The sequence below is a fragment of the Phodopus roborovskii genome, unplaced genomic scaffold (assembly GCF_943737965.1).
Source record: "Phodopus roborovskii unplaced genomic scaffold, PHOROB, whole genome shotgun sequence".
NCBI classification, from domain to species: domain Eukaryota; kingdom Metazoa; phylum Chordata; class Mammalia; order Rodentia; family Cricetidae; genus Phodopus; species Phodopus roborovskii.
This window is the reverse complement of record NW_026126571.1, coordinates 25,805,064-25,926,033: the sequence shown is the minus strand read 5'-3', so window position 1 is coordinate 25,926,033 and position 120,970 is coordinate 25,805,064. Positions and strand designations below refer to the sequence as shown.

Here is a 120,970-nt window from a genome sequence, read left to right as displayed (position 1 = left end):
TGTGGAACCCTGTGCAAGAATGAAGGAGAGTGGCCCCCGGCTAAGAAAGGCATGCACTAACAGGAAGAAAGAAAGCTTGGAAAGAGATGAGCATGAAGTCAGCCAGTTTCCCGTAAAGCCAGCTTTGCACCTAAAGATCCTTTTCTCCTTGGGCAGTCTGAGCCACGGCCAGCCCTAATAAAGCCAATCATTTGGCTTCCTTAAGCACCCACTCAAATTGCCATGCAGCACTCCCGGGAGCACTTGGCTGGATCAGGTAGATAGCTCGTGGTGAGCCAGTTCTTCAGATCCCCGCAGGCGGGACCAAAGAGTAACCTCTAGGCTCCTGTTGGTCAGATTTGTAGTACCAGGTTGAATACCTGACACAGGCTACTTGAAAAGTTAGGGTTCATCTGCTCACAGATGTCGAAGTCTGAGGAGCCAATAGCATTGTGAGAGCTGACCCCTGGCTGCCCTGCCTCAAGGCACAGAGAGCAATGGCAAGGATAGGCGGGAGGAAGCACTTAGATCAGACCCGGGACAAAGGCGATGGGAAGGCGATGGGAAGGCGGGAGCAGCTGTGCTCCTTTTTAAAGTGCCTGGTGGCAACTGCAGAAGTACCTACCTCACAGCCCGGTGACCTCAGCCCCCTTTACTAAGCCCCACACCAATGGTCCCAGTCCCTCTTACTAGGACCGCCTGGAAACCAGGACACCAGCACATAAGCATTCAGATGAGCACAACTAGATTATACCCAAATGAAAGCAGGTATGTTGAGATTTCTGTGGAATTCGTGCCCTGTCCTATTTGCAGGAACCAAGGAAGCTGCCCTGACTCACATGGACCATCCAGTGATGGTGGCATATGTCTGCTTGGAGAGAAAATCTTTATTTCTTTTTTTCCTTCCATAGGAAAAAGGGATCTGGGAGACTGGACTTTGAGGACAAATAAAGGCATGAGGAGGCCCAGAAGGACTGAAGGCAAAGTCAGGAAATAGAATAAACTAAGGTCAAGACTTCACACTTCTATAGTAGCATGTGAGACCTCGAAACGCGTGACTCATGCTGTGCACATCTCAACCTTCTCATTTATACAAAGACTCTAATCTGAAAGGGAAATAGTTCCTCAACTGACATATAGGAGTTTTGCTCAGAATTTCCCCAAGAGGTTATAAGTGTGGCAAAGAGGAGACACAGTGAAGCTCGCTGGCCTGTCAGAGATGCTCTCTCTGCCCCTGCAAGGCTCTTGAGTTCCTTGTTCTCTCTTCCATCTGGCTTTGGCCAATGGTAGACCCTTGCAGGAAGACTGAAGCCGGCAGAAGAAGAAGTAAGAAGAGGTACTTTGATGTGAATGTTTGTGTCCTCTCTAAAAGTTATTTGTTCAAATCTAATTTGTAATAAGGTAGGACCGGGGCAGGTAGGCCTTGGGAGGTAATTAAGTCATGAGACCCTCTCGGCCTTGTCCTCTCTGTCCTTCTGCCTCCTGCTGTGTGAAAACACGTCATTCAAGGCATTACCTTGGGACCTAAATCACCAATCTGTCTGACCTTGACACTGAACTTCCCAGCCTCCACCAATACAGGACAATAAATTTCTGTTCATTATAAATTACACACTGTGTGATGTTTTATTATAGGAGAACACTGAATCATGGTATTCGTCTTCTGCACTGGTGTCCTACATCTCTAAGGCCAGCTTCCATGCAGCTGCCTCCTCTATTGTAAGATCTTTCCTCCCCTTGATACAAGCCTCCTAGCTTGTCCTTGGGTATCTTAGCATCATAGCTTTCTTCTCGAACTATGCCATAACCTCTACAAGTAGTCAAGTAGTGGAATCTACTTAAATGCCTGTCCAGTAACGAATGGGTTAAAACTGTGACCAAGAAAAAATAGAGTTCAGCCTTCATGGAGGACAAAATCCTGTCATTTACAACAATACAAATAAACTTGGACAATAGTGCAGGACATAAACACAACACAGGAAGACAAATACTATGTGCTTTCACTTGTATGTATAATCAAAAGAATTAATTTCACAGACCTTGAGAGTAGTTGAGTTGGTCACCAGTCAGTGATAAGGGAACACTGGTTGGGGTTGGGGGTGAGCGGGTGGGAGGGTGGGGGATGGGGGTGGGGTTGGGAGGGTGGGGGTGGAAGAGTAGGGGGTGGGGGATGGGGGTGGGGTTGGGAGGGTGGGGGTGGAAGGGTAGGGGGTGGGGGTGGGGGATGGGGGTGGGGGTAGGAGTTGGAGGGGTGCAATGTTACAGTCAAGTGGGATAAGTTCTGATGTTCTGTGACACAACAGTGTGACTATAGTATAATGTCTGTTTATTTCAAAATAATTAGATTTTGAGTGTTCAAGTAATGATAAATGTTTAATGATAGATAGCTTGATTTAGTTATTACACATTTGTATATGTGTACCATATTATCACCCTGAGCCTACAATTAATTCAATCAAGTGGGAGACTTTGTTTCCTACTAGGACTCTGACACAAAAAGTCCTTCTTCAAAAAGAAAACTGTGTGTGTGTGTGTGTGTGTGTGTGTGTGCGTGCATTCTCAGACACCACACACACACACACACACATACACACACACACACACACACACACACACATCCTGGTGTTTCTTATTGCTAGAGAGTGAGGAGATAGGGAGAACTGAAATTACTTCGAAGAGACAAAAGCACACAGAATTAAAATTTCCTCTCTATCACCTACACTACTGTCTCTCACCTTAGACACTCAGGGCAGCGACTTCACCCTTACACAAAAGAAAACCAGACAAGAAAATAGCCGAGTTATTTGACTGACAGGAATGGCCAAACAACGACAGGGTGCAGCTTCCAAAGGCCATTTTCACACCTCCTCTAAGCAGAACTATTGGATGTGATTACAAAGTGAAACCAGACTAAGCCAGCAGTTTCCAAGTTCTCCCTCCCCTTTACATCCCAAGATAGACGTGATCCATTACTTTAATCTAAGTACATTTGGGGTTCAGGCAGGAGCTGGCAGTTCTTCAGAGGAGCTGTGCCAAGTTTTCAGTTCTCTCCTGAAATTTACATTTTCCATTTCTGGTGCTAGCCTTCCTTGTTATCCCCTCTTCCTCTCCCACCCCCTCCCAGCCAGGCACTGCAGATGGAGGGCTCTTAATCATCTGGGAACCTAGGGATTTGAGAAGCTAAGTGTCAATCACATGCATCCCAGATCTGACCAGCAACTCCTGTGATATTTGAAACTAGAACTGCTGAAGTTGCAGGAGGCTGGGGAGAGTTTGCAGCTGAGAGACTAAAACTGGGAGCTTTCCGAGCGTTCAAGAGCTTAAAAGGGAAAGGGGAAACAACCAGAGAGAAACCATCAGAGCCAGACGCTGTGGTTCATGCCTGTAATCTCATGACTTCAGAGGCTGAGGCAAGAAGAGGATCACAAGTCTGAGGTCAGTTTGGGCTACCTAGAGAGTTACAGGTTGTCTCGGGCTACAGACCAAAACTTTGCCTCTCCCCCACCTCATATACCCCCAAAATTTTTAAAAAGACTTCACTAATGTTTGTGCCTTGGTACCCCAATAGCCTAGAGTCCCCCATGAGGGCACTGGTGAGGAGAGAAGCTATAGTCAGATTTAGGAAATAGTATAAAATGTGACTCTTGAATAGTCCCAAAATGTGTGAAAGGCACTGAGAATCCCGTAGGAGAGAATGTTCCGGAAACTGGTGTGATGGCACACACATGTAATGCCAGCACTGGAGAGGTGGAGGCAAAAAGGATCAAAGCTTCAAGGCCAGTGTCTCATACATAGGGAGCTCAATGCCAGTCTGAGCAACAAGGGGCCTTGTTTTAAAACAAACCAATATGCCCCTTCCCCCCTCCCCCTTTACCTGCTTGTCTGTGAGATGGGAGTTTGTACCACAGTACTCATGTGGAAGTCAGAGAGCATCATGAGGGAATGGGCTCTCTCACTCCACCATGTTAGTCCTGGGATCTAAACTCATGTCATCAGGCCCGCCAGTGGGCTGAAAATGGAGTAAGATATCAATGAATGTTATTATCCCTACTACTTATTGGGGCTATGGTTTAGAAGAAATAGAAAACCTTAAAACTTGCAAATGACTTAAAGGCTTACTAACCTAGAGTTTCCAGAGAATATGCAAATGCTTACAGCTCAACAAAGTGACCTTTCACACAGAGAAACCGAATCTGACGATGTACCAGAATCACAGGAAAGAAATGTTTGCTCACAAGCCATAAACAATGAATGGCAGGTTTCTACAAGAAAGAAGTGAATATATCTTGATTAGTCTGGTGTTGGTTCCTGGGCTAGGAGGCAGAACGAACATGGTATGTGAGTCTGCCCTTGTTCTTCTTACCCTTGCCATAGACGCAGGTAATTACAGCTAACAGTATAGAAACACGAAAAGTTTCTTTCTTTCTTTCACTTCTGATCTTACTAGGACTTATAAAACAGAAGAGTCATGCTAATAAACTGGCAATAGCACAGAATCGACTTCCTTGGAAGGGATGGATTTTGTCTGAGAATTTCAAGTGTTTCCTAATTTAGTAATGTACTGGGCTAAGTTTCTCACTGACATCTAACTAATCACACTGAATCTTTTGAAAGAGAATTGTTTTTCCTGCCCACAGCATATCAAGGAAGCATTAAGAATAGGTCATGCCTTTATTGAGCACTTTTTGTAATTTACAGCACAGAAATAGATGTGGGCTCTTATATTCATTAGCTCATTAGTGAAAGATGAAATTGCCAGTTATTCCAAGAGAAAGGCTGTATTATATTCAAGTAATACTTTGAATATATGTACCTTCCTTCAGTTGAGTCTTAGGATTCTATCTGACTTTAAGTAGTGACTTTTGGCCAAGCCTACAGAAATTCTCATTTGGCCCAGTCAGACAGCAAGGATCCTTGCAAATGGGGAGCTGTGCAAGATAGTCAAGCCTTCCTCAGGGGCTACTGCTGTTATGAAATGTGTGGGCTCCACCCATTTCTCTGCTCTGTCATCAATAGTGGCAGTCTCTCAAGGTAGCTGACGCTTTCCTCACATCATAAGATGGCCACCAGAAAACTCTAGAACAACGGTTCTCAACACCTTTCCAGTGCTGTGCCCCTTTAATACAGTTCCTTATATTGTGGTGACCTCCCCAACCACAAAATTGTTTCATTGCTACTTCATAACTGCAATTTTGCTGCTGTTATGAATAATAATGTAGATATCTGATATGCAGGTTATCTGATATATGACCCCAAGGGGGCTGTGATCCACCAGTTGAAAACCGCTACTCTAGAACAATATTGTACAAAATTCAACCACAGCAAGACAGAGCAGATCCTCCTGTCAAGAAATAGGTATCTTGATGGTACATTCCTAGCCATCCCTGGACTCCGTATATGCAGAGTGAGACCTTTTTTTTTTTTTTTTCTTTTTTTTTTTTTTTTATGTAAGTATATGCAGTGCTAGGAATCAAAGCCAGGATTTGTGCATGCTGAGCAGGCAGTCTACCAACTAAGTTATGTTCCTAGCCTGCATGATGTTTTATTTGGAGCAATGGAGAGCAGCTACTGAATTATGATCTGTCCTGTAGATGGTAATGTGCCCTTCTCAGGAAACTTAGTAGGCATTGGTCATAGAGAAGAAAATCTTTAAGTGAAAAAATACCAATGATCAAACCCAGGTCTTAGACCATTCCTGACAAGCACTCTACCAACCCAGCCACATCCCCAGCCATTGGAACTTATTTTTAAAATTAGAAATTGACTTTCAAGACACTCAAAAGTGGTGAAATTCACTGAACATTTTTCCCTAACAAAAGAAAACACCAGAGAGACTTAGTTAGAGCCTGCTAGAGCAGGAAAGACCTGAGGAACTGTACTTTCTAACACAGCACAGTTAAGGCAGCAACTTCAAAATTATTTATTCTGGTTTTTGACTCTCAGAGTTTACACCTAAACAGAACTTGTTCCTAAATTCTAAAAACAAACATAGACAGCATTTATCATGCACTTATTGTACACATGAGTCAGCAAGATGTTCCTTATCACAATACCATTTGCTACTCAGATTAGCCCCTAGGAAGTATGTAACGGCCAAACTCAGTGAAGGATCTGGAATTCAGGGCCACAGACCCTTCACTCAGACACTGCTTTGTGCCCCACTTTCCCTTAGCCCTATTAAACTCGCTCTTCACAATTCCACAGTGCATTTAGTTATAGCTTACTATGCTTTTTGGCATGAGGCAGTATGTTATAATTAAAAGAATGTAGACTTTGAATTTAAGTTATAATTTGAATCTTGAATTAATCACTGGTGCATGATTTTGGACGTTAACTAGTTCCTCTACAAATTTAATTTTTGTTTGTTTTGTTTTTTGAGAGAGAGTTTCTCTGTGTAACAGCCCTAGTTGTCCTGGAACTAGCTCTGTAGACCAGGTTGGCCTTGAACTTACAGATATCCACCTGTCTCTGCCTTCCAAATGCTGGGATTAATGGCAAGTGCCACTACCACCCAGCTAGCAAATTTAATTCTTAACCTGTGAAATAACATCTTGCATGGTATTTATGAGTTAAAATATGTAAAAGATTAAAGGAAATGATACACACAAAAATGTTTCTCACAATGCCCTGACTATGACAGATATTCAGTTACTATTTGTTTCCTCCCTGTCTGTTTCCCTGTGGAAAATATTATCAGCTGAATGAAGGGGAAATATTTTGGAGCATTTATTTATTTCCCCAAATAAGTATTTCCATTCATAAGTGACCTTGTAAAGCACTATTAGGAATGGAAAGGAGAAAAAAAAAATGTTGCTGTCACCTGTAGGCTGGACATTTTCCACACCTAAAAACCCAGACAGAAGACCTTATCCAGACGAAGACAAAACTGGAAACTTCCATCCTTCTCCCTCTGTCTAACCCTCTCAAGTGTTTCATTCCAAGTCTTCATATGGGAGCTTAAAGGTCCACATTTAAATCTAGACTGCCATTTACAAACTTCTAAAGTGTCTCTTTGGTGCTGATCAGAACACACACACACACACACATACACACACACACACACACACACACACACACACACACACACCATGCAATGCACAGGTTCAGGAAAAGTATTTGCTCTTGATGACAAAGGCAGTGATTTCCAGATGCTCCCTCTGAGCCGCTATGACAAGGCTTCTATCCTCTGAGCTCAGGAGGGTGTGAACTGTACCATCGTGATTCACTTCCAGGCTCTTGAAAGACTGTTTAGAACATTTTTTTTTCTAACCCCATCACCATCTCTCCTTTAATGGTGAGAAATAATAGGATTAGGAAGCATCCACTTCAAACTCTTGGAAAGGAAGATGTGCCTTGGTTTGCTTTGAGTTTTAATATTACAGTTGGTGGCAGGTTGTTTAATTTCGTCATCTTGAAGAATAACAGACAGCTTCGGAAAATTTATAGCAAATGGCTTCTGAAGTTACTTAATGCTTTCACTTTTTAAACTTTATAGCACAATAGATATTTATGGCTTTATGTTTTACAAGGCCATAATCAATGTAGCCCTTTTAGTCAGTTTTTGAAGCAAATATTTGACATCCATCTAGAGAACAACTCTATAAAATGTTCTGTATTGTAACTGAGATGCTATACCAATTATGACACTGACTGTATGTCATCATATCTCTGATTCATAGAGAAAACACAAAATCTCTAACACAATGTCAGGAACCCCCGTGGCGATTTATATCATTCTTCACAAGCAAAGGAAATTATAAATTTAAGAAAAACATCCCAAAATGTCATTATTTGTGGTCATTCTTAATCATTCAAGTTTGTAATTGAGCTGTTATACAAGATTATAATATGCAAGTATTCTAATACTATTGCATGAATATGTTTTTGATTACTGGAACCAAAGATGGTTTAATATCCAGGACCTTGAAACTCCGTGGGCTGAAGACCAAGGACACCAGTTTTGTTTTGTTTTTTCAAGATTCCCCAGGTGACTACAGTGCACTGATATTACCAATCACAAGTGAGTACTGTATTTTTAACCTCACTGGGAAGTCTTGAATATTTCTAGTAACGGAGTGTCAAATTACAGACAAGCTCAGGGGTCTTGCTGGCTGTCCCAGGATCCTTCCTTAGCTTTCTCTTGAGCAAATGTGCAAATGTTTGCTCTGTGTGTGTGTGTGTGTGTGTGTGTAGCAACACTCTTTGTTCTTTTTCTACATAAAATTATTTCATAAACAAAGGATATGGAGAAAGAAGAGACATCAGGGCTGAGTTGGTGAGGAAGGGCTCAAGCCTGGCTGGCCATCATCATCAGAACCCAGAGCTTCCCAAAGCACTTTTAAAAATCTGATGCTCAGACACTAAAGAGCTTCATTCCATCCCCTGCTGCTAAGAGAAGGCTCCTTCTCAAACACCACAAGAAAACCCAGAGCTGTCTGCTGAAGTCATCTAAAAATTAGCCCCACCCAGGAAGCCCTCATCCACCCATGACTGGAAATCCAGAAAAATGTCTCCAGCTTCTGTGCTGACAGGGCTTTCTGTCCTTCTTTGGTTAGGATCTGGTTTGTTTTGTTTATTGTTCTGTTTTCTTAGGAATTGAACCAGGGTCTCTGTCACTTAATGCTCTTTCACTAAGAAACGTTCACAGTCCTGGACAATTCTTTTGTTTCCTTTGAAACAGGGTCTTGCTGTGAATCCTAAGCTGACATTGAACATGAGATCTACCTACTTCAGCCTCCCAAGTGTTGTGGTTACAGGTGTGTGCCAACACATTTGGCCTTACTGGCAAGCACAGTCTTTTCTAATGGGTCAAGGAATGAAGCAAGCTACTCCATTTCCTCTCATGTGTTGTCCCTGCTGTCTACAAATCAGGTCTCCAAGTGCTTCCTAAAGGACCTGGAAAAGGAAGGCCACTCACTATAGCTTGTCATATAAAATGGAGGCTGGAAGAAGGGACTAGCTGAAAGTGTAGAGTGCAGAAATGCACTCATGACTTAGAGCAGCTCAATACTTAATATTTTGTAATTCAGTATGCTAATGCTCAGAGAGGTTAAGCAACTTGAACAGGGTCACTCAGTGTAGGCTTGACACTTGACCCATAATTCTCCATAACGATTTCTGATTCCAGAGTCATCAGTTTCTACTACATTAGCTTGACTTATAGGAGATTTTTGTTCAGAGAATAGAACAAAACATGAACACTTTTAGACAGGTAAAATGGGAATCTGTGCCTAAATAAATACTAAGGTACTCTAGAAAGAAAATAAAGAGCCAGGCAGGTTGTGGTAGTGGTGTATGCCTTTAATCCCAACATTTGGGAAGCAGTGGTAGGCAGATCTCTGTTAGTTCGAGACTAGCCTGGTCTATAGAGTTCCAGGACAGGTCCCAAAGCTAAACAGAAAACCCTGTCTCAAAAAACATAACAAGCAAAACAAAACAAAACAAAACAAAAATGAAAACAAAACAGAAAAACCAAGGGCACCATCTACCAATGAGCTAAGAGGAAGGAAAAGGAAGGGCCCGAGATAACAGCATCTCCAACTTCAAAACTTTGAACACCATCACGTAAGAGTCTGATATTCAAACATGTGCCTGGTGTTACAGGAAAATTAAATATGTACAACACTTAAAATTCTTATTCTGTAGTATTTTAATGATACAGATCTATATTCAAATTCTGTATTCATTTGATTCTTCAGCTTGTTTTTTAAACAGTCAGCAAAGGAAACTGAGCAAATCCAATTTGCCATGGGTGTGCTGTGACCTTTGCTATTGTTTAGTGCTATGCCATTGAGATTGACTCTTGCCATGGTGCCCTGGTTTGTCTCAGACACAGAGACACAAAGTCACACACTGATTTGTTAGTTTGTTTTCAATTTGTCACAAAAGTGCCCTAGGTCCTGTGGATGTGAGTGTTATTAAAGATGTTACCAGTGAAACTTTCTCCTTGTTCTTGTCTTCTCAAAGGAGAGAACTCAACTAAGACACACAGACAGTTCCAGTGGAGTTCTACTTAGCAATGCAAAGAACAGGACACTCTGGAGAGAGAAACTGGAGCAGGTAGACCCAAAGGGGGCAGTCAGTAGCCCACTGAGATCTGTGCGATGGATTTAAGATGTGAATATTCATGAGATGTACAAAATATTTATGAGGTAAGGGGGTCCTTTTCCTTCTCCACATTATGATAGACCAGATCTCTGATTAGAGTATTTCTTCCCAGGATTTTTTTTTAGAAAGCCCCCAACCAGGAGGTCAAAACCTCAGTGTACATATGTAAATTATATTATAATTAAGCCTGGATCTTTTGCTAGTGCATCTGTGTGCCAATTTCCAAGTTTCTAATACAATGGAAAGAATGTGCCAGGCAGAGTGGTGCACACCTTTAATACCAGCACTCTGGAGGCAGAAGCAGGAGGATCTCTAAGTTCTAAATTTGTGGCCAGCCTGGTCTACAGAGTGAGTTCCAGGATGGCCAGGATTACATACACAGTGAAACCCTTCTCCAGGAGGGGTGGTGTGTGTGTGTGTGTGTGTGTGTGTGTGTGTGTGTGTGTGTGTGTTTGTATGTTGTGTGTGTAACCATTTAACTGCCAAAGGGCATTGAGAGGATACGAAGACACAGTTACCAACATACACCTGCAGTTTTCTTAGTTCCTTCAAGTTTAATTCCTTGATTATCTAGTCCAAGATAAACCAAAATGAAGTGAGATTTTTAAAATTAATTTAAACAACAAAAGTAAAACAGCAAGAAAATCTGTTCCAAACATCCTTATTCAAATACATAACTGAAGAAAATAATGTATACGACAAGGTTCTCAGGAGATAGCTTCATCCATACAGTGTCTGTCCTACGAGCACAAGGACCTCAGTTAAACCCCAGAGCCCACACTACAAAACAAAGCCAGGTAGGGTGAATGTGCTTGTATTCCTAGAGCTGGGGAGGGAGAGACAGGTGGTCCCTGGGGCTTGCTGTTCAGTCAGCCTGGCCTTCTTGGAGAGTTCCAAACCAATGAGAGAACCTCTCTGGAAAACAAGGTGGATGGCACCTAAGGAATGATACCTAAGGTTGTCATCTTCCAGTCTTCATGCACACACATTGGCATACCCATGAATACATGCTCATATGCATGTAAATATACATAACACTGCAACACACAGAAAAAACTAAAATATGAATACTGATGGAATATTCAATGTTAGGGTATGTATTACCTACTTCTTTTATTGTGATAATATTATTATAGTTAGTGTGTTAGAATTTTAAAATGCTATGACAAGATAATCTGATAACCTAAGGAAGAAAAGATTTATTTTAGTACGAGTTTAAGAGGTTTCAGACTGTGATCACATGGCATCATTGTTTCTAGATCTGAGGTGAGCATGAACTTGACAGGATGGACTGAAAGCATATAAGACACAGACCCAAAGGGACCAGGGAAAATATACATTTCAAAGACATACCATTAAGTGACCTGCTTCCTCCAACCAGGTTATACCTAACTTCCATTACTTCCCATCAAATTATGACTCTGCCAATAATGAATCCACTGGTGAAGTCAGACCCTTGATGAGCCAATGATTTCCCAAAGTCCACTTTCTGAACACTCCTTCATGGGAACCAAGGTCTCAACAGAGAAACACTTTCATACCCAGCTGTGATGGCTAGCTTTAGTTTTCAATATGACATTACCTAGAAATCACCCAGAAAGAGAGTCAGTGGAGGGATTGTCTACATTGGGTTGGCCAGTGGGCATGTCTGTGGGGGCACTGTCTTAACTAAGTTAACTGATATGGAAAAATTCAGCCTCGACAAGGGATCCTAAGCCGTGTATAAGACTGAAGAAACTGAGCTGAGCATAACAAGTGAGCATCACACACTCTTGACTAACTGCCTCAGATTCCTCTTGCCTTGACTTCCCTATAATGAGAGTCTATAACCTGGAATTGTGAGCTAAAAACTTTTCTCCCCTAATTTTTTTAATTCTCCTTTTAGATTTACCTATTTTATTTTATATTGAGTGTTTAGCCCATGTGTGTGTATGTGCACCTTGTTCATGCCTAGCACCCTAGGAGGTCAGAAGAGGGTGTTAGGACCTCTGGAATGGAAGTTATGGATGGATGTGAGCCTCTATATGGGTGATGGGAATAGAACCCAAGTCCTTTAGAAGAAAAAGTGCTCTAAACTGAAAATCAACTCATCTTTAGATCAGGGTGTTTTATAACAAGAGAAATGAAACTAGGATGCCAACCATGGCAAATGCTTTTTGTTTCTCTAGAATAGTTATCCTTTGAAACTACGTTTTGTTTTTTTTTTTTTTTTTTTTTTTTTTTTTTTTTTTTTTTTGCTTTTTTTGAGACAGGGTCTCTCTGTGTAGCCATGGCTACCCTGGAACTCAGAGATCCACCTGCCTCCCAAGTCCTGGAATAAAAGGCATGTGACTGGCTTAAAATTTTTTCAGATAAAATGACATCATTTCTATGATCTACTACAAAATAAATGAATAGAATGTGGAAAGATTATAGAAATGGTAAGCCAGAAAAAAATGGAATAAATTGAATAAATTGGTAATAGAAGATAAGTTAGGGATATAAACAGTAATGTTCCTTCCCCTCTTGTTTATGTTTAAAATTTCAATTTTTTTATTTTTCTATGTATATCTTTAATTAGTGTAGTGAATGGAAATTTAAAAGGGTTTGGAGTCAGATAAAATAACTACAAAAACTTGTTCTATTCACCAATTAGTTTATAAAAGTCTCACCTAGGGAAAGATTTGAAAGTTTACAGAGTTTCTGCTTTATTGTTTAAGTGATGATACCGGGGGGCTGGAGAGGTGGCTCAGAGGTTAAGAGTACAGACTCCTCTTCCAGAGAACCTGGGTTCAATTCCCAGCACCCAAATGACAGTTCACAACTGTGTAATCCAGTTCCAGGGCACATGACACCCTCACACAGACATACATGCAGGCAAAATACTAATGCACATAAAAAATGAATTATTTAAAATGATGATATTGATTTACGCTTATAGGTATCATGGAAATTGGAAGAAACTGCATGTCTCCAGTTTTGGCACACCGCCTCCTGCAGAGAAGATGAAGAACCAGCCTGCCTCCATCTTAGGCTAAAAAGACATCTCATAGTGAAGACAAACCAGGTATATTCCTGTGTTTATGATTAAAGTGGTGACATATTATTTATGATTTAATAAATCTTGCCTGAGGGTTCAGAAAGCAAAGCCAGCCACAAGTCTTAGAGCCAGGCAATAGAGATACCACCTTCAATCCCAGGACTCGAGATGAGCAGATGGATCTCTGTTGGTTCAAGGCTACACGAAATTGATCCAGTCCTAAAGAGAAACAGCTCACAAAAAAAGTGATTTCAGCACTTGCAATCACATGCCTGTAACATGAAAAATAAAATACCCAGAGACTGATATTGGGGTTCCAACTTCAAGTTGAATATCAGAAAAGCAAAGCAGCTGGTCACTAGCTAATCTTGCCTCTACCTCAGGCTGAATTGGCTGGTCCTATCTCCAGGAGCTCTCACCAAGCCTCAGACTGTAACCTCAGTGTGGCTGGTGAATGAATGCCTCCTGCCGAATCCTTGCTCTTGTCTTGTATACCCCTCTAGTGCTGGGATTAAAGGTGTGAGCTATAATTCTCTTTTAGACTGATTCAGTCTTGTGTAGATCTAGGTGGCCTTGGACTCACAGAGATCTGTCTACCTCTTAATCCTGAGTCCTAGGATTGAAGGTGTGCACCATAACCTCCTAGCTTTGGTCTTCTGATATTAAAGGTGTGCCTGGCTTCTTTGGCTTGTGACTGACTTTGCTTTCTGAATCTTCAGGCAAGCTGTAATAAATCATAACTAATATATCACTACACACACCTTTAATCCCAGAATTTGAGAGGTAGAAAAGAAAGAGGAAGCTGTCTGGGCCTGTAGCCTGAGGGCTGAGGACAGGGTCAGCCCTTCAGCCTGAGGTGGAGGTGAGAGCTAGTGGCCAGCTGCTTTGCTTCTTTGATCTCCATCTTGAAGCTTGAACCCCAGTATTAATCTCCGAATATTTTATTATCGGTGTTACACCTCTGCTTCTCAGGGACTGGGCGATGCACCTCTGCTTCTCAAGGACTGGGCGATGCCCACTTGTGACCTTAACTACAATTGGTTCTGTACTGCCTGTTCCAGGAATCGAGTCTTTGTTTCAGGAGGTCATTGTGACTAACTTGTTATGCTTATGTTTCTGCTCCTGAAACCCTGCCTATCTTGTCTGCCAAATCCCCCACTTGGAAACCCCCTACCCCTGAGCCATTTGTAAACCTTGTCACATCTGGGCTGCTCTCTAAAATCCAGACAAGCTGAGGCAGGCAGTTGGCCAGGCCTCTAAAATAAAGCTGCTTTAATTATACAAGTGTGCATTTGGTCTTTCCCCTCTAAATTCTCAGGTTAGCAGACACTAAGTAACCGCTGTCACACTTGTGGAAGTTATTGAAGATGTGGACTTTTTTTTGATTATTTATTTTATTTTATGTGTATGGGTCTTTTGCCTGCGGGTATGTGAGTGGCCACCATGTGCATACACTACCCAAGGAGGCCAGAAGAGGGCGTGAGATCCCCTGGAACTGGAGGTAGAGACTGTTATAATCCACCATGTGGGTGCTGGTGCTCCAGAGTAACAGTGAGTGCTCCCAACATGTGCGCCATCTCTCCAGACCCAGATGTGGGCCTTTGAAATAAACTTAGGACACCTTGGTTTAAGATTGCAGTGAAAATCTCAGAGCAGAGAAAAATAAACTTAGAAAAAGAAGGGGTGGTAGCATTACCCTGAGAGGCTGAGGTTAGAATTTTCTGCCTAGGGCAAGACAATTACACAAAAGGAAAGGGCTCTGTTTATCTCACTGGGAAAGAAACCACTGTAGCACTAGGGAGACATTCCAAGCGAGAATTGGTCATGGTCTGCAGTGTTTACAATCACATCTTGTTTCAGTATTTGAACAAAAAGTAGCAAAGAAGCATGCCATTGGCAGCAAAGGACAATAGGGTGCAGAGATCTGGAGATTTTGTTGACATGTTTCTCTAGTTTTCCTTTGTCCCGTTTTTTATTGTCTTCTGTGAAAAGTGAATTCTTACTGGAGAGCTGTGTTTGAACCTTTTCTTTCTCCATAACTGAACAGGTCAAAGACATCACCACCTAACCATCCAAACCAGAACTCCCTGTGCAGTTCTGCCCATACATTTTCAGCTGATTACCACCTAGCAGTTTCACATCTCAGGTATCTCTTAAAAGTGGCTTTTAATCTAAATCCTCAAGGAATAGCCTTAAGTCGGGCCCTGGATGCACCACATGGCAATTTCCATAGCAAGAATCAGACTGTTTTCTTTTATATTATCTCTTCCTTTAACTGACAGTCTAGAAATGCAGGCAAATTGGCCATTTCAACATGCAAGTCTAATCAATCTTCTCTCTAAATAAAATACCAGCAGCGGATCCCTCTTGTCTACAGAAAAGACTCCAAGGCAGGCATGCAAAGGCTTTGTGGTTTTCCCTTTTCTAGCCATGTCTCCTTGTCCTCTGCTCCCAGCCATACTAAAGAGCTGGTTTTCTCCCATGACTCCTTATATTCACAAGCTATACACCAAGACCTCACAGATTTGAGGTTTTAGGCATAAAAAAAAAAAAATGTTTATATAGGCCTCTGGATTTCTTCTGAATTAGATTTCTGGTCAGGTGTGGTGGCACACACCTTTAATCCCAGCACTAGGGAGACAGAGGCAAGCTGAGCTCTGTGAGTTCAAGGTTAGCCTGATTTACATAGTGAGTTCTAAGCCAGCTAAAGCTACACATTGGGATCCTTCATCAAAACAAAACCAACTGATGTGTTAGGTAGCTCCCCAAAATATCTCCCTCTGCACAGCAAGCACAAAGCAAAACAAAACCTGGCACCATGAGTTTCTCACGTCAACCTTCCCAGTATCAACCACACCTTTCCAATTCCACCCAGTTACCTGATGAACATTTACAAACCAGCACCTCTCCAGAATGGCTGAATGAAGAGGGCTCTGTGGTGGTAAAGAGTACTAGGCGGACTGTGGATGCCAAGCAGTGAGCTAGGCATCCCAGAGCTAGGTCCAGAGCTGTGACAGCAGCTCCTTAGGACAAGGGAAAACCTCAGCCACGCAGTGGTGTAGCTGAGGATAGTTCACTTGCTGTCTTGGGAATAGAAAAGCAAAAAACAAACAAACAAAAACATTAAATCCAAGTGAGTCTGGTCCTGTCTGTGGAATCATTGCTCAGAATTTTGTTCCAGAAAATTGGCCTTCACTGAAATGTGCTCTCATTGTGAGAGGGTATTAGCGCAATCTTGGAAATTTTGGAACATTAGCCATTTTTACTTAGTGAATCCACAGGCCCTTTAAAATTAAGACAAAGCTCTGCATTTTAGGTTAATTTTTTCCCCTGCACCCAATTCTTCTTGTGACAGAATAAAATGTTCTCTAAAATACTCCATGGGTTACAAAGGTTAACATTTAAATCTTCTGCTGTTAGTAAAAGTTTTTGACTTATTGTTAGTTCTTAAAACGGGAGGGGGTAAGCACTTATCAAACATAAGTGATGGTTGGTTTAGAAATTTCAACAATCCTCAACATCCACAAAGCTATGAAGTCTCTAGTTGCCAGCTAGACCATACGTTAGATTAAAATACTGGGAGATATTCCTATTCCTTTTGTAGACATATTTTAATTAGTCTTCAAAAAGCTCCTTAAACTTTTCAAATAAGCATAATTTTATGCCCATGGCAGGTCTGCATCTGTCAGTGGGGAAAATCCCTATGAACCCATTTTGACATGAATTCCATGCAATGCAGGGGGAGGGCAGAGGGAGAACTCTGCACTCCATCAAGCAGCTGATATGAGCAGGTGAGCTGGCTTGCACCAAGATGGCATCTCCTGGCATAACCAGCACTGCGCATGCACAGGGAACCTGGCAATTGACGGAGCAGCCTTGGAGTCTGCCCCTTTGCCTGCAAACTGACTACAGGAAGCAGAAGGGGCCAAACGTCTTGAGGACAGAGACTGTGTTGTATCTCCAAGTCCTCACATTTTGCTTGTCCCATATAGATGCTTCAAAACCTTGTTGGATGGTTATAAATGGAATTACCTTTCATTTAATTTCTTTAGGAACATGGACTCTGGTCAGAAGAGTTTGGTTCATAATTACTGAAATTAAAAAATACATATATTATTAAAACCTAGATGCTTTGTCTTCGTAGATCACAAACACCTTTTAAATTCCAATAACAAGCTGGATTCAGTGGTGTGAGCTTGGGAGGCTGAAGCAGGAAGATCACAAGTTCAAAGCTAGCTTCAGCTATATAGCAAGTTTGAAACAAGCCTGGGTGTACTAGTTATCTTTGACTGTCAACATGACACATCCTAGGGTCCCCTGAGAAGGAAATCCTTGATTCAGTGGTTTTTCTAGAACAGATTGGCGTGTGGAAGGTCATCTTGATTGTTAATTGATATGAGAGCCCAGCCCACAGTGGGCACCATCCCTAGGCAGGTTAGCAGTATAAGAAAACTAACGAATCATGAGCAAGCCAGAGAGCATGCTAAAACAGCAAATCTCCATGGCTCCTGTCTCCAAGTTCTGAGTTCCTGCCCTGAATTCCTCAGTGATGGATTGTGAAATAGAAGTGTAAGCCTTTCCTTCCCCCATGTTGCTTTGGTCAGACTATTTTAATCACAGCAACAGAAAGCAAATTAAAACACTGGCTATATGAATCTCTGTCTCAAAAAAAAAAATCAAAACAATAAAGTAATTCCCACCAGGCAGTGGTGGGGCATGCCTTTAATCCCAGCACTCGGGAGGCAGAGGCAGGCAAGTCTCTGAGTTCAAGTCCAGCCTTGTCTACAAGAGCTAGTTCTAGGACAGACTCCAAAGCAATACAGAAAAACCCTGTCATGAAACACCAAATAATAATAATAATGATAATTCCCATCTCCCAGAAAATATCATGCAATCTTACAATTTTATGAAAGTTTTAAATCTCATCTCTCAAGTAGAAAGTTAGAAACTGCAGAGCCAGTAGAAGGACACGTATTTTTAAGATACTCTGAAATGCATCTGAGCAGGCATACAGCTAAGAAACCAGTGAAGGCTTTTCAGGATGTTAAAGTCCAGAACACCAGCAAGTACCAAATGCTGGAGCAGCAGCTGAGCAGCCAGAATGTTCACACAGAGCTCGTGGGAAGGAAGATGGTATGGGTACTTGGGAAGACGGTCTGCTAGCTACTCATAGAATCAAACACATCTCACTAAATGATCAAACCATCATGCTCATGGTGCTACCCTCATGCATTTAAAACATTTGTCCATACAGAAATATTGATATCTGCTTTATTCATGATCACCAATATCTAAAACAATCAATATGCCTTTAAATGAGTAAATGAAAACAAAAGCTGTGGGATAGCATCTCTAAGATGTTGCTAAACAATGAAAAGAAACAAGTGTTGGATGAACCTTAAATGCATGTTTCTCAGTGAAAGTGCTGGTCTGGAAAGGTACACACTGTATAATCTGGGCATTGCACACTCTGGAAAAGGAAACACTACGGAGACAAAAGAAAGTCAGGAGTTGGAGGAGAGGGGGATGATTAGCTGAGCACATACAAGGCAGCAAAGGTGAAATGTGATACCCTAATGTGGGTGCATGTCCTCACACATTTCCCCAAACCCAGAATATCTGCAACACAGTCTGAACCCTAGAACGGTGCCATTAATGACAACACTGAAATATCCACATCAGTTCATCAGCTGTAATAGATGCACTGCATTAGCTCACAATGTTAATGGTGGGGAAAACCGAGGGGTGGGAGAAATGAGGATTTATACGACTCTTCTGTATCTAAACCTGCTCTAAATTAGTCTATGAAGTTAAAAATAAAAGAAATCAACTCTTTTGTATTGGGTATATTTTAGGGTCTATTTGTTACCTTTCTTTAAAAGCTCCTGTCAGCCCATGCATAATGAATTCAACAGGTTTATAGTCAAATGTTTTCCCTTGTAACAATTTAAATGGCACATCAGCTATCACAGGAATTACTCTGGAGTGCTTGCAACCAAGCCTCTAACAGAAGGCTCTTTTGCCTGAAGGAGCCTCAAGGAGGAAAAACTTTGTACTTAATTCTCGAGTTGATAAAATTAAAACTTCATTTGGTTAGCTTTTTATTGTGGTGTCCCTGAGGACTAGGACCTGCCGTTACCAGAAAGTGCTATAAATCAACTGTGAATTGCTAGAGTGATAGAGGAAGAGCTGTCAGGAGCAGCCAGCAAGCCACTGCCAAGAAATGCTTAATGGCTTGGTGGGGAGTTCTACTCCCCAGACACTGGTGAAAACCAACAATTGCTTCAGCTGTAAAAAAGTCAGGCTTTGAAATTGATAGCTATTTCATTCTGTAGAACCGAGTGGCAGCTTCCCAAGCCATGGTCTCTGAAGTCTTCATGGGAACCCAGGTGCCTACCATCTCAGCCATAGCTCTGTCTGTGAAGAGACACCATTATCATGGTGATTCTTATGCAAAAAAAGCATTTAATTGGGGGCTTGTCCACAGTTTCAGAGTTTTAGTCCATTATCAGGCTGGGAGCACGGGAGCACTCATGGTGCTGAGGCTACATCCTGATCTGGGCCTGGCATGTGCCTTTGAAACCTCAAAGTCCATCTCCAGTGACATTATTTCCTCCAACAAGGACACACCTACTGCAACAAAACCATACCTCCTAATCCTTCTAATCCTTTCAAACAGTTCCTCTCTCTGGTGACTAAGCATTCAAATACATGAGCCTATGGGGCCATTCTTATTCATAACTACCAATGCTGAAATGTAGTTAGGCCAGCTTATTGAGTTCAAAGGGAAGTAGACATTTGGGTGATGGCTTATGCCATCTCAGGGTAGCATTTCATCTTTCTGCCTAAGCTATTGTCATAATAAAAAATTCACAAAATAGCAACCTTGTGCCTTCACTCCTTAGCACTCCAGAGAAAGTCAAACCTTAGCTATCAGGGGAAAAATCATTGTAAGATAAGATTATAATACAATTTTTTACATCATGTAGGTAAAACACGGGGATGTTTGGAGCTGTAAAATGTTTGTTTTGGTCTGATGCAATTAGAATGCTTGGAGTGTGGCTAAGGAAAAGACTGCTCTGGATGCAGACCTAAAGACAAAGGAGGTGAATCTTGCTATCTCACCACAGTCCTGCACTTTGCTTGCTCAGCCCCTCCCACCAGACTGTCTGATAACTCTCTACTCACAGGGCAAAAAGTGCAAGCTGTGAAAGGCCTTAGAAGACTCTCCCAACCTAAAATCTCCATCAGCCTAAACTCTTATAATAAACCCATTTCTTCATCTTATTTTGAATGTTTCAAATATTTTTAGATATTTGCTGTAAGTAGCAATTACAAAGGTGAGTAATAATTTGAAGCAAATCCACTGTGAGAGTTTTCTTTTCTGTGACCCTAGGGAACCCGGTAACATATGTTCATATTCCCAGCAACATGCAAGTCTGAGATGTGAGGACCATTTCAGCCCAGAAGTAGGTTAGCTGGGCAACATAGAGATCCCATCTCAAAAACAAACACCCAGGAGGCTTACAAGATAGCTTAGCCCATAAAAGAGCCTGCCACCAGGAGCCATGCGGGAGAAGACTGACCCCACAATTTGGTTCCTGACTTTCACATAGGCATATGTAGATAAAAGCCCAGTGGTCAGTGTGTAATCTCTACCCATGAGTTGTTGGTCAAGGTGTTCCAGAGAACATTTTGGTCACAGTACATGGAAAACTCAAGTTGCTACTGACTGGGAAGCTGCCTCTACCTGGCTGGTTCTCACAGTGGCAGAAGGTGCTATGCAAGCGGATGAAGGAGAATGTCATCAGCAGTCTTTCTGTGAACCCTGTGACTTACAATGATGACTTCTGTGGTAAGATATGCTTGTGGATGCCATAGTGGCACAGATGTTACAGGGATAACCAACTACTTAACTTAAGCATTTAAGGCCCAATCCACAAGAGGAAAAACGTGCCTGGTACTATAAATATGGCCAAGAATCAGTGGCTGGAGAGGTCAAAGGCCCTAGGGGAAAACCTACTTCTATTTTCTAAATGGACATAATACCAAACTGTCCTCTAACTTCATACCTTTACATATATAGATTAGTATATTTCTCAAACCTCTTTGGAGAGGTTTCTCTGTGCAGTGGATAGCAGCTAATTCAGAAACTCACAACTGATCAAATATCAGAGAATGATTATCTGTAAATACTTATCCACAAGTGGAACATCTATCACACTCCCTATTCTGAAGGCTTAGGGACCACCATACAAAAGGGGGCAGAAAGATTACAAAAGATACAGGTTGGGAAGAGCTAGACACAAACAGGACATGATAGGATCTCGGAATTCATGAACTCACACTAGGTGTGATTGCCTGCACAAGATGAAGATAGTCAACATTCCGGCATGCAGGGAGTTCACAACACTTCACACCTTGCTGAGGAGCTAATGACAGCTTACAGCTTCTGTGGGAAGGAGAATCAGTTTTATTTGAAGGTGTGACCCTGTAATAGGTTGACCATGTTCCATCGGAAAGCCTCATGTCTTAGTTAGGGTTTCTGATGTGTGAAGAGACCATGAGCATGGAAATCCTTATAAAGCAAATATTTAACTATTGCTCACAGTTTCAGAGGTTCAGTCCGTTGTCATCATGGTGGGAAGAGTGGCACACAGGCAGACATGGTGCTGGAAGTGCTATAAATAGATCATCAGACAGCAGGAAGAGACGCCACACTGGGTGTGGCTCAAGCATCTGAAACCCAAACAAAGCCTAGTGACACACTTCCTCCAATAAGACCACATCCACTCTAACAGGGCCACACCTATTAATAGTGCCACACCCTATGGGCCTGCGCAGGCCATTTTCAATCAGACCACCACACCCCACATCCATTAGTATGACTGGGTAGGTCATCTTTTCAAAAGGTCATGAAGCTGAAATTGGAAGGACGTAGGATATGGAGGGTGGACCTGGGAATATTGGGAGAAGTCATGGGGGAAAATATATGGTACGTATTATGAAATTATCAAAGAATTAATAAAAATGTGACACTTCTAAAAAAGAAAGGGAAGTCATATGTGTACCTGCAGGGTGAGTTTACTTGGTGCCATTTAGAATTGTTTGAACTAAATAATTCACCCACATAACAGCATCTTAAGTCTATTAAGAAGTGTGGGGGGGTGTGGAGAATTAAGAGAGGCTAGAATACATGTTGTCTTACATGTCTATTGCTGTGAAGAGATACCATGACCAGGGCATCTATAAGAGAAGGATTTACCTGGGCACTTGCTTACAGCATCAGTGGATTGTCTGTGCCTATTTTGGAGGAAAACATAGTGGCAGGCAGGCAGATACAGTGCTGGAGCAGTAGATGAGAGTTCACACGCTAGGAGGCAGAAAGACAGAGAGGCTGGGCCTGGCCTTGGCTTTTGAAACCTCAAAGGCCACCCCCAGTGACACACTTCCTCTAACATGACCACACCTCCTAATCCTTCCTAAACAGCCTACCAATTGGAAACCCGACATTTAAGCTCATCAGAACATGGGGGCTATTCTCACTCAAACCACCACACATGTCCTAACCACAACTCAGAAAACAAAAGAACCCTAATTGCTCTTATACCATAAAGAAGAGCCTTTGGGGAGACATGAGAACATAGGAAAACTACAGGTATGAAATGACAGATTTCACTTTAGTTTATTAAAAAGAAAGCTTGGCAAAAAAACAGAACAAAACAAACAAAAAGCAACCAAACATTTAAAACTATAACTCAAGGAGCAGTTAAGAACATTAGCTATTATTCCAGAGGACCAAAGTTCAATTCCCAGTACTCACATAGAGGCTTGCAACCATCTGTATATCCCTTGCTCTCTTCTGGCCTCCCCTGGAACCAGACACTCATGTGGGGTACAGATATACATGCAGGCAAAAACCATACACATAACATCATAAAACATTGTTAAATTCTTAAATATAAATCAAAATTATCTTCTGAGAATTTGGAATTATTCTCCCATAGAAATCAGGTTTAGCCATTAGAAAATTGGTCCATTCCTGTTCCCTGTCTCCCCCTAGTTCAGAATCTGAAGCAAGTGAGATCATGGGTCTTGTAAGTACAGCACCAGTCAGGTCTTGACGAATTAGGAAGTCCAACACCCACTTGGGTAGAATCTGGCCAGGTCTATGTTATCACTAACTTGCAGCTCCCCCTCTGTGAAATGGGAATATTGTAAGATTTAAAGACATAAGTGTTTGTAAATAGTAAATGTTCTTAGCCCAGTAGCTGGAAGCATTTACTAAATTAGCCACTATTGTTACCTATTGCGGTAAATAAGGATCAGGATAAACAAATAGGCCGAATAGATGTTTATTCAGGGAGAAATAACTTACAACCTAGACAGATGAACACCAGGAAATTCAACCCGATCCTCTCTTGTCCGAGTCACGCCAGAAAAGAGAGCGCCTTCCTGGCCCCCTCCGACCTCCTTCCACAGGTCACTTCCGCCCATGGCTCCACCCCCCAATGGGCGTGGTCAGTGCCACAGAAGGACTATCTCACTACAGTTACCCTCATTGCTGTTACTATATTACTGTGACTCACCAGCAACATTAGGGAATGAAAATCAGAGTGCTTGCTATTTGGGGCTGTATTTTGTGGTGGTTTGAATAAAAATGGCCCCCATAGGCCCATAGAGGATTGGGAGGTGTGGCCTTGGAGTAGGCGTGGCCTTACTGGAGGAAGTGTGTCACTGGGGTGGGCTCTGAGGTCTCAATGCTGCCTGCAATCTAGATGTAGAATTCTCAGTACCCTCTCCAGCACCACGCATGCCTGCATGCCACCATGTTTCCCTCAGTGACAATAATGAACTAAATCTCTGAATTGTAAGCCAGCTCCAACTAAATGTTTTCCTTTACAGAAGTTGCCATGCTTGCTGGGGGGGTGGCGGCACCCCTTTAATCCCAGCACTTGGGAGGCAGAAGCAAGCGGTTCCCTGTGAGTTCAAGGCCAACCTGGTCTACGGCGTAAGTTTCAGGGCAGCCAACCTTTTGCACAGAGAAATCCTGTCTCAAAAAACAAAAACAAACAAAATAAACAATAAACAAAAAAAGGGTTGTGGTGGTCATAGTGTCTCTTCTCAGCAATAAAACCTTAACAAAGACATATGTGTATGCTTTTTACAAGAGAGATACAAAATTCCAGTCCCTTGAAAGAAGACTTCTATTATTTTGCCCTCAAAAAATTTGAAACTGAATAGTAAGAATTTGGAACAATAACACGTTTTGTGCTAAAGCGCCATGAATCAAAGAATGACAGATTATTTCCCACAAGGGAAATGACAAAAATCTTTTGAACCTAACCCTTTTGCACGAAGCCTTGGGGCAGGATGACAGGAACATTGGTTACTAAGGCGATGTCTCTTCAAGCATGGTGACTCAGCAACATGACTGGCCCACACAGGTCCACAGCGGGCCTGCTTAGGCTCGGGCTCCTGCTGTAGACACTGTGGTTACAGTTTCACCACCTTTCCCAGTACCATTACAATGCCAAATGTGTTCAGTGAGCAGGCAGCAATGTGCACAGGGAAGGAAGAGTCTGCCTCTAGGAATGCATCATAGTTGGCTGTACTTACGTGGTGTAATCACACAGCCAAAGCTTTACTTATGCACCAGGGAGAAAAGAGAGGGGACAGGAATGCAGCTCTGTGGTAGAGCATGTACCCAGCCTGTGTGAGGCCCTGGACTCAATCCCAGCATCGTTAAATAAGAAGAAAATGAGCTGGAAGCTGAGACGAATTTGAACTTGGGGATCTGCTGCTTGACCAGCAATGTGACCTTATGCAAATGATTTGATCTCTGAGCCTTAATTTTCTATTTCTCAAACGAGATAAGCAAAATTACTTAACATTTGTGGCAAGGATCAAGTGTGCACATAAAATACATCCTCTTTCCTGATTTCCCTTAAGCTATGCAGGCCCAGGGCACATAGGAAAGGTTAGTTCAGGGACTATATTACTTATATTACATAACTGAGATTGACCTGGGTAACAAGGGTTACCTTGGGCTTGATAAATGAAGCCCCTCCCTATTGCCTTTCCCTCCTCTTCTCTCTCCTCCCCCTCTTGCCCCTCCTCCCCTCCCCAGTTTAGAATTGTTCAGATCTCCTACTTTACATGCACCCTGGCCCACCTGGAGGGACGCAAACCTCTGGCTACCGCTGTGGGAAAGAGAAAGTCAAGAGCCTAAGACCTTGGTGAAGTGTGGCCACCAGGTCCCCTCAGCTCTTGTGTCCTCAGAAGTTAGTTCTGCCCCACACCTCATCTTTCATGTCAATCTTAGGACCTTCAAGTGAGTTTCCACAGTATTAAAGCAAGATCCTGCACAGTCACTATTCCTGACTGTGGTAGATGCTACTTCAGAACTCAGGTAGACAGTACGGCTCATGCTCAGCAGACACACATTGTTATTCCCAAAAGACCCACTGACTGAACCATGGGTTTTCCCTGGCTTTGCTTAATTGCTGTCTTGTTTTACTTCCATCTATTTGGCTTTGCATTTTATTTTAAATTTTAGTGTGTGTGTGTGTGTGTGTGTGTGTGTGTGTGTGTGTGTGTGCCTGCATGCACACAAGCACGTTGAGGTCATATGACAACTTTTAGGAGCCTGTTTTCTTCTGCCATGTGGGTCCTGCAGATTGTCATGTTTGGTAAGGGTCTTCACCCACTAAGCTATCTCAATGGCTCCAGCTATGTTTTAGTTTCTTTGCCCCTTTCTCCTGTCACTACCTCCCTTTTCTCCCTCCCTCATTTCTTTGGCTTTTCCAAGCGTGTTGCACTATCCCTACTCCAGCCCCACACCTTGATCTCACCCAGTACTGAAGCTCTCAGCAGAGCTCTTATTCCTCTCCTATGTATGACAATCTGTAAGATGACTCTTACCAGCTACGTCACACTATGTGTGCCTTTGCTCAATGCATGTGAACAAAATCTAAGGCTTGCTTCTAATGAACACAATATTGTAAAGGTAATGAAATGCCTTCTGTGGTTATATTGGGTTATTCATGACTCTGTCTTGCTAGCAGACTCACTCAAGAGACTCTCCTTTCTGGTCTGATGAAGTCATCAGCCACATTGGGAGTCCTACACACCAAGAAACTGGCCAAGTCTGCTGGGAACTGGTTAGACACCAGGAACTGAGGGTAGCAGTTGTTTACATGCAGCAGGAAGCCTGGGCCCTCTGTCATATCACAGCAAGGAAATGCGACCTGCCAACAATCTTCATGAGTTTGGAAATGTCTTCCCCAGTCAAACTTTCAGATGAAATCATCCCCATTCATCTGCAGTTGAGGGAGACACTGAGGAAATAACCCTGACTCATGACCCACAGGAAGTGTGAGATAACGGATGTGTGTTACTTGCAGCTGCTAAGTTTGTGGTGATTTTTTTTTAAATGTAATAATAGCTACCTAATATACTTTCTGTTTATTTAGTAAGTTTTTTTGCCAAGTAATGATATTTTTCTCCATAAGAAAAACAAGCAACAATAATATGCCTAAAATGTGTTGTGATAGTGCAATAATAATTATAACTTATCTATCATGTAATATGCAAATTTAGTGACCATATTAACTCAGGTGATAATGTTTAGGAAAAACAACAGATTAGGAGTAGTGGGGAAGGCTCATCGTTCTAGAGCCCACGGGGAGAGAAAACAAGCAGTCATGGAAACCTCAGGAGTATGTGTGAAGGGACTCCTGACACATGGACCCAAACAGCATGAGGCCACCTGGGAAGGAACAACATGGAGGGATAATCACGCCACCACCATCTCCTCCCAGTGTCCTGCTTTTACTAAATTTCTCTGGGGCCCCTGATGTAGGTCACCCAGAGGCCTTCCTGGGCACAGACAGAGCAAGGTGGAAACGGACAAAATAGTTTTGCAGGGCCCTTCAAAGAAATTTAGCCTGTGTTTACCCAAAGTCTCACAGAGAGTTGGGAACTAAAACGGGACTAGAATGGATGTCTAGTTGAAGCTAATTGGCCTTAGTTTCATGTCATGTGGCCAAGGGTGGGTTAGGGAAGATAGGGTTGCTAGAGTTGCTTGAAGAAGCTTCTCCTTATAAGTAGTTCCAAGTATGTATTACTTGTATGTATAATCTTACCAAATGAAGAAAATGAGTAAGAGAGGAGTCTCATTGATTCACTATCCACAATGATTCAGCCATGCAGGCTCACATGCCCATTGCCCTTGCAGTGTCCAGAGACATTAAAGGCTGTAGACTCTGCTTCTAGACACCAATGATTAGGAAGACCATGAGACTAAAAGCAAGCTGATCTGGCTCCCAGCACCCTTCCTGTCCTATTTTCTACATCTTCAAAATTCATTAAACAAACATCTATTGAGGACCTCCCCTATAGCCAGCAGAGTGCCATGGATGCTATTGCAGCACTAAGAGCCTGTATCTACCCTCAAGGGCATTATACTGACCTCACTGATGGACTCCAGGATTCACTCACTGTAGCTTCCTTATAAAGATATGGAAAATGCTTACTGCATTTCCCTTTTAAAATTTATTTTTTATTTTATGTGTTTTTCCTACATGTGTGTCTGTGCACCACACGTGTGTCTGGTGCCCATAGAAGCCAGAAGAGTTATCAGAGCCCCGAGAACTGGGGTACAGATTACTGTGGTTACTAAGTGTGAGCCCTGGGAATGGTACTCAAGCCCTCTGGAAGAGCAGGTAGCACTCGGAACCACTGGGGTGTCTCTTCAGCCTCTGCCCCCTTTATTTTTAATAGCGTTAATTTATAAGTAGATTACACATGGTTGTTATGAAGCAAGTAAAATGAGCTATAGGAAAGTGTTCTGAAAAGAAGATGCAATTCCACACAAAGTCACCTTAAGACACATGTAAGTAAAGTACAATAGCAATAAGGAAGCATCAAATATTGTAGCCAGAATAGCTACAATCCCGAACAGCAGATACTAGCTAAGACATGCAGGAAAGGGCTGTTTATGCATTGTTGGTGGAATTACAAAATTTGTATAGCACTTCAAAAGGAAGCTGGGATTTCTTACAAAATTGAATGTGTCTACCATATGATTTTTACCAGGCAAAGAGAGCTAACAAACTTTTCCTTCCCCTGACCACCTGTCTGTGAGCAAAACAGCCTTGATGTGGTGTCTTACGTTTCCTTGGGAAGAAAGGGTTTATTTCATCTTACACTTCCAGAATGTAAGTAAGAGCCCTTCACTGAAGGAAGTCAGGGCAGGAATTCAAGCAGGGCAGGAGCTGGAGGCAGGACCTAATGAAGAGACCATGGAGGAGTGCTGCTTACTGACTTGCTCAGTCTACTCTCCTACGGAACCTTGGAACCTGCCCAGGGGTGGCGGCACCCACAGTGAGCTAGGCCTATCCACATCAATCACTAGTTAAGAAAATGCCTCACAGGCTTGCCTACAGGCCACTCTAGCAAAGCATTTTCCCAACTGAGGGCCCCTCCTCCCAAATGACTCTAGCTTATGCCAAGTTGACATAAAACCAAGCAGCACAAGTAGGAAATGACACAGCAAAGACGTTGTAGCTGGGTGCCATTAGAATCAGCCTTTTGGGGGGAAGGTCTTGTTGTTGTTGTTTTAAGACAGGGTTTCTCTGTGTGGCTTTGGAGCCTGGCTTAGAACTTTCTCTATAGACCAGGCTGGCCTCAAACTCAGAGATCCACCTGCCTCTGCCTCCTGAGTGCTGGGATTAAACGCATGTGCCGTTACCATCCGGCTGGGATAACTTTTGAATAATGTTAGAATTAATTAGAATTTAGAGACTCTTGGGGCTGGAGAGATGACTCAGTGGTTAAGAGCACTTAGTACTCTTGCAGAGGACCCAGGTCCAGTTCCTAGTAATAGGGTTTTTTTTGTTCTTGGATAATAGGTTTCTCCACTGACGCAGCCAGATCACTCCGAATTGAAAAAGTGTAACAACAGGTTTATTTGAGTAAGGCATCTCCCAGACAGCTTCTCCAGTCCCAGAGATCAAGGCTCATGGCAGACGAGCTCGTCTGCCATGAGGTGATAAGAGCGTGAAAAAGATGTCCTCACGCCCTTGCCCTGCCACCTGAGGCGGGTAAGGGAGCTGCCCCTCCCCTTACCCGCTGCAGCACTTGGCAAAGTAGACCTGCACCTCACCTGGGCAGCACAGTAGAGCTGACCCTCCTGACTGGTGAACCACCCCAAGAACGTGAGCATGGGAGATCTGTCATATGGTGGGGGTGGAGAGCTGCCCTCACCCCGTCCCTCGCTGCCTGGGGGGGGGAGAGCTGGCCCTGCCCCTCACCAGCTATGGCACTCGGGTCCCTATGCCTCTCCTGGCGAGGACTGGCCCTGAAGGTGTAAGTATGAGAGAACCAACCCTGCAGGCCTGAAAGCAGGAAAGCTTGCCCCACCCTCGCTCACAGGTAGAAGGGATGAACTAGACAGGGCAATGCTGGAGAGCTCACCCTGCTGGTGAAGATGGGGGAGACCTGGAAGGCTGACCAACCCTATGCGTACTCAGGCTAGAACCGGGGTTATGAGTTGGCCCATCTCAACGTCTACCCCATCTGTGATCTGCTGGAGCACTTGGAGGGACCAGCCAGTCCTGCAGACCCAAAGTTACAGGATCTTCACATCATAGGGCAAAACCAGGATATCTAACAGGAGACCCGGTGAGGGCCCAGCATTGATGGTGTAGCAGAAACCAGAGGCCTCAAACCAGACCAATGACCCCTTGCAATGAACACTTGCAAGTAAAGATGGATGGATAAAAAGGGTTACTTCGTGACTCACTATGCCACACTAGTTTCCATGATGAGATTTTTCCTTTCTTTCTTTTTTTTTTTTTTTTTTCCTTTTTTCCCTCAATTTTATCTTATCTTATTTTGTGGGGAGGTTGCAAGGACAGAGGGCAGATACAGGACAGGAGATGAGTAGAATCCAAATGCATGATGTGAAAGACACAAAGAGTAAATAAAAAGAAAGTTTAACTTCAAAAAGTAACTAATAGACTGGTACTCTTTAACTACTTAAAAAACATCACAACTTTAATATATCCCATCCTGGTAAATATTCTAGATAATTTATAATAGAGATAAAGCATACACCAATACACTATTGATTATTAGCTCTACAAGATTATGTTGTTAAAGGATTGAATCTCAATTGAATTTTAAATCTGATCACACTGCCCAAAGTTACTTAAATTCAAACCTCTAGTTATTAAATTGAAATTCTATTATAATTAAAACTCCCTTTTGCTTTAATGAAACGCTCTTCAAATAGACTTGATCTTTAAAATGTATGTACTTTTTAATTTTATGGATGTTTGCAAGCACATACATAGATGTCAGGACAGCTTTCAGAGACTGCTTTCCTCCTCTTACAGTGTGGGTCTCACTATTACTGACTTCTTGGACTGTGCCATCTCATTGGCTCCTGATTTTTCTGAACAAAAAGAATCATACTTTCACCCTTCCCATGTCTGGCAGGACCAAACATCTTTGACAGACTATTCTAGGCTGAGGCTCTGATGGGAGACTTCCAGTTCCTAAGGAATCTCCCTACAGTGAATAGAGCATCTAGATTAAGAATTTGCAGAAATTTAAGGTACATTCAAATGACCTTCGAATCTTAGCAAGATCTAGATTCTGGTTTACCTGAGCGGGAACAGGGCCTAAGAGTCTGTATGTCCTAACAAGCAAATGCGGTCGACCATTTTTACCGTTGCACTGCAAACTGCATGGCAAAGTTGAAAGGGTGCTTTCTCCATGTGGCCAGTTCTTTTCTTTCCTTCATAGCTTCTGTGTGACAATCCAGTTCTCACTTTCTTGAAACAATAGCTACTTCTGATGTGTTTTTCCCCCTTGTGTGTTTTTTTCTTGTAGACAAAGAAATAAAGCTATTTCTGCATTTTATAATTAAAGTGTCAGGGGAAAATGTGAAATATGTAGAAAAAAATATTGGAACCCTTATTCACTGCTAGTGGGAGTGCTAACTAGTAAAGCCATTATGGTAATCAATGTGGAGATATATAAGAAAGTTCAGAATAACTACCATATGATCCAGCTACAGCACGCCTCAACATGTAACAAAGGCTTCCATAGTCTACTGTAGAGATGCTTGCTTGCTCGTGCTCACTGCTGCTCTGTTTACAATAGGGAGGAGATGGAACCAGCCCAGAGTCTATCAACAGAGGAATGGACAATGAAAACGGGATTCATTAACAAAATGAAAATTTTATTCAACTACACAGAAAAAATGAAATGTTCTGGATCTGGAGGTATTAAGCAATATAACCCAAATTTAGAATGACAAAATCGCCATGCTCTTGTCACAAATGTGGATCCTAGACTGTAAAACACAGACACACACATATACAAATGGCTATAAATGTGGAAGAGACTGAGAAATGGTAAAAATAGGAGCTGCGGGAGAACTGGAGTACACAAAGGGACATGTGAGTCGTGAAGGAGGAAACGAGATTGGGGGAGCAGGGGGCAGGGGGCAGGGAGTCACTAAAGCACTTTGTTCTGCAATACCATGACATGTCCAATACTTAGTATGCTAACAAGAGACGAGGGGGAGGGGAAGGGGAGGAGGGGGAGAAGGAGGAGAGAGGAGGGGAAGGGGGAGGGAGGAAGAGGGAGGTGGAGAGAGAGAGAGAGAAAGAGAGAGAGAGAGAGAGCTGGAGCTATAAGCCCTGGAGTCTGGGATCCCAGTCTACAAGTCTTTGCCACTCCAAAACCCTGCACTGAAGAACTACCCTGCACACAGTAGAGCAAAGAACCCACAGCCAGCATCGGTAACACAGCCAGGAACTGGAACCAATTTAACCCAAGGGACTGAGATTCAGATCTAAGAGGTATCTGGGTTTCCCTCATTAGCAGCCAGCTCTAGTTGCTCAGTTGAACACTGACCAGCCTCCAGTATTCTAATACAATATACCCAGAATAGCTAGGTAACTTTAGAGACAGGAAGTGAATAACTAACCTATTATCAGATTCAAACAGATTCTAGCCAAAGAGAGAATATGAACTTTAAGAAACGCTTGGGCCAGTAAGATGGCTCAGCAGATACGGGCACCTGCCACCAAGCCTGGCAACCTGATTTTGATCCCCAGAATCCACATAGTAGAAGAAGAGAATTTACTCCTGAAAGCTGCCCTCTGACCTCATATGTGAGCCAAGCCATCACAGAGGGGTGGGGGTGGGGGAAACAAAGAAAGGAAGGAAGGAAGGAAGAAAGAGAGAAAGGTTATTTTAAAAAAACTAAAATTCTTAGGATTATTAGCAATCTTGTCTGGCATACCTTTCCAAGTTTTATGTGAAATATTTTACAACTTGGTTAAATTGTAATGATAATATTACAAATGATTTGATTCATCTGTGTAGAAATACAAATTAACAATGGAATGCAAATGTCTTTTGGACAGATATATTTTACACCTCTTTGTAAATTCATTTCAGCATTTCTTACTTTGTGTCTCTTTCCATCTTTCCCTCTCTCTGTGGTTCTGTGATAAAATTCTAACAAGTCACTATTAACACTATCTTTAGTTAGTTAAATAGTACTTTTCACATTGATTTTATACCTACATAAGAAAGTCATATGGTTATATTTTTGAAATTTTTGGTTCTTTTTCAAAACAAGATTTCTCTGTGTAGCTCTGGTTGTTCTGGAACTTGCTTTGTAGATCAAACTGGCCTTGAACTCATGGAAATCTGCCTCTGCCTCCTAAGTGCTGGGATTCTAGGCATGCACTACTTGACCCAGCTTAGATTTATTCTTTAGCCAAACATAATCAATTTCATAAGTTATAAAAAATCAACATATCTATTGCTCATCAAGAGACAAGAGCAGTCTCCTGTCTCACATTTCTATGCTTGTCTTTTCTCTTCGGTAACCTTATGAACTGAAATAAATCATGCAATCACTTCACTCTTAGCTTCCATCACTTTGCCAAGGGGAACTCCTTTAATTTGGTCCAACTGTCCTTTCAGTACTCACCCTAAAGCACATTTAAAGACTCTTCATTTTCTGGGGTCGGGTAATAGTTCAATGGGTAAGGAGTTAACCTCACACAGCATGAGGTTTGATTCCTAGGACCTACTGAAAGTAGTGTGAATCCACAATCCAAGGGCTTCTGCTGTAAGATGGGAGGTGGAAAAGGAGAATTCCCAGAAACCCACTGGCCGGCGGCGAGGTTGCAGCACCAAACAAGAGCTTCTCAAACGAGGTGGGAGGTGAGGCGGCTGCCCTCTGACCTCCGGCTGCCCTCTGACCTCCACCTACATGTTGTGAGGGGGTGGGGCATGCATAACTTTTTGTTATTAAGGTATGAGGCCTCATTTTATTTAACTAATAGTAGTAGAAGGCAAATGCTATTTCTTAAACCATTAAAAACAACGCCCCCCCCCGTCTCGTCTTGAGAACTGCTGTTATCTAAGGCATAAGGCTCCCTCTAGTGGAGAAAAGTTTCACTGCACTGGACTTGGGTGTGAGCACCAGAAGCAGGCGGTTTTTGCTGCAAGGCCACTTGAGAAATCACAGAGCTGGAAAATATCTCTTGAAAGGCTTGACTTCATGCTGATTTTCCCAAGCATATTAAATTGCTACGCCCTACATTGCATGTAATCTGGGGTTTCACTCACCTCTAAGACTTTTTGTTTATTATTTAGACAAAAGCTGGTACACCTAATTAACAGAGAAGGAGAGATCCAGATTCAAAGGGAAGATTTTCTGGGGAGTACTATAAACACATTTGTGTTTGAACTGTCATTTGTTTCCTTGTTCCAAGCGTGTGGGTGTGTGTGTGTGTGTGTGTGTGTGTGTGTGTGTGTGAACAGAAAGGGGGAAAGTTCAGAAAACAGATGGGTTCAGGAAATCACTTCAGAGACAGCACAGGAACAAGATAAGGACCACAAGCAAGCAAAACCAAGTTCTATCTCAAATAATCTTCAGTCTTCTGGGTTCAGACTAGATTTTCGATTTGATGTAAGATGTAAACTATTAATTTTAACTTCCCATTTGGCAGTGATAGAGATTTCTGTGGTCTCAAAGGACATTGGGCTTTTTCTAAAGCAAGAAACATAGTTCCGTCCCCCCCCCAAAGTGGGCTTTCCTGCTGATGGAAATTGGACATTTAAAGTTCTCTTTTTCCTCTCCTTAGCTGAAGTTTTTGTAGTCAGAAAATTACATCCTGCCCTACCCAGGAAACTAAAACAATGACTAATGCCAGGTCTTTGGATCTGCATGTTCTGGTTAGCATTAACAGAGGGACATCTGAGTTAGAGGGCTCAGACGTTCTCCCTGTCCCCAATGTAAGATGGCCAGAGGGCACAGAAGAGGGGTGGACAGTCACTGGCCTGAACACAGAACTCACATGATCTCCAAAATATCTAGACTGCTTCTCAAACACAAATCCTCAAGATATCAACACACACACAAACCCTCATACACACATGCACACACATGCACACGGGGGGGGGGGGTTATGTTATAATCATTATGTTATAATCAGACAATGTCATAGATTATCAATAAAAGATTACTTAATACCCTATGTAGTTCATGAAAATGAGACAGGTACACCACACACACACACACACACACACACACACACACACACACCTACCTCTCAACAAAGCACTTAGCAACCTGGGAGCTGCACTTACTTAGAGCCACACGCACATCCCTCTCCAAACAAAGCAATCTGGTCATTCCAATCTACAGCTCCCTAGCAACACCTTAGTAACCTTCATTTGTAGCCAAATGCATCCTGGAACTAGAGGCAGCGTGCTAATCTTTCTCAGTGCAAACACAGTAAGGCAAACTGTGTGTCTCAGAGGCATCATGACAAACAAGATGCACAGTGAACAAAGGATTATACACGCAAGCCATCAGTGAAAACAGAGAACTACCCACACTTCATTCCCCACTCCTCAGGGATTCACACATGGAAACCCCTAGCAACAAGCAGGTACTCTTGAGCACTCTAGCCTGGGGAGCTGAAGGCTTTACAGCCCGTGTGGTCTGAACTTCTGCTTTGTCTTGAATAAAATCCCTTACTGTGCTGTTAATGTGTGCTTCTTCTATTCTTTGAGCAGGACTCAAAGCACCTGGAAACACCCAGTCCAAAGGGACGCCACTGGCCACAGGAACACTCGGTGCCCATAACTGAGGACTTCCCATTTGAGCCTTGAGAATGACTTTCTCTGCACCTGCCTAAAGGGAGCAGTCAGTGTCACAGGAGTACAAAGCATTGACTGTGCCCTGACCAGTTAATACTATCTCTGAAGAGAGAGAAACTGTTCTTTCAAAAAACACAAGCGGGATAGCTTTAGGAATACAGTTAAATCTCCATCTCTTTTAAGGCACCTTACAGGACAAAATTTAGAGAGAGAATTTGTCCCTTCAAAACACTGAGTGGACTGTTAAGAGTGAGGGTGTTGACAGTACAGAGCCAAATTACCTTAGAATATTTTTAGCTTTCTTGATGGCCATTCATTGCCTAGTCCAGTGTCTGACCTGATGTCCTATTGACTCCCGCATAACATCTTAGAAATATATTCTTTGCAAACCAAAGCCATAGCTCCCATGAACCCAAAAGTTTAAAATATCATCTAACAGCATCTAAAACCTAGAGTTGAATTTTTCTACACTTTGCTTTAACTTGCTAGCCCTCCCCTACAATACATTAAGGAAATGCCTTGAGTTATGACTTATTTTGTTCTGTGACCATTTCTGTGGTGGACTATGTTATGTAGAGTGGCCTAAATTTATTTTCTTGGGTCATGATCAGCTATGTTTGGCTCAGAATAAACTATCTTGAATTCTTTTTAAAGTGAGAACTGTATTTTCCACCAACAGTCACATTCCAGTGCTAGAAAAACTCTGGCAGCAAGAAAATTGTATAATCTATTGAAGCTCACACACTTATTTCATTTACTGAATTACTATGTACCAGGTCCTGAAGTAGAACCACATACCCACAGTACCCTTGACCCTGCCACCGGGATTGCTGTTTATCCAGTTCTGATTTCCACTGGTTGCAAAGACGTCTAAAGAAATGGTTATTCTGCCTCAACAAAACATAGTGCAGGGTTAGCTGGCATGCCAAATGTGGCACTCGGCATTCAAAGCAGATTTCACATATTCCAGGTCCTAAAAGTCATAGGTAGAATCCCCCCACCAGACTCTGGGAGCCCACCTGTTCCAACTTTATGTACAGTTTTAGCGGTTGTGTTATGTGAGACAAGAGCTTCTTTTCAAAGAGAAATTTGGAGAAATTAGTCCTGGAAAGACAGTTGGGCAGGGGCATGGTGAAACCTGGAAGTTATGATTTACCCAACTAGGTTTCCAAAGTAGATTTGACTACCAATCCACAACTGATAAAAGTCTAAATGGTGCTGTGCTGTAAAGTTAGAGGTCGCCCTCAAGCACTTGATAAGGAAATGCTAAACAATGTTGGAGAAATTCGCCCCAAGGATGCTAGTTTTGTTGCCATGTAGAGCATTTGCTAGAAGCTGAGAACAACTCATAGTTTACAAGACCTGCTGGTAATGGTTTAGTTGTCTGGAATGTGGAGGGCAAGAGCCAGAGACCAGGACGTTGATTAATGAAATGGCAGAAAAGGTAGTTTCTTCATTTACTACTTCCAGTTAACTGGCTGGCAAAATGACAGATGTTGGGTTGACTGCTGGCTGGATTTATAGCTTCCCCCAGCCATGGCTTGAGAAGCAAACTAAGAAGTTTAGTCTTGTTCTCTTAGAATGTGGGGGAAAGAGCTGGTACGGTGACTCTTTGCCAGTCGCAAAAGATGCCAGGGCATGGGGTGGCAGAAGCCGTCTTGGAGAGGGTTGATTCTCGGCCCTTTCAAGTCAGCACTTCCTCAAGGCAGAGATGCGGGGGTGGAAATGAGGTGGGCTGATGAGGAGAATGAAGCTTGTGTGCTTATTAATCTTAGCTGTCAATTTGACTGGATCTAAAATCACCATGGAAACATGCTGCTAGGTGTGATTTTAGAAAGGTTTCGAAGAGGGAAGATCCTCCCTAAATATGGGTGACATTATCCCATTGGTTTGGGTCACAGACTGAATACAAAAAAGAAATCTAACTGAGCACCAGTATTCACTTCCCTCTGCTTCTTAACAGCTGCAGAGCTCACACTAGCTAGGGTGCATTTCTGCCACCACGCCTTCTGCTCCATGATCAACTGTAGTCTCAAATATAACCTTCTTTAGGTTGCTTTGGTCAAGTATTTTGCAATAGCGATGAGAAAATAACTCAGCCTGTTAGAGGAGTGCTCTGGGAACCAACAGTCCCTTGGGCTGGTGATTAGCACTCTGACTGACATCTAAGGACAGAAGCTGTAAGTGCTGGAGGTTTGCTGAGCCCCTCAATGGGCATGGGCCAGAGCTCAGCCACAGCAGAGTGATGAGAACTGCCTGCACATTCTTCCCTGCCTTGTTGGCCAAGAAAATGGAAACACTGGCCTGGAGATGCGGCTAACAACACGTGCTGTTACGGCTTTTCATTTGAGCAGGGCTACTGGCATGAGTCACAGAACTTTAGTGGAGGTATTACTACAGTTTATAGGAAAGGTAAGAGTGGCTCTGCATCTGTGTAGTGCATTCAATGTCCAGAGCAGCAGCAACACTTGGGGTTTCATTCTTGAGAAGCAGCCAAAGGCGCTGGCTCTGATCTGCCCTGCTCAGGTTCACACCATAGACGGCACTTGATACTACTAGGGAAAACGTATTTCTGCATCCAGGATCGGTCGGTATAATAGGGTAGGGATGTGGGTTTCTGGGCTCATTTGCCTGCACTGCCCACTCCCCCACCCGACCCCCACACTGAAACATTGTATGTTATAGAAGAATTCTTCTTTGGGTTGCCAGCTCACTAAAAATGACATGGAGACCTATTAATTATAAAAGCTTGGCCTTAGCTTAGGCTTGTTTCTAACTAGCTCTTTAACTTAAATTAACCCATATTCTTATCATCTACTTTCCCTCACAAGCTCTTAACCTTATCTCCATTATGCCCATCCTGATTACTCCGAGTCTGGCTGGCTACTCTGCCTTTCTTCGCAGAGCTCTCTGCCTAGCTGTTGGCTGTTTAGCTTTTGATTAAGCCAGTCACAGTGATACATCTTACACAGTGTAAAGAAACATTCCACAACAGCATGTTGTATATTTCCCCCCTGTGACTGTATAAACAACTTTTTTTCCCTTTTTTCCGATAGGATCTCATTATGTACCTAGCCAGACTTGAATTCACACTCCTGTCTCAGCTTCCTGAGTACTGAGATTAGAGGCACACTCACTCGGGCCTAGCTTCCACTCCAAGTTCTTTTGGAAAAAGTAAATATTTCTAATATTCCTGTATACAATGTATTTTGACCATCTTTGCCCCTTTACCCTCCCCCACTCTCTCTTCCAACATTCCCTTCTTCCAACATTCCCCCTGCTTTCACTGTAGTTTGCTCTTCTCATGTAATGTTAATTAGGGTTTCTGGCATGAGCAGGGTATGCAGTTATATGCTGAAGCATGAACCATTTACTACTGTCTACACCATTGAAGAAAAACACTTTCCCTCCTCCCAGCAGCCACTAACTTCCAATAGCTTCTCAATGAGGGGTGGGGCTTCATTCTTCCTCTCTGATCCATGCTAGGATGTTGACAGACTCAGTCCTGTGCAGATGACTGTAGCTGCTGTGAGTTCAAGTGCAACCATCTTGGCACGTTCAGAAGGCAGGGTTTCACAGCGCTCCTCCACATCCTCTGTTCCTACCTCTTCTGTGATGGTCCTTGAGTCGTCGGGGGGGGGGGGCGGGGGGAGGGATTAATAGAAATGTCTCCTTTCGTACTAAGTACTCGACAGTCTTGGCACTTTGACAAATTGGGAACCATTCCACTGAGTGGCACTAATCTATAGGTATAAACACAAATATATAGATGGCATTTTGACAGCATGTCCATTTAGCAGAGCCACAGTAGTAGTAGTAGTAGTAGGACCTATGGCCTGACCTCTCCAGACACAGGCTTACAACCATGCTTACAGTACCAGGCAAACTCCCTCCTTTATAGCAGACTTCAAATCCAATCAGAAAGCGGTTATTTACCGTCACTGCCCCTGTCACAGTCATGTTTCTATTGCACCAATGGGCAGATCTTGCCTAGCAGGTGCATGTTGTACATGCACGATTTCCTGCTGAATAAGAACATTGAACCTTACTCCCCAGGTGGCCTAAATAACATCTTCCAGAACCATGAAAGCTAGTCAACAGAAGGGACATTTCCAGGTCAGTGCATGCTTGATCTCTCTATGTCTTACAATCAAACGTGTGAGGTCCAGCAATAGGGCATCTAGTTTTGGGCAGCTAAGAGCAATGCCATTAACCTGTATTGTTTGGGTGTCTCGTAGGGAAGCATCCTATGACCTGAACTGGTATTTTAATTTAATAATTTATAGCTTTTGGGAACAGTACTGTCTACCCATGCAGGATACCTCCATTCAAACTCCTCTTTTTATTTGTAATTTTTAATTAGCTTACAAGTAGTTTGTTTCAATAAAGCTGTAACACGAGTTCTAATAGGTCTTAACAATAAAAGTCCATAATCAGACATAGGGGAGAATGCTGAAAGACCAAAGAAAGGAAGGAGCAAGCCAAAGAAAGGAAGGAGCAAGCCAAAGGCACCCTTACCTGACTGGCTTCCCAGCGGGAGAGAGACCGAGTTCCTGTCTCCTCCCGCTTATATCCCTCTCTCCACCCAGCCATCTCACTTCCTGTCTGTCTGTACAAACCTCCAGACCTCTATGGTTGGCTAGTGGCTAGTTCCACCCTCTGATCTTCAGACATGCTTTATTTGGACAAACAAAAGATATCAGCACATACGGCTTTCTCATACATCCTTAATTTTGATTTACCCTCCCTCTCCCCCCATCACCATTTGAATCTTCCCATTCCCAATATCCTCCTTCTCCTTCTACCTTCATGTTACCTGAGTTCTACTGTCCCTTCTCCCCGCTTAAGGCCTCCGCTCCATTCTCATGGGTCCCTTCTAGTTTGCTGATCTCCACAGACACTCCAAATTAAACAAACAAATCTGAAGCTGAGAAAGAATGTGTGCTGTTTGTATTTGGGTGCCTAGTTATATCATTCATAATTTTCCCCTATAAACTGAATAAAATCCCATTGTGCATACGCCACACATTTTCACTGTCCACCTAGGCTGAATCCATGTTACCAGCTATTGTGATTAGAGCAGTGATGAATGTGAATGTGTGTCTCCCCAACTCGCTCTGAGACTGTTTCTGACCCAGGATGACCTCCCAAGTGTTGGAATTACAGGTATGCACCACTACACCCCATCTAGGCTGTACTGGGATCCAAGCCAGAGCTTTGTTCATGATAGGTAAACAATCTATCTATAAAGATATAACCCCAGCCTTGCCTGCCACTTTCTGTGTCCCAAGGCAAAGTGCTTAATCTCTCAAAGCCTGTTTCTTTACCTGCAAAATGAAGCTAGTAATATTCCCTATGCCAAGTATTGTTGTCCTCATTAAATGAGACAATGAATATGGATGTTATGTACAGTGGCTAACACATAATGAGTATTCAGTTACCGGGATATCTTGTTACCCTGGTCACAAGTGTCAGTCTCCCTCAAGAAGTAATCTATGCCCTTCAGTCGAATCTAGGAGCCCTTTCCCTGCTGGGCCTCTGGCATATCCAGTAGATCTCGTACACTCAGAGTTCTCCCTGGTACTGAGCTATTCTGTGTAATCCACTTCCAAGGGGCCCCTTTGATAGGCAGACTGAGTAATAGACCCTCAATCTTCTCTTTAAGTTGCTAATAAATGATGAAAGAAGCAAAATAATCAGAAGTGTTTGATAATTTATATAATGAGTAGAGGTTATATTTGCAAATCTCTCATACTGCTCTACCTAGGTTTTGCATAAATATTTATATGCTTGAATCAAGGTGGCTTGAAACACTCCATCTATTTTTAAGTATGCAGGAGAAGCGAGTCAACATTTACTTTCATTTAGCAAAGGTGAAGCAGAACTAAATGCCTTGGACTGAAATCCATTTGTAGCATGATTCATTGTCATGCTGTCCTTTTAAACTAAAATAGCATTTCAATTTCATAAGTTAAGCCAATTATGCAATTATAAGAAATGTATCGACTTTATTGGACTTCAGTTTCTTAAGGATATTTGAGATACTGCTTTTCATTCCTGACCCTTTTTTCATTATAATTTATGTGTTCTCTCTCCCTCCCCCTCACCCCCCCGAAACACACACACCACTCATACTTTTAAGGTGAGGATGAATTTGTAATTAAATTACACTGCTTTTATTTTTTTCAGTTTAAGAATCAGATGAAGGTAGAAGAGGGGGGGAAAGAACTACATTCCAGAATGTGACCATGTAAACTAATGTATCTGAACAGTCTAAACACTGCTGCTTTGACTTTTGGGTTTTGTTTTTGAGACAGCCTCGACTGACCTCAAACTCACAATGGAGCCAAGGATGACCTTGAACTCCTAATCCTTCTGTCTCTGCCTTCCACAAGCTGGAATTATAGGAACGTGCCCATACAATGGCTTACTATCTTGTTTGAAAGAATGTTCACCCCTTACCATACGCTTTCAATGTCATGGGGGAATGTACGGCTATGAAAGTTTGTGTTCTACCTTTTTTGCCTGCACTGAAGCCTTAGAAATAGGAAAAGCAAAACAATCTTCTCCCTGAGAAAACTTTAAATTTGAGATATGCAAGACAAAAACAGTACTTCGTTGCGGAATGAATCAATTAAACCCATAGCCAAAACCATATCTGTCTTCCTCTTCTTTCAAGTTCAAGGCTCTGTTTGCTTTGGCCTAGTTTAGACGTGAGAGCCAATTGGTATGTAGGAAACATGGGAAATAAAGGAACGCCTCTAAGGTACATATCTTCACAATCAACAAGCTAGCAAGACCCATAAAACACAGCATTTTGATCATCCACATTAATCACTAATTAAGAAAATACATTACAGACTTGCCCACAGGCCAATCTTATGGATGCATTTTCTTAGTTGAGAGTCCTTTCCGAATGACTCTAGCCAGCACACAAGCTGACATTGCACAGACACTAAGAAGTGGAAGGAGGTATGACATCAGACCAGTTTGCTTCTGTTATGCCACCCTGCCACTTAACAAGTAAAATAACAATGAAAAACATGAGAGCACCCACACAACACTTCTCCTGAAATTTTGCCTGGAATCAGGGATGTTTCAGGTTCTGCAGAGCCTAAGTACAACTGGGGGAAGGACAACAAACGTGTGGACCACATAAAAAATATGAGAATGTGGACACAGCATGAGGACAATGACAGTAACTAGAGCCTGGCTTAGCATCCTTAAATATCTATGGTAGCAATAAATAGGGCAGGCGTCCTCCCCACTTAAGCCACAGCTATTTGTCTTGCTCTATTTGACAGCCACCCTGAGGCTCAGCTACAGCAGTAGTGGCAACTGCGTGGATAGTCATTAAACGAGACTGATGACGGCAGTCTTCAGCCAGCTTGGGTTTCAGAAGGCAGTGTACTAGGAATCTTGGTCAACGGCATCGGCAGCACATTCCAGATTTCCAGTGTGGAGGCAGCTCTGTGGAATCCTGTAGCCTTAAGAGGACACACTGAGTTAGAGTTTGCCAAGAGCAAAAAAATTTACCAGAATAGGACAGACACTTGGACAAGCATCAGTAACCTGGGGAATTCTTGTGTTTACTGGAGGCAGAAAACTCTGGAAAAGCCCTGACTTCCTGCAGGCATGCCCAACACACTAAATTGGATAGTAAAAGGAAGTATCTGGATAGGGTCACTCAAGGACAGCTTTCTCAGGTCCCTCAGTCCACCTTTGCCTCCACCGTACCCTTTTCATATTTTTTTTTTAATCTTGGATTCACTAATTTGATTTTGTTCATCTGTTTTATTGTCCTTGGAGACTCGATCCTGCATTTTTGATGATTTTCTGAACATTTTACATACATATGACTTCACACTCAAATTTGGCTAAAAACTACCTCAACAAAGAATATGTACAGAAAGAAAAGGCTCCAAAAGAGAATAAACAAAGACTAGCAGGCACCACTCAAAGGAAAACCACAAGTACCCATAAATGTAAGGAAAGATGTTCACCTTCATTAAGGATTTTAAAGTAATACTTTAAAAAACACTTTTCTGTTTATTCATATTGATAGTTTCCCTGTGTCCACTGTTCCAATGGTGATACAGATTTTAAAAACAACAAAACCATTAAAAAAAAAAAATTAACCGTGGGCTGGAGAGATGGTGGTTAAGAACACTGGCTTCTTTTCTAGAGGACCAGAGTTTGATTCCCAGAATTCACATGCATCTCACAAACCTGTGTAATTCTATCTCCAGGATATACAGCACCCTCCCCTGGCCTTTGTAGGCACTGGGCACACAAAGGAGCAAACAGACACACATGCAGGCAAAACACACACACACATGAAGTAAAACTAAAGTTAAAACTTGTATTTAAAAGTTAATTGCATCACATATGATCCCAGCAATTAAGAAGTTAAGCAGGAGAATGTCAAGTTTGAGGGGATCCTGGGCCACATAATAAAACCCAGTTGTAAAACAAATAAATACATAAATAAAACAAGCAAAAAAAGAAAAAAAGAGAAAAGAAAAAAGAAAGAAAGAAAAAAGAAAAAGAAAAGAAACAAATTTAATGTTAACTACATTGTTTCTAAGCTTGTTACCAGCTTAACTGTGTTAGTTAAATCTTCAGATGTTTTTGAAACAAGTACAAGTTGGTCAAATAATGAAGTGTTTTGTCTCATATATGCAAAAGCCACCACAGCCTCCTTTTTTAACAACTTAGTTGGAATATAATGGGCATACAACAAACTACATATACGGGAAATGTATGATTTGATTATTTTTGCCATGAACTGGCAAAACTATCATTATGTATAGTCAAGATAGTGAATATTCTTCACTCAAAATTTTCTTGTGCTTCTATTTTAATCCTTCCTGCCTGTCAGTCATTGTCTATAACCTATGTCCCAATATTCTACTCATTTGTTTTCTGTCAAATGTTAAAGATGAGTTTGCATGGTCTAGAACCTTATTTAAATAGAATGATGCAATGGTTGCTATTTTTGTCTGTTTTCCTATCATGATTTTCATCTTCATCCATTTGCCATGTGTCAGTAGTTACTTCTTTTCTACTGCTTCATGGTACAAGTGTCCCTTGTCTGAAACACTTGGGACTTGAAGTATTTCAGATTCTGAATCTGTGTGTATATTCATGTGTGTGGGGGGGTGTATTTTGTGTTTTAAAACACAAAATAAATTTACATTTTGTATACTTTGTACACATAGCTTGAAGGCAATTTTGTAACATCTTTTAAATACTTAAGTATTTTAAAACTTCACACACACACACACACACACAGGTTTCTTTTTCTTTCTTTCTTTCTTTAAATGTATTGGGTTTTTGAGACGGGGTTTCTCTGTGTAGCTTTGGAGCCTGTCCTGGAACTCACTTTGTAGACCAAGTGGGTCTCCAACTCACAGAGATCCACCTGTATCTGCCTCCCAATTGTTAGGTTTAAAGGTGTAAACCACCACCACCTGGCAGTTTCAAGGTATTTTATGAGTAGCTCAAGACAATTCTTTTTCATCCAAAGTGGTTCAGAGAAGCCAAAAAGTCAGACATTCCTAATGTAAACCTTATGGTGTCGTGTTAGTTCTCAAAGAGTTTTGGGTATTATAGAAGCTTGTGTTTCAGATTTCCAAATTAAGATATGCTCAACTTGCATTTCCACTGTATGGATGTATCATTTTTATTAAGCCTTCACCTGGTGGACCCTGAATTGCTTTTAATTTTAGGCTCTTTTCATTTCATGTGTATTAATGTTTAGCCATGAGGAGTTTTGGGTTCCCTGAAACTGGAGTTACAGTTGTGAGCTGCCAGTGAGCTGAGAGTTGAACCTGGATCCTCTGGAAGAGCAGTCAATGCTCTTAACCACTTCTCTCTGCCCCTTCAGGCTATTTTAAATAAAAGTTGATGATCTTCACACAAGTCTTCGTTAGGACATAGATCTCCATTTCCTTAGGATAATCATCTAGAAGTAGAATGGCCAGTTCATTTAGCAAGTCGACAGGCAGCTTTAAGCAAGGGCCAAACTGTTTTCCAAGTTAGGCCTTTGTTTCACATTCCCATTGCAGTATTCAAGTTGAGCTCTTGCACAACTTCACCAACACCTGATGTGGTCAGTCTTTCAAAGATAGGAGTATTTGAGGGTGACATCTTACTGTACTGTGTGGCTTTGTGCATCCACTCGACACAAGCTATAGAGTCATGAGAGGAAGGAGCCTCAGCTGAGGAGGTGCCTCCCTGAGATCTAGATGTAAGGTGTGTTCACATTTAGGACCAATGTGGGAGAGCCCAGCCCATGGTTGGGGGTATCATCCCTGGGCTGGTGTTCTGGGTTCTGTAAGAAAGCAGGCTGAGCAAACCATGGGAAGCAAACCAGTAAGCAGCTCTTCTTTGCGATCTCTGCCATCAGCTCCTGCCTCCAGGATCCTGCCCTGTTTGAATTCCTGTCCTTACTTCCTTCAGTGAGATGAACAGCAATGCTGATGTGTAAGCCAAATAAACCCTTTCCTCCCCAACTTGCCTTTTGGTCATAGTGTTTCATCACAGCAATAGAAACCCTAACTGAGACACTTACTATGGCTTTATTTTTTTCTTTTTTCTGATGGCACACAAATATGTATTTGTATGTACATATTTATTCCTATGTATAACCTGTTGAGTCCATATAATGTTACTTGTATATATGTTTTCAGGGCTGACTATTTGACAATGGGCAAAGCAATTGGTGTGCTCTTCCACACCACCTTTCCTGCTCCCAGCTTTCTGGGTTGCCTGTAGTTCTTTGTGTAGGGGTGAGGCCCACTTTGTCATGGTCATTGGTGTCATCCTTGTTTAGCTCACATTTGGGCAGTTGTGTTTTTGAGACTTTATGGGTAAAGCTTCTAATGCTATTAGGAGACACAATCTCACAGAAAAGTCCCTGATTCTCTAGCTCTTATATTTTTTTCAATCCCCTCTTCCACAATGTTCTATGAACCTTAGGCACATGAGTGTTTTGTAGATGTAACCATTGGGACCGGTATCCACACCCCTGCATATGGAATGGTTGTGATTTTCTGTAGTGGTTTCCATTTGTTGCAAAGAGAATTGTATTGATGAGGGTTAAGACTATGCATATTTTTGGATAAATACAGATGTGTTATAGATTACTAGGGATTATGCTGGTTTAGTAAAGTAGTAGTTATAGACTCTCCTCCAATAACCATGGGTTCACTAGCACTGAGTAGTGGTTAGCCAGGTTTCCATTACCAGACATGGAATTCCTCTTGTGGGGCAGGTCCCAAGTTCAATTAGAAAGCAATTGGTTACTACCAAGATGTGTGTGCCATCACTGCACTCGTGGGACTGTTGTGCCATGCTGGTCATTGATGTGCTTCAGAGACATCATAGCTGGGTAGGACTGTTGTTTTTCTCTCTCTTTTGGAAGTTTGCATCGCGCCCTCTGGTTCAATGAATGCTAGTCCTTAGGGATGGGGCATTAAGATCAGTCTCAGCTCAAGGGCCTCTGGGCCCTGTTTCAGGAACTGGCTTTAGTGGGGCTTGGGAGCAGGGCTCTTAACTTGCTCTGGCTTCTCAGATGGTGATGGCATTGGTAGCCATATTTGTTGGGGACAGGAAAAGTTTAAATATCACATTTCATTGTTCTTACAGAGATTAAACCATTTTTCTTGAATAATTCTTCCTGGTGGATATAAGCCTTTAGTTGATTTCTAGCACCCTAAAAAGTTAATTTTGACAATTTTCCATCATTCTTATTATCACAGAGGGAGGATTTTGCAGAGGCCCTGTTCTGCCATTCTGGAAGTTCAGGTGGTCCTTATTATTCATGTGCTGTGTATATTTTAAAATATAAGTGTGACAACTTTATTTCCTCCACTCTTGACCAGAGTGCCAAATCTCTACCTTATAGTTTCTACATATTTATGATTTGAGGAATTTGCCACACAACAGCCAACCAAACTTGTTTCAAGCTTCCTCCAGTGAGTACTACAAGACACTGTGGCAAGGTTAAACATGGATTTTCTGTTCCACCTGGTCCCACAGTCATTTAGTTCCAAGTAAACACACAGAGGCTTATATTAATTATAAACTGCTGTTTGACCAATGATTCAGGCTTCTTATTGTCTAGCTCTCTCTTAATTATTAACCCATTTCTATGAAACTATGTATTGCCATAAGGCTGTGGCTTACCCATAATGCTCCAGCATGATATTCCTTCAGCAGCTACATGGCGTCTCTCTGAAGACTTTCTGAGTTCCTCTTCCAGCCTTCTAGTCTGGTAGCCCCACCTATCTTCCTGCCTGGCTACTTGCCAGTCAGCATTTATTCATCAACCAATAAAAGAAACATATATTCACAGCATACAAAGGGACATCTCCCACATCTTTGGATTACATAACAAGGTTGGCAGTTGGCATAAGGATAATCCCAATGAGATTCCTACATTAGGGGCTGAAAAGAGCTTATTATGTCTATCTCAGTGTAAATAGTCCACTAGGCACCAATAAAATGTATTCTCTACTTTATTGGCCCTTAGTTTCCCAAAATACCCATGGCCACTTCAACACACCCTGAAAATAAGAAGTGTGTGAGAGAGGAAATCAGTGGAATGAGACAATGTTCAAACTATCATAATTAAAATATTTTAATAATTTTATAAAACCAAATGATCATGTGAACACCTTGAAAGCAGATCTTTTCAAGTTAGAGACAATGAATTTTAAGCTTAGTTAACCTCACAGCAAACCCTGCCCACTGCCTAATGTCTCCACTGACTTCCAGGGTTTCAGTTGTGCTTTGTTCTATCTGTAGTCTCTACAGATTGCCCTTCTGTGCTTATCTATATACATGGTCTAGACAAGTGTGGCTGAGCCCCTCATTCCCCTCCTAGGCAAATTGCAAAATAGCAAATTACCAAGATCCTCTTTCCAACTCCACTGAAAACTTGATGCCACATCCCCAAGTTTGCCAGCTGGCTTTATTTGGCATTCAACCTTGATCCAATAGCAGAGGCTGGTAGAAGTCAAGCCCCACAGATCAAATACAGCTTTATCAATCCACACCACAAGTGGATACAGAGGTGGATAATTCATGGAAAAATGGAGACCAGCTGAGCTGGCTTTTCAAAAGTCACTAGACTACAACAAAGTTTCAAGCAATAGGTACCACCAACCTCCAAACGTGAAATATAAATATATGCAGGATTTTCCCCAACAAAGTTACATTTGGATACCACCCAAAGTTGTTACAAAGGCTACTGTTTACATAAATCCAGTGAGACCGAATATTCATGCAAGAGGTCAGACAAAGCAGACTTACTACTTCCTAGGCCACACATACTCCAACAAGGCACACCTCCCTGTCAAACAGCGCATTCCCTGACAACTATGAACCCATGGGGGGGGATTCCTATTCAAACCACTATAGATAGATGATAGATAGATAGATAGATAGATAGATAGATAGATAGATAGCAAGCATTTAGTGTGTACATGCCTGTGTGTGTTTCTTCCCACAAAGTATGTTTCAGGGATCAAACTCAGATCATCAGTCTTGGTGGTAAGCATCTCTAACCACTGACACATCTTGCTGTCCCCAAGAAGTAGATTTTATAGAACAGACAGAAGAGCAATTTCTGAAAATCAGATCTTGATGGGAGGAGGAACTCATGTGTGCTTTATTTCTCGTTTCTTGCTGCCTTGTTAGAAACAGCACCCTATCTTAGCAGGGCTGTAAGCTACCACCTTACAGTGACTGCGGTGACTTCCAGGATACCTTTCCTTCTGAGCTGCAATGCTTACATCTACTCTGTTATACATCTAGGTAGAAAACGGAGAGGCTATGTAGAAAGTTTTTATTATTAAACATAGTGATTTCAGATAGTCCTGTATATTCCTAAACAGCAAAATAAAAAACTGTACTTATGAAACATGTTTCTATGAGTTCTAGGATTAAACTGTGTTCCAGTGGAACTGCCAGGAAGCCTAATTGAAGCCTTCTGGAAGTGACGTTTGATCTCTGGTTTATTTGTTTTGTTTTTCGAGACAGGGTTTCTCACAAGAGATCCACTTGCCTAGGCCTCCCATGTAAACAGCCTATTAAACAGGAAGGCATGTTATGTTAAGGAGTCATCTATAGGATTATGTTCTTGCTTTCTGAACCCTAACAAGTAAGTCGGGGTAAATAGGCTTTTGCCTTGCAGTATGCATTTTTCTTTAATCATTTAATAGTTACTGAGTGCCTCCAATATGCCACACTGGATTTGCAGTAATTCTGTTCTCAAGGAGCTTAGACACATTGGCAGTATGTGTGACACAGTCTTAGTATGTCCTATCATCTACAATCATCCAAAATAGATCATTACGACATCTAAACCTGGGGACTCTGCCTTTGGCAGGAGAAAGGCACGTGTGACCTTGGTTAAGGCCGATGCAACAAGCACTCAGTGGTCCAAGAAAAAAATGTGGCGGCACCCACCGATCTGCACGACACAGCCGGTTGCTGGGAGCGTCGCGCGGCTGTGACGCACATGCCCCGCCCCCTGCTTCTTAGCGTCCCGCCCCCCCCCATCCCAGGCCCAGTGCGCATGCTTGCGACCCGCTTTGCTTGCAACCGTGGCTGAGTTGTCTTCACCTGGTCTGCGATTATCCGAGGAGCCGCATCCTCCCTCGGCGGTCCCGCAGCGGCCCGTGCTCTGCAGCCGACGCCGTGCTCCCGACCGCCGCGTGTGGCGGGCAGACCCTCGCCGCAAAGCCGCGGAGGGCAAGAAGAGGATGGCCACCTCCGGCGTGGAGAAGAGTAGCAAGAAGAAGACCGAGAAGAAACTTGCTGCTCGGGAAGAAGCCAAGCTGCTCGCGGGTTTCATGGGCGTCATGAACAACATGAGAAAGCAGGTGCGGGCTGTGCGGGCCCCGGGGCGGGGCGGGGCGGCCGGGCCTGTCGCCTTGGCCGCGGGCCTGCGCTGCCACGGGGCTTCCGAGGCCCACTGAGCGGGCACTCGGGAGGCGGGCGGTGGGCCTCTGGGGCCGTTGTGTAACCGGTCTACTCCAGTTCTCGGCGAAGCCCGGAGCCTTCGGTTCGCGGGCAGTAACGGTGCCGTGAGACCCCTCAGAGGGCTTCCCGTGTCACCCAGGAGGCACCACTACTCGACGCATCCTCACATACCTGCTCATTTAGGGCAAAACAAGATGCCGGTAAATAACCGTTTTCTAAGGGCTCTGGGCGCCGCTGTTGCCAAGAATATGTATCTCTTTGTTCTGTCTTTGAGACGTGGTGTATTCGTGAAACTGCAGCACGTCATCGAAAGGTGGCTTATGAAAAGCGAGTTTTAACGGCGGAGACGGTAGACAGATTTTTATTTATTCACTAGATTATAACCTCTAATAGACCCGGTAAGCATGGGAACGCTCCTTGGTTGCTTTTTGATTCCGTGAGCCTTACTTGGTAGAGAACATACATGGAAGGAGGTTCTAGGCATGTTTCAGTTGGTTGACTCTGATTCTGTTTTTTTCAAGAGGACAAAGCACAACGTAAGCTCGAGTGGTTGAAAAACCTAATTCGCCTTTCTGGCGCCTTTGCTGTGGGTATGGGCAACAGAAGAACGTAAGATCTATTTAAATAGGAAGATACCAACTCCTGATTTCCTTAAGCGAATGCTGGCCGCGGCAAGCTTGTCTTTGTTCACCAACTGGCACAGTATGGTGCAGTAGATACTGTGTTCTTGAATGCGTAGATCTTTCCTGGCCTTGATGCTGAAATAACTGAATGGCTGGATTAATTATTTAATATGTATCTCTTTTCATAATTCTTCTTGTAACCTTTTTGTGGTTTACAATATTGATGATTTGAGACAGCAGATGTCTTTGATGTATGCCTGTAATGGTAATTAAATCGAGCTCACTGGTGCTTAAACTTGTTGTTTAAACTCATTCTTGTATACTCTTCTCCGCCAAACCTTGTCATCCGTGGACTGCAGCGTTGTAAAGCATTACCTCATTCCTTAAATAGATAGGCTGCAACATCAGATGTTAAACTTGAGAAGATTATCCGAGCCTGGATGTTTAGGTCCTTGATTTTAAAATTGATTCTTTTTTTTAAGACTTGGCTTTAGATTACTGTGACATCTGTTTGTTTTATTGCTAAAATAGAAATACAGGTACTAAATTAGAATTACTGGAAAATCAAGGTTATGCTACTGAGTAAGAGGAATATGGATACTTGGTGAGCACCTAGAGATCTGACCCTTCTACTGTGGCTTATTTAATCTGCCTGATTTTTCTTTATAAGACTTGGGTGAATTTCTGACTTCTCTAGCAACTTGATGGATTCCTGCATTTTAAAAAGATACATGGTATCATTGTGCATTGATTTGTGTTGTTAGTTTTGTTGGGCTATTACAGACCCCTCCTGTAGCATTTAATCACCATAATTGATTCCTGTGTCTTTGTCTTAGTTAGGGTTTTATGCCATGTTCTGGTAATTGTTGGGGCTGAAACATGACCCCTTGTTCCAGATTTCTGTTTTCTATGGTTTCCTTCACTGCCTAAGCCTGGCCGCATTGGGATTTGCTCTGTAGGCCAAGCTGGCCTTGAACTCAGAGATCTGCCTGCATTTGCCTCCTGAGTGTTGGGTTAAAGATATATACCACCAAGCCTGTTTCTAAACTTTAATTCCTTTTCACTTTAGGTTGGAAGCTTAGTTGGGTGAAGTTTTGCCTTGAGATCATTACCATCTTTATTCCATTTAGGACCAGGCTTTTAACTTTTATCTTCTTGAGTACAAGGACCATTATGATGCCTGGCATCTGTTTTCTCCTCAGACTCTACATTTTGTAGTTTAACTTGCTCAGCTTCCTGCTTTTCATTATAGATCTGCATAAAACTGGCCACTAATAACCACACGACACAGTCAATACTAGGCTATTTTTGAAATCTCTGCCAAAGCTGTTAATAGCTTTTCAATTAAGACTCAGGCAGGCTTTTTGGACAGAGGCAGAAAGCAGCCATATTCCTCACAAGAGTGGTCTCTAAGCCACATACGAACATTCTCCTCTGAAACCTCTTGAGTCAGGTCCTTTCATTTTCAGTCCCCCTCAGCACCACTGTCTTCTTTCTATCCTTCTACTGGTGTGACTCTTTAAATCCCACTTAAAGCATTCAGCTGCTTTCCTAATCCAAAATCCCCAAGTCCACATTCCTCCAAACAAAAGCACAGTGAGCCCTATCACAGCAATACCCTACTCCCTGGTTTAACTTCTGTCTTAGGGATTTATTGCTGTGACGAGACACCACGTCCACGGCAACTCGTATAAAGAAAAACATTTAATTGGGGCTGACTAAAGTTTCAATGGGCTTAGACCATTACTGTCCTTCGGGAAGCATGGCAGCACACAGGTAGACATTATGCTGGAGAAAGAGCCACAGGAAGAGAGAAGGTCACTGGGCTTGGTTTGAGCATTTGAAACCTGAAAACCCACCCCCAGTGACACACTTACATTTTTATTTTCTCCACCATGTTTTTTTAAAGATGCATTGTTTCGCTTTGTAGTTGATTATATAGTGCTGCACTTTAACACAATAAAGATTTAACTAAGAATGACTGACAAGGACAGTTGATGGGGATAGGTGAAGCAGAAGCCAGAAAAGGAACATTTGCTTGAAAACAAGTTTTATAAGTGTTCCTGTGTTTTGGTAAATATGTTAAATTTCAAATTTGTGTTCTATTTTGTTTCCTCTTAAACCTCATTTCATTGCAGATGAAGATAATGAGTGCTTGAGTGGCAAGGACCCTCTGCATACACTCAGAAACATTCTTTCAAGGATTTCAGAGAGAGTAATATACTTCAATTCCAGCCCTACTCTACTGCTCATTTATTCTATGGATTTAGGTAGCACAATTTAGGTAATTTCTTTTATGTACTGCTATATGAGTCCATTTTGTTGTTATAACAAAATACCCAAAGAGTAGTAATTTATGAAGAAGACGGGATTATTTAGTTTCCAATTCTGGAGGTCCAAGACATTACCAATATCTGTTCAGTTTCTGATGGGGCCCATACACTGCACCTTGAAAATCAGAAGTGAATCAGCTTTGTGCAGAAACAAACACGCTATGCCGGGAAGTGACAGGCAATCTTCATAACAATGCACTCATATCACTAAGTTACTCTTGTTAAAGATTTATTTTTAGAATGTTGTGTACATGTACATAGTGCACATGAGTGCTAAGAACCAAACTCAGGTCCCCTGCAAGAACAAGATGTGCTCTTAACTACTGAGCCATCTCTCTAGCTCCTAAGTCACTCTCATAAGAACCACATTGCTTTCATGAGGATGGAGCCCTTATTACTTAGTTACCTCTGACAGATGCCAACTTTGTCCCATTTTTAATTACCAGGGTATAAGTTTCAACATAGTTTTACTACAGACAAACCATAGCAGTAGCATTTGGCAGAGCCAACAGTCTTAGCTTTTTGTGCCTTTCCTCCATCTTCTGGTTCTTTCCTTCCTCTGTTTTTAAAGTAGACTTTCTGATAAAGTGTAAGATTCAGAAATCTGAAACTTAGTAGTTATAAAGTGAATACATTGCTAACAATAGAACTAAAATGTGACAGGGTGGGGGGGATGTGGGGGCGGGAATGTTCTTTGTGCTTTCTCAAACATTTCCCCTATGATAACTACCATTTTCTACCAGTTTATTTTTATAAATAAACACTACAAGGTGTATACTTGGGTTTATTTTGTCCCCTCCCCTTTTTTTCTTGCATTGCCAGAGGTTAAACTCAGCCTTGTACATGCTGAGCAAGCATTATACCTTAGTGAGCTGTGCCTCAGCATTGTATCTCAGGTTCCTAAAACCAACATTAGTGGGTTTATCTGTGTTTCAGTATGTAGTACTAGCTCATTCGTTATGGAATGTGGTATTTCTTCGTTATAAAATATATCATGATCTATCTGATGTGGTTTTATGCACATTTGAGTTATTTCTACTTTTGTGTTTTTAAGAATAATGCTACTAGTGGAACATGGCAGCCTACATCTTTAATCCTAGCACTCAGGAGGCAGAGACGGAGGCAAGTAGATCTATATGAATTTTGGGCCATCTGGTCTACATAGTGAACCTGCAAATAAGAAAGAAAAGTAAAATTTGTTTTCTGGGACTTTTAGGGAAAGGACATAAAGTTAGAGGGGTAGGAAGGGTCTGGGAGGAGTTAGGGGGATGAATAACATCAAAAACACATTGCATAAAATTCTCAAGAATAAGTAAAAACGTTATTTTAAAAAGAAATTCAGCTTTGAACATTTTTATAAGTCTTATGAGATATACACATATACATACATACATACAAACATACATACATACATATGTGTGTGTATTTGTATTAAGAAATGCCAAGGAGGGAAGTTACTGAGTTATAGAGAGTTTTACATAATCAATTTTAACTCATGGCTCTCAAGTTTTTCAATATAATTATACCAGATTTATACTTCTGGCAGCTTGGTATTGTTGGTGTTTGTATTTTAGCTCTTTTAATAAGTGGATAGTGGCATCTTATTTAATTAGATTGCTACTTGATTTATTTCTCAACCTTTTGTTTGGATTAATTTTATTAACTGATACAATGAGACACTAGACACTCTACAAGTCTGGATCACAATCACTGTTATTTATATGTAGTTGCTGTACCTTTCTATGTTAATAACATCCATGTGTTTAATATTTTGAGGGATGTGTCTTCTTGATAATATCACTGTGGTTTTCATTTTTTTTTCCCTATGAAATGAATTCAAGTATAATTACCATTTAAAACCTTTGTTAAACCTCCTACTGAGTTCTGTGAGAGAAACACAAAGCCTGTGTGAGAATTAGATAGGCTTGCTGGCCAAAAATGACTGATTTCTCAGTATATGTTGTTTGAGTATAGATTACTGTGTTGTGTTTTTTAAAGACTTTTTACGAGAGCACGTTTTATTTTTGACCAAATCCACTCTTCACTCTACCCCTCCAACTCCTCCTGATTCTGTCATGTCACACTCCCCACATCACCTTCCCATCTTCATAGAACCTGCATCGTCCAATCAGTGTTGGTATGAATGTTGCTGTAGCATGGAAACTCAAGGTTAACTTAACAGGGTCCCTACCTTTGAAGACTAACTGTCTCTCTGTATCCATCAACTCCCTGAAGCTTCTCAACTAGCAGTGTAGCTTTGTGAGCCTTCCCAACTGTGCTGGAATATTGACTAGATTGATCTTGTCAAGGTCTTGTGTGTATCCACAGTTGCTGAGAATTCATGAGTGTGACTGCCTGTCATGTTGAGAAGACTCTGTGTGTGGAGGGGGGCGGGTCATTTGGGGATGAGTACTACACAGTGATTTAATCTCTGCACTTTGATCATTTTTGTTCCTTTCTGTTAACCTTGCATACACTGCTAAAAGAAGCTTCTCTGAGAAGGGGTAAGCTCTGGACTAGTCTTTGGGTATAGGGATAGATGGCCAAGTACACTCTATGGGTCATGAGTTCCCTCTTGTTGAAGTAGGCCCTAAATCTGACATACCCTGACTAAAAGCAACTTAAATCCTATGTTTACTTAATCCTATATTTCCAGAGGAATAGAAGTCCATGGTAGAAAAGGCATGGCAACATGGCAGCAGTCAGGGAAAGAAAGCATGTGGCAGGAGTGGGAAGCTGGCCAGTTATATTTTCAGCTACACACAGGAAGGGAAGAGAGGTAAGGAGAACAGGAAGTGAGACTAGATTGTACCTCAAGCCCACATTAGTGACATACTTCCTCTAGTAACCTCTCCTAACTGGGGACCAGGTGTTCAAATACATGAGCCTGGGAGGGCATTTCTTATTCAGACCACCATATACCCCAAGACATTGGTGCTGCTGTTATACCAATGGGCATATCTTGCTGGGAAGACTCTTGGTGCCTTTTCTCTCCCAGGAGCCTGCGTGTGGCACTGTGAAAGCTAACCATAAGAGAGGAGGGCCAGTTAGGAGCCAGCTTGCTTTCTCCAAATCCCGTGACTAAAGTATGTGGTGTCTTCAGCATTAGTATTTTATCCCCAAGTTCTGATGGGCAGCCAAGCGCAGTGGAAATAGCCTTATTGTTTTGACAATCTCTTATACTGCCTTGACCAATAACTCTAGGGGAGGTATCCCATACCTGAGACTGGGCTTTTTATGTAATAGTCATGTTTCTGGGAGAAGCATTATCTGTAGGGTAATGCTAACTAAACTTTTTTGGTATATTTTCTTAAATCCTTTCACTATTGAAATCCTTTCATCCTTGAAAGTGAGGTATGTTTGTTGTAAACAAGAAGGTGGACCTATTTCTTAATCCATTCAGATAGTTTGTCTTTTGGTTGGTGAACTGGCACCATTAATATTTAAGAAATGTGTTTTGCTTGGTATAAAGTCCTTTGTAGCTTCTTAATAGCTCTAACTTTGAAGAAACTATGCCTTCTTGGCCTCAATTTTATATAGACTTTTCTGACCAAATTGCAAGACTTTCTGCTTCATTTTTACTGTGACTGTGGTTAAAGTAGCCTGCCTTGCTGTCCCACATTCTGAATGCTGGGCTTGAAACTTCCTCTGCTAGATTAAATTCAGGTTTCTAGAAGGATTCAAGGCATGGACAAAATATAGTCAACAACTTTGCCATGTGTTAACACAGAATCCTTGTTCCCATCCTTAGCCTCTGAATTTCTATTGGCATTCTGCCCTTTGAGCTTCTATGAGAATTAAGCATTATAACATTCTAGAGCTTCTCTAGCCCATATCCCCAATCTCTTCCAGATTTTCCATATGCTAGTTCCAAAGGTTTCTAGACTGTATGGTCAGATTAGCTATAGCAATTATCCCACTTCCTGTATTAGTTTTCTGTGTTGCTGGTTTTGCTGTTTTCATAGCTGTGATAAAATACATAAAGCATCTTAATGAAGGAAAGATTTACTTGGGATCTGGACTAAAGGGTTCAGCCCATGATTGGTTGGTCCCACATGTAACACAGGTGGCATTTTGCCTTATTATAGGCAGGACACAGACATGAAGGGATCAAGGACAAGATTATTCCTGCCTCTCCCCCAGAAAGAGGACCTGCCTTCCCTACCTACCTCTACCTTGGCCTTATTTCTAAAATTTCCAGCTAATCTCCTAAAATAGTGGTGCCATGTACAACCAGGCCTTCCATACATGGACCTTTTGGAGGTAAACTTCTTGTCTGAGCCATAATGCTAAGGTCAGTATTCTTTTGAGGCATCAGTTCAGAGCTACACAGATAAATGTAAAATTTGCAATAGTGTTGGGTGTTATTAAGGAGAAGAATATCATATATTGACCATCAGGAAAGTTTCTCTAAGAAGTGGTAATGGAGAACTAACATAAGAGTATTTCCCAGGCAGAGGAGAGAGCCTCTCATGTACCAGAAACAACGTGCTTATGCTAGAGACCTACTTTACTTTAGAATGACAAGTGCAAGGCATTGGTTAAAGTCCAGTTTGACTAGAACACACAACATGAGGAGTGAACATGGTACAGGCTGAAACTGATGAAGAAAAACAGGGGTTTGCTTGTGTACTGCTTCATAAATTAGAATTTTCCCTTATTTAAAACCTGTGTTTCTTTTGAAAAAAAAAATTTATTAGTCAGTTGGTTTGTTCATTATGGTTTTTTGAGATTGGGTTTCTCTGTGTAACAGCCTTGTCCTAGAAGGCTGGCTGGCCTGGAACTCACAGAGATCTACCTGCCTCTGTCTCTAGGGTGCTAGAATTAAGAGGCATGTGCCACTATGCCCAGCCTACAATCTTTTTCTTTATATGAATGAAATTAAAAGATGTGAATTAAAAGAAATCTCAGAGTGGTTGCTGTCAGACTGAATAGGAAGTTGTGTCCAGTGAGACCTGATGATTCTTTGGACTGAGTGAGATGCTAGCCGCAGCAGTCGTAGTATCAATGAAGGTGGTAATATTTCTCTCAGATCAGATGAGCTACACTTCACAGTTCCCTGACATTGTCAGCAGATTAGGTAAGTTTATTGGGAATTCTTAAAGGAAGGGATTAGTTAAAAAAAAAAAGTTTCCCCACACTAAAAAAATTGAAAACACTATTAAAATGGAGAAAATTAGGTCTGCATATGATTACATAATGGATGCTTTAAAAATTGGATCATGAAGGAATAATCAACTGTAGTTGATACACAGTCATTTTGATAATCTTTGTTTTGATAATTCTTGGTTTATCTCTTAAAAAGTTGGTTGATATGAGTGCTAAGATGCAGGCCTTAGAAAAACTCATTAAGGCAGATTATAGAGATAGTCAAACTCAGACTGGAGAATTACATGGAAAAACAAATTCAGCATTGCATTTTAAGGTTAAAAATGAACACTTTAAGGTCTTAAGAGAACCACCTTTAATATATCCAGTAACCTTACTGAAGGAGATTCTATAAGAGCTACTTGGAAGCCTGTGACAATGTTAGATTTAGGGAAATTCAAGGAAGCTGTAGTCTCATATGGCATCCATTCACCATTTGTAAACATGATAAACATGTGGTCTGTTTATAATAGGATTGTCCCCACAGATTGGATAGATTTGATAAAAGCTGTCCTAGAGCCTGGACCACAATTACAATGGACTTCCTGGTTTAGAGAAGAGGCTGTGAATATTGAACAAAAGGCTAAAACTAGAGGTATAGATATCTCCCAAGATCAGATTCTTGGAGAAGGAGATTATGCTACTTTAGAAAGGCAATGTCGTCAATATGATGATCATCTCTTGGGCTTATGCCATGTAGCAGCTTTGAGTGCTTGGGACAGACTTGGAGAAACAGGAAAGAAAATTGAATCATTTGCAAAAGTCATGCAGGGCCCAAAGGAAGCATTCATGGACTTCTTACAAAGACTGTCATTAGAAGTCAATAAAATGATATCAGACTCAGATGCTCAAATGTATAGGGCCAGAAGGACAGAGAGGAATATTAAAGCCAAATGTTGCTAATATTGCAATGAATTTGTGGGTTGTGGGACATGATTTATTATAGCAATGGAATACTCAGATAAACATTTCTTCCAGATTAGAAACAAAACATGTATTAACATATGGCTATGGAAGATTTATAAAGAACAATCACCAATTATTCAGGTAGTACAAGAACAGAATACAACAGCTGCTAATCTTCCAAAGACAACAACACCCTTACCTTTACAATGGCTGACAGACGAACTTGTATGGGTTTCACAATGTCCTTTAACAACAAAGAAACTGAAGGCTTTAGAAAAGCTGATACAGGAGCAACTAAATGCTCAGCATATGGAGGAACCAGTGAGCTCTTGGAATACTCCTGTATTTGTTAAAAAGAAATCATAAACATGAGAATTAGGACAGATTTAAGAGCTTTTAATAAGATGATACAGCCAGTGGACTCTGTACAGTCTGGAATTGCTTTGCCTTCTGTATTGCCTAAAGGATGGCCTCTCATAGTAAGTGATTTAAAAGATTGTTTCGTTAGTGTACCATTACAAGAAAAAGAAATTTTTGTCTTCACAATGCCTACTTATAATTCTCAGCCCACTAAAAGATATCAGTGGAAGGTTCTCCCACAGGGAATGTTGGATAGCCCCACCCTGTGCCAGTATTTTATAAGGCAGCCAACCTAAGCCCCATTTCTCTGTCTGCCTGCCTGCCTATGGATAAGGATGTAAGTTCTCAACCCCATGCCCATCTGCTGTCATGTTAATAAAGAACTAAAAGACTAACCCTCTGAAACTGAAAGCAAGCTCGCAGTAAATGCTTTGGTCATAGTATAGATTAATAACTAAGAACAGTAATAGAACAGTAACTAAGGCAACAGTTTATTTTGACAAGCATAACCATATCATAGCTGAAGATAGCTCAGATGAAACATTAGAATATAGTTTCACAGTCAAGTTTTTATTATTGCTGATGTCATTAGATATGAAGCACCACTCAGTATCAGTTTCATTTCAGAAAACAAGGTTTGCATTTGGTGGGATTTTGGCACCCGGCTACCCTTGCTTTCTCCTCCCGATTCCACCCTGTTTTAGTCTCCAGTGGGGCTTCTTCTCCTCCCATAGCCAGAAGTGCTTCATACCATCTTGGAAACTTACAGGCTGGCTATTTTTCTTCGAACTTGTGTGAATATTAATATCAGACCCAGCCTCATCCTGTTCTGTTGCCTGTAAACTAGCAGTGAGTAGCACCACTGTTTTTGGGAAAGTGGGTTTTATCTCCATTTTATAGCAGGTATTGTATGTATTGGTAGATCCCTATCCAGAGTCTCTTCAGACTTAATCTCTTTGAGTTTGTCTTCATCTGGCTCCACATCTTTCATTTGCACAGCACTTTGCTTGTATTTCAGTGCCTTGACATGTTTGCTTTAAAAGAATGGCTTTAAACTGTACCCAAGTGGTCCTCTTAGCCATCTTAGGGACCTTTCCAGGGTTTCCTGATAGTCTGAATTGTGATCCTGCAGGTAATATTCTTCTTGGGCAGTTCACTGCACAACAGCCCCACAGTCCATTTTCCCTATTGTCAAAGGTACCTTCTCAATACTACCAATCAGAATAGCAATTAAAGTCACTGTGAGCTTTAAGGGGAGGACTCAAACTGTAGCGGCCACACAAGACTAGAAGATCCCAAAGATGAGAGCTGAGAATAAATGCAGAAGTAGAACTAACATGGGAGGTAGTGAACAGAAGAAATTACAAGGTAGGTTTTTTTCTTTAATCTAACCAGTCAGTATGTATTATCAAATGTTAGTGGCTTTTGCTGTTGCTTTGTTGAGTTTTGGTTTGTTTTTGTTTTACATTTTTCTCTCTTGAGCTCACTTGGGGCTGTCATATTCTCCAGACTTGAGTCTCTGTCTTTGTCTGCGTATATACTTCTTCATTAATTGATAGTATCAGACATGAACTCACATTACTCATCCCCTTTTCAAACTTCAGTTCATTGTGGTACAATTAATAGATGTGCCACTGGAAAACAAATGACTTCTCCCATGTTACCCCTACATGTCTAACAGTATGTCCAGCTGCACATTCAGAAACCATAAGCAGACAAAGTTCATTGTACTTAAAATTCCTTTTTCATGGAAATGTTTTTTTCTGTATTTTGGTTTTTTTTTTTTTTTTTTAAATCCCATCAGCTGACAGAGGTCCATCCTTTGTGAGAGGGAGCTCTGTTATCTGATGCATGAATTTACTTCATATTCTGTTTTCCTCTTTGCTTCCTGCCCTTCCTGTCCCCTCATTGCTTCTAGTCATTTAACTAGCTCATTTTGGTGATGTAACTAAATGTGACTCACTGGTTTGATTTGCTATTTTGTGTGTTTTGGTATGGTATATGGCAAATCACCTGAGGACTATGCCACATATGGTCAGATATGAACCATCAATAGCTTTAGGGGCTATCAATCTGCATGTGATTCTAAGCACTGGTCCTCAAAATGTATTAACAAATCTTAAAATAATTTTTAATAAAATTGATATTTTTTATCTTTTAGTCTACTTTTGGGGGGTCATTTCTTTTTTCCTAAGCAATTAGCATCTTACTTGGATTTTTATTCACAAAATAAAGTAGTATTGGGGGAATGACTTAATGGGTAAAAGCATTTTCTGAGAAAGCAAGAGGACCTGATTTCAAATTTCTAGCACCCACAGAAAAGCCAGGTGTCTGTAACCCCAGCAGAGGGTAGAGAGTCAGGTCCTGAAAGCTCACTGTTCAGCCAGCCTCATGAAAACAGCAAGCTTTAGGTCATTGAGAAACTGTCTCAGAAAAATTAAGTGGAAAGTGAAGGAGGAAGACAACTGTTATCCTTCTCTGGCCTCTGTGTGCACAGACATTGATTCGCACACAAAGTAGCTAACTAAATACATAGTAAGAAATGTCAAGTTCTCAAAAACTACATTTGTAAAATATTGTCAGTAAAATTTAAATTTTGCAAAAACTGTATCTGCTAAGCTTCTAAACTATTAAAGATCATTAGCAAGATTTATAAACCACTCAATAGTGGACTGGAAAGATGGCTCACATCTCTAAACCATCCCAATCCTAGGGAATTGACATCCTCATTGGAACCCCTCAGGTGTCATGTGATACTTAAAATTTAAAACTTAAAAAGAAACAACAGAATGCATTGCTTGCCTTATACTCCCCAGTGGTTAGGTTGAAATGGTAGGCACCAAATTTTCTGTGAGCTCTGTATATGATATCTTTAGCTTGATTGTGAATATATTATTTGATCCCCCCTGAGGGGTACTTTTCTTTAAGAGTCATCTATAAGATGACAACCCTTGACATTTTTTCATTATGCCTTTCTTTTTCTTTCCATCAATTTAAGTTATTGTCAGCCTACCTTCTTTTTAGCAGCCCAAAGCTTAGAAACGGCTGCCTCCAGCTCTCTGTGGGCAGGGCACTTGTGAGAAGAGCTGTTCAAGGGAAGGTGACCGTCTGCAGGGCAGTCAGGTATCCTTCTGAGTTCCAAATCCTGTTTCCCATCAGAACTGTGACAGCTGCCTTATTGGTCATGTGCTATGTACTCTGGATTTTATATCACCGATGATTTAGGAAAATCAAATATAGACTACAGTGTTTAAAATTATGATTTACATATGCCATCATACCATTTACTCCCCCTTCCCTGCAGGAAGCTCACAATAAAAGCCTTAGAATTCATGCTAGGCAAATAAAGTTTTGGCTTCCCTGAAAGATTAGTAGACTGTTTTCTTTTGAGGGTGAAAGTTAGATAGCATCTCCCTACGCTGCCCAGACTGGCTTCAGAGTTGTTAGCGTCAGCCTCTCAACTGCTGTGGGCCATCACTCAGGCTCAGGAGACTTGTTTTTAATGTTTGATAGGCTAATTTACTTCCCTCTTGACTACTGGGAGTATGGCACCAAATTTTGATGTCATCTGACAGCAACTTTGTCATTGCTAAATATGTTCTAAAAGTATGTAGAAAGAGGATTTTAAGTAGAAAATAGAGGCATTACATATTTGGTCAGTTCCTGCTTTGTGATAGTTAATATAGCTGAACCAATGAGCTCTTTTTGATATGTTTTTCTTCTTTTTACTAGAGAACATTATGTGACGTGATCCTCATGGTCCAGGAAAGAAAGATACCTGCTCACCGTGTTGTCCTTGCTGCAGCCAGTCACTTTTTTAACTTAATGTTCACAAGTGAGTATTTTCAGGTAAAACCTGTTACTGGAGGTTTTGTTTTGTTTTGTTTTCCCCTATGAGAATTAGATAGAGTCTTGTAACGTCTACATAAAAATGATTTTTCTAGTTTTTAAGGCTCTGTAGAACTTAAGGCTATAGAGCAATAAGAAAATGGAAGTGGTCAGATGTGATGACCAAAGGTAAGAGCTCTTTCATTAGCCCTAAGGGCCCAGCGTCTTTGATGGTAAAATTTCTTTCTGGCGGAATATCCAGGCTTCGATTTCTTCCCCTGAGGTAGAAAGACAGGGTAACAGATGTATCTCTTGGCATTATATCTAGCAAGTTTATGCCCCAAAAGGACTGGAGGGGGAAGAGGAAGAAGGGGAGAAAATGTGTCACACTGTAGTGGAAAGAACCCTTTAATTTTAGCTGAGACCTGGAACCAATTCCTCATTATACTACTTAGTATTATTTTATGAGGCTTGTTTCTACTGATTTTGAGACGGGACCTTGCCATGTAGCCAGGGCAGGCCTGGAAGTTCCAGTGATCCTCTGACCTCTGCCTCCCGAGTGCTGAGATTACAGGCATACACCATGGCATATGTCTCTTGTTCTGTGGTCTTAGTAAAGTTAAATAACATATCTTCCTCCGTTTTCTCTTTGGTGTTCTACCTACCTCTGAGGATTTGGAGGGAAATAAGAGAAGAGTGACTCTGAATTATTTTAGGACTTGAGAGAAAAAAATCCAATTTTATGTCTTTTTCTTAGATTAATTGAAGGGTGCCACTAACATGGAGAGTTAATTTGGATGGATGGCTCTCCCTCCAGGGTGTCTGTCCTACTGCCTTCTGTGGTTAATGTAACCTGGAATGTCTCCGTTCCGTGGGGAAACCTGTGCTGCTGCTGCTGCTGCTGGTCACGTATGTTTCTTTTCTTTCAGCTAACATGCTTGAATCTAAGTCCTTTGAAGTTGAACTCAAAGATGCTGAACCTGATATTATTGAACAGCTGGTGGAATTTGCTTATACTGCTAGGTGAGTTTAGAAGAACTATTCTGTTTGGGGAATAAAACTGGGGTCTGCCACAGAAAAACATTGTTGTAACAAATTGGTTTGCTCCTGATTCCATAGAACAAAAACTGGAATGAGGGAGTTGGAAGGATCCTGTGTTGTAGGAGAGTATATTCTACAGTAGTATTATTTAAGTAATAAAAAACTGTGTGAACTTAATATTCCCTTTAACTTACAGAATTTCCGTGAATAGCAACAATGTTCAGTCATTGTTAGATGCAGCAAATCAATACCAGATTGAACCTGTGAAGAAAATGTGTGTTGATTTTTTGAAGGAACAGGTGGACGCATCAAATTGTCTTGGTAAGGAATACCAGATTTCTGGCTCTTTTAAAAAAAAAAAAAAAAAAAAAAAAAAAAAGAATAGAAATCCTCATTGTGTATTTAAATAAAGAAAAAAACCATATTGATAAGAATCTTCATTTAACCTTAAAGATACTATCCATTGAAACATTTTTAGTGATAAAATTTAAAAGGAACTTGTAAAGAAGCACATAATAGCCTGGGTAGCAATAAGCTAAATAAATACTATGTCACTACTTTCTACAATGTAACATGACTTTTTGTTTGTTTTTTCAAGACAGGATTTCATTCTGTAACAGCACTGGCTGTCCTCGAACTCAGATTCACCTGCCTCTGCCTACCTGGTCTTGAGATTAAAGGAGTTCACCACCACGCCCAGCAGTAACATGACTTTTATAATGGCTTTCATTCACCAAAGACAAGCAGCAAGGATGCCATCTATTTAGTCATAGTAGTTTTATATGAAAAACATGAACATTTGACTTCTAGGACTCATAATGTGCTAAGAAAACTGAGGTCATGTTTGTCATATAGTCACTCCATGAGTGAACTGGAAATGGAGTTTGAGTAATCTGATGCTTGTTTAGTACAAATAGGTTTTGCACTAGGAAACAGAAATCATAAATGAAGATACTAGTTGAGGACCTGCTATAGATCTTCATTTGAAACTATTGCTCAAGTAAGCAATTTGTCCACGAAAGAAGCGGAGAAAGGAATTCAGATATTTCTTAGTATAATACGAATTTCACTGTTTGATGACCCTTACTGGCAGCAGAAGTACTCAGCTCTTTGTAATTACATTTTCTTACCCATATGTAATTCATAGGCTTTAGAGAAAGAGAAGGCTGGAGGTCCAGGACAACATGTAGAAAAAGTAGGATCAAGGAAACAGAGGCGCTTGAAACCTGACTCAAGGCTAAGATGAGGGTGGGGGGTACTGATGAAAGAAAGTGAAGGCTGGGGCAGAGGGTTTCTGGAGATGCTTGGACCTCTTCTGTCCTAATTTTTCCTATACTGTTTTCCCTCCGGGCACTTTGTACTCCTTTTGGCACATATACTGTGAGCCCAGGGAGGAAAAAGCTGTCAGAAAGGGAACAGGATAATTGCAGAAAAGAATAAGAGTCAGGCAATAGGGATAAAAATGAGGCTGCTCTGGTATCCAGAAAAGGAACTGCAGTTGATGGAGTAGGAAGACAAGTAACTATGGAGTAAACATAATGATGGAATTTCTTTGTTAGCCAAAGGTCAACATGGTATAAGATCCTTTATTAGGAATAAATACTGCTTGTTACCCATCTTTGTATCAGGGACCCTCTGGACTGAGAATCCATCTCTTTACTATAGTTTACAGTTCTGTTTATCTAGCTTTTTACTTCTCTTGGTGGGGTTGTGGGGGTAACAAAATGAAAAGAGAAAGGGTACCCCGGTGGACTAGAAAGGAGCCTGATCTGAGCCTAAGTCTGGGACAAAGACAGTGACTTCAACTAGGCATGATAGCCTAGTTCCATGGATTGCCTACTTCCATGGAAGGATTGCCCCTACTTCAAGGCCAGCCTGGGCTACAGAATGAGATCTTGTCTCACAAAAAGGGACAGTGGCTCTGAGCCATTTACAGTCCCCAGTTACTTAGTAAAGGTAGGGTGAGAGGACCTTTCTGTGTATTATCTGAGCACAGCTGTCACTGCTAGCCAGGTAAAGAACTCCTGCCCAAGATTTCCTTTTGCTTCTCTGCTATCTTGTCACTGTAACTTCCACAGGTGTGAAGGGAACCCATGACAACTGATTGAATTGGGCAGAATTCAGTGAGACGTGGTGTACACCTGTAACCCAGTACTGAGAGGGCAGAGGCAGGTTCAAGCTTTGTTCCTGTAGCTAGTCTAGGCTAGCCGGGGCTATATAATGAGACCTGGTGTCAAAATAACAGAACAAAACAAAATCATACAAAATTCAAGGAAACCTAGCAGTGTGAGAAAAAGAAAAATCACACTAAACAGCCAAAATGTACAGCTCCTGGGGGCAAATTTAAGGAACAGAAAGAAAATTATAAATAGAAAAGATAAGGCAAGTGGTGGTGGCAGCATGCACTGTTAATCCCAGCACTCAAGAGGCAGAAGCAAGCAGATCTCTATGGGTTTGAGGCCAGCCTGGTCCACAGTTAGTTCCAGGACAGTGAAGGCTACACAGAGAAATCCTGTTTTGAAAAACCAAAATAGTAGTAGTAGTAGTAGTAGTGAAACAGAAAAGATTTTGAAGGGGAAAAAGCGCATGGTTTTCCAGACTTGACATTAATCAGATTGAACAGTAAAGTAGATGCCCCCTAAAATTCAAACTAAAGATTAATGGGGGAACTATCTACAAATAATAGGAAGCCATTACTGAATGATGAAAGGGCCATTAAAGGAAGAAACTGGGCACTAATATGAAGCAGGAGCTCCAGGAGCAGATAAAAGGAAAAACATTGACAAACTGCAAAGGAAAAGTCATTTGGACCTTAAAGACCTGTTATGAGTAGGTTTTCCTTGCTGGTCAGGTCCCAGAGCCATGCCAGCCCCAAATAACACACAGAGACGCTGTATTAGATATCATTCTGTTGTCCTGCTACTAGCATTTCTTTTTGGCTAGCTCTGTCTTAAATATTAACCCACTTCTATTAATCTAAATATTTCCATGTGGTCTCGTCTTACCGGAGGAGGGAATCTCCTCCCTACTACTTCCTCTCTCCTTGTCTCCTAGTCCCACCTACCTTGCTTTCCTATTGGCCAACCATGCTTTATTCATTAACCAATACAAGAAACATTTACAGGATGACATCTCCCATCAAAGACCATTTCAGATACAGTACAATCTGACTCATGAACTAAGATATTCCTTAGATATATCTTAGGGATGGTTTTTATTTTTTTTAATCTTTAAAAATCAAGAGCTGAAATTTGAGGTGATGGAAATGTTCTGGAGCTAGATAATAATCATGCCAGGATGACATGAGTATACATACTAAACGTGATTGGTGGTAGATTTTATAACATGTACTTACCACCAAAAAATTAACATAAAATTTAAGTGGTAGGTTACCAAAACAAACTGCTATTTCAATCCTAATGTGAAGTGTCCCACAAAATGACTTATATGTTTAAATCTCTCATTGAGAGATTATTGGACCATGAGTGCACCATCAATAAGAATATGCTAGCTAGTTTTTTTAGTGGTGGCAAAATGAGCTGTTTTGTTTTGTGAGACGGGGTCTGTAGTCTTGGCTGGCCTGGGTACTTGTTATCAGAGCTGGTATTGAACTTACAGAAATTCACCTGCTTCTGCCTCCTGAAGACTGGGATTAAAGGCATTGGCTACCATACCCAGAAAAATAAGATGACTTTTGTTGTTATTTTAATATTTATGTATTCATTATGTATACAGTGTTCTGTCCAAAAGTATGTCTGCAGACCAGAAGAGGGTACCAGATCTTGGTTGTGAGCTACCTTGTGGTTGCTGGGAATTGAACTCAGGACATCTGGAAGAGCAGCCAGTGCTATTAACTGCTGAGCCATCTCTCCAGCCCCTGACTTTTGTTGTTTTAAACAGAAAGGGAATTTGAGAGGCTGTGATGTATAACTCATAAAATTGCCCATACCGAAAAAGTTGGGCTTAGAGAAAGTAGAATTTGAACAATAAACTTGTTTAGATAGCTATCACAGAATGTTTTATACTGCGATCAAAGAGGGAGTGCGAGTTTATTTGCTTGGAGTATTTACAAATCCTGATCACCAGCAACAGGAAACATAAAAGCCTCTAAAAGGAAAGCAGCACAGGGCCTGACCCCCAACAGCAGTGCAGGAAGGCAAGAGACCAGCTTCAGAAGGGCATCTGCTTCCTCCAGTACTGTTTTTAGCACTTGGAAATTTAACTGAATATTTTAAAAGAAAACTGTAAGGAAGTATTAAGAACCTAATTATAGGCTATTTAAAAACTTGGTAATAACACAATAAATCAAATCTGGAATATAACTAAAGCATTTTTTGAAAGAAATTTATTTTTGGTCTTTCTTGATTTAAGCATCCTGCGCAAAGAGGTAAGAAAACCTTTCCAAGTCTGGTTAAGAAGGAAAGCTCAAAGAATAGCATCAGGATTTGATCTGTAGCTAGAAAAGCAAAAGGCAAGACCAAGCTGCCTTCAGAAGCAGAGAGCCTGAAGCCATTAACCTCAGATAGCTGGAAAGGTCCAATCTGTGATATCTTTATGAGTTAATGCTAGTGTGTACACAGAAAGTGGAGATTAATTTTTATTATTTAAATTGAGATCAGTAAGAAAAGGATAAAAGCTTCCCAGAAATAGGATTCCCATATTCCCAAATGCCAACTTTGAACAAAGAACAAGTGTGTGCATGTACAAATGTGCAGATAACTTTGCTTTTACTTAGAACCATTATTGTCTAAAGAATCCTTCCCCCTTCCAGTAAAGGTGATGATAATTTGGCCTGTGGACAGTACTTTGGTCTCCTTATATAGAACAAGAAATTCCCTCCAAAACAAAGTGGAATAATTAGGAAAAGGCTGAATGGAAAATATGTAAAACTTATTTTTAAATATTTATTTTACATATATGATTGACCTGTCTTCATGCACACCAGAAGAGGCCATCAGATCTCATTACAGATGGTTGTGAGCTGCCATATGGGTGTTGGGAATTGAACTCAGAACCTCTGGAAGAGCAGTCAGTGCTCTGAGCCATTTCTCCAGCCCCTGGAAAATATGCAAAACTTCTAAGGGAGGAAAATAAGTATTTATATAGGTAAAGATAAGAAAAGGGTATAAGAAAAACTGAATGTCAGTGGAATAAATTGAAATATCAGGTTGTTTTTTTTATTGGATATATTGTAGATTAGTGTGCCCAGTATCAGGAGGCAACTTGTGGGAGTTGACTCCTTTTCTCTGTGTGGGTCCCAGGGATATCAAGCTTGGGGGCAAGTCCTTTATCTGATAAACCATCTCCTAGTCCCATGTCTAATTCTTGTTTGGACCTCTTCCTCTATGTTGCAGCTGTCCCCTCAAAGCAATCCAAAAGTTCAGTGCAATCCTAACAAAAATCATCTCCGTTTTAAGTAATACTTAGTTTTTAATTTATTTGTAAAAGAAAGTGTTTAACAGTGCCTGAAAGAAGTTTGGGGAAATTGATACTATTTTCTTACTGGAAAGCATAAGACAACCTCATTTTGCCTTGAAGATAGACAAATTATTGGAACAAGACCTAGATTGTGCGTTGGTGGCAAGCACTTTTAATCCCAGCACTCTGGAGGCAGAGGCAAGCACATGTCTGTGAGTTCAAGGCCAGCCTGGTCTACAAAGGTAGTTCCAGGACAGGCTCTAAAGCAATACAGAGAAACTTCGTCTCAAAAAAAAAAAAAAAGAAAGAAAAAAGAAAAGACCTAGTTTTATGAGATCTACTTAAATTTTCCCCAAGCCTTGCTTTATCTCCTTCCCTACACCCTCCAAAACACATAGTACTTTATTTTTTAATCAGGGTATTACTTTGTAGTCCAGACTAGACTTAAATTTGAGATTTTCCTGCATTATCTACTCAAGTTCTGGGGAAGTGTATGGTTTTTCTAAAAGCAGTGTCTTTTGTTTTTGTTTCCCCCCCTCCCCTCTCTGTGTGTTTAGGTATAAGTGTGCTTGCAGAGTGTCTGGACTGTCCTGAACTGAAAGCGACAGCGGATGACTTTATTCATCAGCATTTTACTGAAGTTTACAAAACTGATGAATTTCTCCAACTTGATGTCAAACGAGTAACCCAGCTTCTTAGCCAGGACACACTGACTGTGAGAGCAGAGGACCAGGTCATTATATTGTCTTCTTGGATATTCATTGGTAGAAAATTCTTTACCAATTTCACATGATGTTTTAATATATGACAACAAAATTCTCATATTAGGGGAGAATGTATTCTTTATAACAATACATTATTACAAAGCCTTTTTCATTGGAACAGTCATGACTATTTGAACTACAAACTGCACGGTAGAGATAAAACTATTGGGTACCATGTCAGGCACAAAAGATTTCCTGAACTTACGTTACCTTACATGTAGTAGGCAATTTAGAGCATGTGACCAAGATGAGGATGAGAGGATGGGTAGGTTGTGATTTTAATTTTATAATCGTAGGGGCACAGTGTACAAAAGAGTACAAGAAGAGATCCACGGCGCAGAGGGGTGATAAGAGACTGGAAATGGTCAGCAAGTAATTTGACCTATGGGGCCTCTGGGAAGCCCTTCTGGGACCTTGATTTTAGCCCAGCATGACTTGATTTACATTCTGTTTTCTAGAACCATCAGTTTAAGTGTTAGGTGTGTAAATTCGCCAAAGATTTTAGGAGCAAGTAGTGTAATGAAGACTCACTTGGTTCTTGTATTTTTAAAATAACCTCACATCCTTCTCTATTTTAGGTCACTAAGTTTGTAGTAATTTGTTACCACTACAATACAAAATGAGTATACTGATATCATATGTTGAGTTGCTATTTTTCTTTAAAAAAAAAAAAAAGCACTAAGCCATGTTACTTTTGCCCTGTGTTGTTCATAACAGAATTTTGAAGTTGAAGGATTTGACTAGATAAAAAGAAAAATAAAATAAAAATGATTGCTTATGTCAGGCACAGCAGTGTGCCCAAAGTTCAGTTACCTAAGAGGCTAAAGTAGAATTAGTTGAGCCCAAGATGTTGAAACCAATTAGAATGTAATGTGACCCTCCTCTCAAGAGAAAAAAGGAAGATGAAAATGTCAGTTATTAGTACTGGAGAGATGGTTCAGTGGTTAGGAGCAGTGGCTGCTCTTCCAGAGGACCTGGGTTCGGTTCCCAGCTCCCACATGGCAGCTCACAACTGTCTGTAACTCCTGTTCCAGAGGATCTGACACCCTCCCACAATCACATGCAGGCAAAATACCAATGCACATAAAATACAAATAAGTTAGTTAATGATGCGGGGAAAGCCACATCAGTTCTGTCATCAAAATTAACTTGTATGCAGGTGAAGAAAAAACAACTTTACACTGGAAAACCTGACAGGTACTGCCTGCTGGTGGTTGTCAGCGATGTCTGTTGAGTACGTGTCCACTTGATGTAATAGAACAGCAAAATCATCACTGCTTTGGCTTGACACAAACTTAGACACATCTGGAAGGAAGGGATCTTATTTGGGAAAATAAATGTCTTTATAAGACAGACCTGTAGGCAAGTCTAAGGCATTTTCTTAATCAATCATTGGTACAGGAAGGTCTAGCTCCCTGGGTGGTGCAACCTCTGGGTAGGTGGTCCAGGTATGTATAAGCAAACAAAGCAAGCCAGGAGGAACAAGCCAATAAGCTTTTGGTGGTCATGGTGTTTTATCCAAAGCAATGGAAACCTAAGACAAACACTGTGGTCATCCTCCCCAAAAAGCCTAACACTAGATTAATGCACAAGACATCAAACAAACCAAAATTAAGGACAGTTTACCTGACCAGAGTTCAGAACTGTTAAGGTTGTAAGAAAGAAGGAAAGTCTGAGAAGCTTCCACACAGTCTAAAAAAAAAATCCTAGCTGACTTACAGACTTGATATAATGTGGTCTCCATTATGGGGTGGATGGGGAGGAAAATAATATTAAACACCAAAGAAATATAAAAATAGTATGGTATTAACAGATATACTAACTCATTGGTTATTACAGATGCTTCCTACTACAGTGATTGGGTGCAGAGAATACTAAATCTAAATCTGTTCTATACTTGATCTTAGACAGAAGACCAAAAGGCAATCTAAATATGTTGTAAAATAAAAAGCCTCTCTTTAAAGTTCCTGTTCCTTAATTTATTAACTGCTCAAACATATGTGTAGTAGATGATTATGTATATGAAATGTTGTTGATGCTATTTAGTGATTTATAAATTAACTTATATTAATGAACTTGGACTTGTTCAGTGCAGTTAAATTAATGGTACAGTGTCATTTCTGAAAGCATTTCTTACAGATATCCTATATTTTATTAAATATAGAATTGTATATCTTAAATTTTCTAGAAACAGGTAAGTCTTTTGGATCATAGTGTAGAAATACAAGGTTAAAGTAAATGACTCTTCTGGAATGGAAGACCTCTTGGGAAACCTGTGTTCCTGGTTCTGGGCGTATGCTGGGGCTATCACTAGCCAATAGACTTCTTTCAATATCACAACTGCTTCTGAAAAAGCTATGGTCTGCTGTTTTAAAAAAAAAAAACACACACACACACACATAAACAAACTTTGGGCCTGGAGAAATGACTCAGTAGTTAAAAGCACTTGTGCTCTTTGCGAGGAGTTCAGTTCCCAGCAGCCACATCAGGTGAGTCACAACTTCGTGTAACGCCAGCTGCAAAAAATATGGTAATTTCTTGTCCTCTGCAAGTACCCACCAACACATGGAGAATCATAAATAAAAATAAGTCTTTTTACAGAGCTCTATTTTTATTAATTTTATATGTGTGGGTATGGGCACTTGCTTGCTTACAAGTGCCCTTAGAAGCCAGAGGCATTGTATCCCCTGGGGCTGGAGGTAGAGACCATTGTGACTTGTCTGACATGGGTGCCAAGAACCAGGCCATTGAGAAGAACCGTATGTCCTCTTAACGGCTGAACCACCTCTCCAGCCCCATAATCTTTTTTTAAAAATCTCCGTTTTATCATCCTTCCCATCACTATGTGTATTAGTAGTTACAGCAAACATACTGCCTATAGGGCTCACTAATGCAGTGTGTGAAGTGTTTGAGGTATAGTCAGGTATTAAGGAATGCAAACAAGTATTTGGATAAAATACTGAGAGTAAGTTATTGTCCCCTTTTTAGTGTGAGAGTGAAAGTAGATGTTTGGAATGTTGCTGCCATCTCAGAACTTTACTGATCTGTTTTTCCCTTTTAGGTTTATGATGCTGCAGTGAGGTGGTTAAAATATGATGAGCCTAATCGCCAGCCATTTATGGTTGATATTCTTGCTAAAGTCAGATTTCCTCTTATTTCGAAGAATTTCCTAAGTAAGACAGTACAAGCTGAACCACTTATTCAAGACAATCCAGAATGCCTTAAAATGGTGATAAGTAAGTTGCCTTCATACCTGTTTATATTTGTATCACATGGCCAAAATGGACTAAAAACCCATTCAGTAGATCAGACTCACTAGCCTTAGACTCAGCCCTTATTTTACAGTGAAAAGGTGAAGATTCCACCTCCCCCCTCCCCTTGGGCCTTTTCTAATTTGTACACAAGAGCTTTCACGTACTTTGTTCATAGTATTTCCTTTTTATTTTGTTTAACCACGTAGTGTCCCATCTTGACATTTCTTTTTTGTAAATAAATTTTCTTTATTTGCCTGGAGGTTAATAATATGCTGATTTCTATGATTTGTTTTTTTATTTTCTCAACCTAGAAGTCCTTAATACTTTCATAAGATGCCACTTCATAAAATAGTGCGATTAAGCCATAGCTTCTCTTTCTTTCAGTGCTTTTCCTCTGCCTGTTCTAACATAGGCTGCTCGCCCTCTAGTTTAGCCCAATGTACATTTCTTGTCCTGGGATTTGACTTTACCATCCTAGAGTGTCTTCTAGATCTGTTCTCTTCTGAATACAAGGTTTTCTTTCCTAGTTTGTTTTGAGACAAAGTTTCTCTCACTGTGAAGTCCAGGTTGGCCTGAAACTCAACATATCTTGCCTTCCCTCTCCCGGGTGCTGAGGTTACAGGTGTGGCCTGTCATTCTTGATTCCCCTTTCTACGTTCTGTTTGATGGAACACATCTTCTAAAGGGTTCCTGATAATTTATAAATACTTGAAGATTTGGTAAATCTCATGTTTAGCTCGATATAGAACATTGAAGCTAGTTAAGCTACACGTTTTGGAAACAGCCTTGCAGTTAGACCTTTGAATGCGCTTCTCCATCATCTGCAGGATGCTAATACTACTGTTGAGAATTCAGTGCTATTGCGGTTTAATAAGGATCAGGATAAACAATTAGGCTGAACAAATGTTTATTCAGGGAGAAATAACTCACAGCATAGACAGATGAACACCAGCAGGTTCCTGGTCTCAAGGATGCCTCCGGAAGCCCTGTCTCAGTGCTGCAAGCAAGAGAGCATCACTTCCGCCCCTGGCTCCACCCCCAATAGGTGTGGTCAGTGCCACAGAAGGAGACCAAGTGAATATCCCACTACACGATGCTAATTAGGTTTTTTTTTTTTTTTTTTTTTTTTTAATTCCTCATGTGAGGTCAGTATAGTGTTTTTTAAACCTGGTGTTTTGAAAGTTTGCAATAATGTGTATATTTCTATAGGATCAAGTTGAGAATTTTCTCTTTCCAGCCTTTGATTTCTAAGTTCTTTATTATTCAGCCATTAAATACTGCTCTCGTCATTCTTTGTCTTTCTTAGTTCTGTCCCCATCTTGGTCCTTGACAGCTTACCTTAGTTTTTTCTTTTTACTTATATTTCAGCTATTGTTAGTTTTGATAGTCCCTACTTATTTTGATTTCTTAATGAGTGTGATATCATAACTTTTCTCAGATGGTCATTCTGATGCCTTTGAACTCATCCTGTGTTCTCTGTATTATCTTTGAGTGTTCTTGAATTTGTAGTTTTGCCCATCAGGCAGTTACGAGCAAGTCCTTTCATGACTAACAAATGGAGCTGTATGTGGAGTGGGCAGGCCCTTTAGTTTGGGCTGTTATAGCCCTGTGCTCAACTGTTTGATCTTGGCAAATCTGAATGAAAAAATGTGGCAAATAGTCGAGCATGTTTTATATGTTTAAGAATTGTTTTTATTTTTTTTGTGAACTATACTAGGTACTTAATCTACTTTTTTGTGAAATTGCTGGACTTAATCTTACTAATAGGATAGCTTTGTAATTTAATTTTACATAATAAATATTTTCCTAGTTTGCCACTTTTCCTTTCCAACATTTGTGAGTTTTTTCAAAGTTCAATTTTTGTCGAGAAGAAAATATGATGTAGGGAATAGATTTTTCGCTGTATTGAATAACATTAATAAACAATCCATTTTTCCCATGCTAATTTAAAGTGACATTTTAAACAGTTTTTGATGATGTGACTCAACGCAATTATGAAAGATCTATAATAGTTTGGAATCATCGCTGCATTTGATCTAAGATAGTTCTTCTCAAAGTTTTATGTACATCTGAGTTAACTTGGGATTGATAGGTACACAGGTGATGGTTTGGTAGCTTTTAGGTACAAAGTTCCAGGTTCTGAAGCTGCTGCTATTTGAGCTACATTTACATAACGAGATGGGGCCCTTAAACACACCAAATACTGGGTGCCTGTGCTAGAGATTTTAATTGGTCTGTTGTAGGAACCAGGTATAAATAGAGAATTTTTTTTTAAGTATGTATGCATGTATGTCTGCATGCCTGAAGACAGCACTGGATCTCATTATAAATGACTGCAAGCCAACATGTGGTTGCTGGGAATTGAACTCAGAACCTCTGGAAGAGCAGCCAGTGCTCTTAACTTCTGAACCATCTCTCCAGCCCCCTAAATAGAGATTTCTTATGTATTTTAATATGCAGTTAAAACAGAGAGCTGATGGTAATGGCACACATTTGTTATCTCGGCATTAAGGACTGAGTCAAGAGGCTTACAAGTTAAAGGACAGCTTCCTGTGTTACATAGTAAGATCTTATTTCATGAAAAAAAAAAAAAAGATTGAGATCACTGGGTTTAAGAGATTAGATTTCAGCAATTATTATTTTGACAAATACTCTTGAGTAACCAGCTAATTCATTGGTATGTAGTAAGTAGGTGACATAGTCTTAGCCTTATTGATTGCTGAGGATGGTAAATTAAGATGAGGATTCTTAGACTTTTATTCTGCCTCTTTTCCCTTTATTCCTAGAACACTAGAAGGAACAAAAAAATAATTTTAAGTTGAGGGGGGTAAAAAAGGACTACCTCACTTTTTTTTTTTTTTAAAGATTTATTATTTATACAGTGTTCCGTCTTCACACCAGAAGAGGGCATCAGGTCTTATAGATGGTTGTGAGCCACCATGTGGTTTCTGGGAATTAAACTCAGGACCTCTGGAAGAATAGTCAATGCTGTTACCTCTGAACCATCTCTCCAGTCCCTACTTAATTTTTCAAAGCATTGACTTAGAACCTGAAGCTCTTGAAGAATAACCATGTATTTTGTGCAGGTGGAATGAGGTACCATCTACTGTCTCCCGAAGATCGAGAAGAACTTGCAGGTGGCACACGACCTAGAAGAAAGAAACATGATTACCGCATAGCTCTGTTTGGAGGCTCCCAACCACAGTCCTGTAGATATTTTAATCCAAAGGTAACTCATTGTTTCCGGTTTTTATTTTGAAGGGACTGAGCACAGATAGACACTAGCATATCTCATGTGGTAAGCAGTGATTGAGTGCCTGGTTATTGTTGTTTTGTAGGGTAAGAAAATTGAGAATTAGATTTCAGATGTCTCCTAAAACTGCTCTGGAGTGCTTTAAAAGGAACCACTACAGAAGAAACAAAGTTCAATCTTTGTTTCAAGTCCATATACTCATTCTAATGTTCTTGCTTTTATTATATTCAGTGAAAATCAGCTTCTTAGGCTAGATGTGTTTTCTTTCTTTATAGTAATTATAATACATTGTCATCTAGACAATTTGGAAAAATGTAGTCACAAAGAAACAAAGATAAATTCTAACTATCTAGAAACAATGAACACTTTTAGACTGTTTTCCAATTGGAGGAGCAGATTATAAATCATTGAAAGTTGCTTTATTTGCTCCATAATCCCAGGTATGCACTGTGATCATATTGGGACATTGCTAAAGCCATTTAAAGCAAGCATCAGTTGCCCCAGAAACACGGGGTGACTGAGCTGCTGGGCCGTACTACCACAACTTGTTCCACTTATTAGAGGGCTTTCTGCTCTGAGTTTAAAAGGAATAGCTAGATCTATCCTGTCTGATATGTAGGAGGAGATTGGACATTAGTCTGTCCTCCATATACCAACATTCTACAGACTAGGAGGTTGGTAGACTTCTGTAAAACAACCAAAGAAAACTTATGTCATCTTTGCAGACCATATTCTCTGCCACAGCTACTCAGTTATGTTGTTATAGAAAGATAAATAGCTACAAACAGTATATAAACAAGTGGGCATAGTTTTATCTATAAAATCTTACTTACAAAAACAAATGATAGACTAGATTTGGCCTTTGGGCCATTGTTTTCCAACCTCTGCTCTAGACCCATGGAGACAGTGGCAAGTAAGGGGCATTAAAGTAACCAACACTTACTAGCTTATTTTCTGTTTTCACTAAGACACTGAGGGTTCTTTACTGTCTTGGTCTCCAGAACTGCTCAGCATGAAGGGCATCAACAACATTGCCAGTGACCACCTTTGTAAAAATGAGCTGGTCCAGATTCCCTAAAGTTTATATTATGGTGTGGAGTTAAGAGTCAAGAGAATCTGGAAGTCAAGTCATGACATCATTTTCTCTGGCAGTTGACAAGAAATTCCCTCTAGAAGGTAGATAACCTTAGTCAGCCTGTTAGCTATGTGCCAGATTTACAGTTTATATCAATCCAGTCCAGTTAAGACCACACCTGGCCTTGCTTCAGTGATAATTGGAGTTACTGTTATTACACGTTCCTCTTATTTTGTAGAGAAACTCTCCAACAGCTTCTCCTAAGAACATTTAATGCCATAATCCACAAAATAATGATGTGCTGTCAAATACCAAAATCTCCTCCCCAAGAAAAGGGTCGCATTTACTGTCATATGATTAGACCCTGTTGGAGTGTTGTCACCCAGAAATTACTTCTGAACCATCCCTCCAACCTCATAATACAGGCTAACATGTGCCTCCTTTCACATCAAAAAACAGATGGCTGCTATAAGAATCATGGCCTGTATGGTACAAGCCAAAAAGACACATGCATTCCCATTTCATAGCAGCTGAGGGTAAGCCTGTTGAAATTTAAGTAATTTTTTTTTTTTTTTAATTTTCAGGATCCTTTTGAGTAGAGAAAAGAAAAGTAATACCCCTCTTAAGCATAAACTGAAATCCTAGCAGTTTAAATTATACTTTTTACAAACTACAGCTTTCAGGTGGTAAAACCTAGCTGTGATGTTTATTTAGGCAGTAAAAAAAAAAAAAAAAAAAAAGAAAGAAAGAAAGAAAGAAAATAGGCCAGGTGGTAGTGGCTCAAGCCTTTAATCCCAGCACTTGGGAGGCAGAAGCAGGCAAAGCTCAGTGAGGCCATTCTGGTTTATAAAGCAAGTCCCAGGACAGTCAAGACTTTTACACAGAGAAACCCTGTCTTGGAAATTAATAATAATAATAATACCAAATTCTGACAGAAAACATTTTATTAATAAGTAAATAAACAAACGGTGGCCAGAAAAATCATTTGGGAGACAAGGAGCACCATTTTTAGAAGAAGACATATGAAGATAACTCTGACATTTTTAGCCTATAAATTAACACTTTTCCTTGGTGTTGTTTTTTTTTTTTATTGGACAGTTGAAAAAAGATGGATGCTCTGCACAGCCCTGGTATTGAGACTGTAACTTCAGAATTATCACTTGATGCCTTGCTTTATTCTTTCAAACGACCTATTCTTAATTGCCTTCTTTTATACTTAACCACAAACTCTTAGACTTCTAGTGTTGAAAATTCAAATAATGGAGGAATTGCCTAGTTATTTAAAAATTGTCATTCCATCTGTTATTTCTTAATCCATAAAGCTAAGCACTATTAGAATCTATTTACAGCTTGTATTTACAGTTTCTTTTTAGAAGAGGTAGCTCCTGTCTTTTCTGTTATTGTTAAAACATTTTAGTATTTAAATAGATTTGTCCTGATTATGTCTAATATTAAATAGATACTGTATCTTAATTATAAACTATTACTTATTTGGGATGCCCCAAGTGAGCATTATATCATTAGTCAAGTAACAGGCTGCTTAATAAGAAGTAACAAAGAGGGGGTGGTTTACTTTAAAATTCTTTAACTATGTTTAAAAATATGAAAGTGGTTTTCACTTATGCATGGGGATCATTTACGTGGATCCTGCACTAGCCAAAAGAGAGGGTAAGTTTCAAGGAACTGATCTCCTTCAGAGAGGACAATTTTTAAGCAGTGCTCATTAATTGAGTTATCTATCAGCTCCCTTATAAGCATCTTTGATATTACTGGTGTCGGAAGGCAAATGTTTGTGTTAATTGATGACAGAAAAAAGTGGTAGCAAAAATTATAAGAAACTTCTCCCTTTTCCCATCTTGTACCTTTCAAGTGCTTAGTGGTTGCTGAAAGAATTAATTGTATCCAGTGTTGTGTTTCTGTTTGTGTGCTCAACTGTAGCATGGTGATGTATTATGGTACTATATCTAAATAAAGGTTAACTTAATTGGCCGATTTTTACTTGGATTCCTAAATGAAAGGATGGGCTGAGACTTAAAACTCTATGAAGATCTTCATTCAGCCACTTTCTTGTGCTGAAGGAAAGGGAGACTATGCCAAAAAGGGATCTAGCATATTCTCTGGCAAGAAAATAAACAAATGATATATCCAGCAGAGGACCTGTGCTCATATATTACAAAGGTAGAAAACTATAAATATCATCTGCCATGCAGGATTCAAAAGTTTGTTCTGAGCCTTCCCTACCCCCATCTTCTATGAATCAGACTGACTTTGAACTCCTTGATCCTGCTGCCTCAACTTCCCAAGTGCTGGAATTACCCAAGTGCTGGAATTACAAACTCTGAGTGGTCTGTTGTAAGGACCCAAGTGTGTGAGGAAGAATGAACAAATACAACATTATGACATTTCACAGGGAATTTCATTACTTGGTTTTATGGGATAAGATCTAAATATAAACTCATGAAAGTCCCCTCAAAAATTTTTTTCTTCAAAAAAAAAAAAAAATTATCTTCGACCCAGAGCACATTTTCTCATTAGAAATACTATGGCACCACTTTTATCTCCCAGAGTGATAGCCACCTCCTCTCTTAAACAGGGCTAAGGAGACAGTTCTACCCTGTGCTGAGAGTGGAGTTTGACTGTTATATATTGTGTGTGATATTGAAAGAACATGTATAAAAGGAAAATGGCATTGCCTTTTTAAAACTGAAACTTTTAAGCTAGGCACCATAGTGCATGCCTTTCATCCCAGCTCTCAAGGCAGAGGCAAAGGTGGCTGGCTCTCTGAGTTCCAGCCAGGGACCCACAGTGAAACTGTCAAAATGAGAGACAGACTGACTTTTATAAGGGCCATACAGAATGGACTCTTGCTATAAGCCCCAGCATCTGACATTGCTAGAATGACAGGAATCATTGTGGGCACCTGATGGCTTCCTCAGCCATTAGTGTGGAGCTCACAGTTATGAGCCTTTGTTCTCTTTAGCTTGTTCACAATAGATGTTCTGAGTCTTTTCAGTAGACAGATTACCTTCATTTTCATGTAAAGAAGAGATTGGAACACAACAGACTCTCCATTAAGTGCTTTGCCTTCCTAAAAGACCTTACAAAATTAGCTATATTAGTTTCAGTCTTCTTATGTTTGTTTTGTGAGGTAGGGTGGGATGATGAACGTGTCATGATGCATGTGGAGATCAGAAAATAACTTATGGGATTCGGTTCTGTCTTTCCATTATGTGTGTTCTAACATGAACTCACATAAACTCATCATGTGAGTTTACCCAGGGCTTAAATTTGGGTCATTAGATTCAGCAACAAGCATCTTAACCAGCTAGCCATCCTGCTAGCTGTTTCTTTCTAGTTATCTTCCTAACACACTGATTATAGCGTCATGGACTGTTTTCTTTATGCCATGGCTATTGAAACAGCCACTGCAACTCTGCCGCTATCAGCAAGAGCTACAGCAACTCTTTCACAGCTATGAAGGGAACCTACCTAAATCCCTGTCCCTCTAAAAAGACTCAAGATCCAAAGATTGAGGTAGAATTCTGTTCCTCAGAGAAACTGAATAGCAAGTATTCCTCCCTTCTCCAGTCTCTACAGAGGCTTCTCCTTGCCCCTTCTTAAAAACCTTTCTCCACCTGGCTCCTCCCTACCACTTCCTGTCAGCTAGTTGCTGATCCAGCCTCCTGACTACAGGTGAATTTTATTTAATCAAACACATCTTTGCATCATTAAACAAATGTTCCAGAGCATAAACAAAAGTAATACACCTTTAAAATGATATTCTACAACAAAGGACTTTACCTCATATCCTCCACCCCACCTTGGTCCAGTACCTAAAATTCTTACCTTCAGAAATGTATTGCTTTATATTGTGTTGTAACTGCACCTTAAAGAAACTTTTCAGTGAAAATGTGACTAACCTGATGGTCTGGTTTCCTTTCTGTTGCTGTGGTAAGGTACTGTGACCAAGAACAATTTAGGAAAGGAAGGTGTTTATTTCTGCTTACAGATTAGTCTATCAGGAAAATCAGGGCAGGCACTCAAGCAGGAACTTGAAGTAGAAAACATGGAAGAAAACTGCTTGCTGGTTTGTACTCCAATTCATGATAGATAGCTTCTAGGACTACTTGCCCAGGGAATGATGATGCTCAAAGTAGGCTGGGCCAGCCCTCTTAGATCAATTAACAATCAAGACAGTCCCTCATAGACAAGCCTAATCTGATCTGAGTAACCCCTCAAGCCTATGTCCAGTTGACAGAATTAGGATACATACAACAAGAAGGCCATGAGAGTCTGTTGAGGGGATCTTAAGTATTTATTTAGGTGTAGGATAGGAAAAAACAGTGATACAGAACCATCCATTCGTTTGCCACCTGCTGCCCTCTGACCACCCAAGAGTGCACAACCTTGTCCCCTAGCTTTTAAATTGTCAAGTCCAAAGCCAAGAAGCCACTCCCTAAGGCTGGTACTCCAAGGCTATTGGTGTAATGAATTCCCACAACACTTGCCTCTCTTTCTTTTCTGTCTAAATAAGATGGTTCTAAACCTAATACAAAATTATGTACAAGAAGAACAATTTAGCCAGATGTGGTAGCACACACCTTTAATCCCAGCACTGGGGAAGAGGGGCAAAGGCAGACTGATCTCTCTGAGTTCCAGGAAAGGCTCCAAAGCTACAGAGAAACCCTGTCACAAAATAAAAAATTTAAAAAAGTACAATTATCAAGTATTGTCCAGGAAAGGGAAAGCATAATAACATAAACAAAAATGGAACTGTAACCAACAACAACATCAAGCAAGAAAAATGTAACTAAATGTTGAGACCATGGGTAATTGGCAGATTACAAAGATTACTCCAGTAGCTGTCCTATCTTTGAAGAGTCTAAATCTTGTACCTAACATGCTCTCTAGCTAAGATATGAGAGCATAGTATCTGACTATCTAGTCTTCAAACCCATCAAAGACCTGAGAAGGAAAATAATATTATCCTGAGTAAGTAGGAAGTGCAAGCAAGTGACTTCCAAAATGTGCAGGAAATGACAGAAACAGCTGGCTACCTAAACATTGCCTCTGCAATGCTGGGGCAACCAACATTGGCTATAGGCTTAGAATATTTGACATACCATTTCAGAAGCAGGTAAATTTGAAAGACTGTCCTACCCTGTCTTGGCAGGGTTTAGCAGTCACTTTTCCTTGTATCTTGCCTGCCCTGCTTGGACAGCATGCTTACTGTCAGCAGTCAAGGCAAAGGCAGTTCTTGCCCAATAGGCAAGTTTGCCAAGAGACAAGGCCCATGTGGAGTGTCTTTGGTGCCCATCATTCTCTTGGGCATGAATCATTGCATTCAGGAGCAGTCATGTATACTTCTACCTTGCTGTTCATATCTTTCCTTATTTCTATTTTCTTTTTTAAAATTTTATTTTTTATTACTATTTTTATGTACATTGGAGTTTTTAGCATGGGTGTTGGGTCTCCTGAAACTAGAGTTACAGACAGGTATGAGCTGCCATTTGGGTGCTGGGAATTGAACCCAGGCCCTCTAGGAGAGCAGCTAGTGTTCTTAACCAGTGAGCCATCTCTCCTGCCCTAGTTTTCCTATTTTCTTCTCAGCACCTAATGACATAACTTTGCAGTAGCATACTTAATAAAACTTAACTGATTTAAAGTTTTGGGTTTTGGTTTGGTTTTGGTTTTTTGTTGTTGTGGTGGTGGTGGTGGTTTTCCTGAGACAGGGTTTCTCTGTGTAGCCTTGGTTGTCCTGGAACTCAATCTGGAGATCAGGCTGGCCTTGAACTCCTAACTCCTAGATACCTGATTGTCTCTGCCTCCCAAGTGCTGGAATTAAAGGCATTGCCACCACCACCACCAGGCTTCAAACAGATCTTTTTAAATAGGCTGAATTGTAAGGCACTAAATGGTAGCTGAAATGAGTGTTTTTCATTCTTAAAAGATGGCAACCATTACAATATTGTATGTAGCTAATAATGGTTATTAAACATAGTGTCTAACATATACAATAACAATTGACTTTAAAATTAACTATTATTAAATATGTTAAAAGAACAAGAGCCTGGCATGGTGTTATATGCTTGTAGTCCCACTTGAGACCATGAGTTTGAGATGTGACTGTACAACATAGATCTTAATCCAAAACTAAGAAAACTTGGAAGATTTTTTTTTTTTTTTTTAAGAAACAGCATAAATTATAAGTGTCCAGGATTGAACAAAGATCTTCAACTTTAACAAACATCTTTACCCTTTGAATTATTTTCATTTTTAAATATGGAATGTAGGGAACCCCTGAGACACATGATAAGATTTATTTTTAATTAGGAGCATGAATATTTCTGGGAGTGGGAGTAAGGGTTCAGATGAGTCTAGTTTCCCATGAGGTCAGATCCTGTATTAGGGTTACCTCACTCCTGGTACCAAAGTCTGTGTTAGTCAGGGTCTATAGATTAGTGATTCTCAATCTTCTTAATGCTGCAACCCTTTAATATATAGTTCCTCGTGTTGTGGTGTCCCCCAACCATAAAATTATTTTTGTTGCTACAACATAATAGTAATTTTGCTACTTTTGTGAATTTCAATGCAAATATCTGTTTCCTTGTGGTCTTGGGTGACTCCTATGAAAGGATTGTTCAACCCCCAAAGGGATCACAACCCACAGGTTGAGAACCACTGCTAGAGGCACAGAACAGAACGAGGGAGAATAGGGTATGGGATTTGTTAGAATGGCTTACAAGCTGTATTCCAGATAACCCAGCAACTACTGTTTACCAGTGGAAGGTCCAAATATCTAGTAATTGTTCAGTCCATAAGGCTGGCTGTCTCAGCTAATCTTCAGATTACACCAGAAGAACTAGGCTCTACTGCCCATGAAGGAACAAACTAGCCAGAAAGAGCAAGCAGACAAAAGAGAGCAAGTTTCCTTGGTCTTTATCAATTATTTAGGCTGCCAGCAGAAGGTATAGCTCAGCTAAAAGGTGGATCTTCCAACCTCTGAATATCTGCATTAAAAGTGTATTTTCTCACTTCAAATTAAAGAAAATTTCCTCAGCTGGATGCTGTTGGCACATGACTTGGAAGGCAGAGTTAGGCAAATCTCAGTGGATTTGAGGTCACTCTGGTCTACAGAGTGAGTTTCAGGACAGCCAGAACTGTTGCACAGAGAAGGGGGAAAAAAATCCTCACAGTTATGTCTAGCTGCTTGGATTTTAGTTAATTCCAAATGTGGCCAAGTTGACAACCAAGAATAGCCATCACAGATCCCCTGGAGCTAAAGTTACAAGCAAGCAGCTGTGAGCCACCAAACATTGGAGCTGGGAAACTAACTTGGGTCCTTTACAATAGAAGTATGTATTCTTAACCACCGAGCCAACCTCCCTAGCCCCTGAGCAGTTATTTTTAATTTGAAGAATAGCAGGTGTTAGAGATCATTTAAAAGAATAAGTCTGTTCAACCTAAATTTAATTGAAGATCATAGAAGGATAAAGTAACTGATATCTTTTAAAATTACAGAGAATTTCCCATATAGCTTTCAGTAAATTCTGTGAAGAGCCACTGTGAGTCCTGAAATTGACCGAGTTAATGTAGTTTATTAAGTTGTATTTCTCTGCTCAGTAAATATGTACAATATATGAGAATCAAATAAATTACCTTTAAACAACTGCTCCCTGAAGAATATATGGTACTTTTGTTCTGTAGTTTACAGTTTTCTCTAAGGAAAAAGTAAAAGTGTTTATCCCTAGGCGTTCTGTGTCCATTAGATAAGACTGAAGCTTCAAATGATGTTATATTTACCTTGTAGTTGTGTTTGCCTACCAATAGGTATGCCACTGAGTAACCCAAGAAGACAAAGATCCTGATTTAAGGATAAAAACCTGAGTAATTAATGCTCTACTTTCCTTATTTTAAAAAAAAACATATCATTAAGAGTTCAAAGTCCCTGCAAATGTACTTTGTTCCTTAGGAGATCAGCCTTTCTATTTATAGGATATATTCTAATCTAATGAACATCTGACACAACAGATGCCGACAAGATATAAATATCAGTTTGATATTCTTATAGGGACCTCAACAGTAACATTCACACACAGTGCTTTGCTCGGAGATTGGGAATTGTTTGGATCCCTACCTCATCCTGATCGTTTTCAGCTATTTTGGAAAGCAGCAGGAACAAAGTGTTAATATGCTGTACCTTTGGGGACATTCCCCATGCACACACGTGGTAGGTGGGTAGAGCCAGGCTTGGACAAGTGTGTGTTTTCTCATACATAGACATTTTTCTTTAATGTGAAATTAGAAGAGAAGAAAGACCTGGAGGACGTGGGAAAAGGAGACGGAGTAATGGGGAATATGAAGATAATCAAGAACATTGTAAGCATGTGTGAAATGGCACAAGGAAACCCATTGCTTTCTACATTTAATATATGCTAAAGAGGAAAATAAAACATCCTATAAGTTATCCCTAGGTAGGAAAGGGGTGAATACTGGCTAGAGATCAGGAAAAGAGCTGGTAAAGGACATACAGTAGGTACATTAGGTATTGTGGTGGGCCATATAGTTTCTGTTGAATGAAAGCAGATGTGGAACATGTTGCCATCTCCCAGTAAGATTTTATTACAGTGAAATTGAGAATCTGGAGTCAAAATGATACCAAAATTTTATTCAGGACACCACCTTTCACATTAATAATAATAATAATAATAATAATTTTGGTGTGGATAGAAACTTAAAATGCGTGTTTACCTCCTCCTGGGTCTACTGAAGTGGTCACTGTTACTCTTCATATTAAGTGATGTGTTAGCTTTTCCCATTTCTGTTCTGTCTTTTCTTATATAATACCAATTGCATCATTATTGGGTTTTGAAGTCATGAAGCTTGAGGGTAAATTAAATTTCCATACAATTGTTCATATCTGAAGTCTACTCGTTGGAGGGTAAGTTTGTTGTATACAGATCAGTTCCTGGGCAGTGAGGACTACACAGAGAAACCCTGTCTCAAAAAAGAGAAAGAAGGAGAGAAAAGGAGAGGAAAGGAAAGGAAAGGCAGGAAGCAGATTGGCACTGTGGTCAGGCTCTAAGGAACTATTGGTGCTTGTGATCATTGCAGTGAAAAGCTACTTGAAGAGTCAGCACTCAATATGTAAATACCCACATATAGACACAAACACACACACATAGTTAAAAAGAATAAAAATAAGTATTCTTAAAAATAACAACTATTTTACATATTTTAGCATTATAATCTTCAAGCTTCAATGACAGGCTAGTAGTGATCTATCTAGATACATTTATTTCAAAGCCATGGAACATCCAGTTGTCCATCCCTCTTACCTTCTGCCTCAGCTAACCAACATTTTGAAGAAACCACTCAGTTTAAACTGAGTGATGGTCTCAAGGCAAACATTTTGTATGTCCAGTCTAGTAAATAAACACATGCTCTTTGTATTATCTTTATCTGTGCTTTGTCGTGTCAGGTTCTGTTTCTGAAAGCTTTGTGTCCTGTCTTGTTTCAGGATTATAGCTGGACAGACATTCGCTGCCCCTTTGAGAAACGGAGAGATGCAGCGTGTGTGTTTTGGGACAATGTGGTATACATTTTGGGTGGTTCTCAGCTTTTCCCTATAAAGCGAATGGATTGCTACAATGTTGTGAAGGATAGCTGGTATTCCAAACTGGGTCCTCCAACACCTCGAGACAGCCTTGCTGCCTGTGCTGCAGAAGGCAAGATTTATACATCTGGAGGTTCAGAAGTAGGTAAGATCCCATTGATATTTTTAACAGAAGTATTTTAATCCAAGTATCTTGGCATTCGTATTTTTAAAATTTGGGAAGATTTGTCCAGATACTTTGGTAATTTAAGTGCATGTCATTAACATTTTAGATCCTATTTCCTTGTAAGCTTACCTTAATCCTTAAAATCATTAATTGACAGGAGTGCCAGTATTCTAGGGTTAGAAAGATGGTTCAGTAATTAAAGGCACATACTGCTATTCCAGACCAGAGTTCATTTCCCAGTAGCCACATCAGATGGGCTTATAACCACCTGTAATTCCAGCTCTGAAAGGCATCCAATACCTTTGGCCTCTGTAGGCACCTGCATGCATATTTACAGATATGCGCACACATAATTAAAAATAACAAAAAAATTATGCCATCTTTCTAGATATACTACCCTCTTTGTTATGATGAAGTGCTAGTTGGCAGTATTTCCATTTTACTTGCAGGTTAGTTGCTTTGGGTAGTTAATATTATTTCCTCTGAAGTTTTCAGAGTTTTATTTAATCACTGGTCCAGTAAGAACATGTTCCTTTGTAGCATAAGAATGAATGCTCTTATTTTCTTCTTTCTATTTTTTGAGTTAGAGCCTTATTTTATAGTCCAGAGTGATTCTGAACTCATCATCTGCCTCCCTCGGCCTTCTGAGTGATGAGATCACGTATTTTAACCACTATATCACCAGTTTAAGAATAATTGTGTTCATTTGCTTTAAGAAAATTTCAGGAGCTGGTTGGTTGGCTGCCTGGTTGGAGATTAGGTCTCATGTACACAGGCTACCTTCCCACTTACTATGTAGCTGTGGATAATCTTCAACTTCTACCTTCCAACTCTACCTTCCAAGTACTGTGACTACAAGGTTGTGCCACCATGATCACTGGCATGCAGTGCAGAGTTGTCAAACCTAGGATTTTGTGCATAGTAGGCCAGTACTCTACCAACTAAGTTACATCCTGAGGATCTTCTTTAAATTTCTGTGTTTATGGATCAGAGTAGGGCACAGGTATAAGTATAAATACTTGTCTAGTTGATAATTTTTTAGGGTCAATATTTTTCTAAATGAATATTCTAGGTACAGCCTAGGAGTAATAGACTTTATAAATTAATAGACTAGCATATAACAGAATTTTTATGCTTTTCTCTTTTCAAGTAATTTATTTGCTTACATAGTGGACTTATAAAGAAAACTAGGAAGACCAAGTAAACCTAAGGTGTGGAATTTAATGGGCTCTTTATTTTTCATTGGTGACCTTTATATTAGCTCAGAAAATGTTTTACTTTGGGCTAGCATACTTATCTTGTAAATTTTTTTTGTTTTGTTTTAGTTTTTATTTTTTGTTCTAAATTTTTACCTCCTCCTACTACACCCTTTTAATCCCAGCACTGAGGCAGAGGCAGGTATGTGAACTCAAGGCAGCCTGGCCTGCATATCAAGGTCCAGGAAATCCAAGGTTTCATAGTGGGACCCTGTCTCAAAAAGAAAAGTCATTAAATAAAATTACAAGGTCCTTTTTATTTTTACTAAGAAAAGACAAAACACTTACCCTAGTTTGGAGGTGTTGGTTCATACCTTTAATCCCAGCACTTAGGAGGCAGAGGCAGACAGATCTCTGTTAGTTCAAGGCCAGCCTGGTCTACAGATCTGAGTTGCTGGACAGGCTCCAAAGCTACACAGAGAAATCCTGTCTCAAACAACAACAATAACAACAACATACCACTTACCCCTTTAATGGGATTATTTACAAAATTCTTACTGAGCTCCTACAGTATGTAAAAGTTGTAAAGCTTAGTGAATATATGTTTTGCTCTTAAAATGCTTAATCAGTGTACCAACAGAAGTACTCATTAATACCTTGATGTTATACTTAAGTATACTTTAGGACCCATCTGCATATAGTTTTGTTAATAGGCAGTAGCAATTATAGAATACTAAGTAAGCCTTAAGAATATTGTCAGATAGTAAATTTATATTTTAAGGTTTAGATTTAGTTTGCCAGATCTTCATATTTAAGAAGTGTAGCTGTGTTTTAAAATTTTACATTTTAAGGCTGCAGAGATGGCTCAGCAGTTAAGAGCACTGGTTACTCCTCCAGAAGACCTGGGTTCAATTCCCAGAAACCACACAGCAACTCACACCTGTCTATAACTCTAATTCCAGGGGATCCAACACCCTCACACAGATACACATTAATTCAAAGCACTAATGAATAAAATAAGGTAATTCTTATCATGCACAACTGGCTCTGAAGACTACATAATGTTTCTTTTGTTCTTTAGAAGTCAATTCAATTTCTTTTCCTAAAATGTAATTACCAATAAATCTATCCAACAGATCCTTTTGTTTTAATGTTTTCCATGGTCCTTACAATATCACGAACTTTTCTTAAATTATTGTGGCAAATATAAAAATTACCTCTACAGTAAATTCTTCCTTCTGTTCCTTTAGCTCTATAGTCACTAAACTGCAAATGCACGTCAAGTCAAGTGTAAGTAAGTAGATGGTAGGACCCTTTCTTTTCAGGGAGGGTGATGAAACAGGGTCCCACTATATACCCCAGTCTTGCCTCACATTTCCCAGTCCTCAGCCTCTTAATTTAAGCCCCTTTCTTTTACAGGAAACTCAGCTCTATATTTATTTGAGTGCTATGATACAAGAACTGAAAGTTGGCACACGAAGCCCAGCATGCTAACTCAGCGCTGCAGCCATGGGATGGTGGAGGCCAATGGCCTCATCTATGTTTGTGGTGGAAGCTTAGGCAACAATGTTTCTGGGAGAGTGCTCAGTTCCTGTGAAGTCTATGACCCTGCCACAGAAACGTATGTATCTATTTTAAATGATTCTGTCAGTGCTACTATACTCCATAAGGTCACTGGATGAAGATACTAAAAGGTAGAAGAATATACCTACACTTGAATAGCCTGAGACCTTAGGAAATAACTTGACCTTGTTGGCACATGGGAGCGAGCCCCTCTCTTTCCGGACCTGCTTGTTCAGTAAATATGAATGATACACCTGATCGGTCGGTCCATCAGACTCCTAAATGTAGGGGAAAAGGAGAGAAAACTTAGAATTAAATTATGTTTGCCCTTAGGCAGCAATATTACAAATTGGTTTTTGGTATTAAGCATTCTCCTAAAGTGCATCTAAATTAGTATTTGTTAATAATATTAACTGGTGGGAAGCAGGTAACGTCTTTGAAAGGCAAAATGTTGAGCTGAGTATGGAGTGCATGCCCTGTACTTCCCACACTGAGAAGACTGAGGCAGGAGAATGGCCATGAGTTTGAGGCCAGACTGGGGTATAGCAAGAGTCCTTGTCTGGAAAAACAAAACAAAAAACAAGAGGGAAATATTTCATTATAAAATATTATTGATCTGTTTTTAAATGATTTTTAAAAATATGATAACACTTTCCCAAATAAAAGTGCAGTTATGTTTTTATTCTCATTTGTTCAGCTCATCACCAAGAACTAGCACCAAAAAGCTACTTCCCTTAAAATTTATATTTTACTAAAGAAATAAATCTCTTAGTTCCAAATGAATTGCAGTCTGATGTTTTTACCACAGCAACTCTTATAAAGGAAACATTTAATGGAGGTGGCTTACTTACAGTTCAGAGGTTCAGTCCGTTATCATCATGATGGGGAGCATGGCTGTGTGCTGGCAGATGTGCTGGAGAAATACCTGAGAGTCCTACTTCTTGCAGACAACAGGAAGTGGTCTGAGATACTGGGCAGTATCTTGAGCACATATGAGACCTCAAAGCCCATCTTCACAGTGACACACTTCCTCCAACAAGACCACACATAATACCACTCCCTTTGGGGAACCCAAGAGCTGACTGACCAGACAGATACAGCAAAGACCTATAAAGGAAGACAGCTCTGACCTCTGCATTTATAGCACAGGCCCTACCCAGACACAGGTTTTAAAAATAAATACAAAGAAAAAGAAACCTGTAATTTTGGTATTATTTTTAATTGCCCCCCCACCCCCTTTGGTTTTTGAGACAGGGTTTCCCTGTGGAACAGTCCTGGCTGTCTTGGAACTCACTCTGTAGACCAGGCTGGCCTCTAACTCACTGAAATTTGCCTGCCTCTGCCTCCCGAGTGCTGGGCTTAAAGGCGAGCACCACACCACCACCAATATTTTTGTTGTTGTTGTTTTAACTAACTGAATATTCAGTTTTGGGAATGTGTAAAAACTTCGTAGGCGTAGCACCTCTTTTGTTATATTGGACTTGTGTTTTAAATTTGTATTCTCATCATTCTGTTCAGTACTCTTCAGTTTTCATCAATAAAATGTTACCTGGGTTGGGAAAGCTGGCTCAGTGTTTGGGCACACCAAGTGCTCTTCCAGAGGACTGGGGTTCAGTTCTCAGTGTCCCCACCATGGTGTCTTACAGCCATTTGTATCTCCAGGTCTGTGGGATCCCTTTTCTGACCTTGGGCACTAGGCACAAATGTGATGCACAGACATATATTCAGGGAAAGCCCACAGATAAAATAAAGCAATAAATGTAAAAAGAAAAACTAAACCCTGAACCATCAGATTGGAAACTGAAAAGTAAAATGCATACTTCACATGTACATTGTTAGCACCACTGCTAAACTGTCAGATTTCAGAACATGCATACCCGAAAATGTGTTCTTTAAGCTGGGCATCAGTGGCCCATGCCTTTAATCCCCAGCGCTTGGGAGGCAGAGGCAGGCAGGTCTCTGTGAGTTCCAGGCTAGCCTGGTCTGCAGTGCTAGAATCAGGAGGATAGCTCCAAAGCTACAGAGAAACCCTGTCTCAAAAAATCAAAAAAAAAAAAAAAAAAAAAAAAAGAAGAAGGAAGGAAGGAAGGAAGAAAACTTATTCTTTATATTATAAACATTTTTGGAGAAGAAAGAAGAATGTAAATAGAATTTTCCAACCCAAATATTTTTCATAATACACAGTGGCAGCTTACTATGTGGAGAGGCAGTGTAGCACTATCCCATTCCTAGCTGCAAACTTGTCATTTCATCTGCGTAAGCACACACATGCGCGCCTGTGTGTGTGCGCGTGCGTGTATATGTGCATGCGTGTGTGCGTGCATGCCTGCATGTATTTCTTGAAAAACAGGGCCATTATGACCTCCATAGTGATTGGTGGATATGAAGCCATTTTTAAACCAAACAAAAAAACATAAATACAAGACAACAGAAAAATTGCTAATATTTCAGTTGATCATAAGGCCCCTAAATAATGTCAAAACTAATTCAGTTTTTTAAGAGTTTAAAATAACCATCTTTTATGCTAAGTTTTCCCGTTGTTTGAAGTCTTGTGGTGCTAGCTGTTAAAATCCCAGAGCCTATGTATCATTGGTACCCTCAGAGTCATACATGAGTATATACATGTATACAGAGTATATACATGTATATGCATGCATATACAAAAGAAAATGCTATCAGAAAGAAGTAAGCACCTTAGTGGTCAGTGTTAGCTGTGTGCATGATAATGCTACCTTTGTTAGTATACTTCATCAGTGTCTACACTGGTATTCTCAGTTTCACTGAGTAGTGGCTGTGTGGCAGTAAGTTACTCAGACCCACAAATGGCACAGAGAGGCCCTGTCTCAGAGGTAAGGGAGCAGGAGGTAATTGAAGCTTTGCCATTTCAAAGATTATTAGAAACTGGGAAATGGATTTCTTCAAAAGACACATAAATTGTTTCCTTTCATTATATATCTTATTAAAAGTTTAAGTCCCCCAATTTACCCTACCTATAAAAGCATTATCCAAAACTACTTGAGTGTTTCCCAGCCTTCCAGACATCTTAGATGTATACATGTATGAGACACTTTGTCAATGAGCATTGTTTAGGATAATAGGCCTGTCCCATTATTTACTTCTTGTAAATAAGCACACTAAAAACTTTTTTTCCCCAGATGGACTGAGCTGTGTTCAATGATTGAGCCCAGGAAGAATCATGGACTGGTGTTTGTAAAGGACAAGATATTTGCTGTGGGTGGCCAGAATGGTTTAGGTATATGATGTTAACTTACTCTCTTCAACTCCCCTGGGTGTGCTGATGAGTGCTGAATTACTGGAACATCTCCTAAAACTGAATCATTGCCATATAGAGCACTAAGTCCTTACCACTGACATATGTTATGAATGGCAAGCAGTCATTGTGATTGCCTCAGACAAGCTGTGCCTTTCCATATCCCACAGGGAGGCTTTCCCATCTGCTTAAGGAGTACTGAGCAGCTGAGAAATGTGAATGTGAGAAACAAACTCTTTCACCAGCTTCTCAACATTTTAAAGACTGCATGAAAGTAGCTGTTGACTTTTAGACGTTTTTTCTTAAGTAGTGCTAATAATGATTTTAAATAATTAGTTTAAATAATGAGAAATGTGAACTGAATCTAGAGATAGTACTTCATTTTATCAGGGTATCTATGTGTTAAGTAAAACAAATAACTTCTTTTCTCTTACCCACTGGTGCTCTCCATAAAATGTTAAAAGATAGAAGAGCATTTGGAGTAATGTATAATAGAAGTAAATGAGAAAGCAAATCTCTGATACTTTTTTATTTTCTTTTCCAAGATAGAACATTTGTAGGAAATGTTCCTTTTTTTTTTTTTCTTTTTTAACATTTAACTTTGTAGGGAAAAAATGATTATTATGAAAATTATCAATTTCTTTTATGTTTAAAAAATACGTAGGTAGTGAATATGTGAATAATGATTGTAAAGTTCATGTCCTTTCAATGTGTTTAACAATTTTATTTTGAAAATAAAATGTAAACTTTAAAAATTATTGAAAGATCCAAGAGCGATTGATACAGTTCTCATATTTTGTTCTTCTAAAGGTGGTCTGGACAATGTGGAATATTACGACATTAAATTAAATGAATGGAAGATGGTGTCGCCGATGCCGTGGAGGGGTGTAACAGTGAAGTGTGCTGCGGTCGGCTCTATCATCTATGTGCTGGCCGGCTTTCAGGGTGTAGGTAGACTAGGGCACATCCTTGAATATAATACAGAAACAGACAAATGGATTGCCAACTCCAAAGTCCGTGCTTTCCCAGTCACAAGTTGTCTAATTTGCGTTGTTGATACTTGTGGAGCAAATGAAGAGACCCTTGAAACATGAGTGAGTGGATCCCGACTCAGCTGAGACTCAGAAATCTGGCTACCAGTGGTTTGTTCCATTAGTTTGGTTGTGACGTTCTGGTCTGGTATTTTGATAAGTAAGATTCCAATAAAATACAAGTTTATTTTACCTGGATTTGATTACTTCATTCAAAGACCATATTTTAGCTGGCCATATAACCAAGAAGCTATCAGCCAGAAAACTTGAAAGTTATAAGCATTTCTTGGAAATTAAGAATTTCAAATGTATAACTGATTCTGACAGAGTGGGGCATGCTCATCAGAGAAGTAGCCCAGCTTAGCTTTAGATTCTATTTTCATATTGTGTAAGTGCTGTGTAGTTAGTCTGTTTCTGTTTGGTCAAGACTAAGTAGTAGCGTGGATTATATTTCAAGATGGCAAACTCTGATAGAGTAAATGTATCTAGTATTAAGTATTTTGCTTGTCTTCATTTATTTCATTTAGTGCCAAACTATTCCATTCTAAAGTAAGCAAGAGCAGCTCAAGGCATACATATTTTCTTCACACATTTGGAGATTTAACACCATACCAAATTATTCATGGAATATATTCAGTCCAATTAAATGAAATATTCCACATTTTCATGTAGAATATTCTTAGCACTCATCATCAATTTATGTGGTTTTTCCTCAGCAATGTAAAAAGTACTCTGCACCCTCAGTTCTTACTGTGAAAGCCAATCAGAATACAGTGGTTAGCCACAGAAGAAAGGCTGTTTGAAGAAATTCTGGGTTGCCAGAAAAGCATTGATAACTGTAGCCTGGTATCATGTGGATTTTAAGATACTGTTTTCTTTTTTTCCTAGCAAAACATGTCAGAGACAACTCAGTTTTCTCTAAATATTTTATAATTGGCATTAAGTATATGTCACTGTTCATTGCTTTGATGTAGTCAACAAACTACCAAACCATTTATTAATTTTTCCCCAGTGTTTTACCCTTTGACTATGTATGAGATGTGCCATGTAAAACTGTCAATCATCAATGTTTTTCTGATATTAAATATTTTTAACTTAAAATAGATTTGCTCTGTTTATTCATTCTAAGTGTGTTCAATAATGTTTTTAAAATTTGTGCAGGTGTTTCCATTTTTAATTTTTCTCTATATAGAGGTTATAGACTAAAATGTTTAAAATAAAAATGAATTTAAAAATTTTTTTCTGTTGAGTTTTTATGTATAGATAGCTCTGTTGAGATGTAATCCATAGGCATACAATTCATCCATTTAAACTGTACCACTTAGTGGCTTTTACTATTTTCAATGTGGGCAGTCCTCAAATTTTTAGAATGTTTTCATCACCCCTCCCAAAAAAACAAAAACCTGTATGTACTAGTAATCACCCCTACTTAGTGAATTGAAACAAAGGTATTCTCAATGTTTAGGAGGCCAGGTGTCCCAGATCTGGCATTTGGAGGACTGGGCAAAACCACCATGTCTCCCCTCTCTGCTGCTGTTTGCCAGTGACCCTTGTTACTTACTCTTAGCCAACAACTGCATTGCAGTCTTCTACCTTGGTCTTCTCATGGCCACTTGGTTTTTGTTTGTTGGGGGGAGGGTTGTTTTGTTTTGTTTTGTTTTTTCTGTTGTGTAACTATCATCACATAGTTCTTTTATATAAACACAGCAATCAGTTAGGCTCTGTTATTATTTTTAACTTAACATGCATGAATGTTTTGTCTGTCTGTATGCCTGGTGCCCACAGAGGTAGAAGAGCCCCTGAAACTGGAGTTATATAGATGATTGAGAGCTACTGTGTGAGTCCTAGGAATTGAGCCCAGGTCCTCTAGAATATAAGCTAGTGCCCTTAACCTTGGAACCACATCCAACTGTCCTGAAATCAAGATATCCACCTGCTCTGCTTCCCAACTCCTTGGGAGTAAGGGTATGCACCAACAACAGATGGATTCTGGCACTTTATCTTAAACCACTTACATTTGCAAAGATCCTGTTTCTAAGTGAAAATACATTGTGGAGTTTTAGGTAGACATGAACTTTGTGAGGAGCACTATTTAACCGAGTACACCCTTTAGAAACTCCAGCCTCAGGCAACCTCCACCTCCAGATGTGACATTTTTCTGTAGGATTTTTAACTTTGCATTCCATTTTAAAATGTGGCTACTTGGAGCTGGAGACATGGCACTTGGTGCTCTTGCAGAAGGACACAGGTGTGCTTTGTATCCACTCAGGCCCACCACCATCTATAACTCTAGTTCCAGGGGATCTAGTGCCCTCATTCTAGCCCCAAGTACCAGGCACACAGTGAAGCACATGAGTACATATATGCACGCAAACGTGACATAAATTTTTAGTGTGGCTAAATTTTCTAGTGATTAAAGTACTTATGTTTAAATGTGGTTATACTAATAGAGCAACCACCCATGTAGAATATGCATCACTGCTTAAAATATTTTAAATACACTAGCTGTTCTTTTTAGGCTGTGTTAACTACAGCACATTATATCAAGTTTGATACAGCTTTCAATAAGGCTGCTTTCCCCCTAGTAGTGCCTCTCCCCAGACCTATTATACATAATTCTCGAAGCCAGGGTAACTGATAAAAGTAAACTGGATTCAAAATATCACCTTGTGTACAAATTACTTTGTATAAGAAAGCTTATACCAAGCGCTCTGCTTTCATTTCAGTAGATCCTGGCTTTATTGGTGTTCTATTCCTGGAAGTGGCCTATTTTGATAATACATGATTAAGTTTTCAAAAATCACAATTTGAATATGTTTAGTAGTCAAAATTGTTACATAACTATAAACAGTAATTGTGGCTTTGTGGTCTAGTTTTCAAAACCTGACATAGTGCCATGAAAACCTCTGAACCTTTTAATATGCCCGATCAAAATAAAATGTGCCACTTAATAAAGTTATTCAACTAAGCCTATATTCTTTTTCGCCATGTGTGCATTGGGGGAAAAGCTTACTGTACTTACCAAGGGAAAGATACTGGGGGGGGGGTACTTTTTTAAAACTGATAATCTTAGCCTACACTGAAGACTGAAGAAAATCCATTTAGTCCATCCGATATGATACCGTAACAGTTCTCACTAAACCTCAGCAAACTGGTGATGTGAAAAGGCCTTTCATGGGCTGCAGCATTTAGCAACGCTTGATCTTCCTAGTTTCCCTCCTTTTTAACATAAACTAATTTAGTGGGCGGGCAGAGATAAAAAGTAGTTTGAAGCAGGTAGGCCAGCCAGGGCTACATAGTGATACTATTTCAAAAGAAAATAAAGGAAGAAAAGGAAGAGGAGACGACGACCAAATGAAATAAATTTTAAAAAATCCTTATTTGAGGCTGTGCATCTGAGGAAAAGATAGCTACTTCTGTGCCAATTTTCCAGACAATTTTCATTCTTTTGATAAAATTTCAAAAGGCAATATTTACATGAAATTTTACGAACAAGATTTCTCGGTGCAGGAAGACATTACCAGCTAAGGAGCTATTAAGATGCTTTTCGCCTGGAGTGCATCCTGTTTCCTAGTGACAGCTGACTTTCTCCGAGTCGTTCTCTTTTTGAGACCAGTTTTTATCTTGTTTAAATAAGAGTAAAGAACGACTGGGCTTCTCAAACTACGCCCGGAGCCTTGGCGGTTTTCTGCTACATCGGGTTCCCAGGTCCAAAGGCGAGTTCCTTCTCAGCACCCTTCTGGCGTGCTGGCGGGTCTGCTCTTCTCAAATCCCATTGGCTAAGGCCCACGCCACTCACCGCACCGAGACAGAGCACAGAACCTCTGGACGCGGGGGGATGACGTCACACTAGCGACAGGGCTTCGGTTATTGAAGACTGGGCCGTCCATGCTGACCTGAAGACCGCGAGCTGGGACGGCGCTACAATGACCATTTGCCAGTTTTTCCTTCAAGGCCGGTGCCGCTTCGGAGACCGCTGCTGGAATGAGCATCCCGGCACCCGGGGCGCGGGCGGGGCCCGGCAGCCGCCACCGCAGCAGCAGCAGCAGCAGCAGCAGCCCTCAGGTGACAGACGCGAGCCAGTCTCGAGATGCGGCTGATGAGACAAGGACGGGGCTTTGGACCTGAATGCTAGTAGTAAACACTGCGTTTTAAATAGAAATATATCTTATCAAAACCACTTTGTTGAAGGGAGAATTCGCCTGGGTCTGTCCGGACCTCTTGCCCTACTTTCGCCTTCCTTGTCCTTGATCATAAATTTTGGGCTTTGGTTGGTAGGGTGGGACGCTGGGCCAAGAACGTACAGGTTTTGATGAAAGAGTATTCAAAGGGACAGACATTAAACCAGACATAAAACCAACACAAGGTTTTAAAAGTCAGATTCATAATATTTTCTTATTTTGGAAACTCGTTCTTAATGTTATCACTGGCTGCTTCTTTAAGGCTCATCCAGTCCCTTGTGTTGCATGGTGGTTTCATCTTTCAACTCTCGTAGTGGAGGAGGCAGATTGTATTATCCATCTACAACTGACCTATTGAAAGTGAAGTACTCCAAAAATTAGGACTATGGTTCTGATAAATACCCAGGGACTGCTGAGAGTAATGTTTGTCGTGTCGTCTCTGGAAACGTACTTTAAATGTAGTAATTTGAAAGTAAACACTCGGTAAATAGATAATTGAATGAAAAAATACAAATAAAACTCCAGGATGAAAAGAAAGAAAAAAAATGCTTTGAAGTTATAAGGCCAAAATTAGGACCGTCTAGTGCAGCATGAAGGAAATTCATTCTGTGCCGTGTGATCCCCCCTCCACACACACACACACACACACACACACACAGAATTTAGAACTTCAAAACAAAATGCCTATTTTGTTCTGAAATTCCTATTTCAGAAATGTAATTTAGCTGTCTCATCCATTTCGCCTTGGATTTATGGAGTGGTTTAGAATGTGGGTACACCCATCATTACGTTTTTAGTATATATTAAATGACATTTTCCAAATCAGTCATAAGATAAATTACCTTCATCCTAGCCTCAATTACAAAGTGATAAAATGACAGACTATCGAAACCGGAAAGAAGTCCTATTGACTCGTTTTTTATATTTATGAAGTGTTAGAAATCTGTACTTCACCTACCTATTAGTGAGCTCTGTAATCGCCACATGAAAGGTGGGTATGTAGGTATTGTGTCCACAGAGGAAAGATTGAGTCAAGTGGTCTTTAAATATCTATTTAAGGACAGACAGTAAAATTTAGTCCTTTTTAGTGTGCAATTTATTTGTTGTTCTCTTTCATTTATTGTATCTATATGGCCCAGTGAAGAAACAAATTAATGAAAACACAGCTTTCCCCGAACATATACATAACCAGCTCTAGGTCAAACCAGGGACCTTGAGCATTCTAGGCAAAGACTCTTCACTAAAGAAGCTTATGGCTTTTAGAGTATCTTCTATTCATTCCCCAATGGTCAAGCAGTTTAATAGATTTATAAAAACTGAACTCAGCAATATATCTTTATTTTTCTATGGATTTCTAATCCTCTTGATCTCATTATTAAAAATGTTTATTTTATGTATGTTGGTATTTTGCCTACATGTATATCTCTATGATTGCAGATTCCCTGGAACTTGATTTACAGTCGTGAGATGCCATGTAGGTGCTGGGAATGAACCCAGGTTCTCTGGAAGAGCAGCCAGTGCTCTTAATTGCGGAGCCATCTCTCCAGCCCATTGGTCTCATTTTTGTTGTTGTTTGTGTTTTGGTTTTGGTTTTTGTTTTGTTTTGGTTGTTTGAGATAGGAAGATAGGGTCTCACTACTTGTAGCCCTGGCTGGTCTAGATCTCAGAGATCTGCCTGCCACTCCTCCACAGTGCTGTGATTAAAGTCATACACTAATACACCTGGCCTTGATCTCATTTTTCAAATGCAATTAGAACATTATATGATTTGTTATAACATGTAACAAATAAATCATAAAGGGATTGCCATATAAAAGTAATAGAAAATAGCACTTTATTAGTCTTTGTATAATTTCTAGACATAATGAGATAAAATATAATGGAGATTTCCAAAATTTGAAAAAGTTACCAATTTTATGACTAATTTTGTTAATGACTTAGGAAGTAACAGGCGTGGGTGGAATGCCAACAGCCAGAGATATTCCAATGTCATCCAGCCATCCAGCTTCTCCAAGTCTACGCCATGGGGTGGCAGCAGAGATCAAGACAAACCTTTATTCGGCTCTTTTGACCCTGGCGCTTCCACCAGCAGAGGCTTTGGATCGGCTCAAAATCCTTTTGCTTCACCTGTCCCTGATGAGCAGAAAGATGAGAAGAAACTTCTGTAAGTTAAAGTTTTGTAGAAAGTCACCACCCAATTGCTTGGTTGTTCCAGAAGCACTTAGTGTTTGCTTTGAAAAGACTAAGTTTGAAAATTAGAGTAAGCAAAACTCTGTTAGCACATTTCAAAGATGAGCCCTGCTTATGAGGTCATTGTCTTCTGCAGTCTTTAGAGTGCTGGGTAACTCAGAACAACTGTGATCTTGCAGATACTGATAATAGCACTTACTTTTCTTTGTAAAACCTTTATTTTAGTTACTCTATTTGAAGTTCCATAAACAGTGAATTTTTAGGGTTTTTTTTTTTTTTTTTGGGTGGGGAGAAGGAATTATTTTGTTTTTAGACAGGGTTTCTTTGTATAGCCCTGGCTGGCTTGGAATTCAGAGATCTTATTATCTGTGCCTCTAGAATGCTGGGATTAAAAAAAAGTGTGTGCCCAGCTGCTAAAGATTGAACCTAAATTGTCAAGTTTATTGAGTAAGCATCAAGAGTGTATGTATGTGTGTGAAGATGGAAAGTGTGTCTATTGTGATCCTAAGTCTAATAACATATTCTTTATGACACCTGTCAGTTGACTAGTGGTCACATTCTAGATGGAAAGAAACTTTAATTTAGAACCAACTCAATCCACAGCTTTGTTTCAGATTAACTGTTAAGTGCATACACCTGGGGACTGGAGAGGCGGTCGGCTCACAGGTTAAGAGTATTGACTGTTCTTCCAGAGGACCTGGATTCAATTCCCAGCACCCACATGGCAGCTCACAACTGTCTGTAACTCCAGTTCCAGGGAAGCCAACACCTTATACAGATGTATATGGCAGGCAAAACACTAATGCACATAGAATTGAAAATAGATGAATTATTTTTTTAAAATATACTTTTAAAGTGAGTGGACCTGTTTCATGTATTACAAAGTAGAAAAATTAGTAAGAATATCTCTGAAGCCCTATAACCCACTCTTAAATTTTAATGCTTCTTCATAAATGATAGTAGTACTTTTTGTTGTTCCCAGTTAACAATTGTGTTATTGTTTTTAGTTCTGTAAGAAGAAAAAAAAAACACTGTAGTTCTTGGCGAATGGGAAGATGGCTCAGTGGTTGAGAGCACTGGCTGCTCTTCAAAGGACCTGGGTTCAATTCCCAGCACCCACATGGGAGCTCACAACTGTCTGTAACTCCTCCCCAATCCGACACCCTCACACAGACATACATGCAGGCAAAATACCAATGCACACAGAAAAATTTTTAAATAATTTTAAATTGTATTTCTGACTGTTGTATTTAGTTCTTTTAAAAATAGTGTATTTCAGGTAACTCTTAACTATATATCATTAGTCATTCTGTGAATTAGAAAGCCAACACTATTATTTATTATAATTTATTTGTAACTACAAAATACAAGGTGTTTGTGTTTTAGAAACAAGTTCTCAATGTGCAGCCCAGATTGGCCTTAAACTCTCTGTATTACCCTGCGTGGCTTCAAAGCCTTCCTCAGCCATCCCAGTGCTGGGATTCCAGCTGTGCTCCACCACACTCAGGTTGTAATTTGGATCTCTGTGAACTTCTGGCATAGAAAATTAAGTAGAAAATATGTAAGTTTACATATTTGTTTGCTAGAATTTAAATTTTCAGTCATTCAGATTCATAAATAACAAATTTAAACAAGCAAGTGAAAATATTCATGACTCTTCCATTTTTATTTATTTTCATTTTCTTTCAGGGAAGGAATTGTTAAAGATGTAGAGATTTGGGAATCATCGGGGCAGTGGATGTTTTCTGTTTACTCACCAGTGAAAAAGAAGCCTAACATTTCAGGTAACTGGGAAGCATGTTTGGTTGGGTTGTTGGTTGGTTGTTTTTTTGTTGAGTGATCAAACCCAGGCCTTTATACATGCTAGGCAAAAGCTCTACCACTAGGCTGTGGACCCCGCCCAGTACTTGCATGTGTCTTTAAAATAGATTCTAAAGTGACTACTTTCTAGAACTAAGACCATGCCAAATAAACTTACTCCAAACTTAGGAATAGCTAGAATTTGGTCTTTGATTAAAGTATTCCAACTGAACATAATTCAGAGACTGAGAGTGGAGAATGTAGTTCTTTTCAGTTGTATTATTCTCCAGAAAGAATAGTAAAATCAGGACCCACCACGGTTCCAATTTAGTCAATCAAGGAAGAAGCTGTGCTGTATTGGTTCCCTCTGTGAAGCCTCAGAACCTCCTAGCTACCTCAGCAACCAGGAAGGTCACGAGCTGCCCGCCATTACAGCCTTCCAGGCATGGTTCTATTTGTTCTCTGTTCCCTTCCAAGAGTATTTATTTTCATAAAGCCTGGTGAGACTCTCCTGAATAGTTTGAAGATGAGGAGCTACAAGGGTGATATTTCTTTAGAATATTCCTTTATTTCCATTGTTTTTTTTTTTTTCCATGATGGCTATGACCTCTCTTAAACTTGGGTACTGAGTTTTTCCAAGCCTGCTCTGGGAGATCCTGAGCCTTTATCCTGTTGAGGAAACAACAGACATGGCACAGCCAAGAGCCCTTAAAGTCAGTGTCCCTGAATTCTAGGAATGCCACTGTACCCTACCCCTCACCTTAATTACTTTCTTATCCATTTAAAAATTATTTGCTGAGTTTCATTTGTCCTACTTCCTGATGTGCATGTGAGGGACACATCAAACCCTGAACAGTCAGGGTTCCTTTCAGGAAGCTTCTGTTCTGGAGGAAAGAAAATGAGAAGCAGTGAAAATAGATCACTTAAGATGGTGGTAGTTTCTGTAAACAAGAGAATAAACTATAGGAAGCCCTAGGTTGGCTTAAATATTAGTACTTAAGTATTGCCGAGTATTAAATCTCTGTCAGTTCCGGGTAGACCTAAAGCCTAATGTCCTCCAGCTGTGATTCTCAAAACTCTATATAGAGTTCTGGGTGGGGGTTTAACATTCAGTTAAATTTAAATTTCAGATAGCAAAGAATACTTTTAGTATATGTGTATCCTGTGTAATATCTCCGACATAATAAAATTACTTGTTTTATATCTGAAATTTCAATTTACCTAGACATCTTGAATTTTTGTTAAATCTCAACCTATCCCTGACATGTCTGTAGGAATTATGTATGTTCATAAAAGTTTTCATGATAATGTTGAAATTTGTACTTCAGTACAAATGCATTGAGTAAAACTGATGGATTTAGCATCAGCTGAGACAGAAGCAACAAATTGCTGGTAGACTGTAGCAATCATGTAAAGAATCTGGAATGTCATTCTAACTTTACTCGGAAGTAAAATTATCCCTGTCTTTAATGAAATATAAATTCCTAATTTTTAAAAATCCATCCATTAAATATGCATTTTAAATATTGCCTTGGACAAAATGGGAGGTACATATAAACCATGCTTTTGCCCTATACACACCTCTGATGTTGACTTTGAGGGAGAACACTTGTGTTATCATGTGACTTTGTCACAGACAGATTTTATTGGAAAAAATAACAACTGTGGTTTCTTAGCTTTGGCGGATATTTTCTGAACAACGAATGAGATACTGTGTCAGCCAGTGGGGGTGGGGGGATGGCAGGGTTACTGCCGATAATAAAACTGAGATTTCCTAGACAAAGTTAGAGTCATGAGAAACCCTTCTGTCACATAAACACAATAGCTTCTCAGTCTCTTCTGGAAAGACTAGTGACAGCATTAATATGTGAGGGTTTCAGGGTTGGTTTGGTTGGGTTTTTTCTCTTCTAGTGTTCTAGAATGCCTTGTGCCAATATATGGAAGTTCTGTAGGACATAACACCTAATATTCATGACTGAAATGTTATGTTAGAGTCATGCTGGCTGAAATCTATTCTGAGCTCAGGATAGACTAATGTTACAGAACAACTTAAAAAGTTCATTAGCTTTTGAGTCTACATTATAACTGATCTTTTAAAACTTCCCACTTGTCTGAGCATAGTGGCTCACACCATTAATCCCAGCATTTGAGAGACAGAGGCAAGCAAGTCTTTGAGGCCAGCCTGCTCTGCATAGTGAGTTCTAAGCCAGAGCTACATAGTAAGATCTTGTCTCAAATGACAAAAAAAAAAAAAAAAAAAAAAAGCCTTCTACTCCACTTTTCCAGTATTGGTGGATTGTCAAAGAAGAATATCCACATTTACCTGAAAAGACAGTTGACTTCTTTTTCCAGTGATATCTGGAATGTAGTTCTTGTACAGCAAGCACACTGCAGTGGAATGAATGCAGAAGCACACACGGGTCCGGCAGTCGGAGCTGCTGAGATGCCATTCAGCAGTTAAGAGTTTGTACAGCTCTTGCAGAGTGTGTGAGTTCAGTTTCCAGCGCCCATGCTGGCTGGCCCACAACTTGTAACCAGCTCCAGGGTGTCCAGTGCTGCATTCTGACCTCTACAGATGTCTTCCCCTTCATGTCACTACTCCACAATAGATGCACGTACATACACATAATTAAAAATAGTATTTTCTTAAAAATCTAGCTGTTAAGCCAAATGTTAATGGGATCTGTAGACAGATTTGCTGTTTTTCTCACTAATCTTGCTTTTTTGTTTTGGAGAATAAGTGGATGTAAATACGTGCATGGTCATTATAACGAGCTAACTTTCCTTCTGTAGCTAGGATGTTTCTTTTGTACCATGCCCTTGTTTGCTTTTTGTTGTTGTGATAAACACCATGACCCAAAAGCAGCTTGGAGAAGAAAGGTTTTGTCTGGCTTACAGGTTAATAGTCCATCATTGAGGGAAGCCAGGGCAGGAATTAAAGAAGAGCCTGAAGCAGAAACCACAGAGAAATACTGTTCATTGGCCTGCTCAGCTAGCTTTCTCACACAGCCCAGCTTCAACTGCCTGAGGATGGCATTACCCACAGTGAGCTGGGCCTCAGCCCTCATGCATCAATTAGTAATTAAGAAAATGCCCACAGACCCGTCCTCAACTGAGGTTCTCCCCAAGAGCGTCAAGTTGATTAGCATCCTTCCCACCCTTCCCAAACCTGAGAAAATAATCATTCAAGTAATTTTTTGTGTTTTGTGATTCAGTTAAGAAACTCTGGTTGATCACAACTTGAAAGAATAGAGTACTTGAGGTGGACAGGAGTTGTACATTCTTTTGAAACACTGTTAGAGCTAAGCCCTGAGTGAAGAGAAGGTGTCTGTTACCTAAGATGTGGGGAAACAGTTCTTAGCAATTATGATAGCTAGTGCAAAGGTCCTGAGGTGAGAGCCATGAACCCAAATCACTGAGGAAAGAAAGTAACAGAAGTAATGTAGCATAAGGCAGGGTGATGGCCAAGGTTCACCTGGTATGGGGTCTAATTACATTGGATGTACAGCTATGAAGAGCTTGAGCAGAAGGATGTGGGCTGGTTAGAAAAAGCTCACTCAGTGAGGGAGGATGAGATTGAGAACAGGAACAAGTGGAGAGGCAGGGAGACAAGTTAGGAAGTAATTGCTGATGGTGAGCTAGAGCTGTTGGCAATGGAGACAGAACTGGTCAAATTTGAGTTCTGTTTTGAACCAAATTTTGATATTTTTAGATACAGAAAAACAAATCCAGTATGATTCCTAACTGCTCTTTGCCCTGGCCTGCCGTTGCCACTGGAGTAAACTAAATGGTACCTGGGTTCCAAGGAAGTCTGTGGAAAACAGGAGCATTTCCTTTCTTAAGTCTTCTCAGTGCTAAAGGTAGTCAGTCATTGCAGTGGACAGTAAAAATCACTAGTGGTATAGAGGAACTGAAACTTTTTTTTGGTAGTTCCTTTAAAATATGCACATATTAAGAGCACCGTCTGATCTTCCAGAGGACCTGGAATCAATTTCCAGCATCCACATGGTGGCTCACAAATGTCTGTAACTCCAGTTCCAGAGGATCTGACATCAGGCACACACATGGTGTACATGCATTCATGCACGCAAAACATCCATGCTCCACATCATTTATGGATTTCTATGTTTCTTCATATCTATAGAAAGGGATCATCATCTAGTTTATTTTTCTTTGTGCTTGCTTTCTTCAGCAGGATCTCACGCATGCGTGCTAGGCAAACGTTCTACCACTGAACTTTATTTCCTGACCCCTGGTATTCCACATTTAATTTATCAATGAAAGTGCGTTTTGTGTAGAATAAGCATCCTTTTGTGTAGCACTCTTTGTCTGCATACGTGTATGATTGTAGGTACCTGAAGTTAAATCCTAGAAATGTAGGTCACAGTCTGTGAACATTGCTTATGGACAGTTTGCCCCAGAAAATTCCTTAGTATGTTCAGAACAGCATCCATTAACACACACTTGAATAACAATAATCATCATTTGTTCTGATGTCTGCCAGTCTGTAAGGAGAGCATTTTATCACTAAGTAGCATTTTTTAAAATGTTCTCTCATTTATTAGCCTTTGGAAATTCTAGTGAACTACTTGTACTTTCTGTTTTTGCTGTATTCTGGGCTGACTTATAAACAGCACTTCTGTGCTGAAGATGTTAACTCTTGGGGCTGGAGAGATGGCTCAGTGATTAAAAGCAATGGCTGCTCTTCCAGAGAACCTGAGTTCAATTCCCAGAAACCACATGATGTCTCACAACCATCTGTAATGAGATCTGATTCCCTCTTTAGCTTGCAGGAATACATGCAGGCAGAACACTGAATAAATAAATAAATAAATAAATAAATAAATAAATAAATCTTTTAGGTGGCTCATGCCTTTAATCCCAGCACTCGGGAGGCAGAGGTGGGCGGATCTCTGTGAGTTCGAGGCCAGCCTGGTCTACAGAGCGAGTTCCAGGATAACTTCCAAAGCAATACAGAGAAACCCTGTCTCAAAAAAAAAAAAAAAAAAAAAAAAGGAAAGAAAGAAAGAAAAGAAAAACAAAAAAAGAAAAAAAAAAAAAGATGTTAATTCTTGCTACTGGGGCAAAAACTTCAAAAGAAGGAGGCCTCCTGGAACCAGTTGTAGAACTCTTGGCCAGAACAAAATATCGAGCCGTAGTTCTCATGGCAATTTATCTGTTTTATCTTCTATTCTCTTCCTATATTTACGAGATGTTCCTGATAGCCTAGGCTGAGATTTTTAAGGGAGAAATTTAGATAAGAAACAATCCCTTGAGATGGAGTCACTCACCATGACCTTGTCTCCAGCACTTTACTATCATCATTTACAAAATTACAAAATAGTTTTACAATAAAACTTCCCTAACAATAAAACTCCATGTGTCATCGGAAGTGGGCTTACGTGTATGATGAAGAAAGCTGTAAATAAAAAATAATTAAAATAGCTTAAATTTACACCCTGAAGATTCATAACAATTAGGTACTAGATATTAAATAATAACTGACCATAAAAATGTATTAACCTTTTCTTGGAAATATGCCTTTTGCCTTGGATGCTTTTGCGCTTTACTGTGCCAAATGACAATGATGTTGTCTGTACTATCCGTGATTGCTTCACTAAACACATCTTCTAAGGATTTTAATGTGTTTCATTATTATAAAAATCCTTGCTTGAAAGCTGCAAAATACACTCAGATTCAAACTTCCTCTGTGTTTGTCACCACCAGACCCTTACCCACCTAGCCTTCAAGGACCTTTGTCCCAGGAACCCCCATACCCAACTGGGGTGGTCCGTGGCATCTTGCATATGCAGTTGTGGTTTTCCTGGTTTATTATTTGCCTTTTAAATGTTTATTATAGACTTAACAGCTTTTTTTAGACTAGAGTTTGAATGTGTAAATAGTTAGATCTTTCATTTTCCTTTTGTCCTTTATCTTGACAGAATTCTTCACTCAAAGATGAAATGCTATATTTTCTTCTGATTTAATAATTTAAGCATTAGTGTATAGGCTTTGCATTTTTTCCTGTGATCCTGAAGTTTTTCTGATAACCAGCATTAGCAGGGTTTCTTGTCTAGCATGCCAGCCCTACTACGAGAGTCAGCAATACTTACTGTTTAAATCCCAACTGATTCCTTACTTAGGTTTCACAGACATTTCACCAGAAGAGTTGAGGCTTGAATACCATAACTTCTTAACCAGCAATAACTTACAGAGCTATGTAAGTTCATTTCCTGTTCCTCTACCTCAATAGCAATTGGCTGTCAGTTGTTGTTTCCTGTGTTTATAGTGGCTTGCTTGTGTTTGGGCATATTTGGTGAGGACTGTTAATTTTTTTTTTTTAAATGGGCCATTGCCTTTTTATTTCTTCTATTTTCTTTAAAATTGTTTAGTTGTGTAAATTAATAATGATGTACTATAGTGATTAGGAATATTATTTTTATTATAAATTACCCATCAACCAGTCCTAGAACTCAAACCATCTGTCTTTTGGGAAAATATTATTGCTTTTGTTAGGTGCAGATCCCATGAATACTAGAAAAACAAAGTGATATAAACAGCAGTTCTGCTAAATAGATTAACACCTTTGAATACCAGACATTCAAAAGAAAGAAGTCTAAATGGGCGGGTCTGTAGAATAAGATGGGTACCTGAAGGAAATGGTCACTTGTGTTGTCTACAGCCAGGACTATACTATGCTAGTACACATAACTCCTGTCCTGTCCAGACAGCACCGTTTCTCACTGCCAGGGAATCAACCATGAGATACAGGCAGTCAGAGAGCAGAGAGGGGCTCCTAGGGCTGGGGTATCTCTGGCAAACAAGAGCAGGGGTTGAGCATTCAATATTGAGTTATTTTTGTCTTCTCTCTTCAGCTAAATTCTGTTCAACAGCTAGTAACCCAGTGGAAGAATAGGATTAATGAACTGAAGAATTTAAATATGTCAACCAAAGGAGCTCTGGTGAGTATTGAAGAAACTTTTTCCAAGAAGTATCTCATCTATAACACTTTGTGTTGTGTTTTTGAGACAAGAGCTCACTAACAAGACCAGGATGTCCTACAACTTGCCATGTAGCCCAGGTTGGTCTTGAACTCAAAACCACCTGTCTCAGCTTCCTCCTTACTAGCATTATAAACATTATCCACTATGCATAGCTTTTTATTGCTTTTTGTTTGTTTCTTGAGACAAGGTTTCATCTGGCTGGCCTGGATCTCAACGTGTAGACCAGATTGGCCTAAAACTTACAGAGATTCTCCTGCCCCTGCCTCAAGTGCTGAGATTAAAAGTGTGCACTAGTTCTATTGCTTTATTTTTTAAATTTTTAATATTTTATGTATGTTTTCCCTAAGTGCATATGTGTACACATATGTGCCTGGTCCAGTGGAAGTCAGAAAAGGTGTCAGCTGTCCTGGAACTGGAGTTACAGACTAGTTAAGAACTGCCATATGGGTGCTGGGAATCAAACCCAGGTTCTCTTGAAGAACAGGCAGTGTTCTTAGCCTCTGAGCGGTCCCTCCAGCCCCCCCTGGTACTTTTGGCAGAGGATTCTTCATTTTGAAGGGTAAAATCTCTGTGGAGAATTACCTCTGCACATGGTCATTTGTAGTTGAAGCCCTAAAAACTTATTTGTTTCTCAGAAAAGTAGGGACAATTATGCTTTTTTAAAAGCAATTTTTAGGTAAAAGTGCCAGCATACTTCTTTAGTTCCAGCAGTAGGGAGGCAGAGGTAGGCAGATCTCTGGGAGTTTGCTGACACCCTGATAGACACACTGAAGTCCAAGACAGCCAGGGCTGCTTAGAGAGACCTTGTCTCAAAGTAAATAAATAAAAGTTTTTAGCCTAAAGTTTTTAACTGGGGGTAGGACTAGCTTTAAAAACTGGGAAATGATTTGAGTAGACTGAGCATGCTCTGATAGCCTTTTCACCTGTATCTAGAGTGCTTCACAAATTTAACCTTATAAACACCGAAGTGTACTTTCTTAAAAAGCTAATTTTATTTATTCTTGAAATTTTTGCATATGGATACAATGTGTCTTTTTTTCACGCTTTTCTGATTGTAATATGTGTTGTTTTTAGAAATTTTAACAAGTGCAAAATTATAATCATTCCTCAACCAGAGATAATCATCTTTCACTTCTACACATTTTTCTACAGTTCATATATGAGCACTTTCCCACCAGCCTGGTCCCACAGCAACATCAGCTGCAAATAACACAGAGATGCTGTATAAATTATGAAACTGTTAGCCATTGGCTATCTTTGATTAACTATTAACACATTTTTCTATTAATCTAAGTATTTCCATGTGGTCTTGGAGTACCTGGTATGCTAGACCTGTGTCTCCTTTGCCTGCTACATCTCTGCAGAGAAGAGAGCGATTTCCTGTTTGTCCCTGCTTATATTCTGATTCTGCTCAACTACATCACTTCCTGCCTGTCTGTACAGACCTCCAAACCTCTATGGTTAACTAGTGGCAGTATCTGCCATGCTACGTCACTTCCTGGCCAATCAGTGTTTTATTCATCAAACAAGGAGACAAACATATATACAGAAGAGCACCCCCATCAGTTGGTTGTACATTTTATAGTGTATTATATCCTTTTCATGATCACATGGGCATTTTGTATGCTAGATATTCAAATGCATATTTAAGTAATACATTTTTAAAATGTAGATGTTCCAACAGTATATGAGAATTATTCATCAAGCACTGTACTATTTGTATTTTTTTTTTTTTTAAAGCTGTCTGATGTAAAGGATGTAGCCAGTCAAGCAATGCCTCCTGCATTTGGATTTGGAAATAAGCAATCAGGGACATTTGGGTCATCAGGTAAGAGCCAGAGTGTGGCATCTATTGCTGACTCAGAAAAGTGGAATTCTATAGGTTTCAACTTTGCAAAGCCTGAATCAATATTTTAAATACTTCTCACAAATTTCTCCATTATGGAGCCTTGAAGAACTTACTTCAACAAATGCTTGAGAAAGGTCAAAATGGGGTGTGGTGGGCATGCTGTGAAAGACACTATTGCTCAGCTAATAGAAGTACTTCTGTTTTTGAGACATGGTCTCACTATGTAGCAGAGACAGGTGGATCTCTTGAGTTTGAGGCCCTCACACATGCAAGGGCGTTCCAAGACAGCCAGGGCTACACAGAGAAATCCTGTCTTTAAAAACAAACAAACAAAGATGAGGGCCAGACTGGCCCTTGCACCAAGACTGCCTCAGGGATCTGATGGTAGGGTACCAGTGTGGCAGCAGGTGCCTCTGGGAACTTGTCATCGCACAGCTGTGTGTGGCAGCTCTGGTGAAAAGCGTGGGAAACCAAAAGTGTGCACCCTGCTCTCTCAGACTGCTCGTGGATGCAGGTGAATCATGGTAACAGCTGCCGGGGTAGTGGGGTTCAGAGGGTGTGCTCTGATCTTGTTTTCACTTGTCCCCTAAACACTTCAGTGTCTGCACATCTGAGAGAAGAGAGAGGAGTGGCATGGCCGCATTTCCTGACTGTAATCTTTGTCTGTAGGTTTTCCAGTGAACAACAGCAGCAGCACTAATGTTCAGAACTTCAGTTTTAAGACAAGCTCTGGGTTTCCCACTGCCCCTTCTGGAGGCACGTCTACTTTCGGGAGTCACCCAGCCTTTGGGGCGGGGCCTTCTGCTGGTTCTGCCATTGCTTCCTCCACTCCAGCCTTTGGATTTGGGAAACCTGAAGCCGCATCTGCTGCCGCATTTTCATTCAAGAGCCCTGATGCTTCCGGTTTTGGATCACCTGGGTTTTCAGGGTTTCCAGCTTCCTTGGCAGCGAGTCCTTTTGGCCATGCAATGGCCCCAGCCTTCGGAGGTGGCAGTTCTGTGGCTGGTTTTGGTAGTCCTGGCCCACAGTCTCAGACTGTGTTTGCCAAAGCTTCTAATGACATCTTTGGAGGTAGCAGCGTATCAGCCTCCCTCCCCGTCTCTGCCACAAATAATGTACTGTTCACACCCAGGGATCAGCTGACTAAGGAGGAGCTGGAGCAGTTTCAGTCCCAGAAATTTACCCTGGGGAAAATCCCATTGAAGCCACCACCTGTGGAGCTCCTGACTGTATAAAAGGGTAGCTTCAAATACAGAAAAGAATGGCCTTAGCCAGCCAGGTGCATGCCTGTGGTCTGGCAGACAGAGAAGGGATGCCACAAATTCAGGGCCAGCTTGGACTGCACAGAGTAAGTAATAGACCAGCCAGGTCTGTGTGGGACCCTCCAAGAAAAAGATCTGAATGGTTTTTAAATGTTTTTTCAGTGCCAGGCATCACTAGGCCCTCACACATGCAAGGCAAGTTCTAACTGAGCCATACTCCAACCCTAAATACAGCTTTTAAGATTGTCTTGGATGATTGATATGTATATTATGTAAGGAATGTAAGCTTTTCATAATTTGAAGGATTTCAAAGGTTAACACGTTTGTTTGGTTTTTTTATTTTTCTTTTTTTTTGAAAACCTAGCTAAATAAATCACAGCCAAAAAAAACTCAATAAGCAAGGGAAACTTTTTGTACTGTAATTATGAGTGGAACTAAAAAATATAGTGTACTGAATAAAGTAATTTTTCTTATTCTATTTCAATTTACTATCCATCCCTCAATAGGGATGTGAAGAGTGGATGCTGGAGATCAAACCCAGGTACAGTGTCTTGTGCATGTCACTGAGCTACATCCCCCAACCCTGACTTTAAAAACTATGTGTATGGATATTTTACCTGCATGTATGTCTGTGTGCCACTTGCATGCCTGATGGCCATGGAGGTCAGAAGAGGGTGTCAGAGTCCCTGGAACTGGGGTTACAAATTGTGAGCCACCATGTAGATACTGGGAATTAAACCCCAGTCCCAAGCTCTGCGCTGTGTCTCTGGTCCTAACTCCTGATTTTCTAACCTGGAGGAGAAACATGGAAGGTGCTGAGGAGACAGCTGAACAAGTAAAGCAATTGCCGCATGCATGTGAGGACCTGAGTTTGGATCCCCAGGAATTAGGTAGGTGTGGAAGTGGTCAGTCTATCATACCAAGACTGGAAGGACAGAAACAGGTGGATGCCCAGAACTTTAACCATTCTAGCTAGGTCAGTGATTTCTAAAAACCCTGTAAAAAAACTAAGGGTGGAGAATGGCAAGGATAGACACCCAACCCCAACCTTTGGCCACCTCACATACCTATGCACAAATGTACATGTGCATATATCAGGCCAAAAAATAAATGCCTTACCTAATGGAAGATGGGCATGCTAAATATTCATGCATACATGCAAAAAAAAAAAATTGAGTTCCTGATACACTTTAACCAGTGTGACTCCCATCAGGGGCTTCAGCATGTGAAACCAAATCCATACTCAGGTTTGGTTTTATGCTTGATATTCCGAACTCTCCTTGGTAATTGTTGGTAAGTAGAATATAAATTGTTTCTCCTTTGGTCTATGTGACACAACAAATAGAATCTAGAAATTCTGTCCCATGAACCATAGGGCATCAAATGAGAAGTACCTATAGATGAATGCTTAATCATTCCCGTTGCCTGTGATACTTACAAAATACAAATGTATTCCTCATGAGCTCCATATACTGGGAATCCAAAGTACAAATGCAGTGTATGCTAGCACCTGCTCTGTCCTTCAGAGGAGTCTTCTGTCCCCTCAGTGTGGCAGAGGGAGAAACAGGGAAGTGGTGCTGGCTGAGCCCTTAGAGTGAACCTGTTCTCTCAAGGCTGTGTAAGGGCTCCCAACCCATCCAGAAGGGGCTGCCCCGAGGGCCCACCTGAGTGTCACACTGCTGGTTAAGGCTCAGTGTGAGAATGGGAGGCTGCATTCTGAGCCTAACCATTGATTACTGACTCCCTTAGGTTGGTTAACTCCGTGTCCTTAAGGCTCTAAGAAAACACACAGAGGACCTCATCAGTCTCAAGGATGTCAGATATATATATATATATATATATATATATATATATATATATATATATATACACACACACACACACACACACACACACACCTGCTGGGCATAGTAATTTGTAATCCTAGGCCTAGGGCTAGCCTAACGTACTTGGTGAGTGCCAGGCCAGTAAGCTACCCTTTTAGAAAACAGGGTAGATAACACCTGAGGACCAATGTCAGAGGTGGTCCTCTGGCCTCCACATGCATGTGCATACCCATGCATACACACCTGCACATGTAAAAGCAACATGTACATACCTATACATGAAACTTTAGGTCTGTTATACCCAGATAATATATCCAAACTGTGTCTTTCCACTGACTGAGGCTTAGAAATAAATTTAATTATTCCAGGTGATTCCCTAGTTAAGTTTGGGAAACTAGCCTCTCTAGCTGCATTTTAACTACTTTAAGTATTTGACTTATGGGTTTTTTTTTTTTAATTGCCAGTCTATTTCTGTGGTCCTGCACATAACAAAACAAACAAACAAATCAAATCAAATAGTGTAGAGTTGTCCAAAAATGATGAGTTATTTAAAACTAAAAGCAGCAAATCCAACAGTGTGGATCCAGACTGTATCCATGTACACTGGCATGGGTGTCAGGAGCTAGGAGACTTAAGAATTCCTAGACTCAAGTAATGGACAGACTAGAGGCAGCTAGCCTAACTGACCCTAGAGAGACTCAAGCAAGGGCTGTGCCACATCTGTGTCAGCAAGAAGCAGTTGTAGGGGAGCTAAGCAACTGAGAAATCCCCACAGCTTCTTCCAGACTCCACTCACCCAGTCACAGCTAGTGGTAGACTCACAGAGCAAGTGTGCCCTGGGAACTGAGTAAGAGACGGTGAGCTGGGCCTCCGTGAGCTGTGCAAGAACTGCCTCCGTAGTTCTTAGCACACAAGACATCTGGCCACCAAAAAGAGAGAAAATACAAGTTTAAAAGGTATATAAGCCAGATAGGGTCTACAATCCCAGCACTCAGGAGACAAAGGGTTGTCTTGAGTTTGAGGGCATAGTTCCAACATGGCCTCAGAGTAAACTCTTGGCTTTAAAAGGCACATGATTTGGCTACACAAAAGGGTGACAGTTCTGTTTAAAACATCATTGGTTAATTGTGGTAATTTGTGTATTGGAATATAGCCTTTTCAAGTGACCTATAAGAACAAAATAATTGGGAAAGATTTGTAATCAGTCTAAAAAGGTTTTCTGTTAACTAGTATGCACTATGTGATCCAATTTAAAAAATATATATGTACAAATATACTACCTATATGGGAAGTACTAAAAGTTAATGCTGGCTCAAGTTTTAGTGTGTTCTTGCTATGTAACAGGCAGTGTTACATAAAATGGCTAATTTCATCTTGCCTATATCTAGGTGCTGTAACCATGATCTGCATTTTCTAAATGAAAATACCAAGATCTGGAGATGTTAAATGCCCACCTGAGGTCAGTCAGCTAGCAAGAGGCTGGATTGGATTGTGACACCTGGCCTTGCAGCCTTTCCTTGCCTCTACCATGGGGGTGTCCTGGGTTGTGAGCCCTTCCTCTTTTGCCTGTATTTCCTGCACATGCATTGCCTTTGGGGTGTGCTCCAGGTCCCCTCTTGCCAATACTCACTTGAGCATTAGTGTCATTAGTGAAGTTCAGCATCTTAAGATGCAAGGTGAAGGGAGTCTCAGGACATACGGACTCTGCGCTCCCCTGCCAAGCTCCATCCCATTCTGTCTCAGATGAGGGCCAGCTCCTGCTGCCTATCCACGTAAAGGCCCTGAAAGAGAACATGCAAGTGGCAAGACTCCATGGAGTCGTGGGGACAGGAGACTCACACAGCCAGGTGTGATGAGGCTGTGCTGCTTGTGATGCTGGGTGGGGGCCAGTGCTGGACCCCTTAACCGCTCCACATCTCAGAGCGAGCTTCTAAGCAAAGAGACAATGCACCTGTGGAGACCAGGTTTAGTTGAGTCATCTTTATTTTATACCAGCTGGGTGAGATGGAGTGAGCTAACTCCTAAGTCTTATCCAGAGCCGATAACATCCGTGTCCATGTTTATGGGAAGATTAAATTTGAAACAGTATAAGTGTTCAGTACAAACCCTTATGCTCCAAATTCCATTATTAAGGAATATCACACTGGGTCCGTATAGAAAAACTGACAAACAGAAACTCGCAGGGAAGTGACTGCCCCTCCTCCTGGCTAACATTGTCTCCACAATCCAAGTGTTAAGGCTCAAGCATGTGCCACAATGCCCAGCCAGCCTAAGTGGTCTGTCTCATGTACCATCTTAGTTATGTTCTATTGCTGTGAAGAGACACCATGACCAGGCAACTCAGTAAGAAAGCATTTAATTGGGGCTGGCTTAGTTTCCGAGGATTAGTCCAATAGGCAGGGAGCAGGTGACAGGCTGGGATATGCTGGAGAAGTGGCTGAGAGCTCCATATATCCTGACCCATAGGCGGAGAGAGACACTAAGCTTGGCCTGAGCTTTGGGAACCTCAACATTCACCTACAATGACACACTTCCTCCATCAAGGCCACACTAGTCGTTCTACCCCAAGCAGTTCCACTCGCTGGGAACCCAGGATTCAAACATTCTGAGCCTACTGGGGGGGGGGGGCATTCTCATTCAGACCACTGTGTACACATCGCTCCAGTGTTACTTTATACACAGCCTAATACACTATTTTGTATCATTATTTACAAAACATCTTGAACTTTCCATGTTAGTAGCATTATAGATTTATATGGCTGCTGTCCATTGCTAATTGATTTAACCATACCCCCAGTTACGGGTCAACAATATTAAAAGTGGCAGATTCTAGAACATAGGCCTTTACACCATTGTGAATATAACTGAAAATGCTGAGTAGAAAATTGACTAGTTTTCTTATTAAATGCCCCCTACCTCCCCACAATACAGGTCTTGAAAACAAGGTGCTGCAATTAGTGTATCCGGCAAAGAGAACCACAAGGGTGTGGCAGGCTTGTAATGGGTTTGTTTAGGGCATGGGACGTCCCCATGGGCCCTGGCCATGGGGTTCTTGGTCCCCAGGTAGTGGTGCTGTGGAAGGAGAGTGTGGGAACTTGAGGCAGTAGGACTAGCTGGGGCAAGTGTGTCAGTAGGGGCGGGCCTGTGCTTGTTGGCTGCCATAGTGTGAATGGCTCTGCTCTACTGTGTCCTTCCTGCCGGGAGCTGAAGCCAGGAGCCCAAACAGCCCTTGAGCTTTCAGTCGGCTGGTATAGGGCTTAATCTGCCATGTTTCTTTGAAAGAATAGCGGTGCTTCCCGGTGTTTATTTAAAGTCTCACTGTGTAGCCCTGGCTGCCCTGGGCTTACAATGTACAGGCTAGCCTCAAACTCAATCTGTTTGCCTCTGCCTCCCAGGGTACTGGATTTAAAGGGGTGTGCTGCTATGCCTGCCACCATGCTTCTTTTTATACTCTTTCAAGGAGCCCCCAGAACCAGTATGATTGATGGTTATTGTTACTGAAAGACACCTAAAAGCCAGGCAGTGGTAGTTCAAGCCTTGAATCCCAGCACTCTGGAGACAGTGGCAAGCAGATCTCTGTGAGTTTGAGGCCAGCCTGATCTACATAGCGAGTCCCAGGACAACCAGGGTTACACAGAAAAATATTGTCCCCACAAAAAACAAATTAAAAAAAAAAAAAAAACAAAACAGAAAACAAAGAAACAAAGAAGGAAGGAAGAAAAGACACCTGGATTAGTAAAGCGCCTCTGGTGCTTAAGTACTCGCACAGAGATTTACTAAGTCGGAGGTTTGAGGAGAATTGGGGAGGGAGTACTTGCGTTCTCTCTGTCTCTTCCTCTCTCCCTCTTCCCCCCTCCTCCCCCCTTCCCTTCCTCCCTCCCTGGTAGCTTCCCTGTCACTGCCTCGCTGCCATGTTGGCCTGAAGCTGTGCGCCAGTCTTTCCTTACTCTGATGAAGCCTGACATCTCACCAAGGCACTGTTAAGAACTGCTGTGGCCGGCACTGCATGACGCTGTTCTGGGCGCATCTGAACTAGAGAAGAGGGCTGCCTGACGGCATTGCCAACGCCCTGAGGTTGCTCTCTGCTCTACAGACCAGTTTTCCAAACGTGATGCTACTGAATCTACAAGCCTGGCACCGGTCCAGAGATGAATTTCACAAGGCAGGCCAGGGAGGGGAAATGGCATAGGGAGAAATGCCACCTTAGGCAGCTATATGGCCGGGAAAACTGTGGCAGGCCTTGACTTCTAGAACCCCAGCTTTCCAAGTGGCACAGAGCTTCTGACTAGCCCAAGTTGAGAGCACAGGGAGAGGAGAACTCAGGAGTAAGATAAAGGCTACCCCGATGATTCTGCTCTCTCTGGCCTCTTCTTTGTCTGGGGTACAGATCACAGCCATCAACACCTGCTCTTTATCACTTCTGAAACTTCGACTCTGTTCTTCCAAGCCTCACCAACCTGCAACCCTCAACCAGAGTTCCAGGGATGGTCTTGACGCCTCCTGTTCCAAACACAGCGCTCACCCTGCCCCATCTCCTTTCTGAGGCCTGTCGCCACACCCAGCCTTGTCCTCTGCTAGACCTCATGCTGCTGACCTTGTCAGTGGCAGTCCCTCCTCCCAGGAAGAGACCAGTGCAAACCTCGTGCAAAGCGCGCCCGCTGTCATCTCGCTTCTTTCAGGACTCACACTTGAACACGGTGTGACACACGCACATGAAGCCACCACCAGAGCCAGCGTATCTCCATCCCCGTGTCCACAGCTGCTCTGCAGCCAGCAGTCCCTCTCTGCAGCCTGGGCAGCTGCCCACCACTCTGACATAGGAGATGGGGCTGCTTTTCCCAGTGTAAGGAAACAGCTTTTTCATGGAGTCACTTTTTAATTACTTTATTACATTTTTATGTGTTTTGCTTGCCCGTATTTATGTATACCACATATGTACATATACTTTTCACCACATATGTATGTGTACCCCATGTGTTTTGTGTAACATGTGCTTGGTGCCCATGGAGATCAGAAGAGAGCTCCAGGCACCCCTGGAACTGGAGTTACAGATGGTTGTGGCCACCATATGAATGTTGGGAATTGTTCCTAGGCCCTCTGCAAGACCAGCAAATGTTAACTGCTGTGCTGTCACTTGTAACATGAAAAATAAAAGCCCAGAGACAGATACTGGGGTCAAGCTGAATATCAGAAAAGCAAAGCAACCAAGTCACTAGTTCTTTCCTCTGCCTCAGGCTGAAAGGGCTGATCCTGTCTCCACGAGCTCTCACCGAGCCTCAGATGCTGCCTCAGCTCAGCATGGCTGGAGAGTCAACCCTTCCTATCCTCAATGTGGCTGGAGAATGAATGACAGCTCTGAAACTCGCTCCTGTCTTAAATACCTCTCATGAGTCCTAGAATTAAAGGCATGAGCTCTCTTTTAGACTGATCCAATGTAGCTGTGGGTGGCCTTAAACTCAGAGCCTTCTGCTTTGTCTCTTGAGTCGTGAGATTAAAGGTGTGTTCCACCACTGCCTGGCTTCTATAACTGTTTGCTATTTTGATTCCAGTGGCCTTAATAAATCATAAACAATATTCCACCACAATCACTCAAGATCCCTTCTCGTTTTTTATTATATGTATTTGTATATATGGCTGTGCACTATGTTTATACAGTGCCATTGGAGACCAGAAGGGATCAGATCCTCTGGAGCTGGAGTTGCAGATG

At 40.7% G+C, this 120,970-nt stretch overlaps 2 protein-coding genes across 4 annotated transcripts; both read left to right on the top strand.

The window, feature by feature from the left end:
• Positions 1-49,882: 49,882 nt before the first annotated feature.
• On the top strand, positions 49,883-96,389 carry Klhl7 (kelch like family member 7). Of its 3 annotated transcripts, XM_051202887.1 has the most exons (12): positions 49,884-50,205; positions 53,067-53,212; positions 63,408-63,510; positions 64,433-64,526; positions 64,741-64,865; positions 70,520-70,695; positions 73,788-73,962; positions 77,067-77,209; positions 87,829-88,069; positions 90,706-90,907; positions 94,005-94,102; positions 94,931-96,389. In XM_051202887.1, exons 3-12 carry the CDS (start codon positions 63,432-63,434, stop codon positions 95,212-95,214), a joined length of 1,617 nt encoding a protein of 538 aa, XP_051058844.1. In that variant the 5' UTR covers positions 49,884-50,205; positions 53,067-53,212; positions 63,408-63,431; the 3' UTR covers positions 95,215-96,389. The 3 variants fall into 3 exon arrangements, with proteins under 3 accessions (XP_051058841.1, XP_051058844.1, XP_051058842.1); XM_051202884.1 differs by lacking the exon at positions 53,067-53,212 and having other exon boundaries at positions 49,883-50,205; XM_051202885.1 differs by lacking the exons at positions 49,884-50,205; positions 53,067-53,212 and adding an exon at positions 50,495-50,505.
• Positions 96,390-99,027: 2,638 nt separating this feature from the next.
• Nup42 (nucleoporin 42) lies at positions 99,028-114,173 on the top strand. The gene is made up of 7 exons (XM_051202891.1): positions 99,028-99,216; positions 101,274-101,496; positions 103,212-103,306; positions 109,466-109,542; positions 110,198-110,284; positions 112,067-112,154; positions 112,845-114,173. Exons 1-7 carry the CDS (start codon positions 99,078-99,080, stop codon positions 113,408-113,410), a joined length of 1,275 nt encoding a protein of 424 aa, XP_051058848.1. The 5' UTR covers positions 99,028-99,077; the 3' UTR covers positions 113,411-114,173.
• The last annotated feature ends 6,797 nt before the right edge of the window (positions 114,174-120,970 follow it).

Excerpts from the sequence above, each read along its gene's own strand:
- Klhl7 (XM_051202884.1), top strand. The coding sequence starts at position 50,086 with ATGGCCACCTCCGGCGTGGAGAAGAGTAGCAAGAAGAAGACCGAGAAG. Across the intron at positions 70,696-73,787 it reads CTGTGAGAGCAGAGGACCAG|GTTTATGATGCTGCAGTGAG; the intron begins GTCATTATATTG and ends TTTCCCTTTTAG. Across the intron at positions 77,210-87,828 it reads GTAGATATTTTAATCCAAAG|GATTATAGCTGGACAGACAT; the intron begins GTAACTCATTGT and ends GTCTTGTTTCAG.
- Nup42 (XM_051202891.1), top strand. The coding sequence starts at position 99,078 with ATGACCATTTGCCAGTTTTTCCTTCAAGGCCGGTGCCGCTTCGGAGAC. Across the intron at positions 103,307-109,465 it reads AAAGAAGCCTAACATTTCAG|GTTTCACAGACATTTCACCA; the intron begins GTAACTGGGAAG and ends TTCCTTACTTAG. Across the intron at positions 112,155-112,844 it reads AGGGACATTTGGGTCATCAG|GTTTTCCAGTGAACAACAGC; the intron begins GTAAGAGCCAGA and ends CTTTGTCTGTAG.